Consider the following 144,179-nt stretch of genomic DNA (forward strand, 5'->3'; position numbering starts at 1 on the left):
AATGGAAAACGGTATTCACATTTCACAATTTCTTACCTTTAATAAACGTAGATTGTTTTCCATTTTTACAATGCCACAAAACACAAACACAGGTAATTTCAAATGCGTTCTCTCATATATTTTTGTTTTTCAAACCTTTACCACGTGGCCATTTGTTGTTGCACACTTTATTTATTTCAACCCTTTGCTATGATTTGTTGTTGCGTTCAAAATATTTATGCACACATTTTGAATGCAGCAGACAGAATGTCGCCAATCATGTTTTTCAATTTACGCGAAAAACAAAAACCCAACCGTTCGTTACGAGTTACTTCCACAGACTGATCTCTCCATCATACATTGTTGAATAAATACCCATTCTCTTGTTCTCTTTTCGCTCTTTCCATTGCTCAAAATTATTCAATTTCAATCACAAAGGTGATTAGATCAATCACATGTGTAATTGGAAACGGAAAAATTTTCAATCACGTTTGTAATTGAAAATTATTTCCGAATTGATTAACAAATTGATTGAATCAATTAATATTTTAATTGGAAACGTAACAAATATCAATCATTTTTTTAATTGGTTTTTATTCGGATTTGATTAAATAATTAATTGAATCAATTAACATATTAATTGAATCCGTTTCCAAATTCAATTAAGTGTTTAATTGAAAAAATTTTGGTGATAATTTTTTGTGTGTAGACATCGCCATGTTAAAATAGTTAGTTAAATCCATATAAAATCAATCCAAGTGTCAACCACTACTAATTGAGAAATAGCTAGCTTTAAATTAATTTAAAGTTAACTACACGTACGACAGGGTGACACTACAACAATCGCCAACTGTGATGGGAGAAGCGTATCAAAAAGTACAAAATGTACATGAAAGTAAAGTTTGCCATCACGATTGTTACAAGAGCCATTTTATATTTTGTGAAACGCCAAGCCATATATAATATAATTTATATATTTATAATTTATTTAAATAAAAAGGAAAATGTATATGAAACTATTTTGCCGACACTATTCTTAGAAGAGCCATTTTATCTTTTGTGAAACGCCAAGCGCAACTAGGTTATTATAATTTATTTAAATAAAAAAGGAAATGAAGTGCTGAAAACATTGTTACTCTGCTTAAAATTGCGAAAGGTATATTGGTGAACAATTTTTGACTTTCCAAATGAAATAAAGTGATTGTTTTTCAGATATTTTTCCAGACACGCTGCCTCCATCGTGAATAAAAACACTGGCTGATAGACGCTGCAACATGTAACTCAACATCATTCTATTATTAATGCAAAAAATGATGTTAAAGGTTTTGTGATAGTGGTATAAATGTTATATAAAGGTACCTAATATTGCACTCATGCGATGTTTTTTTGTAGTAACTTGGCGTGGTACAACTTCTCAATAGTAACGGCACTTTTCCGACGAATTTTTGATATCGTATATGACTGTTTTCGACGGTCATATACGATAAGAAGCACTGTCAAATTCAAAAAAATTTTTGCAGGGAAGTTAATGCTTGGCGAACATCCCCTTTCACGCTAAGATTTATGCCTCCCAACCAGAAAAAATCAAAGTTGTCCCCAACACGTCCTGCAATACGCGAACATGGCCTTATACTAGCGGATTTGTCTCCGCAACGTGTTGTGTCGCAGGTTTATCCGACCGCATAAGGTCCCCTTAACATCCCAATAAACACAAATCTTTTAAAAATGCTAAATTTCAACAATATATTTTCCAAGGATTAGGGAAACATTAAAGTTAAGAAATTGTTGAGGAAATCGCGTTCTCAACAAAAAACAGACATTACCTTCTACAGTAAAATTCAATACTTAGCAATAATTTCTCAAGTGTTATTTTCAAATTGAAGTGCATCGCTACTTAATAATTTCTCAAACAATTTTCGATGCGATTTAAATTAAAAATTAACATTGTTGCAATAACTTTTCAACAAAAATTTGTATAAATGATATCCCCACTTCTAATTGAAAGTCAAATCCAAAATTCTATGAATTTTATATAATTTATTCATTTTCGTCAAAATAAAATATATAATAATACACTACACTACATTATAAGGCCGGTACTATGTTCATTATTGTGAAAAAACATTTTATAGAAAACATTATTTCGTACATAGAAAGCGGTGTTTATATTGAATTAAGTTGGTGGTTGCTGCTTGCTATTACAAAATTAACATTATATTTTTCCTTGGGCAATTGATCTGCTACTCCTTTGATCCTTTGTATATTTTCGGAACAAAACCGAAAATATAATATATTATTTTCTTATTTCTTAATTCACATTGCAAATGGCGCCATGCTATAAACGTCAGTTTTTCAACTCGAAAAAAAAAACAAAGTACCACAAATGGAAAAAATTTCACTAGTTTTTCGTATTTTGTGGTTTTGTATAGAGTTTCAACGCGAAAACCGAACAGAGTATCGGCCTATACACTACAATACTACGATTTCCTTCCTGTTGGTGTCATAAAACTGCGTGCTGGACCGCGTGTTAGAATAGATTTTAAGCTGATAATAGAAATGAATATAACATAGCATCCATAATTTTAGTTTTTGGCAAAGAGAAATACATTTAGTGACTTCCCTAAAATTATATTTCATTTTTTATTTTCACTTACCTATTATTATAAACTATTTGGAGTACATGCAGGTATTTGTCTAAAATTTTCCATTTTTTTTATTTCTTCCAATTGACCACGGACATCGTTGCACAAAGAAGTAATGAAATCCACATGGTTTTTTCTTTGCAATTTGAAAATGTATTGAAGATGAGCTGTTTCAAGTCATGTTAAATTTATGTTGAAAATTACATTTACCCTCAAACTGAAAATTTGTTACATTTGAAAAACTCTCATCCTGTGTTTATTGGGATGCATCATTATAATGTCATTGCAGAAATACTTTATTATAATGATCATTATAATGATGCATGGCATAAAATCAAAACAACTTTGTTTTTTTTTCTACACGGATGAAAAAGACTGTTTTTCATATGTTTGGCTATAAACATTATATGTTTGGAACACAAATTTTTAAACACAATATTTTTGAGTGCAAGCATATAATGTTCACAAACTAGCATAACATGTTTGGGACATATATGTTAATATGTTAGAACATATTATGTTTGGGACATAAAATGTTTGTAAATATAATATGCTTGGATGCAAACATATATTAATTTAGAAATAGCCTATAAACATATATGTGTTTAGTAGCTTGGAGCGCTATTTAAGAGGGAGCGATATTGAATTAAGTTGGTGGTTGTTGCTTGTTATTACAAAATTAACATTTTATTTTTCCTTGGGCAATTGATCAGCTACTTCTTTGATCCTTACAAACTGTGTGGTCCGCTGTTCGAATCCCCGTCCGGCAAAGGGTAAAATTAAAATAAAAAAAAAATCATACAATTGAATCATTTCTTCTACAATGTTTGTATTACAGAAAAAGGGGCTACACGCTCACAAAAAATCGCTTCTGTAACATATACCCCCAAACATATTTTGCTTCAAGCATATATATTTTTGGGTATTGCCCAAACATTTATATGTTTGATCTCTTCCAATATATAATATGTTTGAAAGCATATTGGTCTAAACAATATATGTTTGGGTAGTCTAAGTTCCAAACATTTTGTATTTTTGCATCCAAATTCAATAATGTTGTCTTTCAAAAAACAATACGTTATTATGTGAACATATAATATGTTTGGAAGCATTTTGCACCCAAAAATATTATATGCTTAAAAAAAATTCTCCCAAACAATATTGTGCTCAAAATTTTATTTATTTATTTATATATTTACAATCATAATGAATTATGAAAATAAACAGGTAATATAGGTGCTAACAACATAGGTTTTCGACCTGAATGCTTAAAATTTTGTTTCTGCCCAATTGTATATTCCCCCACATCTTTCTCACTTCCACGAGATTTTTTAGTTCTTAGCACCTTTTTCTGTAATACAAACATTGTAGAAGAAATTATTCAATTGTATGATTTTTTTATTTTAATTTTACCTTTTGCCGGACGGGGATTCGAGCAGCGGACCACACAGTTTGTAATGATCAAAGAAGTAGCTGATCAATTGCCCAAGGAAAAATAAAATGTTAATTTTGTAATAACAAGCAACAACCACCAACTAAATTCAATATCGCTCCCTGTTAAATTGCGCTCCAAGCTACTAAACACATATATGTTTATAGGCTATTTCTAAATTAATATATGTTTGCATCCAAGCATATTATATTTACAAACATTTTATGTCCCAAACATAATATGTTCTAACATATTAACATATATGTCCCAAACATGTTATGCTAGTTTATGAACATTATATGCTTGCACTTAAAAATATTGTGTTTAAAAATTTGTGTTCCAAACATATAATGTTTATAGCCAAACATATGAAAAACAGTCTTTTTCATCCGTGTGGATCTTGTAACAATAGTGATGGCAAAATACTTTCATGTACATTTCCTACTCTTTGATGCGTTTCTCCCCATCAAAGTTGGCGATTGTTGTAGTGTCATATACGAGTCTGTGGTAGAGATGATGATGAAATGGAACTTTGAAATGCTGGCTGGGATATCACATTGATATCCAAAGAATTTATTTATATTAGGAAACATTTACCAACATCAAAAGTATATTTCAACAACAATATCCTTGTTGTACTTTTGATAGGTCCCCTTGAGCACTTATATTTGTCATTCAACCGTCGAGCTGAACGGACGCGTTTTTAAATGCGCATTATTTCATCGTAATAAGTACTTATTACGAATTTCAAGTGTTGTGGTAAATTAAGCCACCATGCAGCGAAATTCAAAGTCATCAACTGGGTTGCTAACTTCAGGGCCCATCGGACGGGTATCGACTGAAGTTATCAATTTGGGCAACGACCAAGAGTTAGGCCCTATTAGTCGACATGTAGACGGGTCGACAGGTTGCGATAATTTAACAAGTCGAACCTTCCCCAAGGTAACGACATCAAATTGAAGATATCCCTCCAGAAAAAGATTTAATGAACGCAGAAATGCCTTGTTTATCCTAACGAAATTAGAATAAGTCGACCCAAGCACGTTGTCGACTAAGTAAAGCAATTCCTTAAAATGGGCGCAAAGAATTCTTGAAGCTGGAAAGAGGGAAGGTTAATGCTATGTTCCCACCGACTCGTTTTCCTCATTCGTTTCTCCAAAACATTTCCCCGTTCACACCGGGTTGAGATGTTTTAATTTGACAGTTACCATGGAAACTAGAAATTCACATTTACTCGAAATTCACATATATGCAACCTATGTCCAAATAATTACCGCGAGCGCAAAGGGAAAAACATTTTTATGTTATTTTCACATTTCCATGTTCTTAAACGCCTTTGTTTACTATTTTTTTCTATGAAACTTATTTCAATATTTTGACATAATTTTTGAATAGGGTATGTTATTCGGGGTACATTCCAAATTAGGTGGGTTCACATTCTAAAATTGACGTGTTTTGGAGGAAAACTTGTGTTTTGAACTTGTTTTTTAGTATTACGAAAACGACTCGTTTTGAAGTGCTTATAAAGGGAAAACATTTCAAACCCCAAAACATGCTTGGTGAGAACACCGTATAAGTTAGGTTAATGTGGCAGCCCGATTAATTTTCAGGCTCACTTAGACTATTCAGTCCATTGCGACACCACATTTAACTAATGCTATGTTCCCACCGACTCGTTTTCCTCATTCGTTTTTCCAAAACATTTCACCGTTCACACCGGGTTGAGATGTTTTAGTTTGACAGTTACCATGGAAACTAGAAATTCACATTTACTCGAAATTCACATATATGCAACCTATGCCCAAATAATTACCGCGAGCGCAAAGGGAAACAATTTTTTATGTTATTTTCACATGTCCATGTTCTTAAAAGCCTTTGTTTATTCTTTTTTTTCTATGAAACCTGTTTCAATATTTTGACATATATTTTGAATAGGGTATGTTATTTGGGGTATATTCCAAATTATGTGGGTTCACATTCTAAAATTGACGTGTTTTGGAGGAAAACTTGTGTTTTGAACTTGTTTTTTAGTATGGCGAAAACGACTCGTTTTGAAGTGCTTATAAAGGGAAAACATTTCAAACCCCAAAACATGCTTGGTGAGAACACCGTATAAAAGTACTTATTACATATGGGCGCTTCTAGTTTTAACCACTGAACCTTCTCTATTATTTTCTTTTGTTGAACCAACAAGATTGTTCCAAAAATATTAACAGACTGCTTAAGTAACGTTTTCCAGGTCCGCCAGTAATCTAAAATGGTATGCCCGTAAAATTCGCTTACACCTTACACAAAATGCAGGACACTCACACAAGAAGTTTTTAATTGATTCCTTTTCCTCGCATCATGACAGCTCGCACAGTAGTCATTAGGTCTGTTCGCGTAATTTTCCAGTAAAACTAGCAAGAGAGTAAGATTGTATTTTACTCTCTTAAAATACATTGCTGAAAACTACACGAACGTTATCCAGTAACTATTTGCACATTCAAAATTTCAGCTTCTAAAACATTTAATACAAAAAAAAACGAATCCTGTTTATTCAACTTCCAATCGTAGTTGCCGAACATGTATATTGTACTGGTACTTTGTTTGTTGTCAATATCCAGCTGAAAACGTATGCAATGGTTTGCAAGATTTTACTGTAGCAAAAACTTGCAATTTCTCTATCTTATAACTGTCAAATGTAGTCTCTCTCCGGCTCTCTTTTGCTGGCTTTTTGTTATAAACGAACGACTTCCAGTAAAAATTTGTGATAATTATCAACAATTATCGGGTTCTCGAACGGAGCTATTATACTTCGCACCAATAGTTTTTGCAAATTCGCCTATCAGGCAGCGACCCGCTATAGCAGATATCAGGAGTGATATCTGACGTCTTGAGAACACTAGCATATCTAGTGTGCGGTTTAAGTTTAAATGGGGCCATATTTGCTTGGTGCCGTTACCCTGTCAGCATTTCAAAGTTCCATTTCATCCTCATCGCTACCACATTATCAAGACTGTGTTAAATGATATTTGATTGGCGGCCCGATTAAGATTCAGGCTCACCTAGACTATTCAGTCCATTGTGATACCACATTAACTAAAAGTACCTATTACACATGAGCACTTCTAGTTTTAACCGCTGAACCTTATCGATTATTTTCTTCTGTTTAACCAACCAGATTGTTACAAAAACATTAGCAGACTGCTTGAGTTAACGTTTTCCAGGTCCGCCAGTAATCTAAAGCTATATGCCCCTAAAATTTGCTTACGCTTTACACAAAATGCAGGACACTCACACAAGAGGTGTTTAATTGATTCCTTTTCCTCCGCATCATGATAGCTCATACAGCGACCCGTTATAGCAGATATCAGGAGTGATATCTGACGTCTCGAGAACTCTAGATTAAGTTTAAATGGGGCCATATTTGCTTGGTGTCGTTACAACTCTTGCAATTCTTACATCGAATAATTTGCCATCATAACGGCCTTCTCACGCAGTATGAGCTTGCAGGAAGCCAAGGGCCATACCAACTGATTCTAGTTCCCCTGGAATATGTAAGGTAGTCCCTAGCCTCGCCAACTCATCCGCTTCGCAGATCACCGGTATGTTCCTATGGCCAGGCACCCATATTAGGTGAATATTGTGCTGCTCAGCCATCTCATTGAGAGATTTGCGGCAGTCGATACCGTTTTCGAGTTAAGGAACACAGAGTCCAAGGATTTTATTGCAGGTTGACTGTCTGTGTATATATTAATGCCAACGTTTTTTGGAACATTACTTCTCAGCCAATTCGCCACCTCTCTTATTGCTAATATTTCAGCCTGAAAAACACTACAGTGATTAGGTAATCTTTCCGCTATTCGAAGTTCCAGATCTTTAGAATATACTTCGAGCCCCACTTGTCCTTCCAATTTGGAGCCATCAGTGTAGAAATCTATATATATTGTTTATTCCGCGGGGCCTGTGTGCACCACGCCTCACCGTTAGCAATTAGAGTTTCAAAATTTTCGTCGAAGAGTGGTGTTGCCTAAGTACAATCCACTACGTTAGGCACATCTGGCATTATTTTGAGGACCGAACTGTGACCGTAACTTTTTTCCGACCACAGCGATAGCTCGCGCAACCGCACAGCCGTTGTTGCAGCTGACTGTTTGGCCAAAATGTCTAAAGGCAATAGATGCAGTATGACATTAAGGGAGTTTGTTCCTGTCTTGCTGAATGCACCTGAGATACACAAGCACGCCATACGCTGAACTTTGTCTAAACTTGTCGGCTGGTGAACTGCCGGCCACCAGACTACAACACCATATAGCATTATAGGTCTAACCACTGCCGTGTATAGTCAATGTACAAATTTTGGTTTTAGGCCCCACTTTTTCCTATTGCCTTTTTGCACGAGTACAAAGCTACCGTGGCTTTTCTCGCCCTTTCTTCAATATTAAGCTTAAAGTTCAGCTTCCTGTCCAAAATAACGCCAAGGTATTTTGCAAACTCACCAAAGGGAATTTTACTACCCCCTAAGGACAGTGGGAGTTTTGCGATCTTTGCAGTACATGACTAGTTCTGTCTTTGCAAGATTTACCCCAAAACCATTATCTTTCGCCCATTTCTCAGTCATCTGGAGGGCCCTTTGAATAATATCTCTGATTGTGGATGGGAATTTTCCCCTGACTGCTAGAGCCACATCATCTGCGTATGCCACCACTTTTATCCTTTATTTTTCTAGGGTAACCAGAAGGTTATTTATAGCAACATTCCAAAGAAGAGGTGATAGAACTCCTCCTTGGGGTGGCATACGATACAATTTCGTCGATAGGAAACGACCGCTGAGCTACTGTGGCACCGCCAGAACCTGCTTCAACCGTCTGATTTCCAGGAAAATGTGTGTCCAATAATACATCCAGCGTCTCCTCACTGGACGTTGTCCAATTGCACTCCGATGTTTTAATGAAACCTGGAGCGGAGTTGGTGGATGTTAGAACTTTCCGTAGTCTGGAAGCCTCGGACGTATTCTCAATACTGCTGCAGTAATCATTCCAAGAGTTATGCTGAGCATTTCTCAGTTCTCGCTTGTATCCTCTCAGATTCTTCTTGTAAGCGTCCCAATCCTCAGGGGCTCTAGTGGACTTTGCCTTGTTAAAGAGCTTCCTGCAGGATTTCCTCATATTACTTAATTCCGTAGACCACCATGGTGGTCGATTTTTCCCCCTTGGCTTCCCTCTAGGGCATGCAGCTTTCAGTGAGATGTTGAAGGCCTTAGTAATCCGCTCCAATGCGTGTTCGATATCATATTTGTCTCTGTTATTTCCTCTACATATTGAACGGTTCCATATACCTATTCCAATCAGCTTTCCTAACATTTGGCGGAAATATGGTCTTGGTGGTATGAACATCAAATTTGAAACTGATGTAGCGATGATCTGAGAAGCTGTGTTCACTTAAAACCTGCCAATCAGATATTATTTCATTCAATTCTTGCGAGGCCAAAGTGACGTCTAAAAACTCTTTCCTGTTTTTAGTGATAAAGGTTGGGGCATCTCCCTTATTGCAAACTTCCAAATTAGTACGCAAAATAAACTCTAGGAGTGACTCTCCTCTTGTATTAATGTTACCACTTCCCCATGTACTATGATGTGCATTTGCATCGCATCCCATAATGAGTTTTATCTTTGTTTTCACTGACTCATCAACTAAGGTGTTAACGGCACATGGATGCATCTCCCTATCATGTCCCATGTAGACCGAAAATACCCAATATTTGCATTTGGCTAATTCTAAACTGGCAACGACAGTGTCAGTATTGCACATTGAAGGAAGCAGAAACAAGTTGAGCTCGTTTTTAGCAATTATACAGGCTCGATTTACATCATTACCAGTATACTGCAATAGTTCGAACCCCGGAGTACTTAATTCACTTATTTTGTTTCTATAAACATATGGTTCTTGAATAAGAACTATATCTATGACCCCTTTCATCAGGAGAACTTTTAAGGCAGCACATGCAGCCTTACAATGGTGAAGATTTATCTGGAGGATCCGTAGGACCATCGAGATTTTCAACACCCGCACATCAGCCGTTTAAATCGAGTCATCAAGAATGTCCTCTTCAGAGATCTCTGTGACTCTCGCAATAACCATAGGTTCAACTTTGGCGAGTTTTGAGGCTGTAGAAACCTCCTCTCGCATACGGTGTCTATCCAAGTCTGCATCTTTAGTATCTCCCTCAACTTCGCAAGAGGATCCGTTTATTTCTGATTCAGACAGAGGCTTGTCCATTTCCGAATCCTTCAATGTAAGCCATAACATACACGGCCCTGGGACTTTGCTAGATGTGGCAAATACTGAGTGTTCATTATAAACACTGCATGCCGTCTTGGTCCATCCACTTCATCCAAACGGCCAACCTTTCAATCAGCTATTGGAAGATCAGGATTGCGTTGCTTCAGTCTATTTAAAATAGATTCAGAGTCAGGAGGGTTTGCTGGTTTTAGTATCAAAGCAGCTTTAAAACATTCTATAGACCTCTGGTCCTCAAATGTGACTAGCTTAAATCGTCCTTGATACCAACCAGCCTCTTGGTGTCGAGGATCTGGGCCGGGAAACTTTTCCAGCACCTGTGAGTAGACGACAGACAGAGCATTCTCAATTTCCCCCCATTTTTGCTTTGGAGTCATACCGTCCAATGCTCCTTTATTAATGATAGCCATCACAAGGCTGTCTTTAGCTACTGAGGCAAACGATATTTGATCCCTTTTGGAGGATGGCAGCTCATCCGGTGATCTTCTCTTTTTCCAGCTTCAAGAATTCCTTGAGCCTATTTTATGGAATCGCTTTGTTTAGCGGACAACGTGCTTGGGTCGACTGATCCTAATTTCTATAAGACAAACAAAGCATTTCTGCGTTCCCTGAATCTCTTTCGTGAGGGATTACCTCCTTTTGATGTCGTTACCTTAGAAAAGGTTCGACTTGTCAAAGTGTCGCCACCTGTCGACCCGTCTACAGGTCGACTAATTGGGCCTAACTCTTGGTCATTGCCCAAATTTATAACTCCAGTCGATCCAGTCCACTGGGCCCTGAAGTTAGCAACCCAGTGGATGACTTTGAATTTCGCTGGATGGTAGCTTAATATCCCACCACACTTGAAATTCGTAGTAGGTACCTATTACGATGAGTTTATCCGCTATTAAAAAACACGTCCGTTCCGTTCGACGGTTGAATTAATAATACAAACGTTGGAAAAGATTTAAATCATTTCAATTCAAAGAAGAGTTTCGAGCTCTAAGAGTTGAAGTGGACAAAACTATTCAAAAAACAAACAAAAAACTGTACTACAAACAACGTTTTGTTCTGCTTTAGACTCACGCAAGAAATAGAGAACTATTCGGGAGATTGAAATTGGTACATCCAAACAATCACACATTGATGCAGACCCTAATGATCTGAAAGAAAAATTTTTAAACTTACCGATAACAAACAACTCATCAAACTACACGTCCACATCTTTAAATATATGTGTTTTTCATCCTTTTTCAGATTTTGAGTTTGCTTGCATAAGGCCATCTGACGTACTCGCTAGTTGTATGTCAATAAAATCCGAAGCGGTTGGTATAAACTGTTGCCATCCGTATCGTATTTTTCACGATTATTTTTCCTTAATAATCCATTTTAAGGAATACAAACTTTGTGAATATTTGCTTTGGGCTATTCCCCATCAAGTTATAGTAAATTGCAACAAATATGTATAATTTGATGCCTTTTTTTACTAATTTAGTTTTCACTTTAGCGGCTAAAGGTAGGTACTATGTTCGGTTTCCGAAGCGAAATCCCATACAAAACCAAAAATGCGAAAAACTACCGAAATATTTTTTCATTTGTGGTACTTTGTTTTTTTTCGAGTTGAAAAACTGACATAAAGTGCATAGTCCCTAATTAGGTCGGCTTTAAATCCTTCCATATGTTGAGATTAGTTAGTTTCAAAACATGGCGCCATTTGTAATGTGGATTAAGAAATAATTGATTTATTCAAATGATTTGTGTTAAATTAGAATACAAAAGTGGTTCGCGTTGTTATTTAAAAATGCAATTAGATTGACGAAATAAAAATAACGGAGTGCTATATGTATATAACATATATAACAGCATCTGGTTCTGTAGCCGTTTCTGCCACAGTAGCATCTGCCCTCACATCCCTGACACCCACAATTGCAGCCACTACATCAGCTACAGTGAACAACTCCAACATAGCACCCTCAACACCTGCCACGACCACAGTGGCTGTGACCGCAAATATTGTATTGCAACAACCAAATACAACGGCCGCCCAAGTAGTGAGTGGTCCCATTGGGGTGGCAGCAAATACTACTCCAATATTAGCCACTATTACTAATTCTTCAAATGCAATATCGACTGTTGCTGCCGTTAGTAATACAAATGCAATACTAATGCAATGGTGGTTTCACAATCATCCACAATAGTATCACCAGCAGCTGGATCGAATGTTGTTGTTCCCACCACTACAATGGCTTTAGCAGGAGCTACCGTGGGACTTAAGTCTGGTCCAGATATTACAATGACATTGAACCGTATAAATACGGCAGAGAATGAAGTTGATGTGGAGGAATGTTTACCAGGTGATGTTGTTAAATTGGATTTTGCTGGCGAAGAAGTGGCCGGGTGAAATTTTACCCCTAAGGAATGTCTTCTAGGAGTTTCCAATCGGCGAACGGTGCCCTTTGGAAACTCCGCCTATTACAACAGTACCATCATCGCTTCAGCCATCAGCAACAATAGCATTCCATCAGCGTCATATTGTAGAGATACAACCAGGCCACCATTTATCATCATCCCCTGCTAATTTAGAATTGACTAATGTTATGCTACATAATGTTTGCACAGAACACGAAGAAGTAGAAGAAGCTAATTGTCATAATACTGCAGATGTAATCGATGAAGATTTCTTTTTTAAAATATGCTTAAAAACGATTTCGTCTTATCTCTGTAAACCCAGTGCTTCTACATTCAACACCCATTTTTTACAAAGAAATGAATTGTATTTTTTTTTATTATTTTACCGCTCCTCGTAATTGCTCCCTTTTCTATTTGTTAAGCGAGCTCGTTTTTTGTGTGTAAGAGGCGTAAATGAATGAGAACTGAACAAAAGAAATGTTAATGCAATTTTAATTTTTAATGGAAACAACATGAAAGCTAAATATGAGAAATGATAATTAAAAATTTTTAAATATAACAATATTAATGAAAGAAAGCTGATAATCCAGAAAAGAAAACATTGTGTTCTAGGGTCTTTAATTAGTGTATAAATGTACAAATTAATAAAAAATAATAAAATTATAATCGAACTTGTTTTATTTTTATATACCGGGGTATAAGTAATTGGGTGGTCTTATACGTTTTATACTTTTTAATATAAAATTAGTAAATTTTTCTGAACAAAGTTATATCCAAAATAAATGTTTATAGCAAATAATTAAATAATTTTTATTTAAATAGCAAAATAATTTTCTTGTATTCATCATTTGTCCAAAATGATTGACTTTGGCTTAGGGACTACCCTTGAACTTGAGTTATGGGCTTAAGTTGGTTGTTCCCCCCGATGTAACAACATTGGCAAATGAAATGGCGTTATTATCCTTTGTGGGAACCGTGGTGGTGACCACTGGATTTGAAATTGCTAGTGAGGCGGCAACAGCATGGTATTGCAATGCGATTGTGTAGATATTGTGGACACCAACGAATTAAGTTTGTTGATGAATGAGTCCATTGCTGCGCATGATGTAAAAGTTAGCATAACACCGGAATTATATGTTTTTTTGATGTGCGTTACAAATTGACGGTATCCATTTGGAAAAGCTGAAGAAGACAATGTACCACATGTTGTAAAAGCTGTTGCAGAATGTGGTAAGACACCAGGAGTAGAGCGGCTGGAGCTTTATTCTTAACAATTATTAGTGTCCAGTGCTGTATGAGATTTTTTTGCAAAACAATCCAAAAACTGGTAGAAAAACACTTTTCAAAACAATTATCATGAATGCGTGTATGTAAACAATCAGCTGCTGCGTATGTATAAGTAAAAATAGTATGACATTTGGCGATGTTGTCAATTAAATTGCGGAGAAATAAACGCGGAATAGCTCCAAAATAGCTGTTTTCTTCGTTCGAAATGTATTGTCAACACTCTCATTTTTCAACGCGAAAGAATGGTTAAGTGAAGTTTTTTTCGTGTCAACAAACATAGTACCCACCTTAAACTCGAACTTAGTACTCACCTATACACCGCGAAAAGATTGAAAACAAACAAACACAAACAATTTTTTTTCTACGGGATAAAGGATGGAATTACAACAATTTACCTTCATATACCCAGAGAAATTGTTCGTTGCAATTCGATCATTACAATAACGAGATAATAACAGTAACCTATTTTTTGTTACAAGAACAATGTTTTAATTATTTCTCCCATTATATATCCAATACAACTGTAAAAAAGTTCACAAAGTCAAATAGGAATTCCCATAACTATTCAATTGGTTACAATAAGCAATGCCGATCAATTTAGTTTTATGTTGTTGAGCTAACCACCAGCATAGTGCGACCTACAGCATGGGAATCAACAAATGGTTAGTATAAACAAAAGTTGAGTATACCCAATAAACACGAACGCTTGAAAAATGCTAAATTTCAAAAAATGTTCAAACATTTTTTCAAAGGATTAGTGTAATATTCAAGTTGGGAAATTGTTGAGAAAATCGCGTTCTCAACAAAAAACAGACATTACCCTCAACAGTAAAATTCAACACATTAGCAATAATTTCTCAATTGTAATCCTAAAATTGTAATGCATCCCCTGCCAACATTTTTTGAATTTAGGGGCGCTTCTGAGAATCCCCACTACGTCGAAAACAGTCGTATATGATATCCAAAACTCCTCGGAAAAGCGCCGTCACTATTGAGAAGTTGTACCACGCCAAGTTACTACAAAAAAGTATCGCATGAGTGCAATTTTTGGGTGCCCTTCTGGACGCCAATAAGGGCCCCTTCAAAGAATCAGAGAAAGTGAATTTTAATATAGTTGTAAAAGAATCATTGTGGTCAAGTAAAACACGATTGTTTAGATATTAAGATGTTAATAAAATTAATTTAAAAAAAGTTCGGTCCAAATGGAACCTAAGATATACAAAGGATTGACATATATACCCAACTTCTCCGAACACTTTAGCAATTCGAATATGTACAGTAAAGAAAAATATCAAATCGCGCAAAAAAACTACAACACAGTCAACAAGTTCTTTAGCAGGACAAAATCAAAAATTAATAACCAGGACAAATTGAATGTGGTGTACAAGATCACATGTAATGGGGACAAGTCTGACATATGCCAGAAGGTACAGTATGTCAAGAAAGTCTTTTGACATTGCCAAATATTTCAAATTCCAGAAATAATTGAAGTAAAAATCGAGTTGTTAATTCGTTTTGATAAAAATAAAATATGTATACTTTGCAAAATACATAATAAAATATTTTTTAAAATTAAATTATATTTAATTTTGGAACAAAACATAAGTTTTATCCTATTGTCAAAACACTTTCTTGACATACTGTATATGTCGGCACTACAAAAACAAAATTAAAAACTAGACTCTCTGGGCATAAATCGGACCAAAAAGCAACAGAAAAACCATTTGAACAGAAGATAGCTCTATCAGCTCATTGCACAACGACGGGGCATGAACCTAATCTAAAAGATGAACATATTTTAGCCCAAGAAAACAATTATAAAAGAAGGTATATGTTAGAAATGCTACATATTATAAATGTACCGACAGAAAAAAGAATAAATTATAAGACTGACACGGACCATTGTGCGCATATATATAGAAATTTAGTTAAGAAATATAGTAAAAAGAAATGGCTTTTAGTGAAAAATCAAACGTAGTGCGAGCAAGTCACAACAGGACCACCAGTTTCAAAATGTAAATTTCATATTACTTTTTGTAATATTTTAATATACAATTGTCTTTTTGTTTGGTTAATTTGTGTTAAATTTTTCCTTCTTTTGTTAAAGTAAATTTCCCTGAAGACGGACAAAGATGGTGTTCGAAATATTGGAAAGAAAACAAAAATAAAACACTATAGAAAACTAAGATTTTATTTTGTGTTATTAGTACATGACCTCAAGCCTTACAAACTCTACAAATAATTATACTACAACAACTAAAAAATTAATTAAAAATTTATAAATTCTCATAAATATAACATTCATACGACTGTCACATCACATTTAACATATTTTTAACCTTTAATAAAAGATTGATGTTGAGTAACAAATTGCACGTTACATGTTGTAGCGTCTATCAGCCAATGCTTTTATTCCCAATGGAGGCAGCGTGTCTGGAAAAATATTTGAAAAACTATGACTTTATTCCATTTGGAAAGTCAACAATTGTTCACCAATATAACATACCTTTCACAATTTTAAGTGAAATAACTATGTTTTCAGCACTTTATTTACCTTTTTATTTAAATAAATTATAAGAAGCTAATTGCGCTTGGTGTTTCACAAAATATAAAATGGCTCTTGTAAAAATAGTGATGGCAAAATACTTTCATGTACATTTCATACTTTTTTATACGCTTCCCCCATCACAGTTGGCGATTGTTGCGGTGTCACTTACGAGTCTGTGGTAGCGATGAGGATGAAATGGAACTTTGAAATACTGGCAAGGATAGTACCGGCCTTAAAACTTGAACTTAGTACTTACTAGAGGTGTGCACGTGAGTAATAGTTTACTCACGCTCACGCACACTCACGCACGATATTTTTTGGTAGTACTCACGCTCACGCACACTCACGAAAAGAAAATTTGTACTCACGCACGAAAACGTCGTGAATCACGAAAAATACCGTGACGAAAAATATCGTGACTCACGAATAATTTTATGATTAATTTACCTTACCGAAGTGTCGGAAAACATGAGCATTATTAAAATCGAGAGTGTTATTAAACTCTTAACATCCCAGGTGTCACTAAAATTGTAATTGAATTTAACTCTTAAGGCCGGTATGCACCTCTAGCGAAATTTTCGGTAGCAACAATTTATTTAAGTCTACAACAAAAAAACAGGGATGTGTACACAAATGTTAAACCAGCTAATCGCTTTTAAAAATTGTTAATATATGTTCCAAATATTCCTCAAATAAATTGTTTATTATTTACAGACCTTTTAAAACTTTTACGCACACAATGATTGTAATAAATTAAATGTTTGCTGCCAAAATATGCTTTCGACAACCCTGTTATTTTCATTAGAGGTGCGTACCAGCTTACGAAATTGAATGCTACCGAAAATTTCGTTAGCATAAATAGCAATGCATTTCTTATGGGAATGAAATTTTTCGCTAGAGGTGCATACCGGCCTTTAAGCGTTTTATATTGGTGAGCAGGAATATTTTCGTGAGTGTAGTTCGTTACTCACGCACAATCACGAAGATATTATTTTCGTGACTCACGCTCACGCACGACATTTTGGTTTGTTAATCACGCTCACGCACACTCACGCTGTTTTCATGAGCGTGACTCACGCACGAATCTCGAAAATGTTCGTGAGTCACGATAATTTCGTGTCACGTGCACACCTCTAGTACTCACCCATACACCGCGAAAAGATTGAATCTGTTCAAAAATAATTTCTTTTTTGTCTACGGGACAAGGGATGGAATTACAACAATTTACCTTCATATGAGAAAAATTTTGTTAAATAAAATGCTAAATCCAATCTGAAAAAATAGTGCATTTTTGAAAATATTTGAGGTCAAACGTTTCGGACTAGGGATCTATAGTACAAACCAATAATCGATTTTTCGATTATTGACTTTTAATCAACAACCGATTTTCGATTATTTTTACCATTCAAAATTCGAATATTCGATTTTTCGTAATCGAATTTCGTAGAAATAATGATTATACACCATATTCGATTTTATGAAATCTATTTTGTTTTTGCGAGTTGGAGAGAAATGGAAAAATTAGTGTTCCAGTCAAACATGTTAATTTTTTTTAATTTGTTTAATATATTTTTAAAATGTTAAGTATGAAATTTTTAACATGTACAAATCATTTATCATTATTTCCCCAAATAAATTCAAGGAAATTGAAAACATAAAGGATTCATTAAAACCAATTTGATATTTAACTTAATCAAATCAGTATTTTTATTATTATTGGTAATAGAATTCTATGAATAAAAATTAAGAAATATCTTGGTATTTTTCAATTGAATTGAAACCAATGAATACGAAAACAAATCTAAAATTTTGCGATTATTTTTAGGTTAATAATCGATTTCGATTTTTTAGATTTTCATGCCAAAATTCGAATAATCGATTTATAGATCCCTATTTCCGACAAGCGTTAGAATCCATTAACAATAAAAAAAAGTATTTATTTTTCAAAATATCACAGTAACCCTGCCAGCATTTCAAGGTTCCATTTCATCCTCATCGCTACCATAGACTCGTAAGTGACACTGCAACAATCGCCAACTGTGATAGTATTTTGCCATCACTATTCGCATGAAAGTATTTTGCCATCACTATTGTTACAAGAGCCATTTTATATTTTGTAAAACACCAAGCGCAACTGGCTTAATATAATTTATTTCAATGAAAACGAAAATAAAGTGTTGAAAACATAGTTATTACGCTTAAAATTGTGAAAAGTAAATTGGTGAACAATTTTTGACTTTCCAAATGGAATAAAGTGATAGTTTTTCAAATATTTTTCCAGACACGCTGCCTCCATTGGGAATAAAAGTACTGGCTGATAGACGCTACAACATTTAACTTACAACTTGTAACTCAACATCAATCTCTTATTAATGCATAAAAATGTGTTAAATGTGATGTGATAGTCGTATAAATGTTATATTTATGAGAATTTATAAATGTTTCATAAAATGAATAAACATCTAAACAATCGTGTTTTACTTGACCACAATGATTCTTTTACAACTATCTTAAAATGCACTTTGTCTGATTGTTTGAAGGGGCTCTTATTGGCATCCTTCTAAATGTATCCAGAAGGTCTCCTAATAATTGCACTCATGCAATACTTTTTTGTAGTAACTTGGCGTGGTACAACTTCTCAATAGTGACGGCGCATTTCCGAGGAGTTTTGGATATCGTATACGACTGTTTTGTTTGTTTGAAATGGAGGACTTCCGTCCTATGACAAGTCCATGTTAAATTCATCGCTTCTGCCGCAATTTTGCACCACTTCCGGATACAAAAAGAACATTTTCATTACTTTTTTGGCGACGCTTTTTTTACTGGGATATACATATGGTTAAACTACCTACATTAGAAAGTCGTAGAATTATGTTAAATGTTTCTTTTGTGTTGAATATACTTCAAGGCAGAACCAGTTCCGAATTTCTTTTCGATCGTTTATTACTAAAGGTTCCAATTAGACCAAGGCATATTAATTAAAGGTAAAGTCACGAGCAAACGTGTGTACCCCCCCCCCATGATAATTATAATGTCAAACTAAAATGGCAAATGACTTAAGTTGACATTTTGTGTATGTGTAGTGTTGTTTTCAGCCAACAATTGTTTATTACAAAGAACAAAAAGTGATTTGAAGTTAAATATATGCCTAAGGCAGACATCAATACAAAACAACAACAAAGAATGGGGCGAAATTTTTCCGCTACATAAGTGAACGGTATCCTTGTCTCAGTGAATTGGCCTGGAAACAATGCGTAAGTGTGGAGTGACATGTAGTAACAAGTTGGAGGAAATAATTTTGAGCTTCTTGTGTATTCTATTTAGGTTCCCGATTTTGATAATCTTTATTTGGATATGAATGGCATTATTCACAATTGCTCCCATTCCGATGATACAAACATCAATCTCAACATAACAGGAGGATATGTTGAAGGACATATTCAACTATATTGACAAGTTGTTTTTTCTAATTAAACCACAGAAATTATTCTTTATGGCCATTGACGGCGTGGCCCCTCGTGCAAAAATGAATCAACAGCGTAGTAGACGTTTTCGTTCAGCCAAGGAAGCTGAACTTTGGAATGGTTAGCACAGAGCCTAGGTGAAGTGAGAGAACACCAAAAAATTTGGAAGTTCTTCCAAAGGCACAACTTTAAAAGAACTTCCAGAAGATGTACTCCCAATGATGTTCTTCATTTTAACTACACAGGAAGTTCTTTTCATTCAATTTTTTATAACATGTTTTATTCATATTTTTAATTGGTAATGTTAAATTTTTTGTTTCAAATTGGTTAAGAACTGTTTAAGAATTCATAAAATGGTACAAATTATTTAAATTTTGTCGAAAAAATGCTAAATTCAATCTGAAAAAATTATGAATTTTTGAAAATATTTGAGGTCAAACGTTTCAGACAAGCGTTAGAATCCATTAAAAATTGTAAAAAATCATAAAAATTATTTATTATTTATCTTTACGATATTATGAGGTATTGCTCAATTCAATTCTATTTGTTTCCGTGCAGATTTGTCCAATAAGTAGTTATAGGACATAAACACATTGTCTGCATCTTCAATCTATTCTTTGGCTCCATAATATGGACACATTTTGAGTTTTTACCAACTTTGACCAAGTCTTCAATGTCCATTAAATCCAGATCATCTTTGCGCGATTCCACACGATGATGAAAGGCACAAGTTCTTTTTTGGACTCGCAATCGACAAATCGATCTGTGTTTTATTTGAATTGCCCTGTTCTCGCAATACCTCGGGATATATACACAATTGATCTCTGGATCCCAAAACCACCGCTCTCGTAAATGAGAAAGATGTCCGCTTTAATTCTTACATATCTTGCGTTAGGTGTGAATGGGTACCTCAAGTTTCCCAGTATATATTATTTTAGGAAGACCCCAGCTACCACCCTTGGGCTTTGCACGAGCAATCATTTACAGGTGCTCCGCCTAAATAGGATTGTTTTTAAAATAATTGGTGGCGGTGCTGTTTGTTGTATTTGCATCTTCATTTCCTCTTTTCGGGATTGCAGCCATTCCAAAGATGAACACAAGGTTTTACCGGTTCCTATGAGAAAGTTTTTGTTTTATTGGTGGTTACATTGTTATACTTTATTTTATACCCGTTGGGGATTCCAGAAAACCATTTGATCCATCTCGTAGACATATGATGACCTTTTCCATATAAGCTCTTTGAACTTCATAGGGATCCCATGATTTATTGCTATTGCATCTCTTAGATTCCTTAATGCCTCAATTCGTACACTCGAACCATAGTGTTTCAGTTTAGCAATACATTCTTCAACATTTATTTGCCTTATGCCTCCGTCATATGGCAATATATATGTAAACAAAGAATGTAAACAAATCTACTAAACGTAAACGAAGCCTTTGACAAGATGAATGTCGATATTAGTCACCTGATTGCATGACTTTACCTGGATTAATATGCCTTGCAATTAGACCTACGAGGAATTTACAACTATTGCACGAGGACTATTACCGATCTAATTACGCTATTAATGACCCCTTCTGTCGTTTATGTATACACTTCAATAAACTGAGTCACATCCCAATAAACACAGGATGAGCGTTTTTCAAATGCAACAACTTTTCAGTTTGAAGGCCGGTATGCACCTCTAGCGAAATTTTCGGTAGCAAAAATTTATTTAAGTCTACAACAAAAAAACAGGGCTGTGTACACACATTTTAAACCAGCTAATCGCTTTTAAAAATTGTTAATATATGTTCCAAAAATTCCTCAAATAAATTGTTTATTATTTACAGACCTTTTAAAACTTTTACGCACACAATAATTGTAATAAATTAACCCAATAAACACAGGATGAGCGTTTTTCAAATGCAACAACTTTTCAGTTTGAGGGTATATATAATTTTCAATATAAATTCAACTTGACTTGAAATAGCTCATCTTCAATACATCTTCAAATTGTTTGCGAATTACTTCCAATTTGCCAAAATATTGACGAAATCTTTGAAAAGTTGTTGAAGATAATATGAGAAAACTTTGACAAAACACTACCCTAAAATGCAACGAAAAAACCATGTGGTTTTCAATACTTATTTGTGCAACGAAGTTCGTGGTCAATTGCAAGAAATAAAAAAATGGAAAATTTTAGACAAATAACCAAATAGTTTATAAAAAGAGGTAAGCGAAAATAGAAAATGAAATAAAACTTTAAGGAAGTCACTAAATGTATATCTCTTTGCAGAAAACTAAAATTATGGATCCTACGTTCTTGAAAACATTAAAAAGATGACCGATGAAAAAATGGTGGACAATTAACTGGAACTGCTTCAAATAGTTTATAATAATTGGTACGTCAATATGAAAAATTAAATCAACACTTTAGAGAAGTCACTAAATTTAAATCTCTGCAGAAAACTAAAATCTTTGGATGCTACATTCTTGCAAACATTAAGAGGCTGACCAATGAAAAATTAGTGGCTTATCGACAAGAAAAAGTTTCCAACCAATTAAAATTGTTAAAAACAACAAATTGTTGAAATCAACAACTTCTGGATGAAAATGTGCATCACATCGTCAGTTTAATTCATATGCTATTAACAGTTTAAAATGGATATTTTGTGAATTCCTTCTGCTGGAAACCAATTCTAACACGCGGTCCAGTACGTTCCTAATTTCAAATTGCCCGCATGTTAATAAAAGGAAGGAACAAAAGGAAGGAAATCGAATCATCAATGCAAAAGTGTTTACTAATAATGTTTAAGATATTTAAAGTTTTGTTGTTTGTTTTTTTTTTGTTCTTATTTGTTGATATGTTTGATAAGATTATTATTTATCAATTGGTATTGTAGTGTATTATGTAGTGTAGTGTATTATTATATATTTTATTTTGAAGAAAATGTATAAATTATACAAAATTCATAGAATTTTGGCTTTGACTTTCAATTTTAAGTGGGGATATCATTCATACAAATTTAGGTTGAAAAGTATTTGCAACAATGTTAATTTTGAATTTGACTCGCATCGAAAATTGTTTGACAAATTATTGAGCAGCGATACATTTCAATTTGAGGATAACACTTGAGATATTATTGCTAATGTGTTGAATTCCACTGTTGAGGTTAATGTCTGTTTTTTGTTGAGAACGCGATTTTCTCAACAATTTTTCAACTTGAATATTACCCTAATCCTTTGAAAAAATTTTTGAAAAATTGTTGAAATTTTGCATTTTTCTAACGTTTGTGTTTATTGGGAAATGTTTGCTGCCAAAATATGCTTTTGACAACCCTGTTATTTTCGCTAGAGGTGCATACCGGCCTTGAGGATAAATATAATTTTTTAACAAAATTTCAACTTGACTTTACCCATAGAAAAGTTATTACACTTGTAGAAAAATGGCGGTACGTGGCCATTACTGTTTGGTATTAACCCTGCCAGCATTTCAAAGTTCCATTTCATCCTCATCGCTACCACAGACTCGTAAATGTCACCATAACCATCGCGACTGTTATGGGGGAAGCATATCAAAAAGTACAAAATGTACATGAAAGTATTTTGCCATCACTACTGTTAGAAGAGCCATTTTATTTTTTGTGAAACGCCAAGCGCAACCAGCTTTTTATATTTTATTTAAATAAAAACGAAAATAAAGTTCTGAAAACATAGATATTACGCTTAAAATTGTGAAAGGTATATGGTGAACAATTTTCGAATTTCCAAATAGAATAGTGTGATCGTTTTTCAAATATTTTTCCAGGCACGCTGTCTCCATCGAAAATAAACAAACTGGCTGACAGACGCTGCAATATGTAACTTGCTACTTAAAACTCAACATCATTCTTTTATTAATTATGTTAAATGTGATGAGATAAACCGAAAAATGTTATATTTATAAGAAATTATAAATGTTTAATCAAATCAATAAACATCTACACAATCGTGTTTTACTTGACCACAATGATTCTTCTACAATTACCTTAAAATGCACTTTTTCTGATAGTTTGCAGGGGTTCTTATTGGCGTCCTTCGAAATTGATCTAAATAGTCACCTAATAATTGCACTGATGAGAAACTTTTTCGTAGTAACTTGGCGTGGTACAACTTCTCAATAGTGACGGCGCTTTTCCGACGAGTTTTTGATGTAGTATATAATTGTTTTCGACGTAGAGGGGATTCTCAGAAGCGCCCCCAAATTCAAAAAATGTTGGCAGGGATGTGCTGCGTAAGGATCGCACAAGGAATGGAGGTGGTGGCCTGGCTTTCATATTACACCGTTCCGTGCAGTATAGGCCTATCCCGCTTGCGTCAGACATTAGTGACTCCTACATGGAATGTATGGGGGTAGCAGTGAAGTCTGGGGCAGCCGAGATAGAGCTATACAATGTGTATTTACCGCCGGTTGGTAGCTGTGCTCCAGGTTATAGCCCAAACATTGAGTGGCTGTTGTGCGGGCATAACCGATTGGTACTAGGAGAATTTAATTCCCACCACGAACTTTGGCATTCTCTCCTGGGTAATGACCAGAGAGGCATAGCTTTGGCAGAGCAGATAGATGACTCCACATTTTGCACGTTGAACGAAGAGGCCCCCACGAGAATTATGGGTGACTGCAGCAGTTCCCAAGATTTATCCTTAGCATCGCCTGGTATGATAAATGACGTTTCCTGGCAACCCGTCATATCATTGGGTTCAGACCACCTCCCCATAATTCTCACCATTAACCGACCCTCCGATTTCATAACCTCTGAACGCCGGACGTTCATAAACCAAAAGAAAGCCAACTGGGAAGGCTTCAGAGAATATATAGATCGCCGCTTCAGTGAGCTCCCGTCCCCTTCTCATGTTCATGTTGCCCAGAGGGTGTTCCGGGACATCATCAACGCAGCAGCCGCTCGCTTCATTCCAGCTGGTCAACAGTGAGAGCCCTCTCGAATCCCGCTACTAGGGATGATGGGATTTCAGTCACCTTTGGCGACGTGACTGATCCGAAGAGATGCGCCAAATACTTCAACCAACAGTTTGGCGAGCATCCCGAGAGTGATAGAGCGAAAAGGAGAGCCACTCGTCGCATACGTGGTCTCCGAGCCGATGATACACCACAATTTACCGCACCCGAAGTTGGAATTTCAATGCAATGCTGAAGCACCTTGGAATACTGGGATTTGAGTACCTGACCAGACTCCTCAATTTGTCCTTGGAATCACTCGTTATACCCGATGTCTGGAAGATGGGAAGGGTGATTCCACTACTGAAGCCAGGCAAAGATTCGAGTAAAGGTGAATCGTACAGACCGATATAAGGTAGGTACTATGTTTATTGGCACGAAAAAAAGCCCCTAAATCATTCTTTCGCGTTGAAAAATGAGAGTGTTGACAATAGATTTCGAAGGAAGAAAACAGCCATTTTGGAAATATGTCGCGTTTATTTCTCCGAAATTTAATTGACAACATCGCCAAACGTCATAAAATTATTGCATATGTATACGCAGCAGCTGATTAGATTGTTTACACACACGCATTCATGATAATTGTTTTGAAAAGTTTTTTTTACCAGTTTTTAAATTGTTTTGCAACCAAACCTCACACAGCACTGGACACTAATAATTGTTAAGAATAAAACGCCAGCCGCTCTACTCCTGGTGTCTTACCACATTCGGCAACAGCTTTAACGACATGTGGTACATTGTCGTCTTCTTCAGCTTTTCCAAATGGATACCGTCAGTTTGTAACGCCCATCTAACAAACATATAATTCCGGTGTTATGCTAACTGTTACATCATGCGCAGCAATAGACTCATTCATCAACAAACTTAATTCGTTGGTGTCCACAATATCTACACAATCGCATTGCAATACCAGCGGACAAGAGTGTACTTATGCCCGTGCTGTTGCCGCCTCACTAGCAATTTCAAATCCAGTGGTCACCACCACGGTTCCCACAAAGGATAACAACGCCATTTCATTTGCCAATGTTGTTACCTCGGAGGGAACAACATCATTGGGTGACCAGTTAAAACACGTACACCATACAATAGCTATAGTCAAAGTGAAACTTTTTGTTCAATCAACATAAGCCTATAACTCACGTTCAAGGGTAGTTCCTAAGCAAAAGTCACTGTTCCCGACGATAGATGGTGACTTCATTACGAAAACACCACTCCAAGTTATTTTTATTTTGTCAATCGATCTTATTGCATTTTTAAATAACAATGCGAACCACATTTGTGTTGTAATTTCACACAAATCATTTGAATAAATAAATTATTTCTTAATTCACATTGCAAATGGCGCCATGTTTTGAAACTAACTAATCTCAACATATGGAAGGATTTAACACGATCTAATTAGGGACTGTGCGCTTTACGTCAGTTTTTCAACTCGAAAAAAAAACAAAGTACCACAAATGAAAAAATATTTTGGTAGTTTATCGCATTTTTGGTTTTGTATGGGATTTCGCTGCGGAAACCGAACATAGTACCTACCTTATCTTAAAATACACTTTCTCTGGTTGTTTGAAGGGGTTTTATTGGCGTCCTTCTAAATGTATCCGGAAGGAACCTAATAATTGCACACATGCGATGCTTTTTTGAAGTAACTTGGCGTGGTACAACTTCTCAATAGTGACGGCGAGGGGTTTTGGATATCGTATACGACTGTTTTCGACGTAGTGGGGATTCTCAGAAGCGCCACCAAATTCAAAAAATGTTGGCAGGGATGTTTTCGGAACAAAAATATGATCCGTGTTTGCGTTATAAACCCACACAAATAGTTTTAATAAATAAACTATTTCTTAATTCACATTGCAAATGGCGCCATGCTATAAACGTCAGTTTTCCCACTCGAAAAAACAAAGTAACACAAATGGAAAAAATTTCGCTAGTTTTTCGCATTTTTTGGTTTTGTATGGAGTTTCAACACGAAACCCGAACAGAGTACCGGCCTTAAGGTGAGTACTATGTTCGTATTTTTCACCAAAACACTAAATTAAAAGTACACAAAGCTATATGACGAAGACTATATTTTTATGAAGTCTTGTGAAATAATGAATGGAAAAGATCTAAGGAATTGATTGTGAATCATTTTATAGGCTCTACACATTACACTCAAAATCCACATTTTTGAGATTTCAAATCTACTTTTTATAAGGCAAATGACAGTTGAAATCTAGTCAAAGTGGATTTTGGAAGTGTAATGTGAATGAGGTATTATATTTAAAATTTAACTACCCTGCCAACATTTTTTGAATTTGGGGGCGCTTCTGAGAATCCCCAGTACGTCGAAAACAATCATATACGATATCAAAAACTCGTCGGAAAAGCGCCGTCACTATTGAGAAGTTGTACCACGCCAAGTTACTACAAAAAGGTTTCGCATGAGTGCAATTATTAGGTGCCTTTATAGATCAATTTAGAACGACGCCAAAGAGACCCTCCAAACAATCAGAAAAATCACATTTTAAGATAGTGGTAAGAATCATTGTGGTCGAGTAAAACACGTTTGTTTAGATATTTATTTGATTAATCATTTACAAATTCTTAAAAATATAACATTTATACCACTATCACATCACATTTAACATAATTTTTTGCATTAATGATTATGTAGAGTTACAAGTAGCGAGTTAGATGTTGCAGCGTCTATCAGCCAGTGTTTTTATTCGATGGAGGCAGCGTGTCTGTAAAATATTTGAAAAACAATCACTTTATTCCATTTGGAAAATCAAAAATTGTTCACCAATATACCTTTCACAATTTTAAGCGTAATATCTATGTTTTCAGAACTTTATTTTCGTTTTTATTTAAATAAAATATAACAAGCTGGTTGCCCTTGGCGTTTCACAAAAAATAAAATGGCTCTTCTAACAGTAGTGATGGCAAAATACTTTAATGTACATTTTGTACTTTTTGATATGCTTCCCCCATCACAGTTCGCGATGGTTGTGGTGACATTTACGAGTCTGTGGTAGCGATGAAGATGAAATGGAACTTTGAAATGCTGGCAGGGTAATTTAAAAAAAGTAACCGTGAACAAAAGCTGTTTTTCAGCTTGAAAACTGAACATAGTACTCAGCTTTAAGGATTATTAAAAAAATCGCACTGACGAGAAACTTTTTTTGTAATAACTTGGCGTGTTACAACTTCTCAATTGTAACGGCTCTTTCCGTTTTTGATGGCGTATATGATTGTTTTCGACGTGGTGGGGATTTTGAATAGTGCTGTCAAATTCAACAATTGTTGGCAGGGACCAACTCAATAATTTTACTGAAAAAGTACTCAAACAGACCCATTACCAAAAATTACCGAGTACGCGAACTGAGCTCAAATGTCGCATTTAAACCGATATTCACATACTCGGTATAGTTGCATCTCTACAATTATTTTTCAATATTGTTCGGTGAAAATAGAAAATAAATGGCTGCAGTGAGTAATTTTCGCGTTTTTGAATGAAAATTTCATAGTACATGTGTTTATCCTCACCTTAGTCCTACTAAGTGTATCATTGCGCTTGAAATACAATACCCGCAAAGTAGAAAAGGCCTCCTAATACATCTTGGAGTTTCTTCATACATTTCCTTTTGTTCAAGATTTTTATTGAAAACAAAGCCTAAAAGTGATTGTATTTGTCGGAAGACTGCCCGCTAAGGAATTGTAAGTGAGATGACGTCCATACAGTTTGTACTGCACCCACTTCCTGGAACAGATGAACAATTTATAGAAAGGTAAGTTTGTCTTATTGCTGAAAGTTGTTTTGTCGTCTCTACCAATCATGGCTTCGAACACATGTCGAAGCAATGTAAAGATGTTGTAAGACTTTAATATATAAAGGTATTCCATCTTTTGAAATGAACTATGTTGTAGCTAGTTTTGTTTTAGGATTGTTCCGGGAGTCGAGTAATAGTCTCAAATATCATTTTCAACCAATTGCAAACTCCAGCAAATTGAAATTCATCGAAGGCTACATGGGTACGATCTCTTATTTCGACAAATTCTCCTATCTTCCGATAATCGCAAATCCTAGTAGCGGACTCTTGTCCAGGATAACTTGAATACAATTTGTATTTAAACACCCTACACTCATAGAAAAAAGTCCGCTAAAAACAGCAGTCGATATCTGCTGTTATATTTTTGTACTTCAGGGCCCAACGAACAACAAATTATAAAATTTTTACTTTATAAATAGTCCCCAAAGCATATTTAAGAACCAAAAGTAGTTGTTGGTATATTTTTGCACTGTATATTACTTACAAGCTCCTAAATAGATTAGCAAACATTTTGTTTGCTGTTATGCCTCAATTTGATAAATATTCAGATTTTTGGGCAAATACTATAGATATTCATAAAATATTGTTTTAATTATGTTAGGATAGCTCCTAAGTTAGCACTTTTATTTGTTTCAGTCAAACTAAAACATGTTTTAGTGTAATCGAGCTTAAAAAATAGCAGGCAATGTTTGTTATTTCAGCAAAAAGTGACTGCGGTCCCTTTTTTAGCAGATTTTCTGCTGTTTAGCAGACTTTTCTGCTGTCCCTACTAACAAATTTCTTTGGGTGTATGAAAGATATATTAAAAAACATGCGAATATTTCAGAACAGAAATCGAGTATTTAAATAACATAGAAATCATTTTTTTTATTTGTTGTGATACACTATGTATCTACTTCTCTATTATGTACTTGACACCTTTGATTATAGTAGGCTATTTCAGTTTCATTCTAGTAGGCTATGAAATATTCATTTTTTATGTATTCAGTTTGAGTTAATAAATTCTCAATAGTTCAGAATCGTTTTGATATAATAAAATATATGTTACGTGTGTTTTATTTAATAGCACAACATTATTGAATCAGGAAATTATTTGATCCAATTCCAGTTGAAATTACGGAAATGACGCTACCGTCGTCAACTAAACATTAATTGATACAATTAAAATTTTATTTCATTCATTCAATTTATGTGTTGACTTACTTCAATTGCATTTAACTATTTCGACCCTAAAGTTGCCTGTGGGCAACTTTTTGTATTTTGAGACTAGCTGTAAGCGTTGTTTTTGTTCATAAAACTGTAACGGTATCGAGAGCTACAAGTGTTCTTTTTAAGTTGTATTAAAAAACAGCCAATTTGGTTGTCATTTAGCAAGTTTACTTTCATTAATACGCAAGTACCTCAAGAAAAAATATTTGCGAATTTGGAAAACGGATTTTATAAAGAGATTTTTTCAAAAATTACAAGAAATGTTTTGAAAGTTTTTATTAAATCTGTTGTAGTACATATCCAATAAAATATTTGTGGAAGTCAAATCCTAGAATTGCAAAAAAAAAAAACAAGTGAGAAATTTTTAAAATTGAAAAGTTGCCTGTGGGCAACTTTGGGCAATTGTGGTAGTAAAATTACATATTTTTGGACATGGGACCTAGAGAAAAAAGTTTGAAAAACAATATTAAACAAATTTAGAACTTCGACTGGGATGTCCCAGTGACGAGGATTGCGGCAATGATGTTGAAGACATATGTGCAGTGCTGAGGAGGAATTTGAAAAGAATCGTAAAAAGTGAAGAAGCCGTAGATATCAGCCTTTGGCAACATACTGGTGGATTAGCACAAATATAGGGTTTTTGTTATTAGACCGCCAGTCAAACTGGCATGGGTTCAGAACAAAAAAAAAACAAACCATTTTCTCATGATTCACGCGACGCCGTTTAAACTAAATCTCGTGAATGTGCGTGAACGGGACTAAACAAAAATTTGCCATGCGTGAGCAAAAATCAAATTGTGTTCGTGATTTGCGTGAGTAAAATTTCTCCGAAATCACGCTCACGATTAAAATTCACGTTCGCGGTCCAATACACGCTCACGATAAAATTGACGTTGACGATAAAATGCACATTCTCGTTAAAACAGAGACAGAAAAAGCTCACACTCACGAACAAATTCACGTTCACGATTCAAGCTCACCGATTTTAATAACCTTCACGGATTTTATCACGCTTAAGATTTCAATAGCGTCCGTTGTTTTATTGTGAAACATATTTGAATTTTGCTAATGGTTCCGTCGTGAGTTATGAATGTTACTTATCAGTAACTGCAGTTAGTCATGAGATTTGTCGTGAATCACGCCAATTGTCGTGTTCCGAAAAATTTTCCAGAGTCACGAGATTTGTTGTGAACTACGAAAATTGTGACGAATTATGCAGGAACGTGAGGCATAAACTTTGTTCGTGCTTGAGCGTGCGCGATTACAACTGTTCATTTCGTGAATTTGCGTGAACGTGAATTCCTATCCACATGGCGTGCGTGAGTACAAATATTTCTGAATATTTCAAATATTTCGTGAATTCGCGTGAGCGTAAGTGATATTTCACTCACGCGCACATCTAAGTATATATTTACTGTAATAATAAAAAAAAAATCCAATAAAACGTAATACATCTCATAAGTACAAAACAAACCATTTTATATCCACAAATGCCAAAGCCAACATTTTCTACCGCCCAAACGAATGGGCTTGGCGACCCGATATCTATAAAAATTCGGGGTCGAAAGGGTTAATATATCTGGCTGATGAGTTCTTTTTGCTGTAGTTGCATTGCGGGAAATGGATAGATCCCAGAGCTGGTACAGGACTAGTCTCTGGTATGTATCGATCTGTTCCAGTTCTGGACAAATTTTGAAAGGGCCGGTCATTACACCCACCACCATAGGTTGTACGGGTACAATAAGATTGTCATTCCGTTTTGATATAGTCACGATATAAACCGACACCCCGATTTGGGGCATTGCGCTCATAGAAACCGTAGTTTTTATCCGATTTGCCTGAAATTGGAAATGTAGAGGTATTTTAGGACCACAAATAGCTGTGCCGAGCGGATAAGGTTAGGTTAGGTGGCAGCCCGATGTCTCAGGCTCACTTAGACTATTCAGTCCATTGTGATACCAAATTGGTGAATTTCTGTCTTATCAATGAGTGCTGCCCTATTCCATGTTAAGCTCAATGACTGAAATTGGAAATGTTGAGGTATTTTAGGACCACAAATAGCTGTGCCGAGCGGATAAGGTTAGGTTAGGTGGCAGCCCGATGTCTCAGGCTCACTTAGACTATTCAGTCCATTGTGATACCACATTGGTGAACTTCTGTCTTATCATTGAGTGCTGCCCGATTCCATGTTAAGCTCAATGACAAGGGACCTCCTTTTTATAGCCGAGTCCGAACGGCGGTCCACATTGCAGTGAAATCACTTAGAAAAGTTTTGAGACCCTCAGAACTGTCACCAGCATTACTGAGGTGGGATAATCCGCCGTTGAAAGACTTTTTGGTGTTCGGTCGAAGCAGGAATCGAACCCACGACCTTGTGTATGCAAGGCGGGCATGCTAACCATTGCACCACGGTGGCTCCCTTAGCGGATAAAAGACACTGGTCATCCAAATTTCGGGAAACTAAAAGTTTAATTTCCAGGGTTTACTTCTCGTACTCTTTCGAATAATGGGGTAAATATCTACGGAATTTAGATTTCAAATCAAATTGTTATTTCATTATTTTATTGCACGCTTGCTTACACGAGATATTTAAGATTCCCAAAAAAAAACTCAAAATTATTCTTATTAATCCAGAATCTGATGTAGTCTTCAAATATAGAAACTTTTTTAGCTTCATGAAGCTTATCTTTTGAGCCTATCTTCTTAACCCTGGAAAGTAATCCTTATTTTTTGTACACTAACCTCATCCTTCGTCATTTTGACTACGGCTTATTTCAAGACGCTACAATTTCACCGTCGTCAAAAACGAGAACCAAAATTGAGTTTATTTTCTTATTCAAATTGTTTTTAATTAGTATATAACATAAATTTATAATTTCCCAATGGACTAAAAAACAATTTAAATCGAAAATGAAATTACGCGCCGTCATTTTGACAAAGGATGACTTCCAGGGTTAAGGTATTATGTTCCTTCCACCTGAAATTCTATAAATTTTCAAGTAAGGCGAAGACGAATCTATTATATTTTATTCATAGTGGTGGGTGTTTAAGACTTGGGCTGTCCGAACTTACGGCTCTATATACATGCTTTAACGTAGATTTGCCATCGATAGGGCAAATTTACACTAGAGAACGGCTGCGATCTACCCCGACCGAGCAGTGTATTTAGTAAACACCAATATTTGCAATCTTAAAACACCAATGAATTTCAACCACCAATATCCAACGCAACCGATGGCTGCCTGTGGTTGTTGTTGTAGCCCTTTGGAGTTGGTATGTTCGAGTTTTTCGGGAAATAAGCATACTCCAAATGGGGGTTTGCAGTCCTTGGACAGGATGGAAAACCCTGTGTCCGCCCCGGGCAGTAGACCCGACTGCAACGACGGCGGGCTGTCTGTGGTTGTTAGTATGAGTGTTGGTCTCTCGAAAACAACGTAAAATAATCATTCAAAATGGTTACCTCATATCGCAGCAGTTTGGTATTCTCTTCTTTGGTACTCTCTCAATTCTCTTAAGCTAATGCCAACTGCTGGTAGTTGTTGTTGTTGAGTGCAATCACACTGAAGTGTATGTACACTACCACACTGGTTTTTTGTTTAGCGAGCATTGCTACGATGCCGATTGGTTTAACACCTCAAAACACTGCAAACGAACATGGGTATATACTGGTGGTGTTTTTTTTTTTCATTAAGAGATCGCACGGTAATTGGTGTCTTACTCACTGCCACCGACATTTTGTGGGTAAGATTGCAATACGAAAAAAAGCCACCGGTTGCAATTCTCTGATTTACACATTACGACATAACTTGATGCATGCCATAGTACACATCCTGGAATATTTAATTAGGACCAGCCTTTATGCAGTTTTCAATGAAAGAGACCTGTTTTGTGTTGAGCATGAATATTTTTAACAAGTTATCTTTAAAATAATTGTATTTCGATAAATTTGTAGGTTCAATAAGATTTCAATAATACATACAAAAATTTTAATATTGCGATAAACTAGAGTATCGGAGCCAGTTCTGTGATAGGTCCGTCAGTGGAAGTTTGCACCATTTTCCACGTAGGCTGGCTTTAAAAAGTTGTGCGCGTGAGTGAAATTTTACTTAGTTACATTCACTTGGGAAATGCTAAAATACGCACGCTCATGCACGATAAGTGTTATATAAACTCTCACGCACAATAAGTGTGGTACAAACTCACACTTTCGCACGTGAGTGTGCGTGAGTACTCAGGTGCACATCTCTAATTTGTACTTATTTACAACATATCTTGACGTCATTGAACTGTTTATGCTCTACTATACATAATAAATACTAAATGGTTGCTATATATTTGATTTTTACAGACTTCGAGAGGTGTCCGATAAAGTTAACAAATTTGGATTTGGCACGCACCGAATTTTTGAGCAGCTTAAAATTCCCGTTAAAGATGTTGTTATTGGACCCAATCACATTGGAGTTCTTCTGGAAGATGGTAAGGCTTTTCGAGTAGCCTTTTCAATAAATACCGATAGATTGGATCTGAGTAAAACCGATTCGAACAAAGGGTAAGTGTTTAAACTTTATTCCGTGGAAACACCATTAGTTACATGTCTGATTTATATTACATATGTTGTTTAAGAACACTCAAAATGAAATAAATTGAACGTCGTATAGCGCCAAAGCCATTTGTATTTGTTTGAAGGATGCAATTTTGTAGAAATTAAGAAAAATAAATACTATATGGTATTTACCATTTATTAATGGATTGATACCTAGAATAAATTTAATCTGACATGGTAAAAATGTGTAGAATGTGTCTACATATTCTTAGTAAACATTTTACTTGACAATAAGAACTTACTACGTAAGTTGCCGCCTACAATATGATGGTGATAGATGCGATTTTTTTTTTTTTTTTACGTTATTTTTCGATTATTTATTAAAGATGGACTCGCGTATGATGCACAAATTGCATATGTGAACATTTGTTTATAAATATATAGTTTTATTTAATTTCTAATTGGAAATGTTCATGTTTTTTATATGTATTCCAGTGATATCTATAGGTCTACTTATACCATGCAACAATATATTGTTGTCGTAGTTGAATGTTCTGAACAAACCGGATGTTAGAAGGAAAAACAATACGATTGTTTATTGATTTTCTTTTTGTTCGAAGTATTATTGGCATAGTGGTTGCTTCAGACTTGGTCCAAATTAAGGTACATCTTGACAAATTTCAGGAGCCCATGGGTCTGATACATGTATAGAAATATAAAAACTTAAATGAACCACGATTTTTATGAAGTTCAAATAACATTTTTGCACCTGTAGTTTCACTACAGTGGATATACCAAAATAAAATGTATTATGTATGACTTAGAGTTGTGCGCGTGAGTGAAATTTCGCTCACCTTCACGCACATTCCCGAAGGAATATTTTTACTCACGCCCATTCACGCACGACATGTTGGTAGGAATTCACATTCACGAAATGAAATTTCATACTCACGCATGAACAACGCTTAATACCTCACGTCCATGCACGACTCACGACGATTTTCATGATACACGACATTTCTCGGGATTCATGAAAATTTTCGGGACACGACAATTCTCGTGTCTCACAAAATTTCGTGACTCGATAATTCGCATCCCAATAAACACAGTATTAGCGTTTTTCAAATGCAACACCTTTTCAGTTTGGAGGTAAATATAATTTTCAACAAAAATTCAACTTAACTTGAAACAGCTCACCTTCAATATATTTTCAAATTGTTTGCGAATCACTTCCAACTCGCTGAAATTTTGAAAAGACACTACCCTGAAATGCAATGAAAAAAACATGTGGTTAACAATACTTCTTTGTGCAACAATGTTCTTCGTGGTCCAATAATTTATAAGAGCTGGTAAGTCAAAATAAAAAATGAAATAAAACTTTAAGGAAGTCATCTTTTGCAGAAAACCAAAATTTGGATTCTACATTCTTTAAAACATTAAAACGCTGACCAATGAACTACTTTTGGACATTTAACTGAAATTGCTTTAAATAGTTTATAATAATTGGTAAGTCAAAATAAAACAATGAAACGAACTTTAGGGTAGTGACTCAAATCTCTTTGCAGAAAACTAAAATCTTTGTATGCTACATTCTTGGAAACATTGAGAAGCTGAGCGATGGCATTTCGACAAGAAACACTGTAAACCGCAACCAAAAACTTATGGATTAGAAAGTGCATCACATCGTCAGTTTAATATACATCCCATTATCAGTTTATATTGTTATTTTTTGAATTCCTATTGCTGGAAATCCTTTCTAACATGCGGTCCATCACGTTTCTTATTTCACCCAGAAAAAAGTGACCCCTTCTTTAAGTTAAAATGAAATTTTGAAGAAAGTTGAACTTCGTATAGCGTCAAATACACTATCTGTTTGGACGATGTGATTTTCGTAGAAATTAGGAAGAATGCATTCTATATATCAGTTTAATAAGTTGATGTCCAATGATTTTGTCCTGATGTGAATAGCACCGCAACTGAAAACCATAACACAAAAAAGGATTTCCATCCATTTACGATTTCAACCCCTACAAATATAAGAAAACCATTTTTTTACAAAGGTTGGCATCACTGAATTTACCTGTTTATTGAAGATTCCAGAATGAAGATGAATGAAGGGGTTGCTATTCTGCCGGTGTTTTCTTCTTCATGCTTCTTCTATACGCCACATTGATTTTGAAACTTTCTTTGCTAAAAATGTTGGTGTATTCCTTAATAATATGGTACGAATGCTTGTGGTCATTATCTTGGACAAACACAAATCCGTCTTCCAAACTCATTTTTTTTTGGGCAGATTCGGCCAAATTATTCTACAGAATATTTAACTTATTGTGCATATTTGCATAATTGTGTATAAAGGGTGATACGGTCAAAATTTGGTCAATATAAACTTGACGTATTTCTTTCAATTTTGCATTTAAAAAACCGGAACACCCCTCATTTTGAAGGTGTGTGTGTGTAGAATGTTGCTCCTATTTTGATTTTGGAATTCACTCTTCAGTTGTCAAAATGCCGTCCAAGCAAGAAGAGCAGCGTATCAAAATTTTGCTCGCGCATCGCGAAAATCCGAGCTACTCGCACGCAAAGCTGGCAAAATCGCTAAAAGTTGCCAAATCAACCGTTACAAATGTAATTAAAGTGTTTAGCAAACGTTTGTCGACAGCCAGGAGGTCTGGATCGGGGGGAAATCGAAAAACGGAAGCCGCTGAGACGACAAAGAGAGTTGCCGGTAGTTTCAAACGAAACCCTAACCTCTCTCTCCGAGATGCCGCAAATAAGCTGGGTGTATCGTCTACAACCGTGCATCGAGCCAAAAAACGAGCCGGACTATCGACTTACAAGAAGGTAGTGACTCCAAATCGCGATGATAAACAAAATACGACAGCCAAAGCGCGATCCCGGAGGCTGTACACGACGATGCTGACGAAGTTTGTGGTAATGGACGACGAAACCTACGTCAAAGCCGACTACAAGCAGCTTCCGGGACAGGAGTTTTATACGGCAAAAGGAAGGCGAAAGGTAGCAGATATTTTCAAGCACATAAAACTGTCAAAGTTTGCAAAGAAATATCTGGTTTGGCAAGTCATCTGTACCTGTGGCTTGAAAAGCAGCATTTCCATAGCTTCCGGGACTGTCAACCAAGAAATGTACGTGAAAGAGTGTGTTGAATAAACGTCTGCTGCCTTTCCTGAAGAAACACGGTTGTTCCGTACTGTTTTGGCCGGATTTGGCATCTTGCCATTACGGTAAAAAGGCCATGGAGTGGTACGCCGCCAACAACGTGCAGGTGGTTCCCAAGGACAAGAACCCTCCCAACACGCCAGAGCTCCGCCCAATTGAGAAATACCTAAAGAAGACCAAACAAAAACTGCTAAGGACGAGCAGCAGTTCAAGGCAAACTGGCTTTCTGCGGCGAAGAAGGTGGACAAGGTGGCTGTACAAAATCTGATGGCAGGTGTCAAGCGTGAGGCCCGGCAATTCGGATTTGGAAAAGCGAAAGCCTAACTGAATATTTTTCCTGAATTTTATACTAATTGAACTTGAAAAAGAAATTTAATTTGATTTTTTTAAATAAACGATTTCACCGATTTACACGCGTTTTCCCTTGACCAAATTTTGACCGTGTCACCCTTTATTTGCTTCAAGAAATATGAGGTTTCCAATGCCATTTGCATGTCGTCAAATTCCCACCTACGTGGGAAACAGTATGTGTAATATTTAGTAGTACCGGCCATCATACTTAAATAAATTAAATTTGGACTGATCAGAAAACATAACTGTGTCCCAAAATGCATTGTATGTAATAATAATTATTATTATAAATGATTATATTTATTTCTTCTTTAATTCTTTGTCAATTTTAAAACAAATTATAATTATATTTTCTTTGAGATTCTATAATAAAGGAAGTAAGATTTATGATTTTTTAAGAATTTTTAATAAATTTGAGGAATCCCTGGTTTAGTTCCGTTTTTTTTATTGTTATGAATGCGATATCATTGAATAAAATTTTCTTGTTCAGTTGTAAACTTTTATACCCCGAGAGGAAATAAGGTTTGTAAAATTCCTTACCTTATTCTAGTTAATGAATTATTTCTTAATGCTTTCTGTTTAGATTTTTTTACTGAAATAAGTAAATTTTGTTACAGCAATTCCTCGATTTACGTTGCCTCGGTTTACGTTGTTTCGATTTACGTCGTCAAATTTATCAGATCGCCAACTTTATCAGAAACGCCTTCCATAAGTACCAATACACAAACAATTATCACCGAAATTTTTATATCCTTCACCATAGGATGGGGGTATATTAACTTTGTCATTCCGTTTGTAACACATCGAAATATTCCTCTATATTCCTCTGTCCCCACTTTGGGTATTTTTGATACCAATTTTGGGAATGGTATACTCAGTAATATTTCTTAAAACAATTTATTTTGGGAGGAGAAGAACTCATATACTACTTGACCAAAATGGCCGATAAAGCTTAAAACGTATCCTTATTTGGTGTTTTATAAGAAACAAGTAAAAAAAGATTGGGAGAAATCTATAAAAACAAGTTACGGCAGAAAGAACGTATGTGCCTTTTTCCAAAAAATTTTCAAAATTCGATATTTTTTGAAATTCTAATTTGTGGACTTTACAACTTTTAATCTAAAGCCCATGTGTACACAATTTTTTGTGGAATGCAGTTAAGAAGAAAAATTACGAATCTACTCAAAAACGGAACTTCTAGTTTCAAAGTACTGACCCTCATTGTCAAAATTTTGCAAAAAATAAGTTGTGGGGCCCATGGGGCAACGGTAAAAGAGAATTGCACAAGCATGCACAATTTTTTGGAGAGCTTTACAAGTTCTACCCAGCAAAGAAAAAATCGAAGTCAGTTCAATATTGCGGAGTTAACAGCAAAACAAAATATCATACCCCCGAGGTGACCAACTTTCAACGTCTACAGGTCAGCCCGTTGACCCACTAATTGACCAAATTTGCAAATTTAAAGGAAAACAATTCAGCTTTCATACACAGAATTTAAAAAAAAATTAAAATTATGTTGATATTTTATCCGTTTAAAAGTTACAGAATTATTTCCAAAAACGATTTGGAACCACTGTGCAACGTATGGTGGAGAGATCAGTCTGTGCAAGTTACTCGTAACGAACATTATTGGCGACATTCTATCTGCTGCGTTCGGAATGTGCGCATAAATATTTTGAACGCAACAACAAATCATAGCAAAGGGTTGAAATCGAAGACAATACAGGTAGGAAGATGGGAAATTGGTTACTGAGCACATCAAACCATTTACGGTGTTAGGGCCATACTTTTCGTTTATCGAACCAAACGCGTATACGACAAGTATTGACATAGTATTAAAATGCAAATAAAAAGAAATTAAGTGCAGGAAATAAATTTCCATAAAGGGGAAAATGTAATTTTTTGTTGTTGCCTAAAATTTAACATTGTTTCATTAAGAAGATTAAGTTTTTCATATAAAAAATAAAAACGAAAAACAAATAAATAATTACAAACCTGTATGGAACTAACACCCTTAATGCAACATTTGGTGTGACACATGCCATCTTCCTACGTGCGTTGTCTTTGGTTGAAATAAATAAAGTGTGCAACAACAAATGACCATGTGGTAAAGGTTTGAAAACAATATATGGCAGAACGCATTTGGAATTACCTGTGCTTGTGTATTTTAAAAATGGATAACAATCTACTACGTTTATTGAAGGTAAGCGATTGTGAAAAGTGAATACCGTTTTCCATTCAAGCTTGTCTACATTAAACGAACTTAAATAATATATTTTTTTTCACTCCTAGTTTTCTTAAAACAAAGAGTGGTGTGGGTTTGTTGGAAGATTCACCTTCAAGTTGTAAAGTAGCGTTGGCATTAAATTTAATTTTTGTTTTACCAGCCTTTTTCAGTTTGAACCCAAGTAGAGAACAGCATATCTGATATATAACCTAATGAGCTGCATTACAATAATTTAATTGAATCAATAAAATAGTTGATTGATTTTTGTCGTGATATTAATTAAAATTTTAATTGATTCAATTAAAACAGTGATTGCATTTTATGTAAAAAACCAATCACTTTTTTAATTGATTCAATCTTAATTGATTCCGTGACAAAAGTCAATTAAATTTTTAATTGGAAATCGTGTTGGTTTTCAATCAAAATGTGTGATTGATACTATCATTTTTGTGACTGACATTTCAATTAAAAAATGATGGAATCGCGATTTTCGTGATTGAAATCAAAAAATTTTTTTCTGCGTACCATTGGTTGTTTGTCTGAAACATTTTTCCGGTATGACGATCCTGAAAACGTTGTCTCTGACAATGGTACACATATCAAAACAGCGCCTTATCATCCTCAATATAATGGTCAGGCAAAATGGTTTGTAGGAACCTTGAAAAAAGCATTGTCGAAACATAAACAAGTAGGGACAAGTAAGGAAAATTTGGAAACCTTTCTCCAAACATATCGATCTACACCACGATGCAACTCAAAGTCTCCAACGGAATTGTTCCTAAATAGAAAGATGAGAACAGCACTTAAACTGCTGAAGCCTAAACCAAAAGAAATTGTAACAAAACGTAACCTTAAACAGGAATATATGTACAACAAGAAACATAGAGCAAAATCAAAACATTTCAACGTTGATGAAATGGTTTACGCTCAAATATACAGAAACAAATACTTTTGGGTACAATGAAATATTGTGTAACGAATTGGCACAGTCAATTACATTGTACTTATACAAGATCGAGGAAAACACAAATTAATTCGTTCACATGCTAATCAATTGAAGAAAAGCTACATTTCGAATGAAAATAGATATCCGACGCAACTTTTATTTGAAATGTTTCAATTGTGTCCCCAAAATAATTCTATATTGGGTGAATCTAGGGAAGATGGTGTTAACTCTACCCACAACACGGCAGTAGCTTGTACAACTTCAATGGAAGAAGCCGACATAATTCCACCTAATGAAATATCTGGCATATCTCAAGAAGTTCAATTTGGAATCTACACGAATCTACATTTCATTCCACCTACAGTCCCGATGACGAAAATGTTCCCATTTGTCAAAATGAAGAAATGCATTCCACCAAAACCGAACCTGAAAAACTGGGAAGAAATCGTAGGCCTCCTATTGGATGAAGGACTATAAAGCTTTTTAGAGAAGGAGAGATGTTTTAGTGATACACTTGCAACTAAAATTAATTGTTAATTTATTATACTTAACTCAGCTTTGTAAATTGTAATTGCTTTTGTCAAATACTGAAAATTTTATTCAGTCTTTTGTGAACTTTTAACGCATTAAATTGTTCTATTGGTTTCAATATAAAAAACTTCAACAGCCACATTATTAAATTTTAAAGAATTAAGTACAGTCTTATCTATTCTTTTTTCTTTTTGCGACCGCTATAATGAAATTCTTTATTCAAAATGCACTTGAAAATTAATTGATTGTCCTCTAATGTTCGCTGCTCAACTACCTTTGCCAATCACCTGCTACAAAAAGTCGCAAATATATGAGAAGTAGGCATACTTCAAAAAATTCAGAAGTTAAACGGAATATGATTTGCCTCAAATCCTAACAGTAGATTAAATTGTACTTCAAAGCGATATTCGTATGTAAAATATATGCCTGTAAAGATAAATCTCCGTGATGTTGTTGGTTTTTAGGTATTGGTCTTTATTATATTTCATTATCTTAAAAACGTGTTTTATATTTTTTGTAATATTTTGCAATGCTGGTTCGAATGATGTTATTCAATGTCTTTGGCGGTATACGAAGTTCCGCTTCAAATTAGTTCATTTTAATTTACACATGGGTCACTTTTTTTAGAAAAGCCTTTTTTCTATTCATGTAATTTACTGTAATCCTCTATATATTTCTTTAGTGGAAGCAGCTCGGCCAGTACCGCAAATACTTCGAAGGCATCTGCACCTACATCTTCCCGCCAGTTAGCTCGTTCCAGAGCTCGTTTGATGCGCACAACTGGTCGTTCTGGATCTGGAGGACAGGGTTCAGGTTCACGAAGCACAGGCGTTATAATAGGCGGTGGTTCTTCCAGCCGCTCCCTAGTTACTGTTCCAGCTACGTACGTGCCCGAAGAGTTGATTACGCAAGCAGAAGTTGTATTACAAGGGAAAAGCAGAAATTTAATAATCCGTGAACTACAGGTTTGTAACTCTACATACTTAGTAAATAAAAATATTATTCTTTTCGATGTCGAAGAACTTGTCATGGCTATGAAGTGCGCTACGAGTCTGTTAACCTGGCCAATAGTGCTATATTTTTTCTGCCTCTAATTGTATGGCAAAGCGAGAATTGTGAACGGTTTGGGTCTTACAACCCAAAATGATACCATCATTCTTTGGTGAATCGATTTTATTTTACAGCGTTTCCAAAGCGATATGGAAACAATATTATACTCTTTTACGATGGTTTAACTAACACATTGACAACTCCAAAATAAAAACACGGGATATCGACTTTTTTGGTGTCAATTTTTGAATTTGAAAATTGTATTGGATTTATTAAATTCCACACTGATAAAGTAAACTTTTTATGTGTTATTTTGAATATGGATGAAATTGTTTTATAGATATGAAGGAAAATACGATTCGGAAGGACTAACCGCAGAATCCTCCTAATATCTCAACAACACCAACTTCTAATTTCAGAATGACACTTTTTTCTCACAGCATGCCGTCTTTCGAACTCTTTGCTTTCATCAATACAATTCATTCACAACGCTAATATGTTTAAAAAATCACTACAGGTTTTACTCTCAATAGTCTGTCTTTTTCATTAATTTTTATCTTCTTTGCACTTTCATTGTTAATGTTTTTATGAATAAGGTCGTTAATCTATTGAAACGTCTTTTATGTATTATATATTATATACTTTATGGCATAAATTGTATAAAATTGTAACTCTACCATATCAAATCACACACTGCAAACAAAATATTATAATATCTTATTGTGTGTGAAACTTAGAACAAATAAAATTGACAAAATTGATTTCGTTCATTATCCAACTGCATTGAGTGGCGTTTATGAAGTGGGAAATTTAAACCATATGCATACGCAAATTGTCATCAGATGGTTCGATGTTAAATGTATACAAACCAAATGCTTGCATAAGCCGATGTTCCAGTAATACTACTGCGCACTATACAATAAATCCTCGTAAACGAGGATTTTGGCCGGAATTCTCCTAGATCAGTAGATTTGCAATAGGCAAATATCAGCTGGCTCGTAGAGGATTTAGAACAAATCTACTTTAGCAAAAGTTATTAAAAACAAACAAATTTTTTTGAGTGTAGGAGAAGGGATATTAAAGCAAAAATATAAAGTGTCCTTACAGCCTTCGTACTAAATTTCTACCATCCGATCCATGCAAGTTCATTTTTTTTGGGTTTAGAAGTTCATAGAAAGGAGCGGAATGAATATCTTATATGCCAGAGAACATATATATACAAGATTTTAAAGAAATTTGGTCTTAACGAGACTAAGTGCTCCAAATATCCAATGGAAACTTCATATGGAAAAAGCCCGTCTGAACCACTTTTAAGGAACACCGAATACCAAAGCCTTATTGGATCTTTATTATATGTAGCTGCCAACACTCGACCAGATATAGCAGCTAGTATTTCAATTCTGTCAACCCGTGTACAAATTGGTGGATCTAGCCAGATCTAATATTGAAATTACAGTAATTAATAAAAAAAGATTTATTTTATGGTTTTATAATGAAAAGAGTATTTAATATTATAAGTTGGATCAAACATATGTACATTATATATGTCTACACCCTCACAAAAAATCGCTTCTGTAACATATACTCCCAAACATATTTTGCTTCAAGCATATACATTTTTGGGTATTGCCCAAACATTTATATGTTTGATCTCTACCAATATATAATATGTTTGAAAGCATATTGGTCTAAACAATATATGTTTGGGTAGTCTAAGTTCCAAACATTTTGTATTTTTGCATCCAAATTCAATAATGTTTTCTTCCAAAAAACAATATGTTATTATGTGACCATATAATATGTTTGGAAGCATTTTGCACCCAAAAATATTATATGCTTAAAAAAAAATTCTCCCAAACAATATTGTGCTCAAAATTTTATTTATTTATTTATATATTTACAATCATAATGAATTATGAAAATAAACAGGTAATCTAGGTGCTAACAACATAGGTTTTCGACCTGAATGCTCAAAATTTTGTTTCTGCCCAATTGTATATTCCCCGACATCTTTCTCACTTCTACGAGATTTTTTAGTTCTTAGCACCTTTTTCTGTAATACAAACATTGTAGAAGAAATTATTCAATTTTATGATTTTTTTTATTTTAATTTTACCTTTTGCCGGACGGGGATTCGAACAGCGGACCACACAGTTTGTTAGGATCAAAGAAGTAGCTGATCAATTGCCCAAGGAAAAATAAAATGTTAATTTTGTAATAACAAGCAACAACCACCAACTTAATTCAATATCGCTCCCTGTTAAATAGCGCTCCAAGCTACTAAACACATATATGTTTATAGGCTATTTCTAAATTAATATATGTTTGCATCCAAGCATATTATATTTACAAACATTTTATGTCCCAAACATAATATGTTCTAACATATTAACATATATGTCCCAAACATGTTATGCTAGTTTATGAACATTATATGCTTGCACTCAAAAATATTGTGTTTAAAAATTTGTGTTCCAAACATATAATGTTTATAGCCAAACATATGAAAAACAGTCTTTTTCATTCGTGTAGGTATAAAATCTAAGAATTAAAAAAAAAAACAACAACAAAAACAAAATATATATATATACATAGCCACCAAGGGCTCTGGCATTTAAATTTCCCAAGGCATTAGTACATTGCTCTCTGCAAACAGTTCTTTAAATGAGTCTCGCAATTCCTTCATTTGGCTACTCGGAATGAAAACTCTGAAAAATATAAAATATACAGAAGAATTATCAGTCTAACATATTTAAAGATATATTTGCAAATAATACATATAAAGGGTGATTTGTTAAGAGCTTGATAACTTTAAAAAAAAAAAAAAAAACGCATAAAATTTGCAAAATCTCATCGGTTCTTTATTTGAAACGTTAGATTGGTCCATGACATTTACTTTTTGAAGATAATTTCATTTAAATGTTGACCGCGGCTGCGTCTTAGGTGGTCCATTCGGAAAGTCCAATTTTGGGCAACTTTTTCGAGCATTTCGGCCGGAATAGCCCGAATTTCTTCGGAAATGTTGTCTTCCAAAGCTGGAATAGTTGCTGGCTTATTTCTGTAGACTTTAGACTTGACGTAGCCCCACAAAAAATAGTCTAAAGGCGTCAAATCGCATGATCTTGGTGGCCAACTTACCGGTCCATTTCTTGAGATGAATTGTTCTCCGAAGTTTTCCCTCAAAATGGCCATAGAATCGCGAGCTGTGTGGCATGTAGCGCCATCTTGTTGAAACCACATGTCAACCAAGTTCAGTTCTTCCATTTTTGGCAACAAAAAATTTGTTAGCATCGAACGATATCGATCGCCATTCACCGTAACGTTGCGTCCAACAGCATCTTTGACAAAATACGGTCCAATGATTCCACCAGCGTACAAACCACACCAAACAGTGCATTTTTCGGGATGCATGGGCAGTTCTTGAACGGCTTCTGGTTGCTCTTCACTCCAAATGCGGCAATTTTGCTTATTTACGTAGCCATTCAACCAGAAATGAGCCTCATCGCTGAACAAAATTTGTCGATAAAAAAGCGGATTTTCTGCCAACTTTTCTAGGGCCCATTCACTGAAAATTCGACGTTGTGGCAGATCGTAAGTCTATTCATGATGAAATGTCAAAGCATACTGAGCATCTTTCTCTTTGACACCATGTCTGAAATCCCACGTGATCTGTCAAATACTAATGCATGAAAATCCTAACCTCAAAAGAATCACCCTTTACTTACCAAAATTTGCTACTCGTACCCAATAATTTAAACCAGCGCTGTATTGAATGGTTTGTGCGAAGCTCCAAATACCATACTATGAATAATTGCACGGGAAGGTATCCGGTTCACAATCCAAATCATCTCCAAATTTGTATTCTTTTTGAAATTGGATAATACTTCCTTCTATCGCAACTTCGGATAGGCCTGGTCACAAATCTTTACATTGCTCCGCTGTCTTCTTTTAATCTTTTCCTGGACTACCACAAATTCATCCTCCTAAAACAGAGAAAATATTCAATATATAAAAATAGGAACAAAACAATAAACTTACCTTCTCATACTCATTTATCTTCCTCGAAAAATGAGATTTTTATATGAAATAAAAATATGAAACTCGCATTATCAAATATTTGATATATATTTTTTTTCAAATTTAATAACAACAGGCGTTGCTAATGGTGATAGTTATGGGGTTACATTTTTGAAAACAAAAAGACAGTTGTGTCTGAAAGTCAAGCATTTTATGAAGACACTTCAAAATGATATTTAAAAGGGTTTCTTGAAACTGTCACAACATATAAAGATTGTTTGGTTATGTTCACCACTTGTTTGATGTGCGAAACATACGTGCTTGTAACCAAGTATATCACGTTAGTATTCTCGTAACAAACACATTATTTTTACACACAAACATATTCAAATATTTTTTTATCCGTATTACACAGCTGGTTCATGATTTAACGCGATATATATAATTAGATATGGAGCTACACACAAAAAATTATCACCGAATTTTTTTCAATTAATCACTTAATTGAATTTGGAAACGGATTCAATTAATATGTTAATTGATTCAATTAATTATTTAATCAAATCCGAATAAAAAGCAATTAAAAAAATGATTGATATTTGTTACATTTCCAATTAATATATTGATTGATTCAATCAATTTGTTAATCAATTTAGAAATAATTTTCAATTACAAACGTGATTGAAAAATTTTCCGTTTCCAATTACACATGTGATTGATCCAATCACCTTTGTGATTGAAATTGAGTAATTTTGAGCAATGGAAAGAGCGAAAAGAGATCAAGAGAATGGGTATTTATTCAACAATGTATGATGGAGAGATCAGTCTGTGGAAGTAACTCGTAACGAACGGTTGGGTTTTTGTTTTTCGCGTAAATTGAAAAACATGATTGGTGACATTCTGTCTGCTGCATTCAAAATGTGTGCATAAATATTTTGAACGCAACAACAAATCGTAGCAAAGGGTTGAAATAAATAAAGTGTGCAACAACAAATGGCCACGTGGTAAAGGTTTGAAAAAATATATGACAGATCGCATTTGAAATTACCTTTGTTTGTGTTTTGTGGTGTTTTAAAAATGAAAAACAATCTACGTTTATTGGAGGTAAGAAATTGTGAAATGTGAATACCGTTTTCCATTGAAGCCTGTTTACATTAAACAGACTAAAATAATATATTTTTTATTCATTTCTTTTAGTGATCAATTTTATTTCGTGAAATTGACCAATCAATCCCATCAATTCCATCATTTTATCAAATATATAAGAATATGTTTGCAATCAAAAGGTGGGTGCCGTATTGATCTTTTAAAATTATATTTTTTCACTCCTAGTTCTCTTAAAACCAAGAGCGGTATGGGTTTGTTGGAAGATTCACCTTCAAGTTGCGAAGTAGCGTTGGCATTAAATTGCATTTTTGTTTTACGTGCCTTTTTCAGTTTGAACTGAAGTAGAGAGCAGTATATCTGATATATAAACTAATGAGCTGAATTATGTAATGGTAAAAAGGTTATTTTTTGGATTTAAAAATATGAAAAATATCCGAAAATAATAAAAATATATTTGCAAAGTATCATCAATATAATACCAAATATTGCATTGCTTTCCCATTATTTTTGTCTTTGATTGGTTCAAATTTTTATAGACGATTTCAATGTGTGAAAATTTTGGAAAGGAATTAAATTACCGAGCTCCTTAATACACCTTTTTATGCTAAAAGACTACAAATGCAAAAGAAGATTATAAATCTGCAACATGGAACTACGAATTGAACTTGATATTCTATGTAGGTAATGTTTAACAAAATTAACTTTTAATTAAACAAAATTAAATTCGAAATATTCTGTTTACATTCAGAAAAACTAATTTAGCTTACAGGCTGCTGATTTATTGGAAATCTAGGCGCATGTATATATTTGAAGGAACATATTGACATGGTTAATATGATAATGAAGATAATGATTTATATAGTTTATTTTTTTAACCCTTTAGTTGTTATTGATCGTAATTGTATGTGTAAGTTATGTTAGAAGAAAACACACAAATGAGAAGAACCAAATTTATTTGTCTATTGCATAATTCAAAAAATAATAAAATATTGAATATTTTTAATAAGAAACACATATTTTCTTTTATTTAAAATAAAACTAAATACGATTTTGGGGGCGCAATATATAATTTTTTGAATGAAATTTATAGCCAATTTCAATTAATTATTTAATTGAATGAATCAAATAGTTGATTGATTTTTGTCGCGAAATTAATTAAAATTTTGATTGATTCAATTAAAACTGTGATTGAATTTTATGCTAAAAATCAATCACGTTTTTAATTGATTCAATCACACAATTAATTGATTCCGTGACAAAAGTCAATTAAATGTTTAATTGAAAATCGTGTTGGTATTCAATCATAATGGGTGATTGATACTATCATTTTCGTGATTGAAGACATTTCAATTAAAAAAATGATTGAATCCGCGTTTTTCGTGATTGAAATCAAAAAAAAATTTTTTTGTGTGTATATATAGTATATATTATTAGATATGATGTCATATATGAAGATATATAATTAGATCTTACCAGATATGACTGATATAAATAGATATAACAACATATATAATGAGATCTTGAATCAGATCTAATCATATATAGCACTATACATAACATATCTCCGTAGATCTATTTATATCTACAACCATATCTGAGCAGATATAATTATATATAATTTGATATTATTAGACATGATTAGATCTCTCAATTTTTACACGGGAATATTCAATATATAAAAATAGCAACAAAACAATAAACTTACCTTATCACAGCTTCTCTTACTCTTTTATCTTTCTCGAAAAATGAGAAGACATTAGATTTTTATATGAAATAAAAATATCAAACTCGCATCATCAAATATTTGATATATATTGTTGCTAATGGTGATAGTTATGGGGTGACATTTTTGAAAACAAAAAGACAGTTGTGTCTGAAAGTTAAGCACTTTATAAATACATTTCAAAATTATATTTAAAAGGTTTTCTTGAAACTGTCACAACATATAAAGATTGTTTGGTTAGCACATCAAAACAAGTGGTGAACACCACTTGTTTTGATGTGCGACGAAACATACGTGCTTATAACCAAGTATATCATGTTAAAATTCTCGTAACAAACACATTATTTTTAAACACAAACATATACAAATATTTTTTTATCCATGTTACAGAACTGGTTCATGATTTAATGCGATATATATAATTAGATATGGAGCTATATATAGTATATATAATTAGATATGATGTCATATATGAAGATATACAATTAGATCTTACCAGATATGACTGATATAAATAGATATAACAACATATATAATGAGATCTTGAATCGGATCTAATCATATATAACACTATACATAACATATCTCCGTAGATCTATTTATACCTACAACCATATCTGAGCAAATATAATTATATATACTTTGATATTATTAGACATGATAAGATCTCTCAATTTTTACACGGGAAGAAAAATAAGTTCACCAACGCAAGAAGATTGGATCGAATTAAAAAGAGTCGCGAAATATTTGAAAGGAACTTCATCTATGACTTTAAAGTTAAACAAAAAAAATGAAGACCCTTTCAATTTGTTTGGATATGCAGATGCAAATTGGGCTGAATGTCGTATCGACAGAAAAAGCAACTCTGGATATATATTTTTATTGAATGGAAGCGCAATAAGTTGGGCATGTAAGAAGCAGACAATAGTATCTTTGTCAACAACAGGGGCGGAATTCATTGCACTCACAGAAGCAGCAAAGGAAGCTATGTGGCTTCGAAACATTCTGAAAGATTTTGGGTGCGAGCAAATGAATCCAACAATTATTTTTGAAGACGAAGAAGTTGTTTGAATTTAATAAAGGAGGAAAAGCTAAGCAACAGGACGAATCACATAGATACAAAATATTATTTTGTAAAGGTTAGGTTAGGTTAAAGTGGCAGCCCGATTAAGATTCAGGCTCACTTAGACTATTCAGTCCATTGTGATACCACATTAACTAAAAGTACCTATTACATATTGGCACTTCTAGTTTTAACCGCTGAACCTTCTTGATTATTTTTCTTTGTTGAACCAACCAGATTGTTCCAAAAACATTAGCAGACTGCTTAAGTTAACGTTTTCCAGATCCGACAGTAATCTGAAGCTATATGCTCCTAAAAGTTGCTTGGGCTTTACACAAAATGCAGGACACTCACACAAGAGGAGAGAGTGTCCGCATCATGACAGCTCATACAATAGTCACTATACTTCGCGCCTATAGTTTTTGCAAAATCGCCTATCAGGCAGCGACCTGACCGTCGACCGAAATTTAATCGAATACAAGTTTTGCCCTTCCGAAGTCATGATCGCCGACATGCTAACAAAACCGCTAACTCGCCCTAAAATTGAAAAATTTTGCGAACTTTCAAATATCAAGTACAATTAAGGAGGAGTGTTGAAATACTTTGCTCATAAACACTTGTACTTTTTATAATTTGAAATATTGTTTTTAGAATTATATAAATACTTTGTATTTTTCTTGTCAACAAGAAAATATTAATTTTCTTGATATACATAATTATACTTTTCTTTCAAAGCAACTGCATTATTCTCTAAATAGATTTATATAAAAAGAATACTCGTGCCGACAATTTCAATAAATTTAAATTTAATTTTTGACTTTTTTGGATGATATTTGATTGAATTGTTGCATAGTTCTTTTGATTATATGATCTTTTGGCGTAGTCTTAGGTTAGGTTAGGTGGCAGCCCGATGTATCAGGCTCACTTAGACTATTCAGTCCATTGTGATACCACATTCGTGAACTTCTCTCTTATCACTGAGTGCTGCCCGGTTCCATGTTAAGCTCAATGACAAGGGACCTCCTTTTTATAGCCGAGTCCGAACGGCGTTCCACATTGCAGTGAAACCACTTAGAGAAGCTTTGAAACCATCAGAAATGTCACCAGCATTACTGAGGAGGTAGTCTTTGGTTTTCTTCTGCCCTTGTGTACCGGTTTGGTGCATCCAACTCGAGACGCAGTTGGTTTTTGCATATTGTACTCTTCCGAAATTCGTTTTTGTGATACCCCAACTTTAAAATCATCGATATTTTGCTTTTTATTATGTTGATTATGCTTATTGCCGGTAATTTTGTCGAATTATTCAACAAAATAGGGCATAAAGGCCTATGACGACCAAATTAGGCAACTTCTAAGTCCTAATAACTATTTCAGGTAAAAAAAATAATGCCCTTAAAGAAGAAAATATTACAGGGCGCTAGGTAGTTGCAACTGTTTTGAACAGGTCAAATTATACGATTCTGTACCTTTCGAGTAAATATCAATTTACAGCCCATTAATTTTCCCAATTATAATTTGGAAATACCACTCCATAACGATTATTTTTTAAGTGGAAGCGAAACAATAAAGTTATTATTATGGGAGATATACCAAGATTAAGTTCATGGTAGGGCTAGTTGCAAATGTGATAATGAAAAGTGGTATATTACATTTTGTGTTTAGAATCGAAAAGTCTACAAGCTGGCCAAAAATTGGACCATTCGGACCACTTGTACTAAAGTAGATTTAAGCCGAGGATTTCAACAAAATCACTTTCAAAATCCCCTATACTGCCTTGTTCAACTGTGGTTTTAGTACTAAAAATGCTTTTTGCAACCCTGTCCCAATTTTCTTTGTAGATGAATGCGTGTGCGTGTGCACATACAGGAGATTTTGGTTCTAAATAGCGAGATTTCGTGCCTGGTGCGAACGTAGAATAAAGGTAATTCACTTCACAAATAGTTCGAATGTTTGAGTAATATATGAAGCCGAAACACTTAAAAGCGATTACAATATCAAGCATTGCAGACCCCAGGTAAAATGGGTATGATATGGTTATATCTAATTGCTAAAGAATTAGATCTGATCAGATCTTAATATTGGCCTAGAACTAATGCCTTAGATATAATTATATAGAGTGCTATATGTAGATAGATCTGATGTTAGATCGTGTCATATGGGGGATTATATCTTGTTACATATAATTATATCTCATCATATCTGGTTAGATTGCTATTGTCCTGGGTCATCCAATGCTCAGAAAGCAGAGCAAAGAGGAGGCGTGCGATATTGGTTTGCCTTAATTTCACTCGGTTATGGGTTCGTCTCTCATCAGGACTATAAATAAACAAAAAACCTACCAATCGTAGGTTTCACAATCTTGATCTTACGTTTGTCACACACCAGTCCATTAACTTGAAGATGTTCAATAGTACCATCCTTGGGTCTACCAACCCCGTATAGGTTCAAAACCTATCCATGGCAATTGCACGAACTCTGTTTGATATAGCCCCCAAAATTGTGACCTCATGTAGGATTTAGGCTACATATGAATTATACATCAAAATATTTCCAAACAAGTTTACAATTTCATGGTAGCCATTATTATTTCAAAATAGTATGACAATAAATTTAATTTGAATAGTTGAATTTAAAAAATTTGTATTGGAAAAGTTAAATTGAAAAAGTTGTTATAATGGTTAAAATGGTTGAATGATAATTTATACTCTCTCGAACCACGGACAGGTGCACTAAATATCCCGGATTGCAATTTCTTCAAACGGTTAAGGTTAAGACACACCATTACGTTTTCTTTTGGGTTTATTGATAGGGGCAACTCGAGATCAGCGTAGGAATCCAATTAAAATATTTATAGTACTAAGGCTGGTTCAATTATTCTTGCAGGTCCTGGATATTGAAGCTCGTTTTGGATTTAATATTTATAATCCTGTAACTTCACGGCATTTCGTTTCGGTAATGCCATATCTGTTGTTACGCGCCGGCTATTACGGTGGCTTGCCACAAAAAAAAAAAAAAATAAAATTTAATAAATTTCACGAACAATCAGTCAAGTTGGCATGCACAGAAAAAAATATCACCAAAATATTTCCAATTAAAAAGTTAATTTAAGTTGAAATTTTTTTCAATTAATAAATTAATTGGTACAATTAACTTTTTAATCAAGATAGAAACATTAAGTTAATTAAGTCAATGATTGAACATTTTAAAATTTTTAATTAAAAAGTTAATTGATACAATTAACTTTTAATCAAATTCGGAAGACTAAGTCAGTTTATGATGATGAACATTTTTTTTTAAATTTTTAGTTAAAATTTTTTTTCAAACAATCAATTGTTAATTCAAATAAAAATTCTAAGCCAATTCAGAATGTAATTGAAAATAGTTACCCTTTTATTTAATAAATTAATTGAGTTTTGCAATCAACATCAATTAAAAAATTAATTGAAATTTGGCAATGAAATCAATTAATTTTTTAATCAAGAATTTTTTCTATGCCCAATTAAAACTGTGATTGATACTATCATTTTCGTGATTGAAGACATTTCAATTAAAAAATTAATTGGATCAATTAATTTCGTGATTGAATCAGAAAATAAAAATTTTGTGTGATGGTAAGCTGAAAATTCCCTGACTTGCTCAGGCGGGAATAAATTGTTTTCCAAGATAAATTTTAATAAATATAAATCGCAGATGATTAGATTTTGTATAGCTGGATGGTGTGCCATACACTTAACATATGATAGCATTTTTACACGCAAAGAAAAAACAAAAACGTTTGGAAAACGTTTTTATTTTGTTAGAGTTTTTTGAATTTCTTCGAAAATTTTAAACTTTTATCAACAAAAAAAATCGCCTAAAACTAAGAGTGAGAAAGATGTGAGGGAAATGCAATTAGCCAGGAAAGATTGTTTTTTTTTGGGTAAGTCTTTATGAGCTAGTTTTAGTGAAATTGTTTTTACATTCTGGAAAAGAATAAATGTTTATCACAAAATTTACAAATTTTTCTTCCAGCGAAAAGCAAATGAGAAACGATATTTGATTGTCTAAAATTTCGTTTGGGAGGAAAGAATTGTTTTTTACGTGTGTCTGTTTTCCTATAGCTATCCCTATAAATGCCACTTCATAACATTATAACTTCACACACTCAACATTCCTCATAAATGAAAAGATTTAGCAGGTCATATTTGAATTTTGTATATTTAACATGTCTTGAAATTTCGTATACTAGAAAAAAGAAAACAAGTACGAGTATATACAGCAGTAAGTTCGGCCGGGCCGAATCTTAAATACCCACCACCATGAATCAAATATTGTAGTTTCCTTTGAAATTTCAGGGGGGTCTGATGACAGATATTCTCCCAAGCAGAGCAGATCAATTTGTACACTTCCCGAAGATAAATTTAAAGATTTTACTTATGAAGACTATATCAGATTCCGGATTTATAAGAACCATTTTTGAGTTTTACAGGAATCATTAACATCTCTTGTGCATATGCAAGAAAATGATGAAATAACGCCTTGATTTGAAATCTAAAATTTGTAGATTTTCACTCACATTATTTAGATGATTACGAGAAGAACACTTTCAGTTTCAAGCAGTTTTCATGATCAGTGCGACTTTTGTACCCTCAAGAAGTGTAATCGGTCTATATGGAGGCCTAACCAAAAGGACCGATAAGAACTAAATCCGATACACGTTTTTGTGAGTCTAAAATACTAGTACATTTCCAATTTCAGGCAAATGCACACCTATTTATAGTCCTACAAAACCTCCAGATTTTCAATTTCAGGAAAATTGGACAACTACTACGACTTCTACAAACCCAAAATGTAAAAGATCGGTCTATATGGGGGATATACTAAAACATTGACCGATAATCCTAATTTTTGGTACACCTCTTTATGGTCCTAAAACACCTCTAGATTTCAAGTTTCATGCAAATTGGATAAAAACTACAGGTACAGGTATTTAGTGTCCAACAATAACATCCTTATATTATATAAATGAAAATAAAATGATTTGAACATAAAAACAGAAATTAAATATTACAATTTGTTTGTTTAAAAGTAATAAATTAATGAATGAATTAATATATAAAAAAGAAATGAATATATAGATAGAAAAATAAAGATAAATTACAATTAATAAAAAATAAATAAAACTGATCAAATAAACGTTTTTTAAATTAAATTGTGTTGCTAGTCAGTTGAATGTCGTAGGGTAATATATTCCAGAGGCGTACTGCATTTATGTAGAAATGCCAATCTGAAACATGACTTTGATACCGAATTGGAACAATATTTTTCCCTATTAGACCTAGCAAACCGTATCCTATCATATAAATGGTTCGTGTGAATAAATTATCCGATGGAGAAACAACATAAGCCTAAGCAATCCGTTAAGATCCATCCCATATAAAAGCCTGCGGAACTGGGATAAACGTACCTAATTATGTTATTGAATGCCAATTTCAGCTTACGTTTGCATACCGCATCACAGCTAGCAAAATAACTGGCATCACGTAACTTGTTGCCAAAAGTACCCTTATCGGCAAAGGCGTCAACATCTGTGTAGACCAAAGATTCCTGTGTCTGGCATAAATCGACCACTAATATAGTTAACGTGATCAGTCGAACTAAATGAGCTGTTCAGCATGATGCCAAGTTTCTTAGCCGACGTTACAATATTTATTCGTTGATCATTTATCTTAATTTGGGGATCAATGTTAACCGTTATACTACGCCTGTGTATCATCAGGAATTTGGACTTACCAGGGTTAAGACATAGTCCATTCGCCTTTGCCCAATTGTGGACAATATCAAGATCATCATTGAGCCTATCAATACATTCGTACAAAGAGTCGATAGTCTCGCTTCGATATATCTACAACACGTCATCAGCATACATATGTATCGTACTGTCACTGATAAACCTTGGCAGATCGTTTATATAAATAGTAAAAAGAATAGGGCCTAGTGTGGATCCCTGTGGAACTCCTTTTCGTAAACCTACAGGTCCATTGCCTGTGTATACAGACTGCGTCCTTTCACTCAGATAGCAATGTAAAAGTCTAACAGAGCTAGAAGAAAAATTAAAAAAAGTTGCGTAACCGGAAGCACAGCAATAAGTGATCGGCAGTGTCAAATGCCTTCGAATGATCCGATAGAACAAGAAAGCTAACCTTACCAATTACAGTTTCTATTCTAAGATCCTCACAGACATCAGCTAGTGCACTAATACAACCATAACCAGGACGAAACCCCGATAGACTTGATGAAAGAAGTGATTTACCCTTCAAGAAGTTAGATATTTGTACATGTACTATCTTTTCAAATACCTTCGAAAGAACTGGAATTAGTGATATGGGACCATATTCAGAGTTGTTCTTTGGGATGGGGATAACTAGAACTAGTAGGGAAAGAACTAGTAGTAGTGGTAATAATAGGGGAAGTATAATCTTAACAAACTTAGGATCAATGCCATCATATCCAATTGAGTTCGACTTAGCCTTTGCAAAGGCGAGTAACACATCAGATTGAGTAACACGTCGAAACTCAAAGCTATCCCCGCTGTCAAAGCATTGCAAAGCGTTAGCACCCGTGTAAAAATTAGGGAGCCACCGTGGTGCAATGGTTAGCATGCCCGCCTTGCATACACAAGGTCGTGGGTTCGATTCCTGCTACGACCGAACACCAAAAAGTTTTTCAGCGGTGGATTATCCCACCTCAGTAATGCTGGTGACATTTCTGAGGGTTTCAAAGCTTCTCTAAGTGGTTTCACTGGAATGTGGAACGCCGTTCGGACTCGGCTATAAAAAGGAGGTCCCTTGTCATTGAGCTTAACATGGAATCGGGCAGCACTCAGTGATAAGAGAGAAGTTCACCACTGTGGTATCACAATGGACTGAATAGTAATAACCTAACCTAACCTAACCTAGTGTCGACTCTCTATGGTCCACCTCTTTATGGTTCTAAAATACCTCTAGATTTTAAATTTCAGGCAAATTGGATGAAAACTACGGTTTCTATAAGCCCAAGACCCCAAATCGGGAGGTAGGTTTATATGGGGACTATATCAATACCTGGACCGATATAGCCCATCTTCGAACTTGACCTGCCTGCAGACAAAAGACGAGTTTGTGCAAAATTTTAGCACGTTTGCTTCATCTTTTTTTATTCTCACGCTCTCTCTGACGTTTTTATACATACACATATGGTCAAAATAATAAGTACACGTTGGCATTTTTTCTTCTTTGTCCTAACTCTAACGTATTTTTTAATTTGGGGTTGTAAATACGTCATTTAACTAAAGTTCATTAGTATTGTTTCCTGTGTCCTCTTTGTGATGAAGCGCTTTATTTGGTTGGTCAAAAAAATAAGTACATTACGCGTTTTTATATGAAAATGTTTAAATTTTGCAAAAAGTTTGTTGTTGTGTTTTTAGTGGCGACGAATTGAATGCAAATTTAATAAAAATTAGTTTCTATATGAACCGAAAAAGTCGATGTAGTAGAAAAGAAAAGACTGGTTTTAGCTCTAAGAATTGAGGGAAAATCTCTTTGAACGACCGTCAAATCTTTTAAGAGATCGTTACTTTGTGTCCAAAAATCCATAAAGAAAAGAAGTTCTGCGAAAACACGTGGAAAACCAAGCAAGAAACTAAAAAAAAAATAATCCGAAATGGTAGTAGTTGTAATGTTCGTCGACCCCTATGCTAAGGAAAAATTTTTAAGATGAGACTATGCTTCGTCAGAAAACATTATAGGTGGTCAGGAACGGTAGGTGAGAGAAAATCGCGCAATATCTTGTGGAGCGATGAAACTAAAAAAAATATTCCGAAATTATAGTAGTCGTAATGTTCGTCGACCCCAAGGAAAAGAATTTCATATGCGCTTCACAAAAATTACGGTCAAGCTTGGGGCGGGAACATAATGGTATGGGGCTGTTTTTTCTGGTATGACCTAGGTCGAATCTATCGCATTACTTATAAAATGACCCTGTTCGAATATAGAAATATATTGGAGAACACAATGCTGTCGTACACAGAAGAAAACATACCTCTAAGGTGCGTGTTTCAACAAGACAACGATACTTAAAACACTTCTCGCTTTATTAAAAATTGGTTCCAAGACAATGACATAACCCTTCTATATTGGCCTACTCAGTCACTAGACCCTAAATCCATTGAAAACCTTTGGGGAGAGTTAAAACACAGAATTGGGAATGAAACATTTAAAAATAAACAACAACTTTGGAATTTTGTGCAGATAACATGGTATGGAAACTCAGATGGAACCAGTCGGAAGCTTGTAAGCAGTATGTCAAAGCTAGTATAAAATGTTATCAAAATAAAGTTGGATACACTGGTTATTGATAATGTAACAAAATTATGTAAAAAAAAAAATAAATTATAAACAAAAAAATTTAAGTAGACCTGTATATTTCACGATTTAGAAAATGTACTTATTATTTTGTCCATTCATTTTTGACTCTTACTATGCTTTATTTGGATTAGCTTTTCATTTCACTTGTCTTTTCCAGAAAATTATTTACTTTTAAGTTTTCATTAATATGAATTATAGACTTTATTTTGCTTTTCAATAAATATATTTCTTAAATTTACCATGGAACGTGAAAAAACTCTACTGTACTTATTAATTTGACCACATGTGTATATATGTTTATACGAAATTTTTAAATTAATATATGTTTCCAACCAGAGATATTATGTTTAAGAAAATGTAATGCCCCAAACATAATATGTTCTAATATATTAACATATATATGAACATTATATGCTTGCACTTAAAAATAATGTGCTAAAAATTTGAGTTCCAAATATATAATTTTTACATCTAAACATATGAAAAACAGTCTCTTTCGTCCGTGTAGCTAAAAGATATCATCATTCGCTCCTTTGGACTGTTTAATACCCAAATTTAGGATGAAAAAACTGCGCGTAACACATGACTTTAATACAAAAATATAGTGTTTTCTTCTTTTTGTTCCAGCGTACAAACTTGGATGTCAACCTAGCTGTTAATAATTTGTTATCACGTGATGATGAAGATGGTGAGGATACAGAAGAAGGAGGTGACAACTACGTTCCGGAGGATTTAATTTCACTATTGGACAATGGTTTTCATGGAGACAATAACAGTGTAATAATCGACCCATCTGATGGACTGTTTACAGAGGAAATATTTAGCAACTATTCGAGTATCAGAAAGTAAGTAGATGTGGTTAATGTTCTCTTTTTGGGATCAGTTTGTACTACGTATTTTTCATCAACCGTCGAACGTTTTCATATATCGGCTTAATTAAATTTACCGCAATAAGTACTTTCTGCATACGAACACTAAGCCAGATTCTGGATTTATAAAAACCACTTTTGTTTGAGTATTAGACGAATCTTCAACACCCGTAAGCAAGCAAGTAAATACGATAAAATTACGCTTTTCATATGATTTGAAATCTAAATTTTGACTCGCATTACTCGTATGAGTATGAGAAGCGTAGCTACGGGGTGCTTTTAGACATAATTAATTACATTAACTTGTTTTAGAAAATTGAAGACGGTTATCCACAGTCGAATTACTTGGGTTGCGGTAACACTCGCCGATGACAAGGTATCTTAAAACTTCCTAACACCGTCTTCTAAATTTCAAGGTAGTCCATACGGGATATATATTAAACTAAAAAAGGCCGATTAAATACGTATATAATTAAGTTTGACAAAATTTTCTATAGAAAGAGTTTTGACGAAATAAAATCTTGACAACATTTTCTATAGAAGTAAAATTTGGACAAAATTTTCTATAGAAATAAAATTTTGACAAAATTTTCTCTACAAATTAAAATTTTGACAAAATTTTTTATAGTAATAAAATTTTGACAAAAATTTTTTTAAAGAAATAAAATTTTGACAAAATTTTCTATAGAAATAAAATTTTGACAAAATTTTCTATAGAAATAAAATTTTGACAAAATTTTCAATAGAACTAAAATGTTGACAACATTCTCTATAGAATTAAAATTTTGACAACATTTTCTATAGAAATAAAATTTTGGCAAAATTTTCTATAGAAATAAAATTTGACAAAATTTTATATAGGAATAAAATTTTGACACAATTTTCTATAGAAATAAAATTTTGATAGATTTTCTATAGAAATAAAATTTTGATAGATTATTTTTGGCACGAGTGGCAACCATGATTATGAATCGATATGGACCAATTTTTGTGTGATTGGGGATCGGCTATATATAACTATAGACCGATATGGACCAATTTTGGCATGGTTATTAGCGGCCATATGCTAACACCACGTTCCAAATTTCAACCGGATCGGATGAATTTTGCTCCTCCAAGAGGCTCCGGAGATCAAATCTGGGAAACGGTTTATATGGGGGCTATATATAATTATGGACCGATATGGACAATGGTTGTTAGAGACCATATACTTACACCACGTACCACATTTCAACGGGATCGGATGAATTTTGCTCCTGCAAGAGGTTCCGGAGGTCAAAATTGGGGATCGGTTTATATGGGGGCTATATATAATTATGGGCCGATATTTACCAATTTTTGCATGGTTGTTAGAGACCATGTACTAACACCACGTACCAAATTTCAACCGGATCGGATGAATTTTGCTCCTCTAAGAGGCTCCGGAAGCCAAATCTGGGAATCGATTTATATGGGGGCTATACGTTAAAGTGGACCGATATGGCCCATTTGCAATACCATCCGGCCTACATCAATAACAACTACTTGTGCCCAAATGTTTGTGGTATGAACTAGAATATAGTACATACACTGTCGAATATAGTACATACACTGTATTGAAGTGAAGAGAGCACTTGCTTGTCAAATACCACCAAGTACTTATCCGAAAAAATATGTGTTCCGAAAAAAAGGAACAATAAAAATGCAAGTACTTGAGAAAAAATACAACATGGATTCTCTTCACGTGGTACCACAAGTATTTCTCAGTTATATGCGAAGCAAAACTTTCCATTATTATTAATCATAGATATGTATGTATGTCACATATTTCTTATGTTTATGTATGTCGCACACTTACCTTAACGTTCTTTATAACAAACCGAAAACATATATTATGGAGAGTAACAGTTTTTTGTATTTCTGAAACTGCACGTGGTACATGGAGTACTCTATGAAGTTTTGTTCTCGCAACATACTCGACGTGATCACTCTGAGTACACTTCAATAAGAGAGAAAGAGGAATATGTGTTTGTTGGTAGTGAAGACATCAGAGTAGCAACAAGAAGTTACTCGTGGCTTTTGGTGTTCATCAAAACGTGTACCAATTGTTTTGCGACTCTCTCAAATAGATGTACTCATGTAGCAAGTACACGTGTACTCTGCATTTACAAATGGAATTGTGCAGACCTCTAGTATGAACGTAATATGACAGCAAATCATAACATTCTAACCACTTTTCATGATGTTCTTTATTAGTATGAATGACAATATAAAGAACGCATGTTCAAATCTTACCAGCGGTGAAAGCTTTCTCAATATTTATCTAAAATATTATTGTTTTATATTATACATCGTTTTTATTTCGTTAATAATTGGGCCCGGTACCCGTGGCTGACCCCAAATTTCTCTTTCATTTATGATTTTCTTATAATATTTGTGGGCAATAAAATATTCCAAAATTTGACAGTAGTTGGCATAGATTATAAAATATAGATAGATCATCCATCGGTGTCAAACGATGTTTGACAGTTTCGAAGATTAAGAATAAACGACATTCTCTTTCGTTTTTCTTTTTGTAGTTTGCAAATTTTACACAAAATTGGAACGTTTACGATGCACCAGAGGATTTATAAATAAATTAATAAATTACAAGATCATATTTGAACAAAAAATTGTGATCAAAGCCGTGAAAATACGAAATTTAATTTTGAGCAGTATTGCTCTTTATGAACAACACAAAAGCAAATGCCGGAAAATTAATGTTTGGGACTGGCTCTTTACGGAAAAATCGAAACGAAATGTCAGAAAATCAATTTTTGGAACTGACACATTTTTTCCCGGAGAGAATTGGATCATGTATATATATTTTATAATATACATATGTTAGTTGGTTTCAACATTTTTAATTACAAATGCAGTATATATTGGAGCTCATTATATTAGCGATGTGTTTCAATTATTCGTTTCATTAAATTATATTTATTAGCTCAAATTGATCACTATTAAAATATCAATTTTATGTACTTTTAGATGTATTGAATGGTCATGAATGTTCACCTACTGGTGTTTTACTAGCTTTTATAACATGTGATTATAGGATGGCATTCGATCTAATGCAACTTTAAATAATATCATCAATTTGTTCTGCTAATGGAATATATTTTGCAATGATTCTAAAATGTTTTGGCGTAGTCCTTTAGCAATTGCTTATCTGGTGGTGACTTCTATTTCAGAAGAAAATATGTCTACAAAAAATCTTTATAAAGAATAGGCAATAATGATATATTTGTTCTTGTACTCTAAATTTTGGTATGAAATTTCGCCATTAGAAAGCAATTATTATAACCTCGTGTACGGGTTAGGAAGTTGAACATTCAACCGTCTAACTGAACGGACGTGTTTTTCACATATCGAATTAAGTACATAACGCCACCATGCAGTGAAATTCAAAATCATCCACTTGGCTGCTGACTTCAGTGCCTAGTGGACGGTTATTAAATTGGGCATTGACCAAGAGTTCGGCCCAATTTGTCGAACTGTAGACGGGTCCACTGGTTGCGACATCTCTTTGGCAAGTCGAACCATTCCTAAGGTAACGACATTAAAAGTTGGTAATCCCTCAATAAATGGGTTCAAAGAACTCAGAAATACTCTGTTTATCCTAAAGAAATTATGATTACCGGATGAGCTGCTATCTTTCAGAATGGATCAAAAATCGTTTGCCTCAGTTGAAAAAGAAAGTCTTGTGATGGCTATCATTAACTAAGGAGCATTGGATGACATGGTTCCAAAAATGGGGGGAAATTGAGAACGTGATGTCTGGTGTCTACTTACAGGGGCTAGAAAAGTTTCCCGGGCCAAGTCCTCGACGCCAAGAGGGCGGATAGTACCAAGGAGGATTTAAGTTAATAATTAAGTTTGCGGACCAGAGGTCAATGGATTGCTTTAAAGCTGTGTTCATGCTAATTGGTTTGGGAAAGAGCTGCTTTGGAGTTAGTCGAGAAAAAAGACATACTGGCTAGACTTATACGCATGCATGCATACCTGCAAACCCTCCATTAAGACCTTGGAGTTGAGGAGTCAACCAAAAGACAAAAGTCATTATGGGATGTGATACTAATAGACTATCTTGCGTAATAACCTGGTAGTTTGAAATAAGTAAAATACACCAACCCAGTCAGAAACAAACCATCGGAAAAGCGTTGTAAAAGCGTTGTGAACGGTTGATACACGGTGGGAAAAAGCGTTGTTACAACCCCAAAATGATAACATCATTCCACGGTGTATCGATTGTATTTAACAACGTTTTCAAAGCGTCATGAAAACAATATTTTATACGCTTTTCCGATGGTTTAACGAACGCTTTGACAACCCCAAAATGATAACATCGTTATACGGTGTATCGATGGTTTTTACAACCACTAAAAAGCACTGAAAAACAAAATTTCATACGTCTTTCCAATTGTTAGAATTATAATTTTGCAGTACCTTAAAACCGCTATTGAAACAAAACAAAATTAGTGTTTTACACTTTACAAAGGAACATCAGAAAACTTAACAATTAACAATTACCCCCATTTTCATAAAGCTCCGTTAGTGTTCCGTTAACTAACCAACTTTTGAACCGTATTATGGACGAAATTATCATCTTGCATATATATTCCATAGCCAGTTAGGAACACAACTGACGAGCATTGTTCACTTAAAGTTAACTGGAGAGAAGATATTCGCAATTTACTTTCTGTTATTTGGCAGTTAAAGCCTAACGGAGCTACATGAAAATGGCCGTTAATAGGAAAAATACATAACTAAGATTAAGATTGACATTTATAATTGGTAAAAAAAATTATTTTAATATGGTCAAAAATCGCTAAAGTGAAAACTAAATCAGTAAAAAAGGCATAAAAGTATACATATTTGTTGCAGATTTCTTTATATCTTGATGGGGAATAGCCCAAAGTAAATTTTCATAAAGTTTGTATTCCTTAAAATGAATTATTAAAGAAAAGTAATCGTGAAAAAATTTGTGATTTTAGGGGCTAGTCATATGTCTTTATTATTTCCTATAGGTAATAGTTCAAAATTCACTCTTGGAAAAGTTTTAAGGTACATTAAAAAGAGAATCCTCTACGACACTAAAATGAACTTAACAAAGGGAAAAAGTTATACACAAATATGCGTATTTCACACAAAACACTTCAGAATTTCTTAAGATTTGTACATTTTACCCCAAATGCGCCAAAAGATTTGTACATTTTACCCCAAATGCACCAAAAGAACATTCTTGCAATACTGAACTCCAATTTTTTCCTTCAAACAATGAAATTTTCTTTAAAGGTGGGTATTAAGTTCGAGCTTAGGCGATAAAAACGTCATTTTTTCACGATTACTTTTAAGGAATACAAATTTTGTGAAAATTTGCTTTGGGCTTTTCCCCATCAAGTTATAATAAAATTTGCAACAAATATGTATGATTTTGTAAATTTTTCTTACTGATTTAGTTTTCACTTTAAGGTGAGTACTATGTTCGTATCTTTCACCAAAACACTAAATTACAAGTACAAAAATCTATATGAAGACGATTATATTTTTATAAAGTCTTGTGACATAATGAATGGAAAAGATCTAAGAAATTGATTGTGAACCATTTTATATTTATAATTTAATTAATTTAAAAAAGTAACCGTGAAAACAAGCTGGTTTTCAGCTTGAAAACTAAACATAGTACTTAGCTTTAGCGATTTAAGCGGCTAGACTCGAAGTTAATACTCACCTTAACATGTGAAAAAAAAGTAATTATGTCTAACAAAATTTCTTCAATTAGTCGATAAATAAGTACTTATATTTGGGTTTTGGCGTGATGTCAGCGTTTAGTTTAGTTAAAACTTTCTACTCATTTGTAAAATTACCCAAATTGTTGTTCCTAGTGGTTTCACTGTTAATGTACATATTCACTTTATATGATAAAGGAACATTATCCTATTATAAATCAATTCCTATCAACAATAATACCTCCATTACTCATTAAAAACCATTGGACATTGATGGAACATGCATTTTCAACGATAATTTTATGGAAAATTTTCTATTTAATAACCGTCAATTAATTTGTTTAGCAAGCGTTGTTTCAACGTTGGGTTCCAACGCTGTTACAACGCTCAATATTTATAACCATCGTAAATTTCTGACTGGGAACCTTCGTCACCAAAAACAGGCAAGAGGTTTGGAACGTCACATTGGCCTCTCCGAAACTGAATAATAAGAACCAGAGTGGCAAGTTTTAAGGTAATATATCTTCTCAGATTGTCGCTACATCAGTTTCATATTGCCTGTACGTACTTCAAAGACCATATTTCCGCTAAATATGAGGAAAGGTGATGGAAAATACCAGAGACAAATGAGCATGGAGCATAATCTCACTGGAAGCTTCGTGCATTAGAAGCCAAGGGGGAAAACTCGACCGCGTGGTTTTCGGGGTTACGTAATATGAGAAATTCTTGTAGGAAGCTTTTTAACAGGGCAAAGTCCACCAGAGCTCCCGAGGATTGGGAAGTTGACATGATGAATCTGAGGGAATATGAGCGAGAATGGAGAAGTGCTCAGCAGAACTCTTTGAATTATTACTTTAGCAGTATTAAAAATATGTCCGAGCCTTCCAGACTACGGAAAGTTCTGACATCCACTAACCCCGCTTTAAAATATTCGGAGAGCCATTGGACAACATGCAGTGAGGAAACCCTGGAGGTACTATTGGACATACATTTTCCTGGAAATCAGACGGCTGAACCATTTTCTGGCAGCACCATAGAGTCATAAATGGTCATTTCATATCGAGGAAATTGTATAGGAATCTAGAATGAAATGGGCTTTAAATAGTTTTTGATCTTGCAAGCCCCAGTGCCTGATGGAATAACAGAATTATTCCGTGGTTGTCGGCGAGATATAAAGGTTGCATCAACTCGAAGCCCACTATCTGTCAATTAATACACAATTGTGGCTTTTCTATAACGTCTATTGTGTCGCGAGTGGTAACTAAAGACAAGTTATGTTGTAGTTTGTGATATTTATATATATTTTATTACTATCTATAATATAAAAACTGTTTTCTAAGGATCAAAGGTTGATGGCAACTAACTTGACGCTGTATACTTTAGCGCGCCTTTTCTAGATGATGTAAGAATATATTTTGACATTAAAACATAGAAATGAGAAAGTTGCATACTACGAGTATATGTAAAGATACAATGCGCGTTGCCACACTCATAAGTAAACTCAGAGATACTTTGTTACAGACTCCCTCACTAGTAAATTACGTGATCTCCAAATCGATCAGGCATTCTTCTGGATCTAGCCGAACGTCTAACAGCATCGGGAGTTGTCGTTTGTGTCCTTGCTGGTAAAAGTTGAGATATTGGCGGCACCGACCTTCTTTGGATAACTATTTCTTCTATTCGTTGTGTTTTGGTGATTGGCTTCTCTGAAGCTATAGTAGGGAGATCCTGATTAATATGTCGTTTCAAAATATAATTATTGTCGAGCTTTACTAGATAGTGTAATTTACCAAACTTTTTTACAATTGTGCCAAAACGCCAAGTCTGTTTTCCATTACTAAACCAACGTACTTGAGTTCTCTCCCCAACAAGTAGCTGACTTACTCTAGGGACATCCTTATTTGATTTTTCATGTTTTATTGGACGAATTGCGTCTTGCGATATCCGTATCTCTCGACCAAGGTACATTTTGGCTGTAACTACAATGTCCATGCTAATTCCAGAGGGCATTAGAGTAAACTTAAGGGCGACACACCACAATTGAGGATTTCGAAACTGCGACAAATTTGGATTATATAAACATACATACACCCTGGTGCAATGGTTAAAATAGGGTCGTGAGTTCAACCCCAGTTTCCACCGAACACCAAAAAGTTTTTCAGCGGTGTATTATCCCCTCTCAGTAAAGCTAGTGACATTTTTGAGTTTTTCAAAGCTTGTCTACGTGGTTTCACCGCAATGTGGGACGCCGTTCGGATTCGGCTATAAAACGGAGATCACGTTTGCTTTCGTATTTTAATAATTTTAAAATAGAAAAAATAAAATAGTTTTTAACTGAATTCCCAAAACTTCAAATATCGAATTTAATTTTTTTAACATAAACATGAAATATGGGGCTACCAGTATACCTAACCTACATTATTTCCGTTTTTGTTCTAACCGAATATTATTATGTATACTATTATCTATTTATTGGCATAGTTTATTATTCGATCGCATACGAAGTGAACGTAATCAGTCTAGCTCGAGTGCAGAAAATAATCAATCGAGACCACCTGTGACAGGTAGCAGCGTTTTGGCTGGCACGAACAATTTATCTGCACAAATTACATCGGTTAGTGCCGAACGAGAAGGTCCATTTAGCCGCTGGCGGGACCGTCAATGCTATGTTCCCAGAAGATGGTTAAACAAGGACGAGTATGTTTGGGAAAAGGATGGAGGTAATCTTATTTTAATTACAACCATATATAGATATCTTAGGTATATTTTTGGTACCCTTGTAGAAGCAAAAAAGAAAGATCCGGCTTCTATGACATCTCCTATTTGGATATCTGAGGAATTGCAACCATGGCCCGATAAAAACAACACCCTAAAATTCAAAAAAATTGCTGCGATATATTCTGAATTCATAGCACTCTCAGAAACTGGTGAGCTACATTTATGGCGCTGGACGGATGCAGAGCCATACAAATCTGAGGTAATGTATTCTCTTTCGCATTAATTAATATGTGGTCTTATACCATAAATCTTTACTTATAGGTTGAAAATGTTTATCATCCAAAAACAATTGCTCTCAATATTACCGACAAAATCGAATATATATCAGCTAACTTTATTCGATGTTCAGTCGTCACCGAAAACAATCGGGTTGCCACATGGATGGATGAGCAATTAGGCTATATAGGAAACAAGTTGGAGCACTCTGCAATTTTGTTTAGCGAGTTTGTTGTAGATCCTATTATATCAGTAAATGTATGCTCTCTATACACTGCCGTACGAACAGAAAATAACAATGTTTATTGGTGGGGGGTCTTACCGTTTGATCAGCGCCGATTTTTATGGGACAAAAGTCGTACAAAATTAAAGAAACCATTCAAGGCGGTATCTTCTGATATATCTGTTGGTACTCAAGTTATTATGAAAAAGTGTCCTAAGTATCAAACTGGGTCTATTGGCTTCACATGTGCCAATGGTGTCCCAAAAGTTGGCCAACTATTGAACTCCGTTTGGGATTCAAATGATGTTTGCAGATTCAAAATAATTAATATAACTAATACCAGTGCGCAGGAAAAACTGCAACAGCAAACGTGTAGTGGTTCAAGTGGTGCGGTATGTTCATTGGAGAAAGATAATACTAAAGCTGCAACCACTCAGAATGTCAATACATGTAAAAATTCTTCAAATAAAGAAACAACAGATAGGATTGACATGCCACCACCGCCATCCCCAGCATCAAGTACTTGCAGCGATACAGGAAGTGTAACTTCTCATAAACGTACTAAACGCATGGCTGCTAAAGATGATAATTTGGATTCCAAGAAAGACGAGGAGCTGTGGCATTTGAAAGATGTCGTCTTTGTAGAGGATAAAGTTGGCCCGATTGGGAAAGTTCTAAAGGTCGATGGTGACTTTGTAGCTGTACGATTTCCTATATCATCGTCGGCACCATCATCGTCTGCTTTAACTGGTACTTCTAATAATGACGATGATTGGCAACAATGTCGTCTATTACGCCGAGAGGACATTCAAGTTTATAAAACTGCTATGGCCTCACGTGGTCCTGAATGGCTTCAAAAAGTTCCAAAGAAAATTAATATAAGTCACGGTAACGATCCGTCTGCATTCCAACTACTAGCACTGGCCGTTGATTTACGTGGCATACACATTGTCAAAAAGATTGGCACTAAACTACATTATAGCCTTTACAATTTGTACAACAGTAAACAGGAGCAAAATTGTCAATTTCCAACAGATAGCGCCTCGTTTATGGGTTCGTCAATGAGCAATATTTCAATGAATTGCAATAATGACTGCAGTGCAAACTCCAGTACTATTATTTTACGTGATGGCAACCGCGCACTATATCCAATATCTAAGGATTGTGTTGGATCTATCAAAGATCCACAATGGTTTGATCTACCGCCTGTGAAAGATATTGCTATGGCTACAATATCACTCGTTCCATTTTTGAATAGCAACAATCAAAAGTCTAAAGTGTGTATGACTGCTTTGTTATTCGAATCTCAAAAATTAATGCCTCATATATTACGTTGTGACGTTAAAAACGTTTTTGCCACTTTAAATCAATTGGAGAAAGAAGATCGCAATGAAGCCTTACAGATTTTAGACGAAAGATGTGATGGATCGCGCAATGTATTTCATGCTTGTACTATAATGTGTTCTCCCACTACTAATAAGGAATCAGACGAGAAGAAAGTTACCACATTTACCGGTATTACATCCAGATCGTCTCCAGCTCCAGCTCCATCCTCTGTGTTCTCTACAAATCCAGCAAGTGGGATTGATAATCTTTCCGCTGCCTCATCCTCAAATACTACTAATACGACGCCGTCTGCTACATTCGCACAATCAGTTAATGCGTCCTCGTCGCGCGAAGGTCGTACTGTTAGTTTACGGGAAATGATGAATCGTCTCATAAATACGGACGTGGATCAAAATAGTTCCAATAACATCAGTAACATACCAAGTGGAACTGGAGATGATAGCAATGTATATGTTGCTCCATGGACAATTGAATCTAATACCAACTCATCTGGCACAAGCGTTAACGATGTTGTTATGGGAAATAGTGGTGAAGAAGATATTTCCAAGATTCTTGGGGCCTGTACAAATAATCCGATATCGTTAAAACTCACATCTCCCAATTTTGTATTTGATCCAACTCAAAGGCGAGAAAACGCTACTCTTATACTGCAGCAAATGTGTAGTAGTGCCGCACTGCGTCCTTATCTAGTCCAGTTTTTGAGCAGCAAAGATGCTCAAGGTCAGACTCCATTTATGTTGGCTGTATATAATAGAGCTTACGAGGCTGGTATAATTATATTAAACACTATATTGTCACTAGCAGAAAAGGACACATCAATGAAAAATGCCATGATTTTCCCTTGTGGATCCCCTCCAGACCAATCTCCTTTATATGTTATTTGTTATAATGATACTTGTTCCTTTACATGGACTGGCGCTGATCATATAAATCAAAACATATATGAGTGCAAAACATGTGGCTTGACAGATTCTCTCTGTTGCTGTACAGAGTGCGCGAGAGTGTGCCACAAAGGACATGACTGCAAACTGAAAAGAACTTCACCCACTGCATATTGTGATTGTTGGGAAAAATGTAAATGTAAAGCTCTAATTGCTGGTAACCAAAATAAACGTTTCGCACTTTTGTGTAAGCTTGCCTCTTGTACTGATCTAGTTACGAAATTTAATGCGAAGGGTGAATCCATATTGCTTTTCTTAATTCAAACTGTCGGCAGACAAACAGTAGAACAGCGCCAATACAGAGCTAATTCACGTGTACGTAACGTCGGAGGTACTGCAAGTACATCTGGAAGCAGCGGAAATAACTCTGCTCGAAAATCTTCGTCTTCGAACGAGGTTGATGTTAATATGCCAGACCATGACTTGGAGCCTCCAAAGTTTGCCAAAAGAGCTTTAGAGCGTTTACTAATTGATTGGCACGCTGTCAGGTCTATGATAATGACTGGTACTGAGAAATGTGAAACAATTCCGCAACAACCTCCAAATTCCAATGATGGTTCCAATTCAGAAAATTATAACATATATTTACAAAATCAAAATGGATCAACGTTGCTTGACAAATTTACGCATAACCTTTTTGTAAAATGTTCGTCAGAGCACTTGGATACACTTCTGATGACATTGGTTAGGGAAATGCAAAACACATCGATATCAAATCGTATTGAAGATGCTGAAATGGTTGCCCGCCGCTTTGTCCGATCTGTAGCACGTGTGTTTGTAATATTTAATTTAGAAAAATTTCCTAATCCAGAACGCCGCAAATCTCTATCATTGCCACAAAAACACATTCAGAGCTGTGTGAAGGTTTTCCAAACATTACACAAATTGGCTATAGAAGAACTATGTGAAGTGTCAGAAGCTTTGATAGCACCCGTCCGTTTAGGAGTTGTACGACCAACAGCTCCTTTCTTATCATCATCCAATATAGACGTAAGTTTAGATGTCACCATTTAATATTTTTATCAATAAACTTTATTCCTTTTAGAATTCTGATGATCTATTCAGTGTAGAGCCGCTTGCTCCATCCTCTGTTGCCGAAGCAGTAATTGAAACTAATACCGCTCATGAGAATGCTGTTGAATCGGGCGGCAGTTTCAATTTTCAACCTAACTATGGCATGGATAGTATAGGTAATATTATATTATTTTCATTCAAACATCCACTAAAGTTTGTATTCTCTCACACCAGCTCTAAGAGATGTTTCGGAAAGCGAAGAAAATTCCAATCGTGAAAACGCGGTTAACAATCAAGACGAAGACATCTTAGATAGCGGTCGAAATGACGAAGGAATTCAAGATGATGAAAGTGACACTGAATACACTTTCAATGAACCAGAAACAGAGTCGGATTCCGACGACAACCAAAGTAATCAAGACGCTCAACGTAGTGTGCAGACGGGGGCGACCGTTGGATCTGAAACAGGTTTAGATTTCAATTTCCGAAAAAAGCTTTTATTAACATTTATTTATATATATGGGGGTAATAATTCAAGGGAAATAATTCTACCGCAACAATTAATCTAGTGTATACCATTGTGCATTAGCTAACTGGGTATTTGTCTTATTTTGTAAATGTAATTTAGGGGTACACTTTGCACAGTTTTTCAACTTTAGTTTTTACAACAAACCCTTTATTTGAATCATTTCCAGATTGACAACCATATTCTGGTTTACGAATTTTGCACACAACACAAAAATCTTTGTTTTGTTTTTATTTAATTGTTTATCCACAAATACACTTCATTAAAATTCCGTATTATATACTTAGTTTGGCTGAAATAAATAGAAAAAGCAATTTGGGAGGGTATCGAGCAAAACTGAGAACTAGATTTAGTTAATTTCTTATTCAGTTCATTTTAAATTAATATTAAACAATTAAGCAAACTTTCGGTTTGCAAAGGATGACTGTCGATAGCTAAAGACCTTTCGAAACCCTTTTAAAATCTCAAATTTTTACGATGTGTTCTCTTGTCCAAGAATTACAATAATAAACAGTAGGCACTGACTGATATTTTTCTATGGGAAATTCCGCACCATATTGATATGGTGAGGAATATAATGGAATATTTTTTGTTTCGTAAATCAGAAGATGGCACTGAGATATATAAATGCTTGTTTTACTTTATCATCATATCCTTACTTATAGAACGATCGAATCGAAAATGTAAAGAAATCCACTACTAATAATAATATACTACATTTTTACGAACCCCGAAAGAACGATTAGGCGCTTTGTGAGCCTTTTAGGTTTTCCTATGACTTCACGGCAGGCAATTGACTCGTCATGGAAGGCTAATGCACCTTTCATACTATAACTTATTTCTACAAAATGTATGTGTCTAATAACACCATTTTTTTCATGTACACTAGATGAGCGTCAACTTTTCTTTCTGCTGAATTCGAAAAAATTTAATTTTTTTTGTGGTACAGTTTTTGAGATAACCCGTTATTTTTCGTTTTTCGCTCTTTTTTCACTAAACAAATTATATCTCGAGTTAGAAATGTCCGATTATATCGTTGTTGGTACTTAAATGAAAGGTATTACGATGACGAATAATCGTTTGTGATAAGTTAAGTGGTTCAAAAAATATGGATGCGAAAAGGCCAAATTTCAAAAAAAATTGTATTTTACAATGGACTTTTTCCGCCAGAAAAATATAAAAAGAGATATGGGTCCATGAGATATAATGCAATACGATTTAATTTTTTCTTTGAAATCTTCAAAAACATATGTGTTTTTCTAAATTTTTTTGTGCCGCTAACTCAATTTTTTCATTTCATTTTGTTCTGCTTCTGCTTTGCTGTTGACAATCTATGAGCGTAGAAGAAAATGGAGGAATTACACAAACTGCTGATTAAATTTCCGTTGAATATTGTTAATATTTGAACTCGTCCGGTATTGACTATTATACAACTATGACTCGGATATTGAATAATCTTTTAAAACAAATGTACGTCTTTCCAATTCCATGGCGAACGCACCATAAACTGTTTTTTGGTCGTATTTGCAATTTAAAATATTTTCAAGATCAAATAAAAAATAGATCGAATGTTGGACAAATGTTTGATATATAAGCGGTCAATCATGATACATTTTTATTTCATGTCAAATGTCTTTATTTACCCAATATCGTCTTTGTTGTAGTTTGCCTCTGACTACTATGCTATCTACTTTAGACATTTTACTTTTTCAAAACTAATCCATTAATCCGTAATCCCTGTCTTAGATATTATTATATCTATCCCTATATATAATTGGATTTGATGTTAGATCTCTTCATGTATGGAATTATATAATCGTATTGGAATTATATATAATCGAATTATATATAATCGACCTCAGCATATCTGGACATATCTGTTTAGATCTGAAGGGGTCAGTTTTGAGATCTAATCATACCTAATTGGATCCCCCAAATTTTACATGGGCGTTGCTTAAAATTTCAATAATTTCTGTTATAGATCCTTTGAAGATATTCAATAAATTCTTTGGTATACTATCTGTAGAGTTATTGCTTCATGTTTTTGTGCGTTAATAATATCTGCTGTATGCGTACAAATGGTTAAGTATGTCTGAAAAGAGGATCCAGGTTTCTCTGTCAGATTTCGGCAGAATTTAATTTTAGTCTGTAGCTGGTTTCCTAATTTTCCTAGCTGGTTTTCTAATTTTTTCTTTGTTTTAAAGGAGGCTTCGGTCCCTCTCGTTATACTTTAACTAGTTTCAATATCGGCGGGAAATATTGTGAAATTCAGGCCTAGTCCCTCTTTCAGATCCTTGCAAATGTACATTAACCCCTAAAAGCACAAGATCACCGGTTTCTCCGAAGAAGAATATATTATGCAAAATGGTAAATAATGAACATCTGTATACCACATTAAAAAAAAAGATATGTGTTCTTTTTGAAAACAAGTGGTTGTATCTTAAAAAATACTGTGCGCATTAAACTAAACTTTTATTTACAAATAAACAATTTGATTTTAGTAGAGAATAGAGAAAAGAGATATGTTTACACTACACACTTTTTTTACCATCATTACTTTCATCTCTGGTAAATATTATTTAACTTAAAATTTGCAGTTTATTTTTTAATTTTTGGTCAAAATTTGGGTTTTAATTTTGACTGCAGATTACTCAGAAGTACAAAATTTTTTCCGGAAAACATATTTTTATAAATAACGTTATTATGTATTAAATTCAACAAACTTGATTTCATAAAATTCGGTTGTATCTTAATAGATACAGTGCGCATCGTCTAAGGAACAGGCAGCTCTTTTTGGTCAAAATTCTTAGTAAGTCGAATGTTGTAACAGGTTGGCTGATAAGTCCCCGGTCTAACAAAGAAAAACACATTTTTTTTGTCAAAATTTGTTTATATTATTTAACATAGTTCCCTTCAAGAGCGATACAACGATTATAACGACCTTCCAATTTTTTGATACCATTTTGGTAGTACTTATTCGGTTTTGGCTCAAAATAGGCCTCACCTCTTCTTTGCAGCCAAATTTTTTCCCTGCGAGCATCCTTTTGAGGTCTGAGAACAAGAAAAGTCGCTGGGGGCCAGATCTGGGTGGGGAATGCTCATTTAAATTTGTATTATTTCTTATGGACAAAATTTGATTATGAACGGCACTATGCATTGTATCTTTTCATAAGGTTCAACATGAGGCCAAAGATTTCTTGTTCTTAAAATACGAATTTGCTTAGCACGCAAGACATATTTCTCTGATATCATTTTTTTCGATTCGACTTAAAAATGGGTATCTTTACATGAAAGAAACAAACGTTTTTTGGACTACAGTCAACTTGGTTTTAATATTTCTGCAAAATTCTCCAAAAATAATGAAATCGTCTTTAAATTTGTATTTGTTGATTCTGTTTTGTATCGGTATATTTATAGCCGAGTCCGAACGGCGTTCCACATTGCAGTGAAACCTTTTACAGAAGCTTTGAAACACTCAGAAATGGCACCGGTGGAAAACGTTTTGGTGTTCGGTCGAAGCAGGAATCGAACCCACAACATTGTGTATGCAAGGTGGGCATGCTAACCATTGCACCACGGTGGCAATGGTTAGCATACCCGCTATCTAGCCGTAAAAAATAGGATATGTCTTTTATTACTTTACTAGAAACACAGCATAATTTCTACATAAAGAACGAATAAATTCAAATTTGTCTCCTAGTATCAAGTACTCAAACCTCAAATTTAAAAGAGAATTGTGTATTAAATGTATCCTTCCTTCAATTCTTCGGTTTTTTGGGTTGGAATCAATACCAAAATCATTGGTCTAAAGACAAAATCTTTGGAACAAAATCTTTCTTTTTCAGTGTAGAAAACTACGTTTTATATGATTCAAAAACTATTCGATAAAAATTACACATGTATGCAATTCATTAGAAAAATGTTTTCAAGACCGAAGATACGATTGGGGTGAAGTACTTTCCTCCTAGGACATATGTGTGTAAATGCAATCCGGAGCGATGCCAATTTGTTGTTATTTTTGATTAGGATTACCTACAAGATTAACGGGTAATGAGAGTTTTTACTGGGAGGATTTACTTAGGCACTTAACCGACAATCAAATCCTTGAACTTTGTGTTCAACTTTAAAAAAAATATTCATATAATCTCATGTGTAGAAAATTTTATTTATGCATAGGTATGTATACAATATTTTTATAATATTAAATTGAGCCGACGGGCTTTTTGGGCAGCAAATAAATCAATGACTTCTTCAGTCGGCACATTTATTCGGCGATGAACCGACATTAATGCCAATCCATTGAGTCTACTCTCGCTAGTCGAATTTCTAAGATACGTCTTTAATCTCTTCATTGTTGAAAATGAACGTTCGGATGAGCACGTAGTGGGAAGAACCCTGCCAACATTTTTTGAATTTGGGGACTCTTTTGAGAATCCCCACTACGTCGAAAACAATCATATACGACATCAAAAACTCGTCGGAAAAGCGCCGTCACTATTGAGAAGTTGTACCACGCCAAGTTACTACAAAAATGTTTCGCATGAGTGCAATTATTAGGTGCCTTTATAGATCAATTTAGAACGACGCCAATAAGGGACCCTCCAAACAATCAGAAAAAGTGCATTTTAAGATAGTTGTAAAAGAATCATTGTGGTCGAGTAAAACACGTTTGTTTAGATATTTATTAATTTGATTAAACATTTACAAATTCTTAAAAATATAACATTTATACCACTATCACATTACATTTAACATAATTTTTGGCATTAATGATGATGTTGAGTTACAAGTAGCGAGTTACATGTTGCTGCGTCTATCAACAAGTGTTTTTATTCCATGGAGGCAGCGTGTCTGTAAAATATCTGAAAAACAATCACTTTATTCCATTTGGAAAATCACCAAATTGTTCACCAATATACCTTTCACAATTTTAAGCGTATAATCTATGTTTTCAGAACTTTATTTTCGTTTTTATTTAATTAAAATATAACAAGCTGGTTGCGCTTGGCGTTTCACAAAAAAAATGGCTTTTTTAACAGTAGGGATGGCAAATTACTTGCATGTACTTTTTGATGTACCTTTTCATGATGGTTGAAGTGACATTTACGAGTCTGTGGTAACGATGAGGTTGAAATGGAACTTTGAAATGCTGGCAGGGAAAATCTCGATTTTGTAAAAGACATAGTCAAAAACAGGATTTTATTGAACTTCAAGAATGTTTTAGTCGAAAAAGAATTTTTGCAAAATTTTATTTTTATAGAAAATTTTGTCAAAATTTTATTTCAATTGAAAATTTTGTAAACTTTTTATTTCTATAAGAAATTTTTGCAAAATTTTATTTCTATAGAAAAAATTTTGCAAAATTTTTTTTCTGTAGATTTTTTTTGCAAAATTTTATTTCAATAGAAAATTTTTGCAAAATTTTATTTATATAGGAAATTTTGTCAAAATTTTATTTTCTTTAAAATTCAGTCTCTTGACAATAATCTTCGAGTGAAATTTTTGTTGAAATTTAGTAAAAAGTACCTTTCCGCTCAAAAATCCCCCTCATCCCCCCCCCCCCCCCCTGAATACGGCCTTGGTTCTGTGCATTGTTGTAACATACTATGTAAATTATTTAAGTCTTATTTTATTTGATCACAAATATTATATATAAGTTAAAATTTTTGATTATGCATTTCGACACTGATTCGAAACAATATAATAATTTGGTATCTTAGGAAATTAAAGTTCATTACAATTGCAGATATTGGTGTTTTGTTCCTTGAAGATGAATCGGGAGATTCTTCACCTCAGGAGGAAGAAGCGTCGGAGGATGGGGAAACTGACGATCACGAGGACGATGAATTTGCATATGCAGATCACCAATTGGAGCGACGAAGTTCTAATTCAAACAATCGAAGTGATTTGGCTCCACAGTCCATGCAATGGGCTATACGCAATCGAGATACTGCCCGTTCTTCAGTGAGAATGCCCTCCGGTTCTAGCTTAGTATTTATTGATCCCATGGCATTACGCAGGTCCACAGTTCCAGCAAGCACCGCAGTCGCCACACCCCCACAAGAGCAACAGACGATGGCAACTACTTCGAGCAACTTGGCGCGTGCATTCGGCATTATAGTTCGACAAATATCTGAGCTTTTGAGTGGCTTAACATATAATATTCTAAATGACATTGAATCATCGTTAAAAGTGTTACCAGAGGAAGCAACAAAATTACAGGTTTGTTACATTATCCAATAAATAAATGATCGTTCAGATTGCTCATAACCATACAATTCTTAGTTGAGTGAAATGACTAGATTTCTTTCTTTCTTGGCAATTAAAAATAAAATATTGTACTGCATTAAAATATATAAAATACTAGCGTAACCCGGCCCGCTTCGCTGCGCCTTCCGAAGCGTATTTGGAGGAACATTTTGCATTAACTTAGTCAACTATATCCTTCGTGCTGAAAACAAATTCGAAAAGATTTCAATTCTTTTAAACAAATCGGACTACTTGATTTTTCGTTTATAGGTACAAATACGGCGGGAGAGAGTGTACCCTTTCCTCCAAATTTTTTTAATAATGTTCTGTATTCAAGTAGTTGGACAATCTTCTATATTTCTTGTGAATTTTAAGTGGGGTTTGTCAAGGAAAGGTATCCTTCTCCTCAACATATCTGAAAATTAAGCACTATATTATAATAACATACAAAGAATTACTGTTTCCCATCCAATAAATCGGAAAAAGCAAAAGTAGTAAAAAAATTTACCACATTAACATTTGCTAAAATGTTGGCTGCCAATTTCATGTAAATTTAAGTTCTTTACTAAAAAGAAGTCTGGCGGAAGCCTGTACAAAAATCATAAAATTATGTACCGAGTTCCCATTTACGGACAACCCTCTACTTTCAACTTAAGAAAAAAAACGGACAAAAGGGAACCCTCTCTTTACTAAAATGAAGACTAAAAAGAAGTCTGGCAGAAGCCTGTACAAAAATCATAAAATTATGTACCGAGTTCCCATTTACGGACAACCCTCTACTTTCAATTTAAGAAAAAAAAAAAAACGGACAAAAGGGAACCCTCTCCCCACCTTCGCTCCACTCCGACCTGATATCGGACTATCACGTACCCTATATTAATTTCGCAACTACTCAATGGTCCCTATAAATTCTATCGAAGTAAATCGATAAAGTTTATTTCAATTTTCCCCTTCCCCAACCAGATATCGAAAAATCATATACTAATTTAAAAATTATGTATAAATTTAATCACCCCTGCCACGTCCCTGTAAATTTCAAGTAGATCGGAGATGTTTAAATTTTGCTCTATTGTTTTAAAGGGACGTCACTTTCCCCGATACAATATCGACACCCCTAACCTTCCCTGAAAATTCTTGAAACTTTCCTTCAAGTGTGGGGCAAGGAAGGTTGCCTCTTCGTTCATAACCTTCCCCCACTGCTTTTGTAAATTTCAAGAAAACTTAAATTTTTTTGTAGTTTTAGAGGAGGACCTCCTCCCCGACCAAATGTCGAAAAGCGTATCTTTTGTAAACGTCCCAGAAAATGTCAATCAAATTATAAGCCTAAAGGGGCGGCCTCTTCCGTCCAAATATCACAAAATCAGGTATCAACTATTACGGTTGACGGAGGTTACGATCTCTCCCCAGTCCTCTGTAAATTTCAAGTAACTCGGTAAAGTTTAATTGTTTCTCTGTATGTACTTAAGAGAAGCGGATGTCTCCCTATGCCCTTTTATTTTTATTAAAAAATCAGGAACCTGATATAAATTTCGTAACCCATTTTTTCTGTAAAATTTCAGTCGGGAGAGTTTAGTTTTGTTTGAACTTAAAAAAAAAAAAACAAAATTTGGGCAAAGGGGTGGTCCCCCTCCCCGACCAAATATCGGAAAATAATGTAGCGGATTTTTGTCTACATGCCAACCTCAACATTCAATGAAAATTTCAAGCAAATCGCATAATTTTGTTCCAAGTTTCAAAAAGTAAGGCAAGGGGGAGGTCCCCCCCCCCCCCATCCACATATGAAATCATCGGATACCCCATATTAATTCCATAACCTCACCACATGTTCTCTGTAATTCTCAGATAATTTAGAGAATTTTAGTTTTTTTCATTGTACTTTAAAAAAAGTCGAACAAAGGAGAGGCCCCCTCCGCCACCAAATATCAAAATAAAAAGTAGCGGATCTTTGTCTAGATGCCAACCCCAATCTTCAACGAAAATTTCAACCAAATCGGTCAACTTTGATCCAATTTTCAAAAAGTCCGACAAAGGGGAGGCCCCCTCCGCGACCAGGTGTCAAAAAATGAGGTACCCTATTTTCACCACATGAACGCCCCCTACGATGTCTGAAAGTTTCAAGTAAATCGGTTCAGCCGTTTCGGAGCCAACTCGGTACATACAAACAAACAAACAAATAAACAAACATAAATTGAATTTTATATATATAGATAACACTTTATGTACACCCAGAAAAAAGTGCCTTCGAAACGAAAGGAAAAAAATTTCATCAATTTAGTTTAGCCATTTTATTTCCATTAAGGTAAATGTTTAGGAATAGTTCATTAACTAGAATAAGGCATGGATATTAATACTGTTTTCTTCGCTTGGTATAAGAATTTACTACTGAACAAGAAAATTTTATTCACTGATAACAAAGCATTCGTAAAAATAAACAAAAACCGAACTAAAAGCAAGTTTTCTCAAATTTAGTAAAGTTTCTTATAAAATGATAATTATGACTTCCTTTATTAAAGAAAGCTTATCATATATACGAATAAAACTTGGCATAGAAAAATATTTTAGTTCATTCGTACTAAGAGTATTCAATCCTTTCAAAACTTAAGGAAACACACTTGTTAAAATATAGGAAATTTTCCTATATTTCTTTTATCTACCTGTATCAACGTTGTAATCGATATGTTTGCGCGTGGATTGTTTTTTTAGTTGGAATTGTGTTGTTATGATATACGTAGAGATTGTTAAAAAAAAATAATTTAGTAAAATAATATAATATCTAGCAAATAAAATATAGAAAATATTTGTTATTTAAATTAGTGAGAAAAATTTTCGTTTTTTGAAAATTATTAAACATAAACAACAAACAATACGTCTATCAATGTTCGTGATGGTGTAAAAAGAAAGAAAACTCCAGAAGAATAACAACCCCTTCATTCGTCTTCATTTTTGAATCTTCAATTATCAGGTAATATTCAGTGTCGCTAACTTTTTGTGAAAAAATTGGTTTATGATTTTTTATATTTGTAGGTATTGAAATTGTAAAAGGAGGACAAAATCGTTAGGCAGCAACTTGTTAAAAGTGAGAAGTACAAGAAGGAGAAAAAATCCGTTTTACAGTTGATAACATTACATGGAAATTGGAAATAGTGGAATAATAAAATAATATTCCAAAGCCAGTCGATGCTGTTGATTCTTAATAAATACATTCAATATATTAATAAAACACGTCTTTTATTGAAGAATAAATTGCTTATATAAATAAATAAAATTGTATTTAAAAACGAAGGTAAGCAGTTATAATTTTTAAGTAAAAGGTTTACCACAAATATGTAAGATTTGTCCAAATGAATATTAAAAGTTCAATAAAATCATTCCATATGTTATATGAATTAAATTTAGTTAAATTTCATTCTGTAGTATAGTGGTACATAAATATAGGAAAATGTTGACTAATATATGGAATGCATTCTACCTAATTTCTACGAAAATCACATCGTTCAAACAAATAAGAATGTCTGGCACTATACGAAGTTCAACTTTCTTCATAATGAGTTCATTTTGACTTAAAGAAAGGGTCACTTTTTTCTCGGTGTAGGTGATACCTTTATTTAAATAAAACAAATTTAAATCACCGCAGTGTACACCACACTATACACTTTCTTCTTACCACACAAAAAGTTAGTCTTTCTGGCTCACACGTGAGAAAACTTTTTTCGGATTTCTGATCGAAAAATTTAAACAGCTGACGTTTTCTCCAATGTGTTACGTGTCATCAATCAACTAAGGTTGATCTGTTGTCCGGGAACTGTGCCGCATGATAGGTTTTCTTCGGCTAGCGAGGTTCTTTGTTCCCAAAGCAAACCGACACACGAAACCAGAAGAATTTTACATGCCTTTCATGATCGCCAAATAAATGCCACAATTATTTCTTGGAAGACCTATCTACAGTGAGTCACAGTGAAAATGGCCCACCCACACAAATTTAGTTGTTAGAATGAAAACCTCATTTTCTTGCAAATATATATTTCAATTTCTTTTATTTTCTTAAAATATAGATAAATACAAGATAAATATAATCACCCTTATTCCTGATGTCGCCCTCGCCGTCGCTTTTTGTCGCTTTTCGTCTGTCGCCACTAATTGGTATTCCGTTCGTCGATATATTCTGCTATCGACGAAAATCGGTATTCCTGGTGTCGCTTTTTGTCGCCGTTAAATTTACCAGGGACGAGATTAGTGTAGAAGTTTTTCGACCTTATTAATCGAACAATTGAAAAATAAATTTAAAAATGAAAAAAAAAAATTGTGGATCTAGGTTGCTTTTTCTTGATAAGGTGTTTTTCTCCAGATCGACTCGCAATCCACAGATTATGTTGCCTCGTATATCGCATTCTATATGTGAACGTTCCTTCATTGTCCGCGTTGCTCGTATATGGAATAGACTACCCTTAAACCTTCGCAGTTTCAATTTTCCTATTAATACTTTTAGAGCTAGGTTTTTGGAGTTTTCTTTACCACGAATATAATCATTGTTAACGCATTATCAACGGGTGTTCCATAACTCTAAATACACATTTGCAAGTCCTTTGGCTGGGGAGCCATTTTTCAACGCTTAGTAGGAGATATCTACTATATCTTAATATATATTTAACATTTAGTATACTTACTATTTATAAATATTTATTATTATTTCTATTTACTACACCATTGTCTTAAAGATTTTATTTAGTTTTTTTTTTTTTTTTTATATATACCATTGTTGAAGTTTATATTTTATTACAATTTTGTGTGATGCAGGATTTTAGGTCTATTAGGTTTAGGTCTATTTATTGACTTTTGTATCACTTTGTACGATAATAAATGAAATGAAAATGAAATGAAATTGGTAAGAGGTAAGAGGTAAAGTGACTAATTCTTCAACAATTACAAAAAATCTGCATATATAGCAGTTATGGTCATCAGATTCACATCATAAGGTGAGTATTAAGTTCGAGTTTAGCCGCTAAAATCGTAATTTTTCTCGATTACTTTTCTTTAATAATCTATTTTAAGGAATACAAACTTTGTGAAAAATTGCTTTGGGCTTTTCCCCATCAAGTTATACAAAAATTTATTTAGTTTTCACTTTAGCGATTTTAGCGGCTAAACTCGAACTTAATACCACCTATAGAAAAGAACACCGTACAATTAAAGTTTTCTTTCACGATGATCCTTGTGCCATTGATCTCAGCGTCGTCTCCATCTCTATAGTTTTGGAAGCCTTTACTGTCCTTGAATATATATCCACATTTTTTCGCGCGTCAAATCAAAAATATTTTTCTTCATTTTTTGTAAATCAGCTGATTGTTTTCTAGTGATATCAGCCTTTTATTACCGAGTATTGTAATTGGCGACTTCAGGATAATTGAAGATTCCAAAATGAAGACGAATGAAAGGGTTGTTATTAATGCTGGTGTTTTCTTTCTTTATAAACCATCACGAACATTGATAGATTTATTTTCGAAAAACGAACATTTTTCTCACTAATTTATAATAACAAATATTTTATATATTTTATTTGTTATTTATTATATTATTTTACTATATTATTTGTTAAGAGTCTCTCCGTACCAGTCTACCATTTTATAAGAAATTTTACTAAATTTGAGAAAACTTGGTTTTAGTTCGGTTTTTGTTTATTTTTACGAATGCTTTATCAGTGAATAAAATTTTCTTGTTCAGTAGTAAATTCTTATACCCAGCGAAGAAAACAGTATTAGTAAAATTCCATGCCTTATTCTAGTTAATGAACTATTCCTAACTGCTTTCAGTTTAGGATTTTTTTTTTACTGAAACAAGATAATTTTATTATTTCACACAAAAATTTAACTGAATGGAAATAAAATGAACATTTTTTCCTTTAAGGTGGGTATTAAGTTCAGGTTTAGCCAGCTAAAATCTTCATTTTTTTTCACGATTACTTTTCTTTAATAATCCATTTTAAGGAATACAAACTTTGCTTTGGGCTTTTCCCCATAAAGTTATAATAAAATTTGCCACAAATATGTATAATTTCATGCATTTTTCTTACTGATTTAGTTTTCACTTTAGCGATTTTAGCGGCTAAACTCGAACTTAATACTCACCTTTAATTTCCATGGCACTTTTTTCTGGTTGTAGGTTTTCGCAAAAATAGCAAATGAATTCAGAATTTTATTAATACAAGAGACTTGCACCGCATACCTCAGACTAAAGAGATACTCCTCGCATACCTGATTACATATAAAATAATTTAATTGTGTATATTGTGAAAGTTTCAATCCGATAGGGATAATGTGAGTTAAACGGGCTCTCACGAACATATGTTTTCGCAAAAATAGCAAATGAATTCGGAATTTTATCAATCGTATACCTCAGACTACAGAGACATTCCTCGCAGACCTGATTACATATAAAATTGGCCTTTCATTTATTAATTCAAAACAAATACTTATACAATAGAGAGAAAAGAATGTCTACATATGTTAATTTAAGTTATGAAAATATGTAAAAAGATATATAAAAATCAAATGACAAAATGATTTAATGAAAGAAATAATAGACATATTCACGTCAGGTTGAACAATGCGTTCAATAATGTCATTAAAATTGATAGTGCTTCTTAGAATATTAATATAAACCTACAACATTTATACATTTATATGGATAATATCATAAGTTTTATCAACGGTTTCATATTTTAGGAGTTCGTAGAGAAGTGTTTGAGGCCAACGTGGGATTGGATGTTTTCTGTTATGGACAGTACGGAGGCCCAGTTGAAGTTTGGAGCCTATTTAACAAATTACACTGATTCAGCTCACCCACTTCATCCTTTAAACTTAAGTGCGCAGAATAATTCAAATCAGTCAAGTAACCAATCTAATAGCGCACCATCCGCAGGAATAAATATTTTATGTATGTATCCTCTTCTTTCTGTTATTGGTGTATTTTTTAAACTCACTCTGGTGTGACCTTTAGCATCTTCGTCTCGGCGAGACTTTTTCACGTACTGTCTGTCGCTTATGCGCGCGCATACGTCTGAGCACAGGGACGCATTACCTGTTCTTGACATTGCAGCACTACGTCATATTGCATACGTTTTGGATGGTTTCATATATTATATGCGGAATGATACTAGCTTTTACGAAAAAAATGAAGGTGTTACCAACAATGTGTCGAACGAAAATGATGACACTGATGACGAACTCTCAAATATCACGACTGAGGATTCATACGGAGGTATAGTTGAACCTACTTCAACTGTTCTGGGATCTGGATCAATGCGTCGCCATACTTTTTTCGCGCGGTCTGATTCAACGTTAAGTCTCGGGTGTTTACCTCCAGATGGTTTCGATTTACCTCTAGATGTAGCTATCCCTCTAGCAGACAAACCACATCTTTTGCAACCTAATTCTAAGCGACAAGATTTATTCGCGAATCTACCTTTAATTGTTTCGCCTTCAGGAAATACTGTGAACTCACAAAACGGCAAATCCAATAACAATTTACTCGACTTCCCGCCAACCAAATTAGCGTTTTCTTCGTACTCTATATCAAAGTTTGTTGAGCACGAAGAAAAAACTTCTTCAGCAGAAGACGTAGGTGATGAAGTTGGTAATGAATCTAATACTGGACAATTTCAAAAATCAAGTACTTCTGACCTCCAAATGGTTACCGATATAACTAACAGCGACTTGAATAATGCAGGTAATAGCGGCAACGTTTATCTTCAATTAAAAAAGAAACAATATGCGGATGAAACCAAATCACCTGAACAAGATAAAACTAAAAGCCCTGAGTCTATGGATGTGGACAGCATTGTTAACGAAAAGGTAGAAAATATAGGTAAAATGGAAAATATTAATCAATCTGCTGTTATAACTACAAGGCCCGATGTAATAATAGTTCCGAATAAGAACCAAAGAAACTCAGACGCAGCAGTAGTAGCGCAATCAAATGTAACGAATCCATCTTCTTCATCATTCGTTCGAAGTGTAATTGTAAGGGCAGGAGGAATATCGGAACTGTCTAAAATTCAAGAAGAGCCGTCAACATCACATAAAGCTTGCACGTCGTATGCAGTTCCTAATAATTCTTTGAAAAGTGCTTTTGGTCGATCAATAAAGATATCATCATTAATATATCCTGCGCGTGGCCAATATTTTTGTCAAAAGAGCAACACCAGTGAAAATGAATCTTCTCCATCATGGAACCTTTTATTAGGTAGATGGAAGCTTGCCCTCGATTTATTTGGTAGAGTGTTTATGGATGACGTCGGTATGGAACACGGTTCAGTTTTACCAGAACTACGAGGATTTCCTGTTAAAGAAATGCGATTTAGAAGACATATGGAAAAACTGAGAAATGGACAACAACGTGATTTAATCCTTTGCAAATTGGAAAGAAATCGTGACACGTTGATTATGCAAACATTTAAAGAACTAAATGCCCAATTCGGGAGTCAAAATAGACGTATTCACCCACCACTTACATTTAATCGTGTCAAGGTGACTTTCAAGGATGAGCCAGGTGAAGGGTCAGGAGTAGCTCGAAGTTTTTATACATCTATATCTGAAGCACTTCTTGCTAGTTCCAAAATGCCCAATTTGGAATCAGTTCAAGTGGGTAACAATAGTGGTAAATATGGAGTTCCATTTTCGAGCATATTACGCAGTCGTGGAGCACAGAGCCGAGAGCTACCAACATTGCAAAGACGTGGAACCGGAAGCAAAATTCTGTGGAGAACAGCAAGAGAAAGAAAAGCACTTAATTTTTATGCCAGACCCTACGTTCCAAGCACGGAAAGTCCAGGTAATTTGATGTGATTTATTTTATTGTATTAATTTTATAGCATATTTGTATTTTTTTAGATATTTCTGGAGAAAATCCTAACGAACATTTGTCCGTTCAACTACAACAGTTGGGAGACCGACTTTATCCAAAGGTAAATAGAAAAATTAAAACTAATTACAAAATATATTTGAAAACTTATAAATTAATGTTTCTTCAAGCTCGAGGTCGAGCTATAACAAAAGGTCGACCAAAAATCAACTAAAAAACTAATAATATTTTAAACTTTTTTGCGTACTTCGGGAACGCCTACACGAAACATGTGTAGATGATAAAAATATCGGCATGTAAAGAATGTGTGTTGCGCTATTTGTCCATCAGATTATGCCTAAAACGGACAAGCGAAAATGTCAGCTACGCTGCTACATAAGCGTGGTAAGGCATCTGGGGGGAGGGCTTAGCCACCTCTAGAAAAAAATTATACCCCCCTAGAATGTGAAAACCTATATATGATTTTCCATTATATATTGTTACTGTAGTATAGATAGGGGGGCTATAGCCCCCCCCTGGTTAAAAATGTCTAGATACGGCAATGCGCTGCTATCAATCAGTGGTAGGAAGGGAGGCGGCTGCACTTGTCTGATCAATGTCGGGTCAAACCTACTCGTCTGTTGTTGGAGGTATTTTTCCTCCGGCGCTCTGTGCGGCGGTCTAACCCCTAAAACAGGTTTAACTTTGTAGCTTCTTACCTCTTCAGCTACAGTATCCTCATGGGTCCCTGAGGGTTCTGAGGGTTAAGTGCTTGATCTTACATTCATCAGTTCCGATTTGGAGGATCATGGAATGTGAGCGGCTGTTATCTTGGTGGGAGCAGACATTTCCCATCACAAGTCGCATATTTTCCTCAACGTATGGTGGCATAACTGTCTCTCAACATATTCTGGTACAAAAATCCATCAATTGTATTTATATAAGATGTATCGGACCTACTCTCTCCCAAGAAAAACCACCCCATACCAAGACATTTCCTCCTCAACGTTTAACAGTTTATTTTTGTAAAACTAATATGCAATTGGAATTACTGTTGACCGGGGGGTCAAGTAGTCGGACGACCCCCTGCTGATGCCGTTGGCACAGAATTCTGCCTAGTAGTCAGTGTAGTGATGTTAGGTTAGGTTAGGTTATGTGGCAGCCCGATGTATCAGGCTCACTTAGACTATTCAGTCCATTGTGATACCACAGTGGTGAACCGACCGAATGTGGTTTCGGTAGACGGAACAGTACCATCGTCCGGTGTTTGCCTCTATCCCGGTTCGAACCAAGAGCAAACAAAAAGACGAACGAAACAACAAGTACACTGACATGGCATTTTCAAATGTAAACAGAGTTTTATACTCATTAAAATGGATCAAAATTGCAACCGCTGGCGTGTGAAAGAAAAATAGGTGGAAAAAAGGAAGACCCAGTAAGCTATTCATAGCCCAACAGAATACCAGTTCCAGTTCTGGTCAAAAAGTATGGAATGGACCGGCCTCTTTAAGATGGAGTTGCCATTGGACCAATATATTATTCTAATAATTGTATTTCAGTAAGTGTTTAGATCCAATAAGATTTTAACATTATATGGAACTAATAAATTATATGTAAATTTAGAAATTGTCATAAATGGGAAATTCTACACGATTTTCATTGAAAGGGTTTCATTTAATTTGAAAAAGTTTTCATTTGGCTTAATGTAAAAGGATTTGAAGTGAATATGAAATATATGACAGCAGTTTTTCAGTCAATTGGAATGGCCGTCGGGTCAAAGTAAGATGCTATATAAAAACGGCCGGACTTACGAACCTAATGCGCTTTACAGACTATCAGTTATTCCGGCCGACAGTGCTCGTGTCGAACATATCCCATATACGAGGGCAGTTCTTAGCCTAGCACAAAAAGCGCGGTATAAACAGAAAAAAGTTAAGTGTTTTGGAAACTTCCATCTCTGTTATGAACACATGTTAAATTTTGTTTCGATCTGGCAACTCCTTAATATAGAAACAGGGGTTCAAAAAAGACGCATCCGCATTTTTTTTACAATGGAAAAATTAGAAATACGTGCTGTCATTAAATATTTACATAAAGCTTTATCGGGACAAGAAATTCATAATGATATGGTGAATGTGTTAGATGAAAGTGCTCCTTCATGTGCAACAGTAAAAAATTGGGTTGCTGAATTTAAACGTGGTCGTACAAGCATTGAAGATGAACCACGTAGTGGACGTCCAAAAACAGCAACAACAACAGAAATTGTAGCCAAAGTGCATGATATGGTATTAAATGATTGACGAATAAAAGTACGTGAAATTGCTAATATCATGGGCATCTCAAATGATCGAGTCCATTTAATTTTACATGAAGCACTACAGATGAAGAAGCTTTCTGTAAGATGGGTGCCGCATTTGTTAACAGTCGATCAAAAACGCATAAGAATGAACATTTCTCAAGCTTGTTTGGATCGTTTTAAGCGAAATAAAATGGATTTTAAGCATCGTTTCATAACTGTTGATGAGACATGGATCCACCACTATACTCCAGAGACAAAAGAACAATCCAAACAATGGACTGAAGCTGGAAGGCAAAAACAATTCAATCGGCTGGTAAGGTTATGGCAACGGTTTTTTTGGGACTTCAAAGGTATTTTATTGATTGGGTATCTGCAAAAGGATAAAACAAAAAATTCAGAGTACTATTGCAACATTTTGGATCAATTAAATGTACAAATTCGAGAGAAACGTCCTGGCTTACAACACAAAAAAATAATTTTTCATCAAGACAACGCACCAGCGCACAAGAGTGTTTTAGCAATGGCTAAAATCAACGAATTAAAGTACGAGTTGCTTGACCACACACATTATTCTCCTGATTTAGCTCCCAGCGACTTTTAAGTGTTCCCAAATCTAAAAAAATTTCTTGCTGGCAGCGTTTTACCTTAAATGAAGATGCAATTACAGTTGTAAACCACTATTTTGAAGACCTTTAGGAAAATTATTTTAATCAAAGGATAGAATTGCTAGAAAAGAGTTGGACTAAGTGTATTGAAGTTTCAGGAGATTATATTGAAAAATAAAAATATTTTTGAAAAACAACTATTCTCTTTCATTGATAGGCTAAGAAGTTTCCGAACCGCCCTCGTATTGTGCACATTATAAGTTAAGTCCGAAGGCATAATCGATACTGCTGCATGTTTATGGGATCAATAACACATTTACCGATTATTTAGTCATCGCCGACAAGTCGTATCGATCCGACACACTGTAAGATTCTTTACAAATACCGACATTCCGTCCGGAATAACTGATAGTCTGTAAAGCGCATAACCGGACAATAAAATAAATCAGCACGCAGACAGACGAATTTAATCTGAGACGATTGGATTTTCTCCTTCTGGAAGTTACATAAAAATGCACAAACGAATTTCTTTGTTGTACAATGTAAACAATAATAACTAAATTTATTTACTACTTTCAGATATATTCGATCAATACAGCAAATGCTTCCAAGATAACCGGAATGTTATTAGAAATTCCAACCCCTCAGTTATTATCGATTTTATCTTCAGAGGAAATGCTCCGACAGAAAGTCAACGAGGCTCTTGATATTATTACATTCAAACAGAAAACAGATTCAAACTCATCATCATTGTCATCTGGGCACTCTAAAAAGATGAATCCAGTCGTACTATTAGAGCCATGTCATGTGGAAGACAACGAACCGCTATTTTACATGCCAGGTAAACGTGGTTTTTACACGCCACGTCAAGGCTATGGCTCATTTGAGCGCGTCAATGCTTTTAGAAATATTGGAAGGTAAGTACTTCGGTCGAAAACGTTATCGTGTATTTAGAACGTTACGTTGATTTTAATACCATATGAATACTCAACAATCATATTGTTAGTTGGACAATGCAGCAGGCATGAAATTGTTTCTTTGAGTATGTACTCAAAGAAGCAATTTCCTGAAAATTAATATTTATATCGATGAGTTTGGTTCTGTTCTTTAGTTAGAACCATTCTGCGATCTTTTTGCGTCTCTGGTTGTCCTAGAATACCATGATTGGACATTTACTTTCTATACGGAAATCAATTAATAATTTTTTCAACTCACGCTCACGCACGATTCACGCCAATTTTTGTGATTGAAGACAATTCTCGCTATACGAACATTTTTGTGATTCATGACAATTCTTGTGATTCGCGACTGGCGGCAATTCTTCGTATCTCACGATGCAAGTAAAAAAAAAAATACATGTTAAAAAAAACCGACATTTGGTCGTAAGTGCGAATTTTATCAATAGCGTTTATCGGACATATTTTGCTTTACACGCGTAATTTTCAACTGCTTTATTGAAAATACAATGTTATAAATGATTTTTAACAACATTAGCTAACACTCAACATTTACACAAAACGATTCTCTAATATGTTCAACCTAAAGGTCGTGAGTTTATGTATCATACAAATAATTTATATTTATTGTTATTTTTATTTCCAGATTAATCGGACTATGCCTTTTGCAAAATGAATTACTTCCTCTATTTCTTCAAAGACACGTACTCAAATATATTCTTGGGCGTAAAATAAAATTCCATGACTTAGCCTTTTTCGACCCAGGTATTTATGAATCATTCAGACAACTGATGCAAAATTCACTAAACGATGACGGAGATGAAAGCATTACTCGAATGGAGTTATACTTTGTGTAAGTTTAGTCATCATATTAATTATACCAACACTAGAGTACATTGTTTTGGCATATTTTGGATAAAGGGCTTCGGCATTCTGGTAAAAATCGGTAATCGGTAATTTTGCTCGACTCCGACTCCAACTCCAGTATTTTTCATCAGCCTCGACTCCGACCCCGGAGTCGGCTCCGGGTAATATAACTAAATCTCATTTTAATACCACTAATTTGTAGTATTATTGTGGGGGGTAACGTAAATGGATCAATATAAATTATAGTATTTATTTATTTATTTATCCACAAAGTAATACAAAAGCCCTAGGGCAAAAGAAAAACGTATTATATAGCAAAACAAAATACCTGAATTATAGAAAATAATTAAATTCAAAAACTTAAAATATAGATTACCTAAATTACAAAAAATTTACTTAACCATAGTATATTTGGCTCTCCAGCCATTTATAAATACATTTAAAAAAATGAACACAATAATGGAGAATCATTCAGTATCATCCTAAAAATGTTCAAAAAGCATACGCCTAAATGCATTATTACAGTGTGAAAAAGTTCGTAATTCAATAGGCAAATAATTCCAACAACGTGCCACACGTATCAGAAAAGATCTATCAAAGGTACTACACCTACTCAGAGGACCCTTGCAGACCGAATAAAAGAAAATGCATTACACAGTGGTAAAACTACTCCGCACATAGGCGTACTATAGAAAAGATACACTGTGCGAATCTTAACGAAATCTCTGAAAGAACATTCTAACAATTCTCTAACATAACCCGATATATGCTCTCTTCTCCTAATGCCAAAGACAAATCTTGCCACAGAATTAACAATACGTCCAGTAAGTCAATATTGTTAGATGTAGTGCCCGAATAGACCTCGAGTCCATATAGTACCTGCGGCAGAGTAGCGACCAAGCTATACGATACTTAACAGGTTGTCTGATACATAGATGGCGTCGCTAGTATTAAATGCATATTATTTTTATATAGTACCAACCTTCAAATGATTCGTGTCAAGTTACGTCTGTAAGTCAATTAGTTTGTGAGATAGAGCGTCTTTTGTGAAGCAACTTTTGTTATTGTGAAAAAAAATGGAAAAAAGGAATTTCGTGTTTTGATAAAATACTGTTTTCTGAAGGGGAAAAATACGGTGGAAACAAAAACTTGGCTTGATAATGAGTTTCCGGACCCAGGGAAATCAACAATAATTGATTGGTATCAAGCGTGGTGAAATGAGCACGGAGGACGGTGAACGCAGTGGACGCCCGAAAGAGGTGGTTACCGACGAAAACATCAAAAAAATCCACAAAATGATTTTGAATGACCGTAAAATAAAGTTGATCGAGATAGCAGAGGCCTTAAAGATATCAAAGGAACGTGTTGGTCATATCATTCATCAATATTTGGATATGCGGAAGCTCTGTGCAAAATGGGTGCCGCGCGAGCTCACCAAAAACAACAACGTGTTGATGATTCTGAGCGGTGTTTGCAGCTGTTAACTCGTAATACACCCGAGTTTTTCCGTCGATATGTGACAATGGATGAAACATGGCTCCATCACTACACTCCTGAGTGCAATCGAACGATGGCAAAAATTCATGAATAGGGCTTCGAATTACTTCCCCACCCACCGTATTCTCCAGATCTGGCCCCCAGCGACTTTTTCTTGTTCTCAGACCTCAAAAGGATGCTCGCAGGGAAAAAATTTGGCTGCAATGAAGAGGTGATCGCCAAAACTGAGGCCTATTTTGAGGCAAAACCGAAGGAGTACTACCAAAATGGTATCAAAAAATTGGAAGGTCGTTATAATCGTTGTATCACCCTTGAAGGGAACTATGTTGAATAATAAAAACGAATTTTGACAAAAAATGTGTTTTTCTTTGTTAGACCGGGGACTTATGAGCCAACCTGTTAGTACCAAGTGGCAAATAAATGTTAGTAAAATAAATCCGTCGTAGAACACTCAAGACCTTACGCTGGACAGATTCTATATAGGACAAAAATCGTAGCTGCTCATCTAGAATAACTGCAAGACAATTAAATTGACTAACAAATTCGATAGCAGTGCCGTCAATAAATAATTCATAATTGAAATAACGACTCGAAGAGAAAAATGCGATAGTTTTGAATTTGACCGGATTAAGGGCTAACGTATTCACTGCCGACCATTGGGAAATCCGATCGACGCAAAATTGTATATTATCACGCAATAAATCAGGGCAATTGCGTTTAGAGCTAAAATGTAAAAATATGTCGTCCACAAACAAAAACGGGGTACAAAATGGGCTATCCACACAATCAGGGAGGTCATTTATATACAAAATGAATAAAAGGGGTCCCAGGAAAGTGCCTTGGGGTACACCCCCACATTGCTAGACACAGCACAGTTCATCTCTACAAATTGCGACCTACCAGTCAAAAAGGTCCATCCTCCTAAAGTCCCTGTATTCAACATAGTCATCATTGGCTGCGAATTTAAGGCAAAAGAAGCAAAAACCAGCGCATGGTGGGAAATACTTGGGAAGAGAAATTTATCAAAGATGGGTTACTGATAAGAAAAAAGTTAATTAGTGAAGTTGAATTATGCTGCACATCATAGTGTGCGGGAATTGAATTGTGACAAATGGACAAATTATTTCTAGTACAAAACGAACGGACTGAAACCGAACAGACTCCGCAACTGGACTTGAAATTCGAAAAACAACCTTAGTAGCAAATTTGCGTGAAATGTATATACCCACATCACCACCCCTGCGAGTATCAGACCGATCATTCCTAATAAACATATATCCAGGTAACTCAACAGCACAACTCGACACATTCTCAATTAGCCAAGTTTCAGAGATGCCAATGGCTTCAAAACCTCCGAACACTGCTTTAAAATCATCAAACTTAGAGGTATTATAAGGGGACCTAATACTACAACAGTTCATATGTGCAACAGCAAAATTGCCTATGTAAGGACGCAGAACGTTCGAGAAATATGTGTTGTCATTAACAATTGGGCCCAAGTTAGGGCTAATTGGCATGGGATGTTAAACACAACTGTATTGTGGGGAACCAAATTTACCGGTACAAGTATAATGGCACAATGTAATCGCTATACATCATGGACCTAGAATTTCATTTTTCCAAAGTACAGCTGATCAAAGCAGCATTAGAGATCAAATAAAATATACTTAAATATAATACAATAGTTGGAGCATTTTAAGTTTGTTGCGAGCTGTACACCAGAGAACTGCAACCGGTGGCGTTTTTTCGTATTGCATTCTTACCCACAAAATATCGGTGACAGTGTACTCACACCAATTACCACGCGATCTTTTACATTGATATAAATGCGAGAATAAAAACACCACTAGTTTATAACAATGTTCGTATGCAGTGTCTTGCAATCTTAAACCAATCGACATCGTAACAACGCTCTGTAAACACAGAACGAGTGCGGCACTTAAGTGTGATTGCACTCAACAACAACAATTACCAGCAGTTGGCATTAGCTCAAGAGAATTGAGAGAGTACCAAATAAGAGAATACCAAACTGCTGAGATATAGGTAACCAATTTGTGTGATTGTTTTACTACGGTGTTTTCGAGAGACCAACACTCATACTAACAAACAACGACAGTCGTCGGTTGTATTGGATATTGGTGGTTGAATTTTTTTACCAATTGGTGCTTTAAGACTGCAAATATTGGTGTTTACTAAATACACTGGTCGGTTGTGGTAGATCGCAGCCGTTCTCTGCTATACACACAAAAAATGTTTTTTCTGATTCTATCACGAAATTAATTGATCCAATTAATTTTTTAATTGAAATGTCTTCAATCACGAAAATGATAGTATTAATCACAGTTTTAATTGGGCATAGAAAAAATTCTTGATTAAAAAATTAATTGATTTCATTAGCAAATTTCAATTAATTTTTTAATTGATTCAATTAATTTGTGTTAACACCAACAAAAGTGTTCAATATTTGCATCCACTTTAATCAATCCAAATAGCGAATGTTGAAGAAAATGCCACAAAATAGCGACGATATATTTTATTTTCAACTACTATAAACCAGTTAAATTGATTATTTTTACAATTTTCCCAGAATACCTCCCATCACATGCAGTAGGTATACCTCCCAGCACATGCAGTACGTATGCAAAACAAATACGTATTCGCTTTCAAATTTGCACGGCGTGACATTAGGGAGGAGGACTCCACTTACGCTTCTCATAGTAGGTCGGAAAAATATACTGCCAAAAGAGTGCTATTATAACGTCTCATTGGACAGGCAGGGAAACCCTCCTATATATGATGCACAATGCATACACATTTTTTCAAAAAATTTTTTTTTCAAAAAATAGTGGTTGTGTCTTAAAAAATACAGTGCGCATTAAATCAAGTTTTTATTTACAAATAAACAGTTTGATTTTAGAGATTAGATATATTTTTACACTATACCGTTTTTTACTAACATTACTTTCATCTCTGGCAAATATTTAATTTCCAATTTCTAGTTTTTTGAAATTTTGGTCAAAATTTGATTTTAAATTTTGACTACATATTACTCAGAAGTACAATAATTTTCCGAAAAAAAAACATTTTTTTTTGAAATAGCGTTATGGTGTATTAGATACAACAAACACGATTTGATAGAATTTGGTCAAAATTTTAAGACGTAAAATTTTTTTTCTGGTTGTATCTTAAAAGATACAGTGCGCATTTAAGGGTTAACACTAACGATTTTAGTATTGATTCCAATCCAAAGAAGCGTTTAAAACATAATTCTCTTTAAAATTTGAATTTTGTGTACTTGACACAAAGAAACAAATTTGAATGTATTCTTTTTTCTGTTTTTTTTTTCTTCTTTAGAAACGTGTTAAAGACAACCCAAATTTTCAAATCAATACTTGACTTCAAGAAGAAATTATGCTGTTTCAAGTAAAAACGTCTTTAAAATAAAGTTTTGAAAAACATATATTATTTTTGAACGTATTTTGCCTCCATATTCCGTATTTCAAGAAACGGAACGCAAACTCACGCACAAACCATTTTTAAAGCTTCACTCTCACGCACGATTCACGAAAATTTTCGGAACATGAAAATTCTCATTCACGACATCGTATGGCTCGCTGCAGTTACTCAGTTAGGGACATTTTCATAACTCACGATGGAACCATTAGCAAATCAGCACGAGTATTTTTTCAAAAGTATTTTTTCTTTGGGTGTATGCATGCAAAATTTGGGTGAAATTGGTTGAGGTTTTATAGCTCCCATATATATCTTTCGCCCGATATGTCCTATAAAATTGCCATAGCTACACTGAAAAAAATCTTTCCTTAAAATTTTTTTTTCATTAAATTTAGGACACACATTTTGAAAATTTGCGTTCCTTCGTTAAAGTTGCATGTCTTTAAACTAAGGCAAATTTTCCTTAAAGTAGGTTAGGTTAGGTTTTTTGATGAAAGTGAAAGGTCGAAAATCGATTATTCAAACATAATTGTGGGAAGAAAAAATAAAAGATTTTGCTGATGTTTTCTGTGGTTATCTATAGCTTTTTTTCCTAATTTTATATGTGAGAAACGTGGAATATTTTAAAGTTTTGCTTGCTAAGAAAATGTTGACCCAACTTTTTTACACAGTTTTTAATATATTCATGCCCGTTCTGAGTCTTACCGCACTGTACACCACACAGCACACATTCTTCATACCTCACAAAAAATTAGTTGTTTTGACTCACACGTGACAAAACTTTTTGCAATTTCTGATCGACAGAAATTACAGACAGGAACCATAAAATAAACCTATTTCGCCGGAAAATTACAGCAGAATTAACAAAAAAAACCTAAAAATATATACCTGTCAGAAGAATTTTTTGTTCAAATTTTAGATAGTTTTATAAAACCTAATTCCGTGGCATATTTAACTGATTCTGCTTAATACAATGTAAAAAAAAACATTAAAATTTCAAAATCTGTTATTTATTTGTGTTAATAATCTTCTAACTTTGCATACGATAGCTGTACACTGGACCACACAGAAAAAATGTTCGTGTACATTTTCAGTTCTATGACGGTGTAAAGTGTAGCCCAGAACACCTCTTGTGTACGACACCTTACGAAAGCAATACATGTGTGTACAAGAACAGGCACGATTATTAAAAAAAGTAAGATTTTCCTAATGCAAACAATTCTGCGATATATATTTTACGCATTTTAATATGTTTTAATATTATTGATAGCATGCGCAGCAACATTTTTCGTAAGTGCAAAAATGCTCTCTTTGAGCATGTAAAATTGTTGCTTGTAGAAACGAAACGTGCATGACTAAAGGGTGATACGGTCAAAATTTGGTCAATATAAACTTGACGTATTTCTTTCAATTTTGCATTTAAAAAACCTGAACACCCCTCATTTTGAAGGTGTGTGTGTGTAGAATACTGCTCCTATTTTGATTTTGGAATTCACTCTTCATTTGTCAAAATGCCGTCCAAGCAAGAAGAGCAGCGTATCAAAATTTTGCTCGCGCATCGCGAAAATCCGAGCTACTCGCACGCAAAGCTGGCAAAATCGCTAAAAGTTGACAAATCAACCGTTACAAATGTAATTAAAGTGTTTGGGGAACGTTTGTCGACAGCCAGGAAGTCTGGATCGGGGGGAAATCGAAAACCGGAAGCCACTGAGACGAAAAAGAGAGTTCCCGGTAGTTTCAAGCGAAACCCTAACCTCTCTCTCTCTCTCTGACTTACAAGAAGGTAGTGACTCCAAATCGCGATGATAAACAAAATACGACGGCCAAAGCGCGATCCCGGAGGCTGTACACGACGATGCTGACGAAGTTTGACTGCGTGGTAATAGACGACGAAACCTACGTCAAAGCCGACTACAAGCTGCTTCCGGGACAGGAATTTTATACGGCAAAAGGAAGGGGAAAGGTAGCAGATATTTTCAAGCACATAAAACTGTCAAAGTTCGCAAAGATATATCTGGTTTGGCAAGCCATCTGTACCTGTGGCTTGAAAAGCAACATTTTCATAGCTTCCGGGACTGTCAACCAAGAAATTTACGTGAAAGAGTGTTTGAATAAACGTCTGCTGCCTTTCCTGAAGAAACACGGTTGTTCCGTACTGTTTTGGCCGGATTTGGCATCTTGCCATTACGGTAAAAAGGCCATGGAGTGGTACGCCGCCAACAACGTGCAGGTGGTTCCCAAGGACAAGAACCCTCCCAACACGCCAGAGCTTCGCCCAATTGAGAAATACTGGGCTATTGTCAAGCGGAACTTAAAGAAGACCAAAAAAAACTGCTAAGGACGAGCAGCAGTTCAAGGCAAACTGGCTTTCTGCGGCGAAGAAGGTGGACAAGGTGGCTGTACAAAATCTGATGGCAGGTGTAAAGCGTGAGGCCCGGCAATTCGGATTTGGAAAAGTGAAAGCCTAACTGAATATCTTTCCTGAATTTTATACTAATTGAACTTGAAAAAGAAATTTAATTTGATTTTTTAAATAAACGATTTCACCGATTTACACGCGTTTTCCCTTGACCAAATTTTGACCGTATCACCCTTTATCGGATCTTCGAGAAGCGCTTATAAAGGGTGATTTGTTAAGAGCTTGATAACTTTTTTTTAAAAAAAAACGCATAAAATTTGCAAAATCTCATCGGTTCTTTATTTGAAACGTTAGATTGGTCCATGACATTTACTTTTTGAAGATAATTTCATTTAAATGTTGACCGCGGCTGCGTCTTAGGTGGTCCATTCGGAAAGTCCAATTTTGGGCAACTTTTTCGAGCATTTCGGCCGGAATAGCCCGAATTTCTTCGGAAATGTTGTCTTCCAAAGCTGGAATAGTTGCTGGCTTATTTCTGTAGACTTTAGACTTGACGTAGCCCCACAAAAAATAGTCTAAAGGCGTCAAATCGCATGATCTTGGTGGCCAACTTACCGGTCCATTTCTTGAGATGAATTGTTCTCCGAAGTTTTCCCTCAAAATGGCCATAGAATCGCGAGCTGTGTGGCATGTAGCGCCATCTTGTTGAAACCACATGTCAACCAAGTTCAGTTCTTCCATTTTTGGCAACAAAAAGTTTGTTAGCATCGAACGATAGCGATCGCCATTCACCGTAACGTTGCGTCCAACAGCATCTTTGAAAAAATACGGTCCAATGATTCCACCAGCGTACAAACCACACCAAACAGTGCATTTTTCGGGATGCATGGGCAGTTCTTGAACGGCTTCTGGTTGCTCTTCACTCCAAATGCGGCAATTTTGCTTATTTACGTAGCCATTCAACCAGAAATGAGCCTCATCGCTGAACAAAATTTGTCGATAAACACATTTCGAACCGAACACTGATTTTGGTAATAAAATTCAATGATTTGCAAGCGTTGCTCGTTAGTAAGTCTATTCATGATGAAATGTCAAAGCATACTGAGCATCTTTCTCTTTGACACCATGTCTGAAATCCCACGTGATCTGTCAAATACTAATGCATGAAAATCCTAACCTCAAAAGAATCACCCTTTAGTTGCAGTGTAAATGAGAAGGCATCTCAGATTCCGCTGCTGGGTATATTCCTGTTAAATCTTAATCAAATCTGGATAAAAATGACATTGCGTATCAATTGAGTTTAATTATGTGATTTTAATCGCACTATTTTAATGAAGTAACCACGAAAATTTCGACGCGAAAAGCAAACATACTACCGCCTTTAATCTGTCGAATAACATGAAATTCAAAGTGATACTGTGTCATAAATAATCGCAACAATAAATATTGATTTCACTTTCTTAAGGTGGAATTACATACCATGCGGTCATGCGTGCGTACTTTGTATTCGAATGCGTTGACGAATACGATTCTTCAATTGATTTACACAGCATACGTCGGTACATCATTGAATTTGCTGATTACATTCCTTGCCTCTGCGCTTTTTATTGTGTTTTTATATTCCACGCATTTTTTAAAGTATAGGACTTTATGTTTTTTAACTTCAATCAATAATTTCTCGTCCATATTTTAGATTGTTTTTCGTTTCTTGATTTGTTTACATTTTGTTTAATATTGTCAACGCATCCGACGTATTGAAAAGTTAAAAGTTCGTCAACTTTAAGCGTCATATGCATACGTTACTTTTGTCGTGTAACTGAAACAATAGTAGTTCACACATTTTAACTTTTTTGACATGGTATGTAATTCTACCTTTACTTTAAAAATGTAAGATTTCACTTGTTTTCTGTGATTGTTTTTAAATAGCTGATGGCAGTGTTGCACATTTTTAATTCGTGGTCATATCTCCTAAATAAAATGCGCATCAATTGAGTTAATTCATATGCTTTATATCCCAGGAAAAACTAGGTAACCACATCTCATTACAATTGGCATTACCAGGAGTAAAGCTGTCATTACACTTTGCATTACATTGCGGTGAGTTATAATGACTAACTTGTAATAACAATAATAAATACTTCTCGATAATTTTCGTATTGTTATTCTCAAAGTTTTATGCAGTTGGTTGTTAATGACTTAATAATATAGAACAAATGATGGTACTATTAGGTATAATTATTCACATAATTGAGCATTTACTTAAAAAAAACTCAAAAAGAATATGTAATGTTACGGTAAATCTGCAAATTTTTCCGTTAAGGTTTTTACAGATATTTCATAATAATTGTGATTTAAATTAATGACATTACCATATTATGTTTTAAATAAATGATTTATTATGCCTCATTCACATTACACTTCCATTCCATCCATTTAATTTATTAGACTGTCATTCATCCGCGTTAGAGCTCGACCGAAGATTCGGCATTCGGCCAATAATCGATAATCGGCCATGAATCGGCCTTCGGCGTCAAGAATCAAAGTCGGAGCTTTTTGAATATTTTTTATTATAATACCAAACTACACACAAAAAAATTCTGATTCAATCGCAAAATTAATTGATCCAATTAATTTTTTAATTTAAACGTCTTCAGTCACAGAAATGATAGTATCAATTAAAAAATTAATTGACAGCCAATTAAAAAGTTAATTGATCCAATTAAAAAATTAATTGATACTATTAATTTGTGTGACTGATTTTTGATTCACTTAAAAAAATTGTTGAATCAATTAATTTGTTTATAGAATATTTTTTAAAACTCAATTAAGATTCTAATTGGAAAAGTGTTCGTGAATTTTTTTTCTGTGTACTGAATTTTTAATATTAAAAAGACTGATCCAAAAGAATATTATAAGACATGGACTGAATTATCTTATATTGTTGTTTTTATGCCTTTGTTGAATAAAATATGATAATATTAAACGAAAATACACCAAATTTCTTTAATTACAAATTTCAGGAAAATAATCTGCTTCGGCCGATTACTGCTTTATTTGCGAACATCGGGTTCGGCCAAAAAAAAACCCGCTTCGGTCGATCACTAATCCGCGTGTATAAGGGCAAAGAAGAAACACAATCGAAATTAGACTGCTATACCTATTTAACATTGATGGAAATCAATTTATTTCACAAATTTAATAATTGTATATGTTGTGGTATTAAGTAATTTATGGATTTTATTTCAAAATATCGGTAAATAATGGACAAACTTTGTTGCTGGGACAACAAAACATTTGCTGGGACAACAAACATTTGTAGTTGTTATAGCAGAAAATGCGGTTTGCTATTTCAGTAGTGATGTTTGTCAAAATATTTTAGCAAACACGTTTGCTATTTCAGCAGTAAAAAATGGTTGCTTTTTCAACTAACGGATGTTAGCTAAAAAAAAGCTGCTGTATTAGCCAACTTGTTTGCTGAATAACAAAATTTTTTGGGTGTAGGTTTTGTATTTGTGCAGGAAGACGGGATGTGTTAAGAAAAAATAGCCACTCAGGGAACAGAATCCTTATTCTGGCAGCAAAAACACTTTCGCCAATATTTCAATTGAAACACGTCAAAATTAAACAAGTATATACGGCCGTAAGTTCGGCCAGGCCGAAGCTTATGTACCCTCCATCATGGATTGCGTAGAAACTTCATCTAAACACTGCCATCCACAATCGAATTACTTAAGTTGCGGTAACGCTTGCCGATGGCAAGGTATCTTAAAACCTCCTAACACCATCTTCTAAATTGTATGTAAATTCATACGTGGTATATATTAAATCAAAAAAGATCGATCCAATACGTATATAATTCAGTTTGACAAAGTAGACATAAAATTAAACATAAAATTTTGACAAAATTTTCTGTAGAAAAAAAAAATTTAACAAAATTTTCTATAGAAATAAAATTTTCACAAAATTTTCTATAGATATAAAATTTTGACTAAGTTCTCTATACAAATAAAGTTTTGACAAAATTTTCTACAGAAATAAAATTTTACCAAATTTTCTGTAGAAATAAACTTTTGACAAAATTTTCTATAGAAGTAAAATCTTGGTAGATTATTTTTGGCTCGAGTGGCAACCATGATTATGAACCGAATAAAATATGAACAAAATTTTCTATAGAAATAAAATTTTGACAAAATTTTCTATAGAAATAAAATTTTGACAATGATGAAAATTTTATTATGAACCGAATAAAATTTTAACAAAATTTTCTCTAGAAATAAAATTTTGACAAAATTTTCTATAGAAATAATATAAAAAACAACAACAATGCTTAAAGAACAAAACCAACAATAACAAAACAAAACAAATGAAAAAGAAGAGGAGGCACGCTCAAAATAAACCCAGCCATGTGAATTCAAATCGATGATTTGACAGTGGCATAGGAAAAGAGATATGTTTGTTTCGAATTTATTTCGGCATAAGCCGGCTATCAATGTAAAACCTTTTTTCGGAGGGTTCAAGTGTGGTTTTTGTTGGGTTTAATAAACTGCCTGAATTTATTCTGATAATTGGTTGATAGTTTTGCTGCAAGTAGAGGATGCTGATGAGGAATGTGGTAATTCCGAAACGTGCGTCCATCCAACCATCTTGCAGTCTATAGGGCTTTGCCCAAATAAATTTGACAAACATTCTTTTCCTCTGTTGGTTAAGCTACTCTTGTAGTTTAGTCAATGTATGGTTTTAAGCTGAAATAAAAAACAACAACAATGCTTAAAGAACAAAACCAACAATAACAAAACAAAACAAATGAAAAAGAAGAGGAGGCACGCTCAAAATAAACCCAGCCATGTGAATTCAAATCGATGATTTGACAGTGGCATAGGAAAAGAGATATGTCTGTTTCGAATTTATTTCGGCATAAGCCGGCTATCAATGTAAAACCTTTTTTCGGAGGGATCAAGTGTGGTTTTTGTTGGGTTTAATAAACTGCCTGAATTTATTCTGATAATTGGTTGATAGTTTTGCTGCAAGTAGAGGATGCTGATGAGGAATGTGGTAATTCCGAAACGTGCGTCCATCCAACCATCTTGCAGTCTATAGGGCTTTGCCCAAATAAATTTGACAAACATTCTTTTCCTCTGTTGGTTAAGCTACTCTTGTTGTTTAGTCAATGTATGGTTTTAAGCTGAAATAAAAAACAACAACGAAATAATATTTTGACAAAATTTTCTATAGCAATAAAATTTTGGTAGATTATTTTTGGCTCTAGTGGCAACCATGATTATGAACCGATATGGACCAATTTTTTTGTGATTGAACCAATTTTGGTATGGTTGTTAGCGACCATGCCTAATTTGAACCGGATCGGATGAATTTTGCTCCTCCAAGAGGCTCCGGAGGTCAAATCTGGAGAATGTTTTATTTGGGGGCTATATATAATTATGGACCGATATGGACCAATTCTGGCACGGTTGTTAAAGATCATATACTAACACCATGTTCCAAATTACAACCTGATTGGATGAAATTTGCTTCTCTTGGAGCCTTCGCAAGCCAAATCTGGGGATCGGTTTATATGGGGGCTATATATAATTATGAACCGATGTGGACCAATTTTTGCGTGGTTGTTAGAGACCATATACCAACATCATGTACCAAATTTCAGCCGGATCGGATGAAATTTGCTTCTCTTTGAGGCTCCGCAAGCCAAATCTGGGGATCGGTTTATATGGGGGCTATATATAATTATGGACCGATGTGGACCAACTTTTGCAAGATTGTTAGAGACCATATACCAACACCATATACCAAATTTCAGTCGGATCGGATGAAATATGCTTCTGTTAGAGGCTCCACAAGCCAAATCTGAGGGTCCCTTTATATGGGGGCTATACGTAAAAGTGGACCATTTTCAATACCATCCGACCTACATCGATAACAACTACTTGTGCCAAGTTTCAAGTCGATAGCTTGTTTCGTTCGGAAGTTAGCGTGATTTCAACAGACGGACGGACGGACGGACATGCATAGATCGACTCAGAATTTCACCACGACCCAGAATATATATACTTTATGGGTCTTAGAGCAATATTTCGATGTGTTACAAACGGAATGACAAAGTTAATATACCCCCATCCTATGATGGAGGGTATAAAAAAGGCTAAAAAACGCTAAAAGCATAATGAAAACAATGACTTAAAAAAAGCCAGATCTAGCCCAATTGGCTATTGGCAATTGTTTTTTTAAACGTATTATTCAATTATATCGGAATTAACTTTTTCATGTGTCTTATAAAACTTTTTTCATTTATTATTTGCTTACACTCTTATGTTAAACTTTCCACCAAAATAACATGTCTCAAATACTTTCAAAAATGTGAAAATTTTCTTTTTTTTCAAAATATCAATATATATGGTACAAATAATTAATTTTTACTGTGTTTCTAACAAAATAGCCCGTGTAAAAATTGAGGGATCTAATCAGATGTGATTGGATCTCAAAATTGACCCCTTTAGATATAAGAAGATATACCCACATATAATGAGATATAATTAGATATAAATATATATAATTCCATATATGACTAGATCTAACATCAATTATATATAGGGATAAGACATTAGATCTAGGCATTAGCGTAGCTAGACAATCTTAATAGGGGGGGCTATAGCCCCCCTAGCTAAAAATTTATAGACTGAACTTATAACTTCAATTAATGTTAATGTTAAAATTAATAAAAAAATTAGACATCAAAATAACTCGACAATTAATTTATAATAGAGCAACTTAAAATAGTTCCCAACAAAAAAAATGGGAGTTGTTCTAAAGGCACAACTTTAAAAGCACTTCCACAAAGAAGTTAATTATTTTAACTACACAGGAAGTTTTTTTACTTAATTTTTTTCATATTTTAATGCGTAATTTTTTGTTTTCTTTTTTTTTCAAATAGTTTAAAAAAAGAGTAAGAATAAATAAAGTAGTACAAATTATTCAAATTTTGCCACAAAAATGACAAATCCATTATAGAAAAATCAATACTTTTTGAAAATATTCGAGGGAAAATGTTTCAATCAAGCTTTGGAATGCATTAAAAATTATAAAAATTATTTAGCTGGGAAAATATCACACAATTTTTGAATTCACATTCAAAACACTGAATTCGGATCTCACCTTAAGAAGTGATGCAAATCAATTGCAACGGCTGTTCGATGGACATCCCTCCTATGACAAATTCATATTACATTCATCGCTTCTACGTCAATTTTGCACCACTCCCGGACCCAAAAAGAACATTTTCGCTTCTTTTTTGGCAACGCTTTTTTGCAGCATTATTAAGATATTAATTTATGAAAGAATAGTTTTATTATCAATTACTATTTTTTTAATTAAATTGACTAAATCAGACTAAACAAAATAATAAATAATAAACTAAATCACAACCACAGCTTTATTTCATAAATATCAGACTTCAAACACTGCCATCGGCAACTGCTACCACAACCCAAGTAATTCGATTGTGCATGAAAGTCTTTAGCGTAACTTTGTGCGGTTGTATATACTTGTTTAATTTTTATAAAAATGGAAAATCGTAAATAGGTTTTCAAATTCTGGGGGGGGGGGCTAAACTTTTTCTGGGGGGGTCTAAGCCCCTTCCCCAGAGGCCTTCCTACGCTTATGGATCTAGGCCAATATTTAGATCTGATCATATATAGATTAGATTTTTCGGATCTACTCATATCTAATTGTATTAAATTAGATCCCTCTATTTTTACTCGGGATTTTTAAATTCACTCCTATTCCTATTGTCGCCTTCGCTTTCGCCCTCGCTTTTTGAGGTCTGTCGCTTTTTCGTCGCCTCGTCACTATATTGGTATTCCTATGGAGTGGCGACGGCGACGATTACTTTTTGTACTAATTACAATGCTCCGTAACAAATGGCGTATATCACTAGCTTTAAAATATTTTTATTTCTGACGCAATTCTAAGTCTGAAAGATGCAGAAAAAATATCAAATTTGAAGCGGAGAAAATGTGGATACCTATGCAAGGACAGTAAAAGCCTACAAAACTATAAAAATGGCACAAGGATCATCGTGAAAGAAAACAACTAGCTGATGTGCAAAAATGAATTTTAGTTATTTGCGTTTAAAATACTGTTTGTGTGTAATTCAATTTGAATTGGAAAATTAAAATAAATAATACATTTGACTCGGGAAATGATTTAGATACCTACACACGGACAATAACAACATACAGCCTATACAATTGGAACGACGCTGGCATTATGCGTCCAAGGATCATTCAAAGTTCGTGAAGGACACAATTGTTATCTACACACAAAAAACATTTTTTCTGATTCAATCATGAAATTAATTGATCCAATTAATTTTTTAATTGAAATGTCTTCAATCACAGAAATGATAGTATCAATTAAAAAATTAATTGACAGCCTATTAAAAAGTTAATTGATCCAATTAAAAACTTAATTGATACTATTAATTTGTGTGATTGATTTTTGATTCAATTAAAAAATTTGTTGAATCAATTAAATTTTTAATAGAATATTTTTTAAAACTCAACTAAGATTTTAATTGGAAAAATGTTCGTGAATTTTTTTTCTGTGTAAGTTTGGTGCTAGATAAAATAAAACATTGGCCTTGAAGGGTTTCTATTAAAAATAAATGGAATTGAAAATCAAAACGTTTACCATAATTGTTCAGTTTCTCTATAATGTAAACGCGATGGCCGTAACTACTATATATACTATGCAGCGGTAAACTATGCAGCGCCAGTGTGGACACCTCAAACGAGCGATACGCAGTGGAATAACATACAGACCTGTCAGAACGCTGCCCTTGGAACCGCAACAGGATGTCTCCGCAGTACACCCCTGGATCACCTTTATGCGGAGACCAAGATCATCCCAGTGCGTCGACACAACTACATGTTGTCAAAGCAGTACCCCTTGGGTTGTCATCGAAGTTTTCATCCGAATCACCATCTTGTGGATAGACAACCTCCACCCAGGAATGTAAGGGTTGATCTTCACCTTCTAGAGCCCAAGACCCAGCGTTACAAAAGAGAGCCTCTAGATCAGGGAGCATACCAGACAGGTCTGAACAGGATTCATGAGGATACTGTAGCTGAAGCGGTGAGAAGGTTAATCCTGTTCTCGGAGTCCGCCCATAGCACCGGAGGAGAGAGACCTCCAACGGCAGACAAGGGTAGTTTTGGCCCAACTAAGATCAGGCAAGTGCAGCCGACTCAATTCATACTTATCAGTGATTGATAGTAGCGTAGCTGACGTGTGTTCCATATGTAATCAAGGGCCACATGACATTCGTCACCTTTTTGCTTGCCCAGCTAAGCCTACCCGTCTCACTACCAGATCACTCTGGACACACCCCATACTTGTCGCAGAGTTCCTTGATCTGGCTACAAGCTGAACTACACAAGCATAGAACAAAATGGATGAAACTACATTAAAAACTGTTACAACAACAACAACTATATATACGGATTTTTGTCAATTTAGTATACACAGAAAAAAATATCACCAAAATATTTCCAATTAAAAAGTTAATTGAAGTTGAAATTTTTTTCAATTAATAAATTACAATTAATAAAATACAATTAACTTTTTAATCATGATAGAAACATTAAGTTAATTAAGTCAATGATTCAAAATTTTTAAATTTTTAATTAAAAAAATTAATTGATACAATTAACTTTTTAATCAAATTCGGAAGACTAATTCAGTTAAAAAAGTGCTGATTTTTTTTAATTTTTAATTAAAAATGTATTTCAAACAATCATTTGTTAATCCAAATAAAAACTCTAAGCCAATTCAGAAAATAATTAAAAATTTTTATCTTTTTTAATTAATAAATTAATTGAGTTTTGCAATCAACATCAATTAATTTTTTAATTGAATCAATTAAAAAATTAATTGAAATTTGCTGAGAAAAATCAATTAATTTTTTAATCAGGAATTTTTTCTATGCCCAATTAAAATTGTGGTTGATACTATCATTTTCGTGATTGAAGACATTTCAATTAAAAAATTAATTGGATCAATTAATTTGGTGATTGAACCAGAAAAAAATTTTTTTGTGTGTAAATAACACATTTTTATATCAATAGATTTGTGATCGTGGTTAGCTCGTTGATATAGAACATGAGTTGTGCATAGAGTGCAATAAATACTTGAACAATATAGATTTTTTAATAATAGACGCAAAAAAAATAATTCTTTCCTCCCAAACGAAATTTTAGACAAACAAAGATCGTTTCTCATTAGCTTTTCGTTGTAAGGAAGTTTCTTTGGAAGAAAAGTATATACTTTTGTGATAAACGATTTTTCTTTTCCAGGATGTAAAAACAATTTCATAAAGACTAAGTCAAAAAACAATTTTTTCTGGCTTATTGCAGTTTTCCTCATATCTTTCTCACTTCCACTAGGTTTTTTAGTTCTGAACACCTACGTAGCTGTTATTCACATCAACAGTCAAACAGTTATATTTATATAGCACGAGCCGATTAAACAAAATTTATTTAACAGAAACATACATTTAGTTGGGCCATGGTTAGTACGTCCGCCTTGCATACCAATGGTCGTGGGTTCGATCCCTGCTTCGATCGAACACCAAAAAGTTTTTTTTCAACATTATATACTACTATATTAAATTTTTACTATGAAACTGTTAAATGTGTCTTATTAAAGACAGAAAAAACAGTGCTTGATATAAACGAAATGGACTGTGTTGTTGGTTCAAAAATATTTTTTTTATTGAAAAAATAAACATTTTGTAAAAAACGATTTTTTTGGTGATAGAAGTTTAACTCTAAAAAAGAACAGCTTTCTCGGTACACGTTTTCCAAACTTTTTTTTTTGCGTGTAGTTACTGCTTTTTACCATTACCAGTTTCCTATTTTTAAACTTATTTTTCAATTGTTCGATTACTTACTTAATCAAAAAATTGACAAAAATAACTATTACGTTCCTTTTTTTAGAATTGATCTAATGAAGGAGGAAGGAGGAGGCAGTGTTGAGTTGATCCCAGGTGGAAGAGATATTCAGGTCACGTCTCAAAATCTTCTTGATTATATCAGACGATACACCGAATATAGGCTGGTCAAAGCTCAAGAAAAGGCGTTAGAAGTAATTAGTTTATAATATCAATCGAACACTGTTTAATGTTTAATTTCTTAGGCAATTCGAGATGGCGTGTTTGATGTTTTACCCGATAATTGCATGCAGAGCTTAACAGCTGAGGATTTGCGATTACTTTTGAATGGAGTGGGTGACATAAATGTATCAACACTCATTTCATACACCACATTCAACGATGAATCTAGCGAAGGATCCGATAAATTGTTAAAATTTAAACGGTGGTTTTGGAGTATTGTGGAGAAGATGAATACTATGGAACGACAAGATCTGGTAAAACTATAAAAACACCATATTGTCCAAATTTTCTATAATGTTCTTTACTAAATAGGTGTATTTTTGGACTGGTTCCCCAGCTTTACCGGCGTCGGAAGAAGGGTTTCAGCCATTACCTTCGGTCACAATTCGTCCTGCCGATGACACTCACTTACCAACAGCTAACACATGTATATCCAGGCTTTATATACCCTTGTATTCGAGCAAGTCAATTTTGCGTGGCAAATTGCTCCTTGCGATCAAATCAAAAAATTTTGGTTTTGTGTAAACCCAGATTTTGTATCAAACATTGTTTTCATCGCATTGTAATTCATGGGATAGGATTCCACATTTGATAACAAAAATTAAATTATTACGTAACCAAATAGAAGGTATTCATTGAATTTAAACGTCATATGTAATTCATTCCTGCAACGGTAAAATTAAGAAGTTGGACTTTTTGTTTTACAATTTTTAAGACTTTAGACCTTTAAAAGATGTTTATCTCATAATAATTACTGAAAATCTTTTTTAGTTTTAATAGGTAATTATCACAAATAATCACGTCTCATGAATACTAACTAAAATACCTTAAACATACATATAACCATAATATTATAATTTCATGAAGTTATTATCATTATTCACTACAGCATCAATGCTCTAATATATATGTGCAAAATAATGAACATAGAATTGTATTTAAATATATATATATTCTGAAGTAATAATCGTGTGTGCTGCGTTTATCTTTCATTTGAATACCGATGGGATGTGTCCAAAGTGACCTGGTGGTGATTAGGTTTAGCGGGTCACGGCAGCTACTCTGTTAGACTAAAACTACCGTAGGAGGTCTCTTTTTCTCCTGTGGTATGGACGGTAATGTGAATCACGAAAATTGTCTTGAGGAGCGAGAACTGGGGTGAATTTTTAAATGGTGTTCGTGTGTGAATGATCGTGGGTAAAGAAAAATTCACGGCTTACGATATCGAGATCATTATCGTATCGAAAAAATTGTCGATACGATTCAAAGTTTAGATCACGGCATTCGATCGAAATTTGATGCAATTTCTCTAGCATTGCCAACAGCAAAAAACGAAGCAGAACAAAATGAAATGACAAAATTAAGTTTGCGGCACAAAATAGAATGTAGAAAAACACATGTTTTTGAAGATTTCAAAGTAAAAAGTAAATTTTATTGCATTATATCTTATGGACCCATATCCTAATTGAAATTCCTTCCTAATTGGAGGATGAGATGAATATAAAATAATTCGGGACAAATAAGGAATAAAAGTGCACATTGTTATTGGTGTAAGTACATGGGTTTGAAATGGTGTGCACTGTTAGAAAGTCACCTTTTGCAGGCTCAATGGACGATTTCGGCTGACGAAGAAGCCGTTCAAATGGAAAATAATTTTTGTTGGTATGTCAACGTCAATTCTATCGCTTTACAATTGTCTGCCGCCTTAAAACTTTTTGCCAGTGGAAGCCTTCATCATTCACTATTCTTACAAGGTGGTCCAGAAGCGTTACGTTGTCACGGAATGGTACGGTAATTAGCTGATCACAATCTCTTGGATATCGATCTAGCATGTGCACTTTATATATGGTTCTTTGCAAAACTAGGATGCTCGATTATGACCAATTTTTGTTTAACTTTCATTGGAGTTGCATTAGTCCTAAATATTCAAAATATGTTAATTATATGAAAATTTACTACAAATTAGCAAAAATTCTAATTCAAAAATTCTAAAACTAATATTATTACTATTCCTATATGGCGAAAACAATGTAAAAAACAAGTGAAAAATGTTTTACGATTGCAATTTACCAATCGAAAAAATTGTCGATAAAAAAAAACTCGATATCGACTCTCGTGATCCGCAAAATTTATATTTCGATCAAAAGTTCTCGATATCGAATGCCGTGATTAGCACCCTGGGTTACATAATATGAGGCGGGAAACTGAAAGTTAATCCCGAAAAGGTAAGGGCCGGAGGCGTTTTATATCAAGTGGGCGACACCGGAAGGGAACACGTAATAGCTTATTTTTTTATTTATTTTTTTTTTATTTATTTATTTAAATTTTGTAATTCGAAGCCTCAGGTGGCCAATTTAACATAAATTACAATAAGACTACAAAAACATTTAAAATTAAAATTAATTAAATTAAGATAAAAATAAAAGCTTAAACTAATTATAATATTAAATTATATTATGTGTCAAAGAAGCTCATCGAGGCTCAACGCAACTATAATCCCGAAAAGGTAAGGGCCGGAGGCGTTTTATATCAAGTGGGCGACACCGGAAGGGAACACGTAATAGCTTATGTGTCAAAGAAGCTCATCGAGGCTCAACGCAACTATGATGTCCTTTGTGAGCGTTTCAGGCAGTACGTTGATCGAGTTTCCTTCAAAATCGTCACCGACCACTGCGGGACGTCATCGAGAAATATCATGCTATTGGTTGTCATGGGCGCTTCCATAAAACCATATGTCGCATAAGGCAAAAATATTTCTGGCCCAACATGGCAAATGATATTCGCGACTACATTAAAAAGTGTGATGGCTACAAAATCATCAAAGCCCATAACGAATCCCACGCTCGCCAATTCGCATTTCAAAATACTGTACTGCGACTTTTAAGTCCATACCTCTTGAACAAGTGTAAGAATATTCAGTTACTCATTGTTATCGACCATATGTCCAAATTTGTCTTTCTAAAACCGGCAGCAAATTCATTTAACATAATTGGTTTTCTTCGTAGTGACGTCTTTAGTATTTAGGGAATTATTTCGCCATCTACTCTAACGTTCAACTGCCTACGTACTTCCGCCGTCCATGTAGTCAACAGTGTGGCTGAGGATTTGGTGGCAGATTGTAACGGAACTTAATACAAAAAGTATTCGCCCTTACATGCATTCAAGGCCGTATTCAGGGGGGGGATGAGGGTAATCAAACCCCCCCGAAATGAATGAATATTTTTATATAAATAAATATATATTTTTAGCTGCATAGAAAAATCTTATCGAAGATGTTGAAGAAAAGCTGGAGGTTTTATTTTGAAAAACGCTTACCTATAAAACTTGCACAAATCATAGAATACTAGTTGAAAAGCCCGTCAAACGACAGTCGAAAAAAAAACAAATTATTTTTGTTCTCGCACCACAAATTTCATTTTTGGAAAATGTCTTTCTGCTTTTTATTTGTGTTTGTTGTTCTTTTTGTGAACATGACTCGCTTTGTTTGGCCATAGCAACAACAACGAAACATCCAAACACACATGTGTAAATGAAATGGCGCAAAACCTGCGAAAAGAACCTGCCTAATTCAGCGATGGAAGCAATAAAGAGATTTTTCCAAACGTGCATATTCTTTTAAAAATTTTGGTCACTTTACCAGTTACTCAGGGATGGAAAATACAATTTTTAAGAAAGTACAAAAAAGGTATTTTTTGAGCGGAAAGGTACTTTTTACTAAATTTCAACAAAAATTTCACTGGAAGATTATTGTCAAGAGACTGAATTTTAAAGAAAATAAAATTTTGACAAAATTTTCTATAGAAATAAAATTTTGCAAAAATTTCCTATAGAAATAAAATTTTTACAAAATTTTCAATTGAAATAAAATGTTGACAAAATTTTCTATAAAAATAAAATTTTGCAAAAATTCTATATAGAAATAAAATGTTGACAACTATTTCTACCGAAATAAAAAAATCGATAATATAGAATCGCATTCTTTTTTCGACTAAAACTTTCTTAAAGTTCAATAAAATCCTGTTTTTTTTTTTTTTTTTTTTTTTTTTTTTTTTTTTTAGCAAATAAGGTTGATAAAGACTTTCTCAAAATATTAAAATATTTTGTCAAAGCTATTGTACCATAAATCTGATATCGACTCAAAAATGTCTACATAAAAGGTACTAAATCATTCGCGGGATCGATAAAAACTTAATCCGATACACGTTTTTGTGAGCCTAAAATACCAGATTATTTACAATTTCAAGCAAATCAGATAAAAACTACGGTTTCTAGAAACCCAAGGAGTTAAATCGGGAGATCGTTCTTATGGGGGCTATACAAAAATATGGACCGATACTCACCGTTTTCGGCACACCTCTTTATGACCCGAAAATACCTCTAGATTTCCAATTTCAGTCAAATAGGATAAAAACTTCGGATTCTAGAAGCCCAAGAAGTAAAATCTTGAAATCGGTCTATATGGGGGCTATACCAAAATATGGACCGATACTAACCATTTTCGGCACACCTCTTTATGGTCCTAAAATACCTCTTGATTTCCAATTTCAGACAAATTGGATAAAAACTACGGTTTCTATAAGCCCAAGACCCCAAATCGGGAGGTCGTTTTGTATGGGGACCATACCAAAACATGGACCGATACTCACAATTTTTGGCACACGTATTTGTGGTCCTACAATACCTCTAGATTTCCAATTTCAGGTAAATTGAATAAAAACTGCGGTTTCTATAATCCCAAGAAGTAAAATCGGGAGATCGGTCTATATGGGGGCTATACCAAAATATGGATCGATACTCACAATTTTTGGCACACGTATTTGTGGTCCTACAATACCTCTAGATTTCCAATTTCAGGTAAATTGGATAAAAACTGCGGTTTCTATAAGCCCAAGAAGTAAAATCGGGATATCGGTCTATATGGGGGCTATACCAAAACATGGACCGATAATCACCATTTTTGGCACACCTCTTTATGGTCATAAAATACCTCTAGGTTTCAAATTTCAGGCAAATTGGATAAAAACTACGATTTCTATAAGCCCAAGACCCGAAATCGGGAGGTCGGTTTATATGGGGACTATATCAAAACCTGGACCGTATAGCCTATCTTCGAACTTGACCTGCCTGCAGACAAAAGACGAGTTTGTGCAAAATTTCAGTACGATTGCTTCATTATTGAAGACTGTAGCGTGATTACAACAGACAGACAGACAGACGGACATCGTTATATCGTCTTAGAATTTCTCCCTGATCAAGAATATATATACATTATATAGTCGGAAATCGATATTTCGATGTGTTACAAACGGAATGACAAACTTATTATACCCCCGTCACCATGAGATTATATGAATATTTTTTTTAAAGTTGAACCCCCCCCGAATTAAAATCCTGGCTACGGCCTTGCATGCATTTATTTAATTGTGCTTCACGTTGTTTGGTATATGTGTATTTTGTGTGGCCACTATGCATATGCCCACTGCTCCACATACCCACTGCAGTATGGGTGGGTATGGGAAAAATGCTTTATGAGGCAATCTGACTGGGCAACATTTACTTTTGCATGCTATGAGTATAATTCTCATCTACGTCGTGGCTGTGGGAGAATATAAACTCGGGGTTTTTGGCCAACGAGCAAGGAGTCCCGACTGCCGAAGGGTATTGAACACGACGAGTAGCACGACCGCAGTCAGTTCATACTAAGCGACAGGAGCTCTACCACATTTATTTTTTAATAGCTTCGGCTATTAGCTTGCTTTCGCACTAATAGCTTCGGCTATTAGCTTGCTTCCGCACTAATCGTTTCCCGACGATTAGCTTGCTTCCGCACTAGTAGCTTCGGCTATTAGTTTGCTTCCGCACTAATTGTTTCGGCAATTAGCTTGCTTCCGCATTAATAAAGGGTGATTCTTTTGAGGTTAGGATTTTCATGCATTAGTATTTGACAGATCACGTGGGATTTCAGACATGGTGTCAAAGAGAAAGATGCTCAGTATGCTTTGACATTTCATCATGAATAGACTTACTAACGAGCCACAACGTCGAATTTTCAGTGAATGGGCCCTAGAAAAGTTGGCAGAAAATCCGCTTTTTTATCGACAAATTTTGTTCAGCGATGAGGCTCATTTCTGGTTGAATGGCTACGTAAATAAGCAAAATTGCCGCATTTGGAGTGAAGAGCAACCAGAAGCCGTTCAAGAACTGCCCATGCATCCCGAAAAATGCACTGTTTGGTGTGGTTTGTACGCTGGTGGAATCATTGGACCGTATTTTTTCAAAGATGCTGTTGGACGCAACGTTACGGTGAATGGCGATCGCTATCGTTCGATGCTAACAAACTTTTTGTTGCCAAAAATGGAAGAACTGAACTTGGTTGACATGTGGTTTCAACAAGATGGCGCTACATGCCACACAGCTCGCGATTCTATGGCCATTTTGAGGGAAAACTTCGGAGAACAATTCATCTCAAGAAATGGACCGGTAAGTTGGCCACCAAGATCATGCGATTTGACGCCTTTAGACTATTTTTTGTGGGGCTACGTCAAGTCTAAAGTCTACAGAAATAAGCCAGCAACTATTCCAGCTTTGGAAGACAACATTTCCGAAGAAATTCGGGCTATTCCGGCCGAAATGCTCGAAAAAGTTGCCCAAAATTGGACTTTCCGAATGGACCACCTAAGACGCAGCCGCGGTCAACATTTAAATGAAATTATCTTCAAAAAGTAAATGTCATGGACCAATCTAACGTTTCAAATAAAGAACCGATGAGATTTTGCAAATTTTAGGCGTTTTTTTTTTAAAAAAAAGTTATCAAGCTCTTAACAAATCACCCTTTAGCTTCGGCTATTAGCTTGCTTTCGCACTAATAGCTCCGGCTATTAGCTTGCTTCCACTAGTAGGTTCGGCAAGTAGTTTGTAGGTTTGTTACTAACCTAACAACGAATTAAAGTTGATCCTGGACGACCACTGGTCTACCTCAGCCGACGACAAAACCACGTTACAAGATATCCTCAAATTTCTAGCAGTGCTGTTATTTCACTGTAAGATCAGCAATGTAGACGTTTAAAGATCGCATATGTCATCAACAATGGCCATGATTGTACAGTCGTCCGCATATGATACAATCTCGACGCCGTCAGGGGGTGGAATAGAGGACATGTAGAGATTAAACAGTGCCGGAGATATCACCCCACCCTGGGGAACTCCCTGTTTAACTCTATGGGTTTTGACTTCTTGTCTCTGAATTCCACGTACGACTGGCGTCCGCACATATAATTCAGAACCCAAAAGCTACGTTCCGGTAGGGACGTATTCTCGATGTCTTCGAATGGCATGGTTGACCGTATCAAATGCCTTCGATGGGTCAAGCGCCAAGAGGACCGTCCTATGACACGACTTGGACTGATTGAGTCCCATATTAATATGTCTCAAAATGGCATGCGAGGCTGTCGTCGTGCTATTAAGGTACATAGCACGACGACGGAATTCATGTTGATGGTGGGCAGCTGGTGGAATCACCCTACCCATCTTCCAGATATCGGGTATAATGAGTGACAACTTCGATGGCAACCCAAGAAGTACTGCTTTGACAACATGTAGTTGTGTCGACGCACTGGGATGATCTTGGTCTCCGCATAAAGGTGATCCAGGGGTGCCGCAGTACACCCCTGGATCACCTTCTGACATCCTGTTGCGGTTCTAAGGGCAGCGTTCTGACAGGTCTGTATGTTATTCCACTGCGTATCGCTCGTTTGAGGTGTCCACACTGGCGCTGCATAGTTTACCACTGACCGGCCAATTGCCTTATATGTAGTTAACAAGGTTTCTTTGTCCGCACCCCAAGTGCTGCCGGCAAGCGACTCGAAGACCTTGTTTCTACCACGGAGCTTATCACAAATTGCAGTGGCATGGGCGGACGACTTATAAAGGCTGTCGAATGTGACGCCGAGAATCTTGGGGTAATTTGTTGTCGGAATTGTTTCGCCATCGACTCTGACATTCAACTGCCTGCGTATTTCCGCCGTCCATATAGTGAATTGTGTGGCTGAGGATTTGATGGGAGATATCCTCAAATTTCTTGCAGTGAAATAACTGGTAAGATCAGAGAGGTAGACATTTAATCGATCGCAAATGTCATCAACAATGGGCCCGGATGCCATGATTGTGCAATCGTCCGCATAAGACACAATCTCGACACCGTCAGGAGGGGGTGGAATCGAGGACAGGTAGAGGTTAAACAGTGCCGGAGATATCACCCCGCCCTGGGGAACTCCCTGTTTACCTCTTCGGGTTTTGACTTCTTGTCCCTGAATTCCACGTACGATTGGCGTCCACACATATAATTCAGAACCCAACGCTTCGTTCCTGCCGGTGGGGACGTGTTCTCGATGTCCTCGAATAATGTGGCATAGTTGACCGTATCGAACGCTTTCGATAGGTCAAGCGCCACGAGGACCGTCCTATGACACGGCTTGGGCTGATTAAGTCCCCTATTGATATGTATCGAAATGGCATGTAAGGCTGTCGTCGTACTGTGTACCTTTCGGAATCCATGTTGATGGTGGGCAACTCGAAAATTCTCCACAAGGCTGGGGAGGAGTAGTGCCTCAATTGTCTTGGCTACTGGTGAGAGAAGGGATATCGGTCTGTACGATTCACCTTTACTCGAATCTTTGCCTGGCTTCAGTAGTGGAATCACTCTTCCCATCTTCCAGGCATCGGGTATAATGAGTGATTCCAAGGACAAATTGAGGAGTCTGGTCAGGTACTCAACCCCCAGTATTCCCAGATGCTTCAGCATTAGCATTGAAATTCCGTCGGGGCCCAGCTTCTTGGATGGTTTCGCGCTGTTGATGACATTGGTATCTTCGGCTGCGGTCAATTGTGGTGTCGTCGGCTCGGAGACCACGTATGCGACGAGTGGCTCTCCTTTTCGCTCTATCACTCTCGGGATCTCTTCGGGTCAGTCACAGTCACGTCGCCAAAGGTGACTGAAATCCCATCATCCCTTGTAGTGCTCGTCGACTATCTTACTAATCCCTAGATTCAGTTTCCTGATTCTCGGATCAGACGGCGTTCATCACGCTCGTCTGCGAGTCGCGCCGCTTTGGCTGGGAAGTTGGGCCTCACTTGGGTAATTCCAAGTGATGCACAACTTCCAAAAAGCACCAAATCGCCTTTTTGGTGCCTTTTCCAAAAAAAAAACAAGTATATACGGTATATACGGCCGTAAGTTCGGCCAGGCCGAATCTTATGTACCCTCCACCATGGATTGCGTAGGAACTTCTACTAAAGGCTGTCATCCACAATCGAATTACTTGGGTTGCGATAACACTTGCCGATGGCAAGGTATCGTAAAACTTTTTAACACTGTCTTCTAAATTGTAAGTTAGCCCATACGGGGTATATATTAAACAAAAAAGGCCGATTAAATACGTATATAATATAGTTTGACAAAATTTTCTATAGAAATGAAAACTTGACAAAATTTTCTATAGAAATGAAAACTTGACAGTGAAAGACGACTCCGACAAATAAAAACCAAAGAATTCAAATTTAATTCAAAGGTGGATTGAACCGACTTTATTGAGTTCCCAGAGTTTGCGATCTGTTAGAACTATCTGCAGAAGAGTTATTAAACACAACTAACTTAAAGTAAAACAAGTATATACGGCCGTAAGTTCGGCCAGGCCGAAGCTTATGTACCCTCCATCATGGATTGCGTAGAAACTTCTTCTAAACACTGCCATCCAGAATCGAATTACTTAAGTTGCGGTAACGCTTGCCGATGGCAAGGTATCTTAAAACTTCCTAACACCATCTTCTAAATTGTATGTAAGTCCATACGTGGTATATATTAAATCAAAAAAGATCGATCCAATACGTATATAATTCAGTTTGACAAAGTTAACAAAATTTTCTATAGAAATAAAATTTTCACAAAATTTTCTATAGAAATAAAAATTTTGACAAAATTTTCTATAGAAAGAAAATTTTGACAAAAATTTCTACAGAAATAAAATTTTAACAAACTTTTCTATAGAAATAAACTTTTGACAAAATTTTCTATACAAATAAAATCTTGGTAGATTATTTTTGGCTCGAGTGGTAACCATGATTATGAACCGAATAAAATTTGAACAAAATTTTCTATAGAAATAAAATTTTGACAATATTTTCTATAGAAATAAAATTCTGACAATGATGAAAATTTTATTATGAACCGAATAAAATTTTAACACAATTTTCTCTAGAAATAAAATTTTGACAAAATTTTCTATAGAAATAAAATTTTGGTAGATTATTTTTGGCTCTAGTGGTAACCATGATTATGAACCGATATAGACCAATTTTTGTGTGATTGGACCAATTTTGGTATGGTTTTTAGCGACCATATACTAACACCACGTTCCTAATTTGAACCGGATCGGATGAATTTCGCTCCTCCAAGTGGCTCCGGAGGTCAAATCTGGAGAACGTTTTATATGGGGGCTATATATAATTATGGACCGATGTGGACCAATTTTTGCACGGTTGTTAGAGACCATATACCAATACCATGTACCAAATTTCAGCCGGATCGGATGCAATTTGCTTCTCTTTGAGGCTTCGCAAGTCAAATCTGGAGATCGGTTTATATGGGGTCTATATATAATTATGGACCGATGTGGACCAATTTTTGCACGGTTGTTAGAGACCATATACCAACATCATGTACCAAGGCCGTAGCCAGGATTTTAATTCGGGGGGGGTTCAACTTTAAAAAAAAAATATTCATATAATTTCATGTGTAGAAAATTTTATTTATGCATAGGTATGTATACAATATTTATACCCTGCGCCACACTGTGGAAAAGGGTATTATAAGTTAGTGCATATGTTTGTAACATCCAGAAGGATGTTACATGGTGTGGTTGGCAATAATGCTCAGGGTGGGTCCCTGAGTCGATATAACCATGTCCGTCTGTCCGTCCGTCCGTCCGTCCGTCTGTCTGTGAACACAATTTTTTAATCAAAGTCTAGGTCGCAATTTAAGTCCAATCGCCTTCAAATTTGGCACATGTTCCTAATTTGGGTCAGAATAGAACCCTATTAATTTTGGAAGAAATCGGTTCATATTTAGATGTAGCTCCCATATATATCTTTCGCCCGATATGGACTAATATGGTCCTAAAAGCCAGAGTTTTGCTTGAAATTTTGTACAAACATAACACTTAGTCGTATAGTTAAGTGTGCAAAATTTGATTGAAATCGATTCAGATTTAGATATAGCTCCCATATATATCTTTCGCCCGATATGGACTTATATGGCCCCAGAAGCCAGTGTTTTGGCCGAATTTGGTTGAAATTTTGCACTAGGAGTACAATTGGTAGTATAGTCATGTGTGCCAAATTTGATTAATTCAAATTTAGATATCGGTTCAGATTTAGATATAGCTTCCATATATATTTTTCGCCCGATATGGACTTATATGGACCCAGAAGCCAGAGTTTTATCCCGATTAGCTTGAAATTTTGCACAAGGAGTACAATTGGTGGTATAGTCATGTGTGCCAAATTTGATTGAAATCGGTTCAGATTTAGATATAGCTTCCATATATATATGGTCAAAATACCAACATTTTCCTTGTTAAATCGCCACTGCTTAGGCAAAAAGTTGTAAAAATTACTCTAATTTTCCTAAACTTCTAAAACATATATATCGAGCGATAAATCATAAATAAACTTTTGCGAAGTTTCCTTAAAATTGCTTCAGATTTAAATGTTTCCCATATTTATACCCTGCGCCACACTGTGGAACAGGGTATTATTTTTTACTAAAATTGTGTTCCACCCTAGTGCATTAGCCGACTTAAATTTTGAGTCTATAGATTATGTAGAAGTCTATCAAATTCTGTCCAGATCGAGTGATATTTAAATGTATGTATTTGGGACAAACCTTTATATATAGCCCCAACACATTGGACGGATGTGATATGGTATCGAAAATTTAGATCTACAAAGTGGTGCAGGGTATAATATAGTCGGCCCCGCCCGACTTTAGACTTTCCTTACTTGTTTTATAATATTAAATTGAGCCGACGGGCAGCAAATAAATCAATGACTTCTTCAGTCGGCACATTTATTCGGCGATGAACCGACATTAATGCCAATCCATTGAGTCTACTCTCGCTAGTCGAATTTCTAAGATACGTCTTTAATCTCTTCATTGTTGAAAATGAACGTTCGGATGAGCACGTAGTCACTGCAGGGATGGAAAATGCAGTACTGTAGTACTTTTTTCAATACTTTTTCACCCCGGTCAGTACCGTAGTACCCCCGTGAAGGATTTAGTACCTTTTGTGAAGACATTTTTGAGTCGATATCAGATTTATGGTACAATAGCTTTGACAAAATATTTTACTATTTTGAGAAAGTCTTTATCAACCTTATTTGCTAATAGTCTTTTACAAATATGGCAGACATGTTCATGTGGGAAGAAAATCTCGATTTTGTAAAAGACATAGTCAAAAACAGGATTTTATTGAACTTCAAGAATGTTTTAGTTGAAAAAAGAATGCGATTCTAAACTATCGATTTTTTTATTTCGGTAGAAAATGATGTCAAAATTTTATTTCTATATAGAATTTTTGCAAAATTTTATTTTTATAGACAATTTTGTCAAAATTTTATTTCAATTGAAAATTTTGTAAAAATTTTATTTCTATAGAAAATTTTTGCAAAATTTTATTATATAGAAAATTTTGTCCAAATTTTATTTTCTTTAAAATTCAGTCTCTTGACAATAATCTTCCAGTGAAATTTTTGTTGAGATTTAGTAAAAAGTACCTTTCCGCTCAAAAAATACCTTTTTTGTACTTTCTTAAAAATTGTATTTTCCATCCCTGAGTAACTGGCAAAGTGACCAAAATTTTTAAAAGAATATGCACGTTTGGAAATATCTCTTTATTGCACTTTCCAAGTGCTTCCATCGCTGAATTAGGCAGGTACTTTTCGCAGTTTTGCGCCATTTCATTTACACATGAGTGTTTGGCTGTTTCGTTCTTGTTGCTATGGCCAAACAAAGCGAGTCATGTTCACAAAAAGAACAACAAACACACATAAAAAGCAGAAAGACATTTTCCAAAAATGAAATTTGTGGTGCGAGAACAAAAACAATTTGTTTTTTTCGACCGTCGTTTGACGGGCTTTTCAACTAGTATTCTAGGATTTGTGCAAGTTTTATAGGTAAGCGTTTTTCAAAATAAAACCTTCAGCTTTTCTTCAACATCTTCGATAAGATTTTTCTATGCAGCTAAAAATATATATTTATTTATATAAAAACATTCATTCATTTCGGGGGGGGTTTGATCCCCCTCATCCCCCCCCCCTGAATACGGCCTTGTCATGTACCAAATTTCAGCCGGATCGGATGAAATTTTCTTCTCTTTGAGGCTCGGCAAGCCAAATCTGGGGATCGGTTTATATGGGGGCTATATATAATTATGGACCGATGTGGACCAATTTTTGCATGGTTGTTAGAGACCATATACCAACATCATGTACCAAATTTAAGCCGGATCGGATGAAATTTGCTTCTCTGTGAGGCTCCGCAAGCCAAATCTGGGGATCGGTTTATATGGGGGCTATATATAATTATGGACCGATGTGGACCAATTTTTGCATGATTGTTAGAGACCATATACCAACACCATGTACCAAATTTCAGCCGGATCGGATGAAATATGCTTCTCTTAGAGGCTCCACAAGCCAAATCTGGAGATCGGTTTATATGGGGGCTATATATAATTAAGAACCGATGTGGACCAATTTTTGCATGGTTGTTAGAGACCATATACCAACATCATGTACCAAATTTCAGCCGGATCGGATGAAATTTTCTTCTCTTTGAGGCTCGGCAAGCCAAATCTGGGGATCGGTTTATATGGGGGCTATATATAATTATGGACCGATGTGAACCAATTTTTGCACGCTTGTTTGAGACCATATACCAACACCATGTACCAAATTTCAGCCGGATCGGATGAAATTTGCTTCTCTGTGAGGCTCCGCAAGCCAAATCTGGGGATCGGTTTATATGGGGGCTATATATAATTATGGACCGATGTGGACCAATTTTTGCATGATTGTTAGAGACCATATACCAACACCATGTACCAAATTTCAGCCGGATCGGATGAAATATGCTTCTCTTAGAGGCTCCACAAGCCAAATCTGGAGATCGGTTTATATGGGGGCTATATATAATTATGGACCGATGTGGACCAATTTTTGCATGGTTGTTAGAGACCATATACCAACATCATGTACCAAATTTCAGCCGGATCGGATGAAATTTTCTTCTCTTTGAGGCTCGGCAAGCCAAATCTGGGGATCGGTTTATATGGGGGCTATATATAATTATGGACCGATGTGAACCAATTTTTGCACGCTTGTTTGAGACCATATACCAACACCATGTACCAAATTTCAGCCGGATCGGATGAAATTTGCTTCTCTTTTAGGCTCCGCAAGCCAAATCTGGGGATCGGTTTATATGGGGGCTATATATAATTATGGACCGATGTCGACCAATTTTTGCGTGGTTGTTAGAGACCATATACCAACACCATATACCAAATTTCAGCCGGATCGGATGAAATATGCTTCTGTTAGAGGCTCCACAAGCCAAATCTGAGGGTCCCTTTATATGGGGGCTATACGTAAAAGTGGACCGATATGGCCCATTTTCAATACCATCCGACCTACATCGATAACAACTACTTGTGCCAAGTTTCAAGTCGATAGCTTGTTTCGTTCGGAAGTTAGCGTGATTTCAACAGACGGACGGACGGACGGACGGACGGACATGCTTAGATCGACTCAGAATTTCACCACGACCCAGAATATATATACTTTATGGGGTCTTAGAGCAATATTTCGATGTGTTACAAACGGAATGACAAAGTTAATATACCCCCATCCTATGATGGAGGGTATAACAAGTAAGGAAAGTCTAAAGTCGGGCGGGGCCGACTATTTTATACCCTTCACCACTTTGTAAGTCCACATTTTCGGTACACAGAGCTAAAAGACCACATAAAATACCCTATAAATCAGAACAAAGTTTAAAAGATTTCTCTATACTTTTTCTCCAAGAAGAGCTCCGTCTAAATTTTAGAGAGAATTCCTTTTCAATAAAATTTAGTAGATAACCCGTAAAAATAAGAAGAAACCTTATTAATATTAAGAAGGTGACTGGTAGATATTAGAAGGAAACCTTTTAAATAAAATTAAGAAGATTCCTTGTAGAAATATGAAGGAATTCTTCTTCATAAAATTAAGACGGTTACTAGTAGAAATTAGAAGCAATTCTTATTAATAAAATGAAGACGGATACTAGTAGAAATTAGAAGGCATTCTACTTATTATTTTTGTTTTAAATCATTGTTTTTATTAATTCATTCAATTGTTACAATATGTACTTATGATATTTATACATTAATTATAACTACATAATACAATAAAAAATAAAGGTCATGTTTTCCATATTTTTTTGGCTCTTATAACTTTTAATCCATTATTTAAGAGGTAAAAATGTATGGGCGGTCCATCTAAGGAATCAAAGTTGATAACTGTGTAATTTTGTGTCTCAGAACCAACTAAATATGATTGAAATCTCTCCGAAAAATGTATACATACATGATTTTTAACTACAATACTGACATTATTCTCTTTGATTAAAAAATCACATATTTCATAAATAAAAAAATTCTCGTTAGTCACTGAAACAATGTGTCCAATTTTAAATGATGTTCCCCTGAAAATAACGCTGTTTGTTCTGGTATATGAATTAAAATCGGATAAATTTAATGATGTAACATAAGAATTATCTTTTTCAATAGGAAGTATGTTTTCAAAAACAAAATCGGGTTGAAAAAAGGTATTGTTTAAAATTGAGTTAGCAAATCTTATTGATGATTTTATTCCTAGGGATAGAGGAACATTTACTCTGGACGTTGTACTTCGTGCATATTTTTTATGTATTTGGTGTTCTGCCTCAAATCTAAACGACCATAGGTATCTCAGTGGTCCTAATTTCTTAATAATAGTGGGGTAATGTACAAGGTTATGATGTTTAGGTTTCAAAGTATCATTAAACAAACTTTGATATAGTTTGTTGTGCTCTTCAATCAATAGTTGAAGCTTAATTAATGCGTCATCATCAAAATTTGGTAATAATAGACAATCAATTATTTTAATGAAAAGGATTAAAAACTTATAAACAGAATCATTTGGTTCGACAAGATCGCCAATCATAAGTAGTACAAAATGGGAAAAAGTTTACATTTGCTTAGCGCTCATTTTAAAATTAGAGCTTTTTATATGATTTTTTGTTACAGCGGGACAAACATTACCAATTTCTGTTTCGCCATATTGAAACATTTGCTTGCGATAATTAAAAGTTTCCAAAGTGAAAAATTTTTTTTCGTATATAAAGTAGTGTAAAATTTTTGAAAAATTATATTTACATATACCACTGAATAAATCATGCATGATATCGCATGATATGTTATCGGTGACATGAAAATATGGAAGAGAATTGAATATAGAATTGTTTTTAACACCAGTTGTAGTGGGGACATTTAATGCAATATCAAGTTCATAATTAATTTTATTTCTTAAAGAATTGGAATATTCGATACAATCAATGCGTGTCTCGTTCTTATTTCGTTTACATACCCTACAAAAAGAGTATGATGAAAATGAATTACTATATCCTAACGCTGTGTTGAGGCCTAAATTATCACCTAAAATCTGAACAAGCTGGATATAGATTTTGTAATGTTTATCACCCGTTTCTATATTCAAACCATCAATATATAATTTTTTAAAAATATCTATTAATGGAGTGAGGGCAACATTTAAACCACATTCGTATAAATCTGTACATTTTACAAATCCGCATACAAATATATTCATGAGCCTGGCAGCTTGATGTTTTGGAATTGTTGGGAAAGTGTAATATATTCCACATATCTTCTGTTGGCAGGATTTCGAGCCTAAAGGATCATTGATCTCAAAATCGTCCATGTACAAAAAAAGTGGTACTATAATCTTTTGTTCATCACCATTTACACTTTTCCAAAAATCTCCATTTATAAAGCTATAATAAGTATTAAATTTTGACATGACCTCAACATTAGCTAGCATTATTTCCCAGACACCTTCACTTTCAAAAAATTTTTTAATTTGGAAAGGAATGTCAGCCAGTACTATTTCTGTCTTAGCGCTTGTCAAAGTTGGATTATTGTTTAAAACTATTCCAGATAAATCATTGCTTATAACATATTTTTGCGGATGTTTAAAAAGTTTCAAATTTTCCAATTCTTTAAGAAATTTATACTCAGAACTCACATTTAGAAATGGCTCAGATATATTTTGCATTATTTCTTTCGTTAGGTGTGCATTTTCATTCCTTTGAATTAAAGGATTTATCATTTCAGCTATTGGTACTGTAATACGCTCTGTTATAGCTTTTTGAATATTTAGTATGTCTTTCCTGGAGAAATGTGGATAATTGTGAAGCTCAAGGGTAAATGCAAGAATTGCATTTTTGAAATTTGATAGACATGTAAGTTGACACTCTTCAGGATGTTCTAAAGGTGTAGAAATTTCTTGTGGAACTAATGCTTGATTCAGAACATTATTTTCAGGGGAAGTACACTCTGTTTTATGTTTTCCTAAGTGTTTCTGAAATCTATATATGTTATGAAATATTTGATTACAGTTTTGTTCATTGCAAACAAATTTTGATATGGGTGGAAGTACATGGTGTTTTTTTAAATGGGTTATAAGTAAAACCGATGTTAAGTGGCATTTATGACACAAATAGCAAGCAAATTTGGGCATTTTTAACAATCTTAAAACAAAAAGCAAAAATCTAATTATTTGTCTAATTTGCTAAGCAAATTTGATACGGAAGGAAAATCTTCAGACTTCAGTTCAAAAAAATATTGCTCTAAAAATACCCACACTTGCTTGCTATTATGGGAATAACCAATTTGAAATACATAACTTAACTTAATTATAACGTCGACACATTTCATTAAAGTGGAGCACTTCCATTTGAGCCCGTCGCAGTACACATAAAAAGCTGACATATTTGAAATATCTTCACCTACCGCAATAATGTGAGGCTGCAATGACTGTTTTCTGCTCGCGTACTCTTGAATGTTAGTTTCAATTGTCGGCATAACATCGTTCGGTGTAGTTACAAGCATTATAAACTCTGATTGGGCGTCAGCAATTGTTGGTTTATGGGTTTTGGTCAGACGTTGTGGTTGAAGAACAGCATGGAGCAGCAACAAAACAACAGCATATATAGAATCTGAAAAAATTATAAAAAAGAAATTATTTATTATTACATACATTTTAGAAATTCTGATTTTTTATACCATTTGATAAATTTTTTTCACCAAGTTTCGAAAGTAAAAGCTCTCGACTGGCTTGGTCTTTAACTTCTGTTGCTAAGACAGGGAGTATTTTTTTCTTGAAGCTGTCCAACTTCAAAAATAGCCGGTTGCCCATACCTGGATGCATTCTATCAAAATCAATGTCAACCTATTAGAAATAAATATATATTAATATTCAAATAAAAAATTATTTATTTATATCTTACCAATTCATAGCCCTGAAAATCATTGTAGCGTGGCCAATCTGCCAGTAAATTCGAAAGAGAGCCCTTATATTTGCTTCTTAAACACCATGTATCCAACCAAAATTGTTTAACTTTTTCCCAAGGAGTGCAGTTATTAGCAAGCCAACATTTTTTTTCGAATGCATCACCTAAATAAATGATATCGTACAAGTTAAATATTGTCAAAAGGACAAAGTAATACGACTGATAAGCACATACCATCAACATCATCTACATCAGATTCTTGTGTAGTAGGAAAAGTTTTGTTTTCTAATTTGATGGTGTTGGCCCAACGCGAGAACAATTTTCCGCTGGGATTCTTTTTCCCTTTTTTTCTCTCCATAAAGTAGAATTCCTAAATTAAAATAATAGATTAGAATTATTTTTTTAGTTATTGTTATCAAATTCAAGAACTTACTGGGGTTTCTTTAGGAAATACTTTGGAAATTTCATTCGCCCACCGCCTCATTTCGGAATATTGCATTTTACGACCAGAAGCAATATAATTATCCACAATACAATGAGTTAAAGATGTTTGATTTCTGCTATCCAAGCAGCCATTCTTTTCTTGGTAAGTCAACACAAGTTGTCCTTTCACTGTTTTTTTCAACAACTCAACAAGATTGTAAGAGGTCGAATTTTCAGAAGAAGCAGATTGGCATGGAGTGCATTCTCTTGATTTAGAAATTGACACATCTTGTGACAGTTTTTCAAGCCAATTGAGAATTCTGGAGTTCACCGATAAAGTGTCTTGGTCACAAATGAATGGAATGTTTTTTTGTTTCCGCCACTCCCTCAAACCTGCCTTAAACTTTATACGCTCTCCGAAATATTTCTCATCCACTTTATCAAAAAACAAGTCAACATCTTCAATTTCGGTTTTCTCGAGCACGAAATAGGAATTAATTCCACGCTCAATCAAAGTTGATATTATTTCATTCAACAAGCCCCAAGATTTAAAAAGTTCCACTACTTCATCCATCCTTGATTGAGAAGAAATAAATAAATAAAAAAATAAATAAAACTTTGAAGAAATTTTCTATAGAAATAAAATGTTAACAAAATTTTCTATAGAAATAAAATTTTGACAAAATTTTCTATAGAAATAAAATTTTGATAAAAATATCTACAGAAATAAAATGTTGACAAAATTTTCTATAGAAATAAAATTTTAACAAAAATATCTACAGAAATAAAATGTTGACAAAATTTTCTATAGAAATAAAATTTTGACAAAAATATCTACAGAAATAAAATGTTGACAAAATTTTCTATAGAAATAAAATTTTAACAAAATTTTCTATAGAAATAAAATTTTTACAAAATTTTCTATACAAATAAAATTGTTACTAAATTTTCTATAAAAAGAAAATTTTCTATGGTAATGACATTTTGACAAAATTTTCTACAGAAATAAAATTTTGACAAAGTTTTCTACAAAATCAAAATTTTGTTAAAAATATCTACAGAAATAAAATTTTTAACAAATTTTCTATAGAAATAAAATCGATACACTGAAAAATAGTGCACCCACCAGGAAGAATACTTTCTGATCATTTTAAAAAGTTTTGAAAATCTTTAGAAAATGTTAACTTAACAGTGTTACAAACGCTGGTATCACGCCGATATCATAAAAATAAGTAAATATTTGTCAACAAATTCAATTCAATTATCGGATGAAATTTGTTTCTCTTGGGGCCTCCGGAGGTCAAATCTGAGAATCGGTTTATATATGGATCTGAGGATCGGTTTATACGCTCACGCACACTCACAATAGAAAAATTTTACTCACGCACGAAAAAAAATCAAGGCGCTCACGCACCCTCACGAAAATTTTCTTGGCCCTCACACAAACAACAGAGAATTGTTACAAATGCACGCAAAATTTTGTGAGGAATTTACGCAAATTCACGTCTGCCAAATTATATAAATTCATTCGTTTAGTACACAACAATTGTTAATAGTGAAGAAATTTTAACATTTATTTAACATAAACTCCTTTCAAGAATTACTTAGCCTCTGTGTCTTTGACTTAAAAAATGCGCACAAAAAAACTGTATACTGACACAAAAGCAACAACGTGCATACATATGTATGTATAAGGCGCAGGACGTGACGAAAAAACATTTGTGCTTACCTAGAAACTTTGTCACAAGCCAACGCTGGCATATATGTATATGCACATTTGTTTAAATATGTATTAACTTTCTTTAAACTGTACACTTATGTAATTATGTTTTACAATTTCACTTTTTAACGCCTCAAATTCTTTTTTATGTATATTAATTTGATAAAATTCACTTACATTTTACAACACGAGGAACTAACACAAATCGAAGCACTTCATTTCACAGCTCAAAGTTGACTGATTGAATGTTCTCTTCTTACTAGTTTAGAATTAAAATTGGCTGATGCAAAAATAAACTACCGTTATTTTGATGTATGTATACGCATTTTAGTAGAAGAAGAGCGAATAAGAAGTTTTCTCCTTATTGTTAGTCGATCTCCTTTTCAATAAAATTAAGATGACACTTACAAAAATAAGAAGTTTAGCATCTTAATAATAAGAAGGTGATAATCTGTTACAAAAAAGAAGTTTTTCATCTGATTATGCTCATATTAAGACGAAAGAAACATATTTTTAAAAGAACAAGAGCAAATGAGAAGTTATCTTCTTATATTTAGCCGATTTTCTTTTCAATGAATTTTAGATGAAATTCAAGATAAAAATGAGAAGATTTTCTAGTAAACATTTCGTCAATCTTGTCCCCTGTCGCTCTCCTTTGTCACCAAGTTTTTTTAAAAGTCAATCTCCTTATTTTTAGGTGACATTTTTGGCTCTGTGTACCATATCAAATCCGTCCAATGTGTTGGATGCTATATGAATCCATACACATATATTCTGTATATCTGAGCAGATCTGTACAGAGTTCTGCAATAATTATAGATTTTACATTTAAGTCGGCTTATGCGCTGAGGTGGAACATAGATGTGTAATAGAGTAATAGGAAAATTTGTGTCATTTTGATAAGTTTTCGACCTAGCATTGGCGATTTGATAAGGAAATTGTAGGTATTTCGGCCAGTTTTGCCTAAATAGGAAAAACATATATATGGAATCTATATCGAAATCTGAACCGAATGCAATCAAATTTCACACGCATAGTTACTATGTTGAATCTACTCCCTGTGCAAAATTTCACGTAAATCGGATAACAACTTTGACCTCTGTGGTCATATGACGGAAAATCGGGCGAAAGATATATATGGGAGCTATATCAAAATCTGAACCGATTTCAACCAAAATAAACACGCATATGCAGAACCTTAATTATACTGCCTGTGCAAAGTTTCAAGTTCAATTCTACTTCCTCTGCAAAATTTCACGTAAATCGGAGTAGCACTTTTGCCTCTGTGGGCATATTAGTCCAAATCGGGCGAATGATATATATGGGAGCTATATCTAAATATGAACCGATTTCAACTAAATTTTGCACAATTAACGATACTATAAAACGTACTCCTTGTGCAAAATTTCAAGCAACTCAGGGCAAAACTCTGGCTTTTGAGGCTATATAAATCCAAATCGGACGAAAGATATATATGGGAGCTATATTTAAATCGGAACCGATTTTAACCAAATTAAACACACTTAACGATACTATTAAACGTACTTGTTATGCAAAATTTGAAGCAAATCAGGGCAAAACTCTGGCTTTTGGGGCCATATAAGTCCAAATCGGTCGAAAGATATATATGGGAGCTATATCTAAATCTGAACCGATTTCAACTAAATTTAGCACAATTAACGATACTATTAAACGTACTCCTTGTACAAAATTTTAATCAAATCAGGACAAAACACTGGCTTTTGAAGCCATATAAGTCAAAATCGGACGAAAGATATATAGGGGAGCTATATCTAAATCTGAACCGATTTCAACTAAATTTGGCACAATTAACGATACTATTAAACGTACTCGTTGTGCAAAATTTGAAGCAAATCAGGGCAAAACTCTCGCTTTTGGGGCCATATAAGTCCAAATCGGACGAAAGATATATATGGGAGCTATATATAAATCTGAACCGATTTAGCAGATATTTGGCAGTTTTGACGGGACTGACAAAACATTCAGATTACAAAATTTGAAGAACGTCGGTTCATAAATACGTGAATTATCAAATCGGTGATAACTATATATGGCAGCTATATCTAAATCTGAACCGATTTTTTCCAAAATCAATAGCAATTGTCTTCTACCCGAAGAAAGACGTTATGTCAAATTTGAGGACGATCGGACTTAACCTGCGACCTGTACTTTGTGCACAAAATTACATATACAGACAGACGGACGGACGGACAGACAGACAGACAGACGGACATCGCTAAATCGACTCAGAATTTAATTCTAAGCCGATCGGTATACTAAAAGATGGGTCTATGACAATTATTTCTTGGCGTTACATACAAATGCACAAACTTATTATACCCTGTACCACAGTAGTGGTGAAGGGTATAAAAATGACAGATGACAATTGATCTTACGGCGAATTCAAGATAAAGAAAGATCAATATACATTTAAATGAAAATTAAAGTCGGCTTAACACTAAGAAAAATAGGTAAATGTGGAAATCAAAAAATGTTGACAAATTCAAATTAGTTAATATGAAAAATTAATACCAAAAAATATATGAAATTAAATGAATTGAAATATACAAAAATATGTATAAGAAATTAGAATTAGAAAAATCAAACCAGTGTTGAATGTTAATTCAACATTTAGTATTAGTAAAAAGCAGCAAACCTAGATTTACGTAAAGAGAGCAATCTATTATTAAATGAATTGCTGAATTTACAATTGAATTATTAAGATGTCTGACTGTTGCCCGCTGTTTTTTGTAACCTTACTTGTGCTGCGACATCAAGCTTGGTAAGGAGGATTTCCTCTATGTTGCGAGCAGTTTTGCCAATTCTATAAAGATACTTAAAAAACTTAATAATCAGTCTGCCATCCACCAATGTGCATCTAAACAATACGTGGTCGATAGTTTGAGAGAACCCACAGTCACATAGGTGTATCGGTGTAAGATTAATAACGAACAAGTGGACCTTGAGTTTATTGTGGCCAAATCTTTGTCTGCTAATCAGACATATAGTATTTCTTTCCAGTGAGCTATCCTAAAACCATGGATGGGAATTAACGCTAGGCTCCAACCGGAAGAGGAATCTTCCAAAAGGGCTCTCTCGCCACTTCCTCTGCCACACTTCAATAGTCTCCCTTTTGTGTGTTGAGTAAAAGTCGTTATGGAATGTAAGTCCTGATATAGCATCCGGAATGTTGTTGTTAGCTATTTGATCTACGATTTCATTTCCTTCAAAGCCCGAATGAATCGGGATCCATAGGAAATGTATGGACTTACCATTTTGATGGAGTCCACACAAAATATGTCTGATCTGATAGATTAGAGGGTGGTGTTTATTCTTGCAGTGAGATTTTAGCGACATTATGACTGTGCGGCCATCCGTTATTAACAAAAGTCTTTCCTTATCAGAAATGCTTTGTTTATCCTAAAGAAATTAGGATCAGTCGACCCAAGCACGTTGTCGGCTAAACAAAGCGATTCCTTAAAATGGGCTCAAGGAATTCTTGAGGCTGGAAAAAGGGAACGATCACCGGATGAGCTGCCATCCTCCAAAGGGATCAACGATCGTTTGCCTCAGTTGCTAAAAACAGCCTTGTGATGGCTATCATTAATAAAGGAGCATTGGACGGTATGGTTCCAAAGCAAAAATGGGGGGAAATTGAGAATGCTTTGTCTGGCGTCTACTCACAGGTGCTGGAAAAGTTTCCCGGCCCAGATCCTCGACACCAAGAGGCTGGTTGGTATCAAGGACGATTTAAGCTAGTCGCATTTGAGGACCAGAGGTCTATAGAATGTTTTAAAGCTGCTCTGATACTAATTGGTGAAGTTTGGGAAGGAGCTGCTCTAGAGTTAGTCGAGAAGAAAGACATACCGGCTAGACCAAGAGCACGTGCGTGGATACCTGCAAACCCTCCTGACCCTGAATCTATTTTAAATAGACTGAAACAATGCAATCCAGATCTTCCAACAGCTGATTGGAAGGTTGGCCGTTTGGATGAAGTGGATGGGCCAAGACGGCATGCAGTGTTTATATTGAACACTCAGTCTTTGCCACATCTAGCAAAGTCTCAGGGCCGTGTATGTTATGGCTTTCATTATATCCAAATGAAAGTGTATAAAAACGATCAGCTAAAGAATTCAGAAATGGACAAGCCTCTGTCTGAATCAGAAGTAAGCGGATCCTCTTGCGAAGTCGAGGGAGATACCAAAGTTGAAGGCATGGATAGATACCGTATGCGTGAGGAGGCTTCTACTGCCTCAGAACTCACCAAAGTTGAACCTATGGTTATTGCGAGAGTCACCGATATCTCTGAAGAGGACATTCTTGATGACTCGATTGAAGCGGCTGATGTGACGGTTGTTGAAAATCTCGATGGTCCTACGGATCCTCCAGATAAATCTTCATCATTGTAAGGCTGCTTGTGCTGCCTTAAAAGTTCTCCTGATGAAAGAAACAAAATATGTGAATTAAGTACTCCGGGGTTCAAACTATTGCAGTATACTGGTAATGATGTAAATCGAGCCTGTATAATTGCTAAAAACGAGCTCAACTTGTTTCTGCTTCCTTCAATGTGCAATACAGACACTGTCGTTGCCAGTTTAGAAATAGCCAAATGCAAATATTGGGTATCTTCGGTCTACATGGGACATGACAGGGAGATGCCTCCATATGCCGTTAAGACCTTAGTGGAGGAGTCACGGAAAACAAAGACGAAACTCATTATGGGATGCGATGCGAATGCACATCATAGTATATGGGGAAGTAGTGATACTAATGCAAGGGGAGAGTCGCTAATAGAGTTTATTTTGCGTACTAATCTGGTAGTTTGCAACAAGGGAGATGTCCCAACCTTTGTCACTAAAAACAGGCAAGAGGTTTTGGACATCACCTTGGCCTCGCAAGAACTGAATGAAATGATATCTGAGTGGCAGGTTTTAAGTGAACACAGCTTCTCAGATCATCGCTACATCAGTTTCAAATTTGATGTTCATATCACCAAGATCATATTTCCGCCAAATGTTAGGAAAGCTGACTGGAATAGGTATAGGGAATCGTTCAATATGATGATACCGGAAATAACAGAGACAAATATGAGAAATGTGCAAGATATCGAACACGCAGTGGAGCGGATTACTAAGGCCTTCAACATCTCACTGAAAGCTGCATGCCCTAGAGGAAAGCCAAGGGGGAAACATCGACCACCATGGTGGTCTACGGAATTAAGTAATATGAGGAAGTCCTGCAGGAAGCTCTTTAACAAGGCAAAGTCCACCAGAGCTTCTGAGGACTGGGACGCTTACAAGAAGATTCTGAGAGGATACAAGCGAGAACTGAGAAAGGCTCAGCATAACTCTTGGAATGCTTACTGCAGCAGTATTGAGAATACGTCCGAGGCTTCCAGACTACGGAAGGTTCTAGCATCCACCAACTCCGTTCCAGGTTTCATTAAAACATCGGAGGGCAATTGGACAACGTCCAGTGATGAGACGCTGGAGGTACTATTGGACACACATTTTCCTGGAAATCAGACGGTTGAACCATGTACTGGCGTTGCCACAGTTGCTCAGCGGTCGTTTCCTGTCGAGGAAATTGTATCGGAAACTAGAATAAGATGGGCGCTAAATAGCTTTGGACCATTCAAATCCCCCGGACCTGATGGAATTACTCCGGCGGAGTTACAAGCTGTAACTGACAAAATTATCCCCTGGTTGTCGGTGATATATAAAGGATGTATCAACTTATCATATATCCCAGGAAAGTGGAGGGAAACAAAAGTCGTCTTCATACCTAAAGCGGGAAAAGCCTCTCACTCGAGGGCGAAGGATTTCCGACCAATCAGCTTATCCTCATTCCTACTTAAGACTCTGGAGAGGATGATAGATATTTATCTTAGAACTAGCATCGATTCAAGTTTGTTCTCGAAACGACAGCATGCATACTCGAAGGGCAGGTCTACTGAGACCGCACTACATGAACTAGTCAGCTTTATTGAAAGCTCACTATCTGTCAAAGAATACACAATCGTGGCGTTTCTAGATATCGAAGGGGCGTTCAATAATGTCCATCCGAGCTCGATATTAAATGGACTGACAACTCTGAATGTTGATCCATGTATACTCAGGCTGTTAGACGAACTGCTAATGAAGAGATGTATTTCAGCCACACTAGGACAAGCAAACATACAAAAGTATGTGAACAGAGGCACTCCCCAAGGAGGAGTTCTATCACCTCTTCTTTGGAATGTTGCTATAAATAGCCTTCTGGTTACTCTAGAAAAAGAAAGGATAAAAGTGGTGGCATACGCAGATGATGTAGCTCTGGCAGTCAGGGGAAAATTCCCATCCACAATCAGAGATATTATTCAGAGGGCCCTCCGGACGACTGAAAAATGGGCGAAAGACAATGGTCTTGGGGTAAATCCCGCAAAGACAGAATTAGTCATGTACTGCAAAGATCGCAAAACCCCCACGGTTAGGCCTATTTCCTTAGGGGGTATTGAAATTCCCTTTGGTGATTGTGCAAAATACCTTGGCGTTATTTTGGACAGGAAGCTGAACTTTAAGCTTAATATTGAAGAAAGGGCGAGGAAGGCAACTGTAGCTTTGTACTCGTGCAAAACGGCAATAGGAAAAAAGTGGGGACTAAAACCAAAAATTGTGCATTGGCTATACACGGCAGTGGTTAGACCTATAATGCTATATGGTGTTGTAGTCTGGTGGCCGGCACTTCAGAAACCGACTGGTTTAGATAAAGTTCAGCGTATGGCGTGTTTGTGTATTTCAGGCGCATTCAGCAAGACAGGAACAAATTCCCTTAATGTCATGCTGCATCTATTGCCTTTAGACATTTTGGCCAAACAGTCAGCTGCAACAACGGCTGTGCGGTTGCGCGAACTATCGCTGTGGTCGGAAAAAGGTTACGGTCACAGTTTTGTCCTCAAAATAATGTCAGATGTGCCTAACGTAGTGGATTACACTTTGGCGAGTCCACTTTTCGACAAAAAGTTTGAGACTCTAATCCCCAACAGTGAGGCGTGGTGCACACAGACCCCGGGGAATAAAGAATATATAGATTTCTACACTGATGGCTCCAAATTGGATGGACAAGTGGGTTTCGGAGTATATTCTAATGATTTGGAACTTCAAATAGCGAAGTTACATTACTGAGAAGTAATGTTCCAAAAAATGTGGGCATTAATATATACTCAGACAGTCAACCTGCAATAAAATCCTTGGACTCTGTGTTCCTCAACTCGAAAACGGCCATCGATTGCCGCAAATCTCTCAATGAGATGGCTGAGCAGTACAATATTCACCTAATATGGGTGCCTGGCCATAGGAACATACCGGGGAACTGCGAAGCGGATGAGTTGGCAAGGCTAGGGACTACCTTACATATTCCAGGGGAACTAGAATTTGTTGGTATGCCCCTAGCTACCTGCAAGCTCATGCTGCGTGAGAAGGCTGTTATGATGGCAAATGTTCGATGGGAGAATTGCAACGGTTGTAACGACACCAAGCAAATATGGCCCCATTTTAACTTAAACCGCACACTAGATATGCTAATGTTCTCGAGACGTCAGATATCACTCCTGATATCTGCTATAACGGGTCGCTGCCTGATAGGAGATTTTGCAAAAACTATTGGCGCGAAGTATAATGACTATTGTATGAGCTGTCATGATGCGGAGGAAAAAGAATCAATTAAACACCTCTTGTGTGAGTGTCCTGCATTTTGTGTAAAGCGCAAGCAACTTTTAGGAGCATATAGCTTCAGATTACTGGCGGATCTGGAAAACGTTAACTTAAGCAGTCTGCTAATGTTTTTGGAACAATCTGGTTGGTTCAACAAAGAAAAATAATCAAGAAGGTTCAGCGGTTAAAACTAGAAGTGCCCATATGTAATAGGTACTTTTAGTTAATGTGGTATCACAATGGACTGAATAGTCTAAGTGAGCCTGAATCTTAATCGGGCTGCCACTTTAACCTAACCTAACCTAACCTTCCTTATCAGAACCATCTATGAATTTAAGTGCCTCAAGAATGGCAAATGCCTCCGCAGTATATATAGAGCTGGATTTTGAAATACGGAAAGAACCTCTATTTCTAAATTCTAGTACCAGAATTCAGCTGACACCTGGTTAGGTGTTTTAGATCCATCAGTGTAGATTTTTTCAAATTATTGCCAACGATTGGCGATAAGGCCGTTGAATTTGCCTTGTATTTCAAAACTTGTAGCTTCAAATTCCTTAATGTTAAGGAAATCTATTACAATTTTGTGGAATATTACTTCTAGCGGGATTGTAAATTTCGGATGTGGGTTACAAGGTATGACATCTTCTATTGCTATAGCTTCTTGTATCATTTTCATCCATTGGGGTATTTTGTGTGCTTCGACGCATGAGAGATAGTTCCGGTTGGTCTTGTCAGGCGGAAATTCTATTTGCGAAACAGCGGCAAAGATACTTTAATCTTTCTCGTAATTGCATTATATTAGCAGTTTGTTCCAAACTGAGTAGATCACATAGCTCCAAGGCATATTTTAAGGCATTTGTATTGTATCCTTTGTAAAGTAAGTGAAGCGTCCTGGGATCATTCAAATAGCAAGGACCCCATAGATTAGGTTAGGTTAGGTTAAAGTGGCAGACCGATTAAGGCTCACTTATACTATTCAGACCATTTTGATACCACATTTAACTAAAAGTACCTATTACATATGGGTACTTCTAGTTTTAACCACTGAACTTTCACTATTATTTTCTTTTGTTGAACCAACCAGATTCAGTGCTGCCGCTACTACTTCAATCGAAGTATTTTGCTTCATTTTCACAAAATTTACTTCGTCACTCCTTCTTCCAAAAATCTGCTTCACTTTTTGTTCTGCTTAAAATTTTTAAATTTTTCCCCATATTACCTAATTGTTTTTCCTATTCCTTTAATTACGATGAACATAGCGGTTTTAATCATGGAATTATTAACCGATGTGGACCAATTTTTGCATAGTTGTTAGAGACCATATATATACACCATGTACAAAATTTCAGCTGGATCGGATGAAATTTGCTTCTCTTAGAGTCCCCGCAAGCCAAATTTGGGAGTCCGTTTATATGGGGACTATACGTAAAAGTGGACCGATATGGCCCATTTGCAATACCATTCGACCTACATCAATAACAACTACTTGTGCCAAGTTTCAAGTCGATAGCGTCTTTCGTTCGGAAGTTAGCGTGATTTCAACAGACGGACGGACGGACATGCTCAGATCGACTCAGAATTTCACCACGACCCGGAATATATATATACTTTATGGGGTCTTAGAGCAATATTTCGATGTGTTACAAACGGAATGACAAAGTTAATATACACCCATCCTATGGTGGAGGGTATAATAAAATGAATTCTATTGTTTTGTTTTCAAAAATGTATGCTACTTCAATTTTATTCAATCTACTCCACTTCTTTCCAAAATCTACTTCACTCCATTTTTCACTAGCGGCAGCACTGACCAGATTGTTCCAAAAATATTAACAGACTGTTTAAGTTAACATTTTCCAGGTGCGCCAGTAATCAAAAGCTATATGCCCCTAAAATTCGCTTACGTCTTACACAAAATGCAGGACAATCACACAAGAGGTGTTTAATTGCAGGTTGACTGTCAGTATAATTCACCAATTCACCACCTCTCTTATTGCTAATATTTCAGCCTGAAAAACACTACAGTGAGGTAATCTTTTCGCTATTCGAAGTTCCAGATCTTTAGAATATACTCCGAAAATCACTTGTCTATCCAATTTGGAACCATCAGTGTAGAAATTTATATACCTTTTATTCCCCGGGTTCCGTGTACACCACGCCTCACTGTTGGGAATTAGAGTTTCAAACTTTTTGTCGAAAAGTGGTTTCGCCAGAGTGTCATCTACTACGTTAGGCACATCTGGCAATATTTTGAGGACCAAACTGTGGCCGTACATTTTGTCCGACCACAGCGATAGATCGCGCAACCGCACAGCCGTTGTTGCAGTTGATTGTTTGTCCAAAATGTCTAAAGGCAGCATGACATTAAGGGAATCTGTCCCTGTCTTACTGAATGCGCCTGAGATACACAAGCATGCCATACGCGGATCTTTATCTAAACCTGTCGGTTGCTGAAGTGCCGGCCACCAGACTACAACACCATATAGCATTATAGGTCTAACCACTGCCGTGTATAGCCTATACACAATTTTTGGTTTTAGTCCCCACTTTTTTCCTATTGCCTTTTTGCACGAGTACAAAGCTATCGTGGCTTTTCTCGCTCTTTCTTCAATATTAAGCTTAAAGTTCAGCTTCCTGTCCAGTATAAAGCCAAGGAATTTTGTACACTCACTAAACGGAATTTCAATACCCCTAAGAATATGGACCGTGGGAGTTTTGCGATCTTTGCGGTACATGACTAATTCTGTCTTTGCAGGATTTACTCCAACACCATTCTCGTTCGCCCATTTCTCAGTCGTCCGGAGGGCTCTCTGTATAACATCTCTGATTGTGGATGGGAATTTTCCCCTGACTGCTAGAGCCACATCATCTGCGTATGCCACCACTTTTATCCTTTCTTTTTCTAGGGAAACCAGAAGGTTGTTTATAGCAACAATCCAAAGAAGAGGTGATAGAACTCCTCCTTGGGGAGTGCCTCTGTTCACATACCTTAGTATGTTTGCTTGTCCTAGTGTGGCCGAAATACGTCTCATCATTAGCAGTTCGTCTAGCAGCCTAAGTATACTTTGATCAACATTCAGAGTTGCCAGTCCATTTAATATCGAGCTCGGATGGACGTTATTGAATGCCCCCTCGATGTCTAGAAACGCCACGATTGTGTATTCATTGAAAGATAGTGAGCTTTTAATAAAGCTGACTAGTTCATGCAAAGCGATTTCAGTAGACCTGCCCTTCGATTATGCATGCTGTCGTTTCGAGAGCAAACTTGAATCGACGCTAGTTCTAAGACTTTTGTTTCCCTCCACTTTTCTGGAATATATGCTAAGTTTATACATCCTTTATATATCACCGTCAACCAGGGGATAATTCTTTCAGTCACTGCTTCTAACTCCGCCGGGGTAATTCCATCAGGTCCGGGGGAATTCCGATAAAATTTCCTCGATAGGAAATGACCGCTGAGCCACTGTGGCACCGCCAGAATATGGTTCAACCGTCTGATTTCCAGGAAAATGTGTGTCCAATAGTACCTCCAGCGTCTCCCCACTGGACATTGTCCAATTGCCCTCCGATGTTTTAATGAAACCTGGAGCGGAGTTAGTGGATGCTAGTACCTACCGTAGTCTGGAAGCCTCGGACGTATTCCCAATACTGCTGCAGTAATCATTCCAAGAGTTATGCTGAACCTTTCTCAGGTCTCGCTTGTATCCCTTCAGATTCTTCTTGTAAGCGTCCCAATCCTCAGGTGCTTTGTTAAAGAGCTTCCTGCAGGATTTCCTCATATTACTTAAATCCGAAGACCACCATGGTGGCCGATTTTTCCCCCTTGGCTTCCCTCTAGGGCATGCAGCTTTCAGTGAGATGTTGAACGCCTTAGAAATCCTCTCCACGGCGTTTTCGATATCTTGCAGAGTGCTCATATTTGTCTCTGGTATTTCCGGTATCATTATATCGAACGATTCCCTATGCCAATTCCAATCAGTTTTCCTATCATTTGGCGGAAATATGGTCTTTGAAGTACGAACGGCCAATCTGAAACTGATGTAGCGATGATCTGAGAAGCCATGTTCCCCCAAAACTTGCCACTCAGATATCTTATCATTCAGTTCCGGAGAGGCCGACGTGACGTCCAACACCTCTTCTCTGTTTTTGGTGACGAAGGTTGGTGCATCTCCTTTATTGCAAACTACCAGGTTAGTACGTAAAATAAACTCTATTAGCGGCTCTCCTCTTGCATTAGTATCACTACTTCTCCAAATACCATGATGTGCATTTGCATCGCATCCCATAATGAGTTTTGTCTTTGTTTTCAGTTACTCCTCAACTAAGGTCTTAACGGCACATGGAGGCATCTCCCTTTCATGTCCCATGTAGACCGAAGATACCCAGTATTTGCATTTGGATATCTCTAAACTGGCTACGACAATGTCTGCATTGCTAAATGAAGGAAGCAGAAACAAGTTTAGTTCGTATTTACCAATTATACATGCTCGATTTATATCTTTACCGGTATTATGCAAAAGTTTGAAACCCGAAATGCTTAATTC

At 35.0% G+C, this 144,179-nt stretch overlaps 3 protein-coding genes and 4 long non-coding RNA genes across 9 annotated transcripts in view; 3 read left to right on the forward strand and 4 right to left on the reverse strand.

Annotated features, from left to right (window-relative positions):
- Positions 1–498, reverse strand: part of LOC142239803 (uncharacterized) — a 1,105-nt gene extending 607 nt beyond the window's left edge. Inside the window, exon 1 of the long non-coding RNA XR_012723116.1 lies at positions 37–498. This is a non-coding gene — a long non-coding RNA (uncharacterized LOC142239803). The remainder of the gene's footprint in view (positions 1–36) is intronic.
- Positions 499–19,511: 19,013 nt separating this feature from the next.
- Positions 19,512–20,140, forward strand: LOC142239817 (uncharacterized). Its single transcript, XR_012723118.1, has 2 exons — positions 19,512–19,812; positions 19,883–20,140. It is a non-coding gene; the product is annotated as an uncharacterized LOC142239817 (long non-coding RNA).
- Positions 20,141–20,286: 146 nt separating this feature from the next.
- On the reverse strand, positions 20,287–21,761 carry LOC142239807 (regulator of telomere elongation helicase 1 homolog). The gene is made up of 2 exons (XM_075311573.1): positions 21,192–21,761; positions 20,287–21,136 (listed from the first exon to the last, which is right to left on the reverse strand). The coding sequence occupies exons 1-2, from the start codon at positions 21,250–21,252 to the stop codon at positions 21,000–21,002; spliced, it is 198 nt and encodes a 65-aa protein (XP_075167688.1). The 5' UTR covers positions 21,253–21,761; the 3' UTR covers positions 20,287–20,999.
- Positions 21,762–21,892: 131 nt separating this feature from the next.
- On the forward strand, positions 21,893–22,788 carry LOC142239812 (uncharacterized). Its single transcript, XR_012723117.1, has 4 exons — positions 21,893–21,952; positions 22,072–22,237; positions 22,302–22,407; positions 22,471–22,788. It is a non-coding gene; the product is annotated as an uncharacterized LOC142239812 (long non-coding RNA).
- Positions 22,789–28,415: 5,627 nt separating this feature from the next.
- Positions 28,416–112,083, forward strand: hyd (E3 ubiquitin-protein ligase hyd). Of its 2 annotated transcripts, XM_075291051.1 has the most exons (19): positions 28,416–28,475; positions 28,538–28,774; positions 34,374–34,574; positions 42,486–42,768; positions 59,775–59,992; positions 68,248–68,486; positions 68,550–68,743; positions 68,806–72,261; positions 72,317–72,461; positions 72,520–72,753; positions 78,558–79,033; positions 85,780–85,990; positions 86,054–87,886; positions 87,946–88,019; positions 91,379–91,716; positions 92,402–92,608; positions 110,941–111,088; positions 111,140–111,370; positions 111,429–112,083. In XM_075291051.1, the coding sequence occupies exons 2-19, from the start codon at positions 28,713–28,715 to the stop codon at positions 111,639–111,641; spliced, it is 8,763 nt and encodes a 2,920-aa protein (XP_075147166.1). In that variant the 5' UTR covers positions 28,416–28,475; positions 28,538–28,712; the 3' UTR covers positions 111,642–112,083. The 2 variants fall into 2 exon arrangements, with proteins under 2 accessions (XP_075147166.1, XP_075147167.1); XM_075291052.1 differs by having other exon boundaries at positions 28,434–28,774; positions 78,582–79,033.
- On the reverse strand, positions 77,460–77,963 carry LOC142221344 (uncharacterized). Its single transcript, XR_012717999.1, has 2 exons — positions 77,731–77,963; positions 77,460–77,673 (listed from the first exon to the last, which is right to left on the reverse strand). It is a non-coding gene; the product is annotated as an uncharacterized LOC142221344 (long non-coding RNA).
- Positions 112,084–126,523: 14,440 nt separating the features above from the next.
- LOC142221346 (uncharacterized) lies at positions 126,524–132,216 on the reverse strand. 2 transcript variants are annotated; one of them, XM_075291054.1, is made up of 6 exons: positions 132,101–132,216; positions 130,214–130,778; positions 130,015–130,150; positions 129,778–129,944; positions 129,554–129,719; positions 126,524–129,486 (listed from the first exon to the last, which is right to left on the reverse strand). In XM_075291054.1, coding segments are annotated over exons 1-6 (1,479 nt in total). In that variant the 5' UTR covers positions 132,103–132,216; the 3' UTR covers positions 126,524–129,043. The 2 variants fall into 2 exon arrangements, with proteins under 2 accessions (XP_075147169.1, XP_075147168.1); XM_075291053.1 differs by lacking the exon at positions 132,101–132,216 and adding an exon at positions 131,933–132,087.
- Positions 132,217–144,179: the final 11,963 nt, after the last annotated feature.

The sequence above is a fragment of the Haematobia irritans genome, chromosome 1 (genome assembly GCF_050003625.1).
Source record: "Haematobia irritans isolate KBUSLIRL chromosome 1, ASM5000362v1, whole genome shotgun sequence".
Classification (NCBI taxonomy): domain Eukaryota; kingdom Metazoa; phylum Arthropoda; class Insecta; order Diptera; family Muscidae; genus Haematobia; species Haematobia irritans.

Excerpts from the sequence above, each read along its gene's own strand:
- LOC142239807 (XM_075311573.1), bottom strand. The coding sequence starts at position 21,252 with ATGGAAAAGGTCATCATATGTCTACGAGATGGATCAAATGGTTTTCTG. Across the intron at positions 21,137-21,191 it reads TTTTCTGGAATCCCCAACGG|GAACCGGTAAAACCTTGTGT; the intron begins GTATAAAATAAA and ends ACTTTCTCATAG.
- hyd (XM_075291051.1), top strand. The coding sequence starts at position 28,713 with ATGACGTCCATACAGTTTGTACTGCACCCACTTCCTGGAACAGATGAA. Across the intron at positions 28,775-34,373 it reads GATGAACAATTTATAGAAAG|ACTTCGAGAGGTGTCCGATA; the intron begins GTAAGTTTGTCT and ends TGATTTTTACAG. Across the intron at positions 59,993-68,247 it reads AACTATTCGAGTATCAGAAA|TTTATTATTCGATCGCATAC; the intron begins GTAAGTAGATGT and ends TTATTGGCATAG.
- LOC142221346 (XM_075291053.1), bottom strand. The coding sequence starts at position 131,964 with ATGCCAGCGTTGGCTTGTGACAAAGTTTCTAG. Across the intron at positions 130,779-131,932 it reads GCTTGTGACAAAGTTTCTAG|GATGGATGAAGTAGTGGAAC; the intron begins GTAAGCACAAAT and ends TTCTCAATCAAG. Across the intron at positions 130,151-130,213 it reads TATTTCCTAAAGAAACCCCA|GAATTCTACTTTATGGAGAG; the intron begins GTAAGTTCTTGA and ends ATTTTAATTTAG.